At 44.1% G+C, this 121,896-nt stretch overlaps 1 protein-coding gene across 1 annotated transcript; it reads right to left on the minus strand.

The window, feature by feature from the left end:
* Positions 1–18,863: 18,863 nt before the first annotated feature.
* Positions 18,864–121,335, minus strand: PIGN (phosphatidylinositol glycan anchor biosynthesis class N). The gene is made up of 29 exons (XM_068993565.1): positions 121,228–121,335; positions 114,305–114,553; positions 110,830–110,951; positions 110,255–110,353; positions 107,516–107,622; positions 103,535–103,659; positions 102,350–102,480; positions 101,103–101,219; positions 99,005–99,045; positions 95,795–95,854; positions 94,542–94,634; positions 93,829–93,884; positions 83,112–83,190; positions 81,571–81,753; positions 77,459–77,598; positions 75,262–75,361; positions 75,065–75,157; positions 73,384–73,475; positions 71,996–72,104; positions 69,486–69,594; positions 67,030–67,132; positions 59,472–59,574; positions 57,987–58,073; positions 55,045–55,100; positions 54,425–54,500; positions 52,607–52,680; positions 46,957–46,999; positions 44,240–44,292; positions 18,864–20,715 (listed from the first exon to the last, which is right to left on the minus strand). Exons 2-29 carry the CDS (start codon positions 114,523–114,525, stop codon positions 20,592–20,594), a joined length of 2,796 nt encoding a protein of 931 aa, XP_068849666.1. The 5' UTR covers positions 114,526–114,553; positions 121,228–121,335; the 3' UTR covers positions 18,864–20,591.
* Positions 121,336–121,896: the final 561 nt, after the last annotated feature.

Raw genomic sequence — 121,896 nt, forward strand, 5'->3', positions numbered from 1 at the left:
GTTCATAATCAGAATGCCTATAGCCGTTCCAACATCATCTGACAAAAGGGGAAATTTTAGACTTCCTAACACAGAAACATTCAAACGTACAAAAGTGGACCGATTAGTATAATAAATAAATTCAATACTTACTGATTCAGGGTTGATTTTGTTTCAGCAATATTCACCTCTTTCCTCCTTGAAGAATTCACAACATTTCATCTACAAAAGTTTCAAAATGTACTTCTAAAACATAAGGATTATTTTTAAATGACTACAAAATTAATAATACATTTTATTAATAAATTAAAAATTAAATTATTAATAAAATTTTAATAATAAATTAAAAATCCTACTACAAAAATTCTATTTAATCCTACTACAAAAAATTAATAATTACTCCCTTGTATCACATATTGGGTTCAAATTTCTGTCTCATGAGATGCTGTATATTTTTTTTCTTGTTATTTATTTAGGGCATGAGAGTATTCGCCCTGTAGCGTCTGCCTCAGTCTGTATTTTCCCAACCACATCCCTATGGTATCAGGTGTTTATCGTGTCTTCCTGTCTCTGCACTCCCCTTCACTGAGAGCTGGTTCTAGAAGCTGCATGAGACTCTGGTTCGACATCTTCTGGCAAGAACACTTCAAACCATCTGGTTGTTCCTTGCTTTTTGAGGCTCGCAGCTGCAGATGGTCAATGCTGCCTTAGAACGGAGTTCCCAAAATAGGCCCGAAGAGAGGGATTAGGTAAAAGCACCTGGGAGACCAGCAAGGCACCTTGGGAGGGCGATGCACTTAGCGCCTTGGGAGACAGTAAGCTGTGCGGGAAGCAGAACCAGAAGCAGAGAAAACCAAACAACAGTGTGATCTCAAGCACAGTCCCACGGAGGGCAGGTTCTGAGCAGTGCAGGCCACACCCAACACTGCGCCAACTCGAGTCGAGGGGCTGCCTCCCCACACCTGCGCCTTCCAGCGACTGGTCGGGACTTGCGTGTCCCCGGGACTGAGGGGGTGACGGGGGATCCCCAGAGAAGAGCGGCGACCGAGAGGGACCATCTCTACGGCTCCTGCAGTCCTGAGTCTTCAACAGCCTGTGGCCTGTGCCTGAGCAGGGTCAGCACGGAGGCATGCTTCTCCCACCCGTGACCACAAGGACTGCTGGTTCTAAGCAGACCTTCCAGGCTGTCCTGTGAACAAGCTCACTCCATCAAGGGAAACAGCACGATATGGCCGAGCACTGAGCTCCAGCAGCACCAACGTCTCTTCTTCACGTTGCCCACTTCAGAAATGAATGCCTGACTCTGGAAAGGAGGGAACACACTAGCGCTTCAAATCTAGCCTTATAAGTATTAGTGCTGTCGTTTATTTCCTAAAATATCACCATCTGTAAAATTGAGGTATTTCACTTTGTGTGTGCATGTGTAAGAAATTCATCCATCTGTACGAAAAGTCCCCTTGTCATCTGCCAGCATCTGTGCCCATGGACCATACCTCAGGGACTCCCTGGACCTGTGAATGAACAGTGTGCTCCTAACCAAGGTCGAAACACGGTAAGAAGCAGAACCATGGATGATGTGTGGAGTCACCCAGGGCCCTGGCTGCTCATCTTCCAACCAGAAAACCTCCAGCTCCTTCAACTCACCTGTCTTTCACCAAGTTCTGGCTTTTGCCAAATTCTGACAGTTTTCCCTTCACAGTTTCTCAACTCTGTCCCATCCCTTGCACTCTTTTTTCAAAGTCAGAGTTGTTCCAAGGAAACGCAAAACGTGGTTAAAACCAACAGCCAGACAGACTTGGAGAAGAATAAGCAAGGTCTCAGAGCAGCAGAACCTGGAGGGGGGCAGGAAGGGGAGCCAGTGCGAGCCTTGCCTTGGACTGTGGGGCAGCAGGAGCTGAGGGAGGAGGACTGCGCTTGTGGATGGATGATGTGTTAGCAGTAGCCTTAGCTCCTCTGTTTGACCAGGATCATCTCCTTGCCAGCATCTGCCAGCACCACACTGGCAGGGGGAGGGAAAGTCTCAAGCACCTCAGACCCCCTGTTCGACGAAAAACCGCAGTTCACATCGCGACCCACTGCAGCCTTCTTCCTTCTGGCAGCCTCGACTCCAAACCAGCTGCAACTGAGCCCGTTCAAAACGCTGCAGCCAAGAGTCTCTTTACGGCCTCCCTGCTGGACTAAGCTGCAGCGGGTGCTTCTCTGGTACAGGGCCGGGGGCGTCACCACCTCCAGGTCCTGGAAGGGGCACACTGGATAGCCTTGCTGCCCTTGCGTCCATCCAGACTCCTCCCACTGCCCTCAGAAACCTCGTTCTCCCTAGCATCGCTCCCTGCCCTCGGGACTTTTCTCCAGCGCCTACCTTCTTGACAAGAACCGAGCGAGTGCCAGTGCTGCCCCATCTCCCCGTGTGATTCCCGCCATCAGCCACTCACCCCAGATCCATTCGGGCAGACTTCGCTCATCAACTGAACACTGTGTTCCTACTGCCTGTCTCCCTGTCATTCCCACGTGCTGCCAAGGAGCGTGCTTTCAGCCTTCCTTGCCTGACCTGCCTCCAGTTGGCCTTTGGTGCCCCCACAGGGCAACAGGGAGAAGTAGCTTTGTTACTTCACACCCCAAAAGATGGAGGATCAGATCTATAGTCTTTCCCCAGCGGGCTAAATGTGGAGGTGACCCTGGCATCCGGAAACACAATTTTTACCCCAAAATTCGGCTTTGCAGGACAGCTGAGATGCCAAATGGTTCACAAAAACTCAGCAGAACCTAAGACAGCTGTCATCTGTATAAAATTGTTCTCTGGGCTTCCCAGGTGGCACAGGTGGTAAAGAACCCACCTGCCAAAGCAGGAGACGTAAGAGACACAGCTTCCATCTCTGGATCAGAAAGGTCCCCTGGAGGAGGCCGTGGCAACCCACTCCAGTATCTTGCCTGGAGAATCCCACGGACACAGGTGCCTGGAGGGCTGTGATCCATGGGGTTGCGGAGAGTCAGACAGGACAAGCGACTTAGCATGCACAATTGTTCAATTGTTTTTCTTATAACAGAAACAATTTTGTAACTAAATCATTATGGAAAAATTGAAAACATGAAAAGAAAATCGAACCATCTATAATCCCACTGAATGGAAATGATGCTGTTATTTTTTAGGGTATTACTTGCCTGTATTTTTCTACTCAGGCAATACATTATTGTATCTAATTTATATACTATAGTATGGATTGCTTATTAATATGAACAATTTCAATTATTTTTTTGTGAATATACTCTGCCTCCTTGAGAATCTTAAAGAACAGTATTACATTTCACCATGTAAATTCTTAATATTTTGTGAGTTAATTTGATTAATTGGACTACTCCTATAGAAAGTTTATGGCAGATTTTGAGATCAATAGAGTTAAGTACTGGTCTATTTTGTACCACTTAACAGCTCTATGACGTGAGCAAGTTTCTTAAATCTGTGCCTCAGTTTCCTCTCATTTAAAATGGTGATAATTAATAGCATCTGCTTTAGTGAGTTACTGTGATGATGAAAGGGGAAGGTGCTTAGACCAGAGTCTGGCATTTGGTAACTCTTAAATAAAGGTTAGTTATCTTTAGCATCTCTGCCATCTTTGTTTTACTGGTTCAGAAGGTAAAGAATCTGCCTGCAAAGTGGAGACCTGGGTTCGATCCCTGGGTCAGGAAGATCCCCTGGAGAAGGGAATGGCAACCCACTCTAGTATTCTTGCCTGAAGAATCCCATGGACAGAGGATCCCAGGGGCCTACGGTCCATGGGGTCACAAAGTCGGACACGACCAAGCAGCCAACACACACACACGTGTATGTTTCACCCACACACACACAGAGTGGTCGCTTCCTTAAGTGCGAAAATAATAAGGAAACCTCACTTTGTAGTAATTAGAACTTCACTCTGAGGTTCCTGAAGCCACCTTTGTCTCAAATGATTTTCTTTACAAATTAACATTTCTGTTTTTCTGCCAAATTCAACCCCTCTTCTCCTTCAGGAACCCCTTAGTGTCACCTTTGGCCTTTGCTTAAATACCACCTATTATCCTGGAGAGTTTATCACTTCTCCTATGGACAGAAACAAATATTTATCGCAATTTCACACTTAAAGTAGTATCACTTACATTTGCACTATACTGAAAGTAACAGGAAAACCAACTAACCAGTGGCTTAAAAAAACAAGGTTGCAAGGTTTTCATATAAAGAGTCCACCCCGTGTCTATCTGTCTGCCCCTTCTCGGGCTTCCTTTGTGCTCAGACGGTAAAGAATCTGCCTACGATGCAGGAGACCTGGGATCAGTGCCTGGGTGAGGAAGAGCCCCTGGGGGAGGAGGTCTTCGACTGTGCCTGGCCTGGAGCCCCCGTCGGCAGGGAGTCTCCTGCAGCCCCAGGCAGTGCCTCTGCTGCCGCCGCTGCCGCCACCTCCGCTTTCTAGCAAAGCACGAAAATACGACCTATCGAATCAGGCCCTTTACAAACAGGGTTCCCAAACGCCTCTCCAGGCAACGTGCTCTTACACCTCCTTGGCCAGACTACGGCCACATGTGACTGCAGAGGTTGACGTCAAAGTTTCATAATAGGACCACGCGGAACAAAACTGAGATTCAGTTCGTGAAAAAGTCTAAGAATTAATGTTGGCTCCACAAACAGCCATGTCTGCCATAAGAGTTTACCCACGTCCGCCTTTTACTCCTTTCCACTCTGAGAGAAGACCAGTCAGAGGATCTGGGAATAGCTCAAAGCTCAAGGGACCGACTCAGACCCACCTGGGAAGTGATGGGCTGGGGGATGATGAGGCCAAGGTCAGTGGGACCCCTGAGAGCAAACAGGGGAAGCAGGCTCCTCCGTCCCCGGGAAGGACGCTTCATGACGGCTCCTCTTTCCCCAGGAAGGGTGCTTGATGAAGGCACCTGGAGGACCTCCAGCTGCTCTGCCAGAGCGGGGAGGCTGGGAGTGGGAGCGAGCGAGCCGAAGACTGAAACAGAAACAGCTGCTGGCTGTGCCTGCTGGCCCGAAGGGGATGGTCTGTGTACACTCAGTGGACCAGCTCCATTTGACCCATTCATATGTAGGAACCATTGCTTCCTTCACTTCTCAGGTGCTTGGAATGACTCTTTTCCCATTTAAGATTAATATGCACCAGGCTTACTCACAGCTGTCAGCCTGGACTTGTAGAAACACCATACTCGGGACACCAGTATATGGTGCTTGCTTACCACCCGTCACTCTAGGAGTTTCACTTTTTGTGGCTTATCGCAGACGTCCCCCTGGGGTTGTGCCCCTTTCTTGTCATCTATTATTTGTCTTCATGATGACCTCCACATGCCTCCCTAGCTTCAGCTATCACTCCTAAGCCTCTCACCCAGTGTGGCCTAGGATCTGACCACGTGCCAGACCCTGACTGAGCGCTGGAAACGCCACAATAAATAAGACACCATCTCCATTCTTAAAGACTGTATGGAAAACCTCACCCTCCTTCGTGGGTACAAGTGGGAGAAGCCTTCCAGGAGGAGGGTCTACGATGGACTACAAGAACGACTGAGACTGGATGCTGATAAAATCGCTCCCGATTTCTATGCAAAAATAGTGCCTCCCCATTGATGGGCATAAGAATGGCCTGAATAAATGGAGAGAGAGGGCATGTCTCTGGATGAGAAGATTCGATGTTATAAAGTTGTCAGATTTTTTGCTTATAAATGTATTTACTACATACATGCGATACATGATACATAAAAATGCTATGAAACTGTACATATTCAGTTAGTGAAGTGGAAGTCGCTCAGTCTCGTCCGACTCTTTGCGACCCCATGGGCTATACAGGCCAGAATACTGGAGTGGGTAGCCTTTCCCTGCTCCAGGGGACCTTCCCACCCCAGGGATCAAACCCAGGTCTCTCGCATTGCAGGCAGACTCTTTACCAGCTGAGCCACAAGGGAAGCCCCATATTCAGTTAACTTGGCTATTTTTAGTCAATATTAGGTCCCTATTTCGGAGAAGGCAATGGCACCCCACTCCAGCACTCTTGCCTGGAAAATCCCATGGATGGAGGAGCCTGGTGGGCTGTCGTCTATGAGGTCGTACAGAGTTGGACATGACTGAGCGACTTCACTTTCACTTTTCACTTTCCTGCATTGGAGAAGGAAATGGCAACCCACTCCAGTGTTCTTGCCTGGAGAATCCCAGGGACGGGGAAGCCTGGTGGGCTGCCGTCTCTGGGGTCGCACAGAGTCGGACACGACTGAAGCGACTCAGCAGCAGCAGCAGCAGGTTCCTATTTATGTTGATATACGTTGATCTTATCCATTAGTTTTAACTACTGAATTGAGTTCCACTATATGAGTTGGCCAGTGTATTGATTATTTCCTACTAAGAGACAGTTATTTTGTTTCCTTTTTCGTTTATTTGATTTGTTTTGCTTTTTTCCCCCCATTTTCAGAAAAAGAGTGTTTTAGGCACCTTGAAGGGTAAAAACCAGAGTGAAAGAGGAGACAGCTGCGTGTAGTCGAGCGGGGCTGGAAATGGAGCGTGATGAGTTACAAGAGATAACACAGCAAACAGCTGGGGACTAGCTCACAGTTACGTGCCATGAACTCCCATAGGTGCCTGCATTTGGCCCAGAGCTTTTTTCTAAGACTTGGTTAGTCAAACCGGGAGGGACTCCCCCAGGATTGCATTTGGGCATCTCACGCTGAACAGGAAGAAAACCCATCACCTTGGACTGCCCTGGTGGTCCAGGGGTTAAGGACCCGCCCGCCCACGCAGTGGGCACGGGTTCAACGCCTGGTCGGGGAAGACCCCACACGCCGAGGAGTAAGGCCGCGCACGCAGCTACTGAGCCTGCGCTCCGGAGCCCGCGCTCTGCACGCAGGGACGTGCCGCAAGAGACGCTCACACACCGCAGATGGAGGAGGCCCCGCGCACCTGCAGCTGGAGGAGCCCCCGCTCGCTGCAGCCACAGGAAGCCTGCACGCAGCAATGGAGACCTTGCATCGCCAAAAATAAAATTAATCAAGTTTTTAAAAAAGAAAATTCAACATTCTGCCTTTAAATGCCCTCTTCCTCTAAGTTTTAAAAGCCTAAACCAAGGTACTCAGCCACTGAACATCCGAGCAGAATGACCCGCCGTCTGTCTCTGCCTGCTCCATCCCACACCCCCTGCGTCAAGTCCATGGAACAAGCCTGCAGCAGATTCCAAACAGAATTCTTGTCCCTGTCCCTGTCAGACTGAAGTTCCACCAAGATTATTACCTAGATTATTGCTATCTATGCATCTTAAACCCCTCCAAGTTAATAACTGTCCTAACAGGCCTACTTCAAATATGACATTTGTGAAATCTCCCCCACTCGATCCTCCTTGTCAGGAGCTATCAGCTTCCTTTCTGGGTGCCCAGAATGCTTGGAACATATATAAGTTATGCCACACACATCATGAAAAACCAAGTATCCGTTTACATGTATCTCTCTCTTTCACTGAAATACGAGTGACACGCAAGAGGAACGCAGTAAATCTTTGTGAAAGGATCAAACAAAACAATTACAAAGAATACTTAGAAATAAGGAAGATTATTAGGCTGGGTTTCTGGAGAAGAGCATGGCAGCCACTCTGGTGTTCTTACCTGGAGAATCCTTTGAGTAGAGGAGCCTGGTGGGCGACAGTCCACGGGGTCGTGAAGAGTTGGACACGACTGAAGTGAATTAGCACCCACCCAGTCTAGGTTTCAGAAATGGGAATATCGAGAATGAACTCACAGGATTAGTTAACACTATTGTATCTTTTTTCAGTAGATAACTTAAAAGTAGGCAAAAACAAAAACCAAAAAACCCTCCAGGTAGCTAATTTGAACAAGACTCAGGATGATTATGGCCTTCTCTGGTGTCTCAGACTGTAAAGCATCTGCCTACAATGCAGGAGACCTGGGTTAGGAAGCTCCCCTGTTGAAGGAAATGGCAACCCACTCCAGTACTCTCGCCTGGAGAATCCCACTGACAGAGGATCCATGGGGTAGTGAAGAGTCCTGACTTCACTTTTCTTTCTTTCAGGACAATTAACTCTGAAAAACAGACACATTGAAATAATCGTAGCCCTTTTTGAATTTCAAAAGCAAGTGAAAGTTTCATTCTGTGTCTGGCCCTAAGCATTAATCAGCAACAAATGATACCAATAGGGACACAAAAGCAAAGATAATAGCTGCTGCTGCTGCTAAGTCGCATCAGTCATGTCCGACTGTGAGACCCCAGAGGTGGCAGCCCACCAGGCTCCCCCGTCCCTGGGATTCTCCAGGTAAGAACACTGGAGTGGGTTGCCATTTCCTTCTCCAATGCATGAAAGTGAAAAGTGAAAGTGAAGTCACTCAGTCGTGTCAGACTCTTAGCGACCCCATGGACTGCAGCCCACCAAGCTCCTCCATCCATGGGATTTTCCAGGCAAGAGCACTGGAGCGGCCCTCTTAAAAAGCCAGACCTTACAAGCTGGAGACTATGTGCGTGCTTAGCCCTTCAGTGTGCCACGGGATTCTGCAGGCAAGAATACTGGAGCGGCTTGCCATGCCTTTCCCCAGGGATCTTCCCAACCCAGGGAAAGAACCCAGGTCTCCCGCTGGAGAATAATCTACTTTTAAAATGTCTTGGGTTAAGAGTTATATCAAGTTTGATGTCCTTTAATACTTCAAAATGTACTCAAAATGCTTTCTTCCTACAGAGAAGGAACAACAGCCTTCATGACTCTGGGTCTGCTACTGCGACTCCTGTCAAAAGACGGGCAATCCTCCACGAACTTGCTGGGAAGACTGGACAGACACGTTGGAAGTGGCCAGAGATGAAGGACAGAGGAGACACGGTCGCCCTCACAGACCCAAGCGGAGCCGTAACCACTGCGAATGAGCAGAGCCCTGTGGCCTGAGACATCCTCCCCTGAGGCACTAGCTTCAGAAAAACAGTCGGATGCTAACTACTGCCTTCTCTTTAAGTAGAGAAAGCAGCAGGTATTGTCTCCCTGCAGCAGGTATTACATTCCAGTCTCATCACTTAATCTGTGCCCTCCTGCAGCCAGGCTGTTGCTGGCACTGTGACGGGGTAGGGCGGGCACACAGCCAGTGCCTGGCGGTCAGCCCTTAACCGTCAGTGCAAGACCGTCTGAGTGTGACCGTTAGCACGTGGCAGTTAGTGTGTGTCCCTTAGCGTGTATCCGTTAGCACGTGACTTAGCAGGGGTCCATTAGCATGTGGCAGTTAACACGTTACTTAGCAGGTGTCTGTTAGCACGTGACTTATCAGGCATCTGTTAGCACGTGGCAGTTAGCACGTGACTTAGCAGGAGTCTGTTAGCACGTGACTTAGCAGGCATCCGTTAGCACGTGGCAGTTAGCACGTGACTTAGCAGGCGTCCATTATCACGTGACTTATCAGGCATCTGTTAGCATGTGGCAGTTAGCATGTGACTTAGCAGGTGTCCATTAGCAGGTAGCTGTTAGTGCGTGACCGTGAGCCCATGACCGTTAGCTTGAGGCTGCTCCCAGTGGCGCTCTGGCAATGACTGGCATCACAGGGGTGCCACCGTGGTGGTCATCTTGGGTCACAGTCCCCAGGTCACAATCTGCCCTGTCGGGGTGGCCAGAGGAGCCTGTGGGCCTCCTGGGCCCCGGGCACCCGGGTCTCACAGTGGAGACGGCCGGTAGGGTGCGGGGGCCTGGCTCAGGGGGCAGTGCCGGCTGAGGTCTGCTTCTGCGACGGGCCCAGGGGGCTGTGAGAGGGCCCGGGGGGCTGCAGGAGAGCTCCCGGGAGCCTGACTGCCCACATAGGGACCCTCCTCTCGGCCGGGGCCAGATCTCAGAGGGCGAACGTCCAGCTCGGGACCTTGAACAAACAAAAGGAGGGGTGATGAAGCCGCTTTTCTTACTATGGGGTTTAAGTGTTAAAAGCTGCACAAAGGCTTGGAGACAATCTAATGCCTCCCTTTCCCTTTCTTGTCAGAACAGAGAATAACACTTGCTTTGATGGAGGTTTATGCGAAGAGGATCGTGGCCTGACCTACGTGGACACCTGCAAGAACAAAGAATCCCACACAAGGAGCTTGTGACAGCTAGCCACTCCACTCCCTCACCTTCCCAGTGCAAGGGCGTTGCTGAAAGCTTTCAAGGAGCTGGGCTTTTTAAAAAGCATGTCTCCTCGCCTGGCCCGGAAACAAACCTTTCTCTGCTCCAAACTCGGACATTTCTATACTTCGGCCTCACTGTGCATCAGGCACAGAGACTGTGTGCAGTAACGGTCCCACATTCTTCAATCCACAGAGAGATCCCGCTGGATGGCTGACACACTCGCTTCCAACTCCTTCCCCTTGCCCTTGACGGTGACGGCCCTGTGATGCTCAGAATGCCCAACGCTGGAGGGCGTTGCAGCCTTTCTCTAGTGGCCCTCCTGGGGGTCTCTGCCAGTGTGACAGCAGAGACTCTATATAGCAGACGGAGTCCACTGACGGCATTGTCCTGAGCTGTTTATCCTTCTAAGGTTTCAGCAACTCTGGAAGAATAAATCAAACCGTCTTGGGACAGACTCAGGCCCTTCAGACCATCTGCTCTAAAAAGAAACAGAAGAAACTGAGAAGCTTTACAAATATTTTAGTTGAAGCAAATGCCATTATAGATGGTCATAGCAGGCAAAAAAAAATAGTCGTCTTGAGAAAGCTTCCAGAATCTTCCGCTTAAAATTTTTAGAAACAATTTTCTCCTCTTTCTTTTCCTTATTGTGATTCTACTGATTCAAACTGAAAAGCCCTGTGCAATAAAGAATAACAATTCTGAACAAAGTGCCATTTTGAAAATGATCTACACGTAGGTTAAAAGTTGCTGGAATTTCCTAGGTAAGAGGCGCCCCTTTTAAAGCAGCTCCCTGGTTCTGTTTTCCCAGCTCCTTAGAATACGAAGCTAACAAGGTCAAGGTTTGGGGTTTGCTGTCCAAGTAAGTAAGTTACCGTCAGAGGAAGAAAGGAAGAACGTCTTCACGGGCGGCAACAGTATCCTGATTCCCAAAAAAGCAGATCCGTGTGCTTGTCTCCAGCTCAGCAGACAAGGGCCACCATGTCTCCACGTGAAAAGCAGCATGAACTTGGAGCGTCCCAGCATCCCGCAGACCGGAACAAGGCCCTCACGAGTCACGTGGAGGCTGGCACCACGCCGAGAGCCACGTCCAGGAGCCTCGGCGTCTTTGTCTCTCTCCCTGGAGTTCTCTGGCACAGGAGCACAATTTCTGGCTGAGATAGGGCGGGGGCAGGGAGAAGCATTGCTTGGGGGGGGTAGAATCTGCTCCATCCTTCTGACGGCTCTATGCCACTTTCCACTTTTCCTGCCCCTTTTGGGTAAACTGATGCAGAGAACCCTTTGGATCTCAGCTACTCTCTTCTATTTTTCTCTTACCCCCACTAGCTTTTCTGTCCACCTACAAAGCCTGAGGAAACCGTGACTGCCAATCCTGCCTGCAGTGTGGCTCAGCTGGTAAAGCATCTGCCTGCAGTGCAGGAGACCCCAGTTTGATCCCTGGGTTGGGAAGATCCCCTGGAAGAGGGCATGTCAGCCACTCCAGTATTCTTGTCTGGAGAACTCCACAGACAGAGCCACCTGGCGGGCTACAGTCCATGGGGTCGCAGAGGGTCGGACACAACTGAGTGACTAAGCATAACACACAGCATCTCTAACCATTTCAAGTTCCCTAATCCAATCTCCTAGCAACCCCACGGACCGTAGTCCACCAGGCTTCTCCATCCATGGGATTCTCCAGACGAGAATACTGGAGTGGGAGCCATTTCCTTTTCCAGGGGATCTTCCTGATCCAGGGATCGAACCCAGGTCTCCTGCCCTGCAGGCCGATCTTTACCAACTGAGCTACAAAGGAAGCCCCCTAGCTGACATACAGGGGCTCCAGTCAAGTTCTTTGAAGGGGGAGAGAGAGAGAAAGGGAAGGGAGGACGATGGGGAAGATGAACGAACGAAAGAAAGAATTCATTTTGCTTCTTGACCTTTGCTGTTGTTCAGTTACTAAGTCGTGACCGACTGACTCTGTGGCCCATGGACAGCAGCACACCAGGCTCCCCTGTCCCTTCTATCTCCCAGAGTCTGCTCAGATTCATGTCTGTTGAGTCGGTGGTGCCAGCCCACCATCTCATCCTCTGCCACCCCCTTCTCCCTTTGCCTTCAATCTTTCCAGCATCAGGGACTTTCCCAGAATCAGCTCTTCACATGAGGTGGTCCAAGTATTGGAGTTTCAGCTACTGTCTTTCTTGAAAGAAGTCACATTTGCTCAGCTGGCAGCCAACAGAACTGGTGGGATTGGCAACGCTGAATTTGCTGAGGCAGGAAATGGGAAGTTTAGTAGGGGGTGACCGCCGCACTCCAGGGCCCATTCAGGAGCAGGGCTGTAACTTCAAACCGCCAGGAAGAAAACGGGAGGGGAGAGGTGACCAGGTGGGAAGAGAGAACAGCGCAGGTCCTCCCGACAGGCCTGTTATTACAGGCCGTTGAGGGACGGGCAGCAGTCACGAGCATCCGTGGTGCATGTCGGAGCACTCCCTGGGCCAGAGCCACCAAACCTGACCCAGGCCCCGCCAGCGTCCCGCTGCCGGTGGCCTCCCGGAGGAGCTGGTCCATCAGACACACGAAGGAGGCAGAGGCCCAGGGGCCAGCTCAAGGGCCTGCCTCTCCATGTCCCCGCCCCAGACCTCCGCGGCCCCAGGAGCAGCAAAAGCAGCAGCTCCACCCAGCCTGCAGACTCATGGGATAAGGCCTCATGAACTGGAACGCCATCACGCAAGACTCACAAAGGGCACATCACTGGGAGGCTTCCCTCTCCGGTGTGGAGAGTGTGCTCATGATGCGCCACCGGGCCCTGATTCATGCCGAGTCTGGACCAAAGGCTGAGGGGCCTCGCATGTGAGGATCCCGTGGGAAAATGCCCTCATCTTCTGGATGAGGTCATGGACGCCACAGGGTTAGGGTGGGTGAGGCCATGGTTTAAAGGACAACCAGACGCAGGACTCTCTGGCTTTCACTGAATCCAGATATGTAAATACCAAAACTGAAAAAGCCTCAGGTTCTCTTGACTACTTCCAGAAAAATATGGCAAGAATGTCCCAGGAAAGCCATCAGCAATCTTGGTGTTATTTTACTGTTCACACTTCAGGCTGAACTCTGGGGCTCATACTCATGACCGGGTGAGCAGTACAGCTTAGCCAAGCAAGAGCTGTGGCTCCATCCGAAGAGTGGCCGATGAGTCTGCAAGTCACCTCCCCAAGTGTGTGAGCTTCCTCGGGCTTCCATAACTCATTATCACACACGGGGGTACTTTACAGCAGTGGAGATCTATTCTCTCCTAGTTCTGGAGGCCAGAAGCCCCTAGTCACCTGCTCCCTCCTTCCTGCCGCTTCCAGCTCGCAGCGGCTCCGAACACCCTTGGGCTATGGCGCATCACCTCAGTCTCTGCCTCTGTCCTTACAAGGCCTCCTCCTCCTTCTATCTTCTTCTCTCTCTTTTTTTGGTGTCTGTTCATTTATTTATGGCTGTGCTGGGTCTTCACTGCTGCACCCAGGCTTTCTCCAGTTGCAGCAAGTGGGGGCCACTCCGCACCGCAGTGCGTGAGCTTCCATGGAGCGGGGGCTTCTCCCGGGGCGGGGGCTCTGGGAGGCAGGTTGCAGGAGCCGTAACCCAGGGGCTCAGCAGTCGTGGCACACGCGCCTAGTGGCCCCGCTGCATGTGGAATCTTCCCGGACCAAGGACTGAACCCACGCCCCCGCGTTGGCAGTGGACTCCTAGCCACTGGGCCACCGTGGGAGGCCTCCTTTTCTGCCCTTTATACGGACTCCTGCCATCGGATTTATGGCCCACCTCGGTAATTCAGAAGGACACCATCTCAAGAGTCTTGGCTTAGCTACACCCTCAGTGACCCTTTTTAACGTCACATTCACAGGCCCCAGGGGTTAGGATGTGGACATATCTTTAGTGGGATCCACAATTCAATCCATTACACTAAGCGTCTTCTGGTCTTCCAGGACTTGACCAAACTCCAAGTGCTTGAAAATATTCCCTTCCTTCCAGTATTTCCTTCCTTCCTTTAACGCTGATTAAAAAGAAGAGGGAGGAAGACAGCTGCCCTGTGCCTCAAAGATGAACAGCAAGCGTCTGGGTACATGTGTGCTCCGTGCCCGGTGCACACGTGTGGGCAGCTTCAAAGGCTTCCCAGGTGGCTCAGTGGTAGAGTCCGCCTGGAATGCAGGAGACGCAGGAGACAGGGGTTCGATCCCTGGGTCGGGAAGATCCCCTGGAGGAGGGCACAGCAACCCACTCCAGTGTTCTTGCCTGGAGAATCCCAGGAACAGAGGAGCCTGGCGGGCTGCAGTCCATGGGGCTGCAAAGAGTCAGACACGACTGAAGCGACTCAGCACAGCTTCAGGCAACTTCAAAAGCATGTTTCCCTAATTATAACTGATTAGACAAACGAACCCCAGGGACAAGCCTGGTGGGCTGCCGTCTATGGGGTCACACAGAGTCGGACATGACTGAAGCGACTCAGCAGCAGCAGCAAACACAGCTGAAAAAGTCTAGCTTTTATGTTACCTGCTTCGGTACAGCAGCTGTGTTTACAGAAACAAATGCTACAAACGCTGCAAATGCTCTTATGCAGATTTCAGGACAGAGTGGTTGAGGGGAGACGACTCATTTAAAATGTTTTTTTTTTTTTAAAGGCCTCATACTAATTGTAGAATCCTGGGTAAGTTATTTATAACCATCCTGTGCTTTGGTTTTCCCATCTGTAAAATAGTATAATACCTCCTTCACAGGGTTGTTATGAGTATCAAAAAGGCAGTATTTGTAAAGCATTTAAAACAATGTCTGGCACATTATAAGGGCTATATAAGTTTTATCACAATATTTAAAAAAGCTGTAATTAGAAGCCACACTAAGCACTGAAGAGACACATACATTCAAAGCATGCATATCAATTAAAGTTCTTGGGGTGTGAAAGTAAAAGACGCAGATAAAAATTCTGAGGAAACGAATGGCTTGTAGAATAATTAGGAGGGGTTAAAAAATGGCTGGAACCAAGGGAAGCTGAGCGGCAAAGGAGACAGCCAAAGGGGCCTGCAAGACGCTGCTGGACCGTTCTGACCCGTCGAATAAACATACAAGTATATACGACTGAGCGCGCGCATGCACACACACACACGCACACACGCACACGCGCGCGCGCGCACACACACACACACACACACACACAGCACGAAAGTGGAACTTTGGACTTGTCATTACCCACAATGCTCTCGGAAATACCCATAAAATCAGTCCCTCTTTTTATTGCATAAAGATGTGGTGGAAACTTACTCATTGTAAGGTTACTGGAGGATCCCACTTAGCCATCAATGACGCCTGAAGTTTGAATCTTAGTGTCTCTTTGTTCTAGCTTGAAAATCTTGCCCAGAACTCAGATTGGCCTGGCTTGGGTCAGATGTGTACCCCTAGTCAGCTGTGGTGAGGGAAGTCATTAAAAACCATGTCACCTGCTAGAGACATGTGGTTAGCAAGGGAGGCAGTAACTGCAGAAGAAAGAGAATGCCACGGAGATGGCCCAGCTGAGCACCACACGCTCACACCGCATAATGAATTTAAGAACCGATGGGAATTATAATCAACTCTAGAATAAAAAGTTTTTTAAAAGAACTGATGGAAACTAATTCATAAAGAAAAGCACTGTGTTCTAACGTAACTAAGGGAGGGGAGAGGAGTGACCTGGGGAGAGAGAAGTAAGTAAAATAAAAAGCCAGGGAACGCACAAAAATTTAACTAGTAATCACCTTCTCTAGCAGCAAGTCACAAGAAAACGTGTCAGTACTTGTTATGAATTTATTTTTCTGGTAAAGGACCTAACCTAGGATGTATAAAGACTTGGTTCAATTTCTAGTTGACTGGATGTCCATCCCTTACTACTGAAGGTTACCAGTCCAAGGTTACATGACTCATGCAGAGGCAGGTAAAATCGCCAGTACTTTTTAAAGTTTTCCCACAATAAAATGAAAATGTTTTTTCAAGCTCTCAGAAAAAACAAAGATTCAATTAAGTATATGCCACTATTTTTTGAAACAGTGTGATAAATTGAGGTTTTTTTAAACATAAAAGTATATAGGGGCATTTCTGGAGTATGTGTACTAGGCTGAACATTTCTGGAGTATGTGTACTAGGCTGAAGGGGAACTCAGAGGTTGGGTACACAGTCAAGCAAGTGGAAACTTGGGGCATACTGCTATCTTTCCCCCTCACAATGCATTCATCAAGTTAAATTCCCCAGTTTTGGACCCATAGCAACTGTGAAATGTGTGTTTTAAGCTGGTAAGTTTGAGGTAGTTTGCTATGCAGCAGTAGATAACTAATATCTTCACTTTTAATTGTCTGACCTTTTATCTGTAGATCAAATCCATGGGCTTCTTGCCTTTGGTCCAGCCAGCATTTGACTTATTTCCAAATATATTTGATCAGGGAACGTTTTTTTATTATGACATCTATTTGGATCCTCAGAAACTCATGTTCCAAGGGATATACTTTGAGAAACGCTGCTGTGTGGCAAATACTCCAATGCTCAGGGTGGTGACTTGACAATTAACGATCTGTATTAGTGTCTCTAAGGAAATTAATAAGTGATACATTAGTGCTGAAACATTCTTTATATAGAATGAGTATTAAGAGCAGAAATCCTGCCCACCTTTTTTTTGAACAAACCACGCTGATGCAGAAACAGGAAAACGCTGCAAGATATTAACACTACCTCAGTGTTGAAAGCACCCACTCTAACAATCCCATTCTGTAACATTCTGCAGATGGAGAGAATGTAGATATAAAAAGAACTCTGAAAGGCTGAGAAGTTACCAAGCCATCTCCTGTCCCTTAAAGTGGCTCTCAGAACTGCTTGAAGGGGACCCTCTCCGAACGGATGAGCCGGGTTGGCTCACCCTCCTCTGGGGGGGTGGTCAGCCCTCCTACCAAAGGGCATCCAATGCGTGTCCGGAGCTCACCTGGTTCTCCCCAGGAGAGCACTAGGAGCCCACAGCTCAGCGCCATCTCGAGACAAGCCCCACGCAACGCACCCCTCCATTCAGCTCGGCCCGCTCCGTCAGAATGACTTCTTTGGTGGCCCAGTGGTGGGTCAGAAGGTGTGGAGGTGGGGTGCGGGCGGCGGAGGTGCACGTCCTCACACCTGCGCTGGAGAAACTCGGGGCCAGTTTGTCATGAGAAGCAGTGAGTGGTGGGTGGATTTTCTAGGTGTATAGTTCAGCTCTCAGTTCAGTTCAGTCGCTCAGTCGTGTCTGATTCTTTGTGACCCCATGAATCGCAGCACACCAGGCCTCCCTGTCCATCACCAACTCCCGGAGCTCACTCAGACTCGCGTCCCTCGAGTCCGTGATGCCATCCAGCCATCTCATCCTCGGTCGTCCCCTTCTTCTCCTGCCCCCAATCCCTCCCAGCATCAGAGTCTTTTCCAATGAGTCAACTCTTCGCATGAGGTGGCCATAGTACTGGAGTTTCAGCTTTAGCATCATTCCTTCCAAAGAAATCCCAGGGCTGATCTCCTTCAGAATGGACTGGTTGGATCTCTTTGCAGTCCAAGGGACTCTCAAGAGTATTCTCCAACACCACAGTTCAAAAGCATTAATTCTTCAGCACTCAGCTTTTTTCATAGTCCAACTCTCATATCCATACATGACCACTGGAAAAACCATAGCCTTGACTAGATGGACCTTAGTCAGCAAAGTAATATCTCTGCTTTTGAATATGCTATCTAGGTTGGTCATAACTTTTCTTCCAAGGAGTAAGTGTGTTTTAATTTCATGGCTGCAATCACCATCTGCAGTGATTTTGGAGCCCAGAAAAATAAAGTCTGACACTATTTCCACTGTTTCCCCATCTATTTCCCATGAAGTGATGGGACCAGATGCCATGATCTTCGTTTTCTGAATGTTGAGCTTTAATGGTTCAATCATCTGAGGGGATTATTGTGAGAATATGCCTGGTTGGGAAGGTCCCCTGGAGGAGGGCATGGCAATGCACTCCAGTGTTCCTGCCTGGAGAATCCCATGGACAGAGGAGCCTGGCGGGCCATGGGGTTGCAGAGTCAGACACGACTGAGTGACTAACACTTTCAAACTACCGCTTATTATTTCCCTAGAAAATTTTAAAAAGCACTTTGTGTTGTGAATACAGCACATTAAATAAAATGGTGCAGAGAATCAAGGCGTTAGTGAGTTACAGGCAGGCTGCAGTTTCCTGAATCCTTAGAGTTTCCTCCAAGATCTATTCATGCTCCATGAGACAGTGGTTTTCGGTCATTGTTGTTGCTCAATATTTTCCCAACCTGATAGCCCCACCTTAATTCTTACAGCATTCCTAATTTAAACACATGCTAATCAGCAAATGCCTTAAGTCTTGACTTGAAAATCTGGTATTCATAGTTAGGATGAAAAAGTAATTAAATATCTCAAACAGAAATACAATTTACTAAATTAAAAGCCCAGGGCAGAGGAGGAAGACGAGTCCTCATCTTCTCCTGCCAGAGCACCAAGATCACAACCAGCTGTCGAACAGCTACTGGCAGGAAAACACTGAGCCCAGCCGAAGAGCGCCCGCGCCCAGGGACAGCCCACCCGAAGAGCGCCCACGCCCAGGGACAGCCCACCCGAAGCGCGCCCACGCCCAGGGACAGCCCACCCGAAGAGCGCGCCCACGCCCAGGGACAAAGGGGAGGCCACAGCGAAACGGCAGGAGGAATGCTTTTCACTCACACTTTATTTTTCTGTCACTCGGTACAAAAATACGCATTTCAAAATACCTCAAGATATTGTGATAAGCCGTGCAACAGAAAAGGCCCAGCCTGCAAACTCTGTCCCCAGGTGAGTCTGAGTGGTCCCGTCTCGGTACTGCAAGGCCGGCCTGCGGCTGCAGGGGAGACCTCTGCAGTGTAAATTCACACTGACTTGAAATAATATTAAAGAGACATGTTCAAAAATCAAAATAAAGCACAGAGCACCCTTTGCCCTGTTGTCATAAAACATTCAGTAACTCCTCTGTGTGAAACTCTGGAAAAAGATGAAAGGCAAAACTAGATATAAAAGGAAAAATAACAACGTGTTTATAAAGTCAGTTTTCTCTGACTTGTGAAAAGACTGATCAAACACCCTTTGAGCTGCTGTGGAGGCTCACGGGCCCTCCAGCTGCCAACACGGTTCCAGCCACCGCAGCGTCCTCGCTGTCCACCTCGACTCTGTGCCACAGATGACATGGTATCTTCTTTTGACATCGGTACATCTTTGGTTTTTTTTTTTTTTGTACTCTTGTACGCTTTTGCTGTTACACCATGAAATACTATCACAATACTATTTATACTTCATCATAAATAGGCATTAAGAAAGCACATTTTGCCAAGCTGATTTGTGAATCCCCTAGATTATATTTCTTCACTCACCTGCCAATTTGAAAAATCTACTAATCTGTAGAGAGCTTTTTCTCATCATTAATGTGAACTGGTGATGCTATAACTTAATTTAAAATCAATTATTATTTTTTTTTTAATGGGATTCAGACCAAGAAAGCCTAGCATCAGCCAAACTCCCCTGGCACATCATGGGCAAACGTCCAACTCTACAGTGATATGTAAAGGTCACTTCATGGAAAACCCAAATAAAAATTACTCTGAAGATGTTCTGTCCATTACAGTTAGTTTATAAACAGAAATCAAAATTTAATGAGAAGACTCTGGGCCTGTGGGCTAAAGTCGCACAGCCTGAAAGAAAAGCAGTTTCAACGTGGATTCTTAAGACAGTGCCAGCAAGTCTAACCACTGATTAAAAAAATTCCGTCAGGGACTTTTCCCTGGAGGCCCAGAGATTAAGACTCCACGTTTCTAGCGCGTGGGGCCCAGGTTCAACCCCTGGTTGGGGGAGATTCCGCATGCTGTGCGGTATACCCCCAAAACAAATTAATCAATTAAAGATTTCTGTTGGAACAATGCATGATAAAGGCTATGGAAATTAACAGTTATTAAGTCTTACAATTAAAAACACCTGCAAACATTTTCCTCCACATCCCGACTGTTTCTCTAGTGCTGCTCAGTCGTTAGAACCACTTGCAAAACCAGTGCTGAGAGCTGATCGATATTTATGGGGCCACCTGGTGACTTCCTTCAAGTTCCGCCAGTGCATTGACTGCAGAGGTGATCGGCACCGCCCCCTCAGGAGCATGTTACGCAGGAAGCTGTGCAGGGGGGGCTGGAGATTGTTATGGCTGCTCTGAAACATCAGTGAGAAGAAGAGTTTCCAACCAGAGGGAAAAATGAAAACGGAGAATGCCTTACGAGGCTTTTCCACAGGTGTAACCACTATTTCACGCACACCAAACCTCAAGAAAATGGAAGCTCTTTTATTCCAGATAACCTGTAAATTCAGAATTCCACATGCAATTTCCTTATATGCGCAGAATGTGTTACATGTTGATTTCCATCTTCTTAATGAATCCTTGACAAGATTTCTGTTGAAAAGGAGAATGAGAAAGAGCCCCTGGATGCTGAGAGATGGCTTTGGCAACTTTATGTGACGTGGCTTTTGGGTCTGCTGCACAGGCTGAGCTTCTTTGTGGTGAGCATCTGAGCTAGGCAGTTGAGAAACACCATGAAGATGCTCATGGACATGACGATCACGTAGTGGCTGATGCTACAGGAGAAAAAGGAACGCGTTACAGGCGGACACAACGCTCAGGAGGAAGAGCATAAGGCTCCTCTAACATTTCTAAGTGTACAGGTGATCCCTGAACAACTCAGGGATTCGGCGTGCCAAGCTTCCGAGCAGTTGAAAGTCGATCTATAACTTTAGAGTTGGCCCGGAGCGTCCTAAGTTCCTAAGCATCTGTGGTTTGGTCTCTGCCCTCAGCCAACCACAGATCGTGCAGTACTGAAGCAGTCACTCTCTAAAAAATCCACAGACAAGCGGACCCATGCAGTTCAGATCCATGCTGTCCAAGGGCCAACTGCATATACAAAATACATAAATTACAAAGCATACTAATGCTTTTTAAATTGATATCAAAATGCTAAAAAGAGTGAATTTGTTGCAGAAGTAGCAATGAAAGTAAGGAATATTTCGAGACAGCTCCAACCATAATCTGACAGGAAACTGTATCAGCAGTGCCCGTGTCTTTGTCAGCAGTAGAAGCTGAGTTTAAACAGCTAGCTTCGAGAGGGAGCATAAAGATGGCGGAGGAACAGGACGGGAAGACCACTTTCTCCCTCACAAATTCCTTAAACAGCTAGCTTCTACAAAAATAAATGTAACTTTCCCCTTATAATTCCCATATCCTCTGAATCACAGCCACAGACTCCCCAAGGTGTCCCCAGATTCAGTAATACGGCATTTTAGAGCATGGCATTCCACACTTTGACAAAAATACAGGCCACAGAGAAAGAAAGAAAGATGTTACTCAAACTCAAATTCAGTGAAGTGAAAGTTTTAGTCAAAGAGTCTAAACAAAACAAAAAGGACACATCTCTCTACTAATCTGAGTCAAAACCACTATGTGCCAGACTTTTGGAAAAAGAACACTATTAAAATTACTCAATCCCAGCTCCCATCTATCAGCAATAGTAAATGTTCAGTTTTTCTTTTTAAGCACCATACTACATTGTCCATGGCTTGATAATAAACTTGCAAATATGGAAAGAAATTGAGGATATAGGTCTGACAGATGTGCAATAAAGTGGGGGTTTCCCACAGCAAATGCCAAGCTAAGCTTCAGACGACACTGGCAAGTTACTTATTTACTAGGCCTATCAGAGTTACATTTAAGAATCTTACTTCATAATAAACTTATACCCAGCTTCCCTGGTGGCTCAGCTGGTAAAGAATCCACCTGCAATGTGGGAAACCTGGGTTCAATCCCTGGGTTGGACCAGGGTTGGACCAGAGTTGGACCATAAAGAAAGCTGAGCACCAAAGAATTGATGCTTTGAACTGTGCTGTTGGAGAAGATTCCTCAACAGTCCATCCTAAAGGAAATCAGTCCTGATTGTTCATTGGAAGGACTGATGCTGAAACTCCAATACTTTGGCCACCTGATGTGAAGAACTGACTCATTGGAAAAGACCCTGATGCTCGGAAAAATTGAGGGCAGGAGGAGAAGGGGATGAGATGGTTGGATGGCATCACTGACTTGATGGACATGAGTTTGTGTGGACTCCGGGAGTTGGTGATGGACAGAGAGGCCTGGCGTGCTGCAGTCCATGGGGCCGCAAAGAGTCGGACACAACTGAGCGACTGAACTGAACTGAGACTTACTGCCTTCAACAAGCTGCTTCGCGAGGATGGCCCCCAGGGCAGGCCCCAGGAAACTTGTCTTAATATCTGGGAAAGTGACTGCTGGGTGAATGTACAATAGGGCAATCACCTAGAGGGATGTGGAGACTAATAAGGAAAACGGGAAAAGAGGCTTGCAGTCCACCCTCCCACTCTCCCAATAACTCTGGTCCAAGAGGTGGACAGCCCCCCAAATGTCAAGTCGCTGGCCCTATACCAACCGAGGCAAAGCTTCAGGGTGCTTACCCATAATGGGTAAGGCCCTCAGGCCAGAAAAGAAGAGCCTCTACTCTAAGCAGATTTAATTCATTTATTTTTGGTATTATAAGCTTTTAAGTAAGAATCTCCAATTATGAAGATTTATAGTTTGATAATTTTTCTTTGGAATGGCACTGGTTAGGGCATTCTTATTTAGAATCTTTCTCTAGATTAACTGGTTAATCTTCCAAAGTAAATTTGAAATAGAAAAAAAGAACTGGCTAATTAAAAAATAAGAATGAGAACTAGTTATGTTAGAAATCTGGTTCTGGACTAGGGTAGGCTTCTGACCTAAAAAGAAAGCAATACAATTGGATATTTAATTGCTAGACAAATATTATCATTAAGGAAAGACTTTTGAAATGTTTGTTTTCCCTGTAAAAATAATGGAACAGAATATTGGACCTGGACTTCTTTCCTGCTTGAATTTATGTGTGTATGTGTTTGCATATGTGTGTGTTGGTATGTTTTTTAACACAGAATGGATATGATATAGATCTTATCTACCACTTAGTTATGCAGATTTCACAAAGCCATTTTCCAACTTAAGTAGCCACAGTGGACATAAATCACTGATAATTATCTATTTAAAAATGAAAATGACATTTCTCATTCTATAAAGCCCTTCTGGGAAGAAAATGATCTAGATATTCATTTTAACAGAATACTCTTAAAAACCTCATGCCAAAATAGACAATATTATGTTACTAAAATTATGTGAGTTATGCTGAAATTTTATCACACAGAAGTTGGTAACGGGTTGACTGATCTTACTTTAAAATGTCTTCCAAAGGGGAGCAATTCAAGCTCATCACAGCACAGAGGTGCCGGGAAAACATGGTATTAGAACACTAGAAACTTTCAAACAAACAAAAAAAATCAGAAAACTTTCCTTTTCCAGGAGATGGAGTAGGCTTATTTCCCCCTATTCCTCCTGCCAAGCACAACTAAAACCTCTGGACGCTGTATATAAAATAAACCTAAGGAGACAGAACGGTGGAAAGACAATAGGTGGGTTAGGAACCTTGAGACCCAAGGAATGACACGGTGGTTGAATTTGCTGGGTTTTCTTCTTGCTGGCAGAAACTGGCCAACCAGAAATGCCAATGGACATAGACTAAGAACCCCAAACAACCCAACATGGTAACAAAAGCCTACTCTCTCCAGTCACAGAACAGATAAGGAACGGGGCGGCCCCCAAAGATGGAAAACTTTCAGACACTAGCTGCCCCACTTCAGCCAGACGGCACAGAAGGCGGCAGCTCTGTTCCCGCCTGCTCGGCAAAGGCCGAGTCGGGGCACAGGGGTCACACGCGCGGCTGGGACGGGGCAGCAGCCACTCCTGACCCGCCTCGTCTTCTTCCAGCATATCCAGTCCGTTAGCAGATTCCACTCGCCTCTTTCAGGATTCTTCATCAATGTAGCTTCTTGCCGCCGTTCTGAATCGCTGCCCTAGTTCAAGGGCATCATCTCTAGCTGAGCCTCTTAAGCAATCGACCTCTTCCCTTTCTTGACCCCTCAATGGGTTCTCCATCCTGTGGCCAGAGTGTTGCTTTAAAATGTAAGCATATCAAATACGTCCCTGCAAAGAGTCTAATGCTTTGCCTCACACTTAGAATAAATTCCTAATTCCTTACAGTAACCTCAGTCAAAACCGTGAGTGGCATCACCTGTCTTTCTGAACTTGCTCCCTACCATCTTTCTCCTTGTATCCTTCTCATCATAATAACATTCAAAATTTCAGAACTATTTGATGACATCGGGAAACACGGCTTTCATAGCTAGTCAACTTAAAAAAACAAAACCCAACCCTGAATACATTTGCATATACATTAAGTCTAAAACGATACATATCTGTTGGACTCTGGGGCTGAATTCCAGTTGACTTATTTCTTCTACATGCTTTCAGTATTTTCTACAATGAGCTTATGATACATTTCTTTTTATGAGATGACTACAAATTATGGTAGGCTTAGACATAGCACTCTTAGGCTGAGCTCATAGTTCCCACACATAGCTCCTCTACCCCATCTCTGTTCCTCACAGGACATTTCAAAATCTGCAGTGCTTCCTGAGATCAAAATCCTCGCCCAATAAGCTCGATATAATGGTCATGACTTCTTCATGTTATGTAAGAAGGCTCACTCCCTGACCCAGGGACTGGAATTTGGAGTCAGAGGTGAGAGGGGGGAGGGACAGAGTGCAAAGTGCCCAGGTTACAGCCTCAAGGACCAAATCCAGGCAGCCCAGACTGACCTGGATCCCTGGGGAGGCCGTGTTCCACGGGGAGAGCAGGCAAGGAGGTCAGGAGGCAGGTGGGTGAAAGGAACGCCATGAGGCTGTAAGAGAGTGCACTGCAGAAAGTGTGTACCGGCTGTGGCCTGTCCACACGGTGGAACACTGCTCAGCGGTGAAAGGGAAAAAAATCCTGACACGCTACAACACAGAGGGATCAGAAACGCCACACTGCCTGAAAGAGGCCAGATGTGAAAGACTACACATCACGCAATGCCATTTCTCAAAATGTCCGGAGCAGGCGAATCTGTGGAGACAGAGGGCAGGCTGGCGGTTTCCTGGGGCTCGGCACGGAAATTGGATAGACCAGAATCAGGCATGGGGGAGTTTTCTGGGTGACGGAAATATGAAGAAACTTGCTGGCAGTGATGGCTGCACAAATCCATCAATCTGCTGAAAGTCACTGAAGTAATTTAAATCATTTAAAACTTCAAAATGGATGGAATTTATGATATATAAATTATACCTCAAGAAAGCCATAAAAACAAAAAGATTATATTATAGCAGATGATTTTTTTTTCCCATTAGATTTTGCTATCACTTTTAGGCCTTTTATCACTTCTAATATTTTAAAAAAACTTTAAAATATTAAATGACTTGATCTCTGAACAAAGTAAGTTTTGTAAAACCAGAAGGCAGGTGACCCCACCTCAATTCGAGTGACAATCTATCTCTAAAGGGTATTCCACACATCACCTATCTCCTCGACCTGAAATGGCCTGAAACCACGGACTCTTGGCTCGTTTAAGCTAACACAGTCGGCAGGGAACAGCTGTGAAGCTCGTTGTCTCATAGTCTCCATGCGGCTGAGTCCAAGGCACTCAGTCTGTGATAGCTCCCATCAAGTCTGGGAGCCATCGTCGCGTGGCAGAGTCAAAGGAGCATCAGATTTCTATCTGAAACGATTCAGCTGTTCCCACTCCCTCCTCCTGACTGTTCTGTCATTTAAATCAGCAGTTCTCAAGGTGCACATCATATGAGACGGTAGAGGGACAAGGCGGATACAGATACTGATTGTGTGGACACAGATTCACCAGGCGGGTCTGTTCAACCCACACAATGGGTGATAAAAGGCTGATGATACTTCTCAATTAGGATAATGCGCAATCAAAGCCGGTCGTATCTGTCAGATGTACTGGGAAGACACAGGTGGAGAATCACTAATTTTAATAAAGCTTAATGTTCACTGTCAAGAGTAAAGAGATTTTATGGTGCTTATTAATTACATTTAGGAGGATATTAAAATATCACTGAACTTAATGATAAGTTTTCACTACAAAGAGAAATGATACTGTAGCTGTCGTTTATACTGCAGTGATGTATAACAACAGCGCGTGCAGGAGACGGAGTCCAAATGACTCCTGCTGTCGAACTGAAAGCTCCTGCCGATGAGGACGACTACTCACCTCAAGTTAAGCGCGTCTAGAACGTAAATTTAAATATGCTTCTATAGTTATGAAAGCTCCCTCAATAGCATTCTTTCTCTAGTTCAAAAAAAATCACTTCTCTCTGAATGCAAAATAAAGGCAATACTCTGTAAAGTTTATGGCCTGCTATAACTGAAAAAACAGTGTAAAAGACTAAAACAAGAAAATACGAAATTATGGCTCGGTTGGCCCAAGTCAGTTTCACAGCCTGGGTAGGATATTTCTCATATGGCTGTTGAAAAAAAAAAAAGAACACCCAATGCGAGAAGGTTCTCCAGAAAACCACTGAATTTACACCCACTGTTTTAGTCGGTCATACTGACTAGAGTGTATTCCTTTAAGAGTCTCAATCCAAAAGATGCATTTCGAACATATTGAACTACACTTATAAACAGATATCCTGTCTCATGCACTAGCAATTTAATCTTTATTTTTAAAGAAACCATTAGTAAGCTGGAACTAACACCTGAAGACTCTCTCCAGCACATTTTGAAAACCTGCTGCAGTCCCCAAACAATCCTACAGACACTGCAGATACACAGGCTGCGTTTGTGCACTGCACTTGAGTCCTCTCTCAAATTCTGGGACAGATTCTCACCATTTATACATTTAAAGAGCAATAAAATAGAGAGGACAAAAGGACAATATTCCATTCCTGTGAATAACAGGCAGGGAATGGCTGGAGTTATTAGCTGTATTACTGATACAAAGGGGTTTAGAAATAAAATTTGTCACCAAGGCAAACCACTACAGGGGCACAGTTCAAATAACCCAGGCTCCCATTAAGGAAACTCTGCCAGTAAGTTTAATAATATCTGCAACATGACACGGAACAGCTCGGCTTTTCAAATGTATGTTCACAGAGGAATAATCAGAAAGCCGAAACTAAGAACAACATTCTCACGAATAAAATGCAGGGAAAAAATGCAGGAAAAAGCAGCATAATGAAGTCTTGGTACAGGAACCTTGTTCTATGGTGCTTAACTTTTAAGTCTTAAAGTGTATTTTCCCCCCACTATCCAAGTCCTTTCCTGGCAATCAATCAGATGCACATGAAGACACATGAACTGCTTCTGCCCCTTAGACCTGTGTCCCGTGGTTCCCTGCAGCTCTGTATACCATTACTGCCCTACAAGATGCGAAAGGAAGAGTTTAGAGTCCTAACTCACCAACAGAAGCGGCAGCAGCAGCAACAAAAACCTCACCGTGCAGCATCAACTGGGCAATTCCGTTTAGGAAGCCCAGTTCCACTAACTCCGAGTGCATTGTGTTTCTCCATCCCAACCTCTTCCATCTCCCTACCGTCTTCCTTTCTTAAGTGGGAGTCTTTTGTACAATACAATAGACAAGAAAGACAGAGCAGAGCAAGGAGGTGTTTCAGCAGGAATGACCGGCAGAGGATTCGGGGAATTCACGTAGGTTAGTTCAGTGCCCTCAGTCTGATGGATAGACTGAGCTCTGAAATTTAAGTCTCTCAGAGCAAGCATCCCATTTAACCTAGAGGAGTTAGACCAGTGAGGATGAAGCGCTGAGACTGAGATAAACTGAGGTTTAGTAGGCTTGTTACCTGGCCATGCCTTTAACCTCTCCCATGCACTCTAGGTTGTAATGTTGTGTAGATGAGGATGTGATGATCACACTGGAACAGAAGGCACCAGCCAGGACTGCTCCAGGTAAACCGGGGCTACTCTATGTGCGGGGCAGCTGCCTTCAGAAAAAATGCTATCACCACAAAATATTTCTACAGCGTAGTTTGTACCCTATATAGCATCAGTTAACTACATATTTTCCCATATTTATCCTAAGTGAAGTATAAGACTGGCACGTGGCGTTAGCGTCCTTTTCCTGTGGGTAGCGCTACAGCGAGGGGTTGTTAGTGCATCGCAGGCTAGGAGTGCTAATCACCGTTCTGTTTCCCTTGGTCTGAATGATGCTCACTGTGCGTTTTACGCCTTGCAGTCTCTTTTTTGCTATTCTTTTGTGCTCTGACGAACACTTTATTCCCATGATGGCTGCGTAAAGGAATGCAAGGAATAGGCCCAGAGGTACCACACACATGCCAAGAAGAACATCATGCTAGATATTAAATTTGAGTTTTGCAATGGCTCAAAGCCTGTTTTAAAAACAATCAAGCAAGCATAGGTAACAAAAACAAATAGATTAAACAAGACTACATAAAAATTTAAAACTTCTGTGCAAAGGACATAATCAACAAAGTCAAAAAGCAAGTTACAGAATGGCAGAAAATATCTGCAAATCATCTTATCTGATAAGAGGTTAAAGTCTAACATACATAACGAACTCCACTACTCAACAACAACAAAAATAACCCTATTTAAAAATGGGCAAAGGACTTGACCAAGACATACAAACAGCCAACAAGCACATGAAAAACGCTCAGCATCAGTAACGATGAAGGAGAAGCAAGTCAAAACAGTGAGACGCACGTCACACCCACCGGGCTGGCTACGGCCAAAAAAAGAAAAGAGCTGGTGAATCTTCTGCGCCATCAATAGGAAGAAACTGGTACAACTGCTATGAAAACCACTTCAGCAGTTTCTCAGAAGTGAAAGCATAACCACCGTTTGATCCAGCAATCTCATGTCTGGGCATGTACCTCAAAGAGCTGAAAACAGACTCGAGCGGGTAAAACGAACACCCATCTTGCAGCAACCTTATGCACAGTGGCCAAAGGGGACAAGCTAAGTGCCCACAGAGGGATGAATGGACAGACAACATGCGACATAGACATTCAATGGAATGTTATTCAGCCTTCAAAAGGAAGGGAATTCTGATCTATGCTTCAACATGGATGAACCTTGAGGACATTATGCTAAGTGAAATTAGCCAGTTACAGAAGGACAAATATTGTGTGATTTCACTTACATGAGGTACCTTAATTTGGCCCCCAGTCAAATAACAGAGAGGGAACACAGCCCCACCCTTCAACAGAAAATTGGATTAAAGATATACTGAGCATGGCCCCGCCCATCAGAGCAAGATCCAGTTTCCCCGTCAGTCAGTCTCTCCCATCAGGAAGCTTCCAAGAGCCTCTTATCCTTCTCCATCAGAGGGCAGACAGACTGAAAACCACAGTCACAGAAAACTAGCCAGTCTGATCACAGGCACCGCAGCCTGGTCTAACCCAATGAAACTAAGCCATGCCCTGTGGGGCCAGCCAAGACGGACGGGCATGGTGGAGAGGTCTGACAAAACATGGTCCACTGGAGCAGGGAACGGCAAACCGCTTCAGTGTTCTTGCCTTGAGAGCCCCATGAACAGTGTGAAAAGGCAAAATGATAGGACACTGAAAGAGGAACTCCCCAGGTCGGTAGGTGCCCAAAATGCTACTGGCGATCAGTGGAGAAATAACTCAAGAAAAAATGAAGGGATGAAGCCAAAGCAAAAACAACACCCAGTTGTGGATGTGACTGGTGATGGAAGCAAGGTCCATTGCTATAAAGAGCAATATTGCATAGGAACCTGGAATGTCAGGTCCATGAATCAAGGCAAATTGGAAGTGGTCAAACAAGAGATGGCAAGAGTGAACTTGGACATTCTAGGAATCAGCGAACTAAAATGGACTGAAATGGGTGAATTTAACTCAGATGACCATTATATCTACTACTGTTGGGCAGGAATCCCTCAGAAGAAAGGGAGTAGCCAACATGGTCAACAAAAGAGTCTGAAATGCAGTATTTGGATGCAATCTCAAAAACGACAGAATGATCTCTGTTTGTTTCCAAGGCAAACCATTCAATATCACAGTAATCCAAGTCTATGCCTCAACCAGTAACACTGAAGATGCTGAAGCTGAACGGTTTTATGAAGACCTACAAGACCTTTTAGAACTAACATCCAAAAAAGATGTTCTTTTCATTATAGGGGACTGGAATGCAAAAGTAGGAAGTCAAGAAATATCTGGAGTAACAGGCAAATTTGGCTTTGGAGTACAGAATGAAGCAGGGCAAAGGCTAACAGAGTTTTGCCAAGAGAACTCATTGGTCATAGCAAACACTCTCTCCCAACAACACAAGAGAAGACTCTACACATGGACATCACCAGATGGTCAACACCAAAATCAGATTGATTATATTCTTTGCAGCCAAAGATAGAGAAGCTCTATACAGTCAGCAAAAACAAGACCAGGAGCTGACTGTGGCTCAGATTATGAACTCCTTATTTGCCAAATTCAGACTTAAATTGAAGAAAGTAGGGAAAACCACTAGACCATTCAGATATGACCTAAACAAAATCCCTTACAATTATACAATGGAAGTGAGAAATAGATTCAAGGGACTAGATCTGATTGACAGAGTGCCTGAAGAACTATAGACGGAGGTTCCTGACATTGTACAGGAGGCAGGGATCAAGACCATCCTCAAGAAAAGGAAATGCAAGGCAAAATGGTTGTCTGAGGAGGCCTTACAAATAGCTGTGAAAAGAAGAGAAGCGAAAAGCAAATGGGAAAAGGAAAGATATAAGCATCTGAATGCAGAGTTCCAAAGAATAGCAAGGAGAGATAAGAAAGCCTTCCTCAGCGATCAATGCAAACAAATAGAGGAAAACAACAGCATGGGAAAGACTGGAAAACTCTTCAAGAAAATTAGAGATACCAAGGGAACATTTCATGCAAAGATGGGCTCAATAAAGGACAGAAATGGTCTGGACCTAACAGAAGCAGAAGATATTAAGAAGAGGTGGCAAGAATACACGGAAGAACTGTACAAAAAAGATCTTCATGACCCAGATAATCATGATGGTGTGATTACTCACCTAGAGCCAGACATCCTGGAATGTGAAGTCAAGTGGGCCTTAGAAAGCATCACTATGAACAAAGCTAGTGGAGGTGATGGAATTCCAGTTGAGCTATTTCAAATCCTGAAAGATGATGCTGTGAAAGTGCTGCACTCAATATGCCAGCAAATTCGGAAAACTCAGCAGTGTCCACAGGACTGGAAAAGGTCACTTTTCATCCCAATCCCAAAGAAAGGCAATGCCAAAGAATGCTCAAACTACCACACAATTGCACTCATCTCACATGCTAGCAAAGTAACGCTCAAGATTCTCCAGGTTAGGCTTCAATAGTATGTGAACCGTGAACTTCCAGGTGTTCAAGCTGGATTTAGAAAAGGCAGAGGAACCAGAGGTCAAATTGCCAACATTCTCTGGATCATGGAAAAAGCAAGAGAGTTCCAGAAAAACATCTATATCTGCGTTATTGACTATGCCAAAGCCTTTGACTGTGTGGATCACAACAAACTGTGGAAAATTCTGAAAGAGATGGGAATACCAGACCACCTGACCCACCTCATGAGAAATCTGTATGCAGGTCAGGAAGCAACAGTTAGAACTGGACATGGAACAACAGACTGGTTCCAAATCGGGAAAGGAGTACATCAAGGCTGTATATTGTCACCCTGCCTATTTAACTTATATGCAGAGTACATCATGAGAAATGCCGGGCTGTATGAAGCACAACCTGGAATCAAGATTGCTGGGAGAAATATCAATAACCTCAGATATGCAGAAGGCAATGGCAACCCACTCCAGTACTCTTGCCTAGAGAATCCTGTGGACAGAGGAGCCTGGTGGGCTGCTGTCCATAGGATCGCATAGAGTCAGACATGACTGAAGTGACTCAGCGTGCATGCCTGCATGCACTGGAGAAGGAAATGGCAACCCACTCCAGTATTCTTGCCTAGAGAATCCCAGGGATGGAAGACCCTGGTGGGCTGCCGTCTATGGAGTCACACAGAGTAGGACACGACTGAAGTGACTTAGCAGCAGCAGCAGATATGCAGATGACATCACCCTAAGGCAGAAAGTGAAGAAGAACTAAAGAGCCTCCTGATGAAAGTGAAAGAGGAGAATGAAAAAGTTGGCTTAAAGCTCAACATTGAGAAAATTAAGATCATGGCATCCGTGCCATCACTTTATGGCAAATAGATGGGGAAATAGTGGAAACAGTGTCAGACTTTATTTTTGGGAGCTCCAAAGTCACTGCAGATGGTGACTGCAGCCATGAAATTAAAAGACACTTACTCCTTGGAAGAAAAGTTACCACTAACCTAGACATCATATTAAAAAGCAGAAACATTACTTGCCAACAATGGTCCATCTAGTCAAAGCTATGGTTTTTCCAGCAGTCATGTATGGATGTGAGAGTTGGACCATAAAGCTGAGCACTGAAGAATCGATGCTTTTGAACTGTGGTGTTGGAGAAGATTCTAGAGAGTCTCGTGGACTGCAAGTCGATCCAACCAGTCCATCCTAAAGGAAATCAGTCCTGAATATTCACTGGAAGTGCTGATGCTGAAGTTGAAACTCCAATACTTTGGCCACCTGATGTGAAGAACTGACTCACTGGAAAAGACCCTGATGCTGGGAAAGATTGAGGGTAGGGGGAGAAGGGGACAGCAGAGTATGAGAAGGTTGGATGGCATCACTAACCTAATGGACATGAGTTTGAGTAAATTCCAGGAGTTGGTGATGGACAGGGAGGCCTGGCGTGCTGCAGTCCATGGGGTTGCAAACAGTTGGACATGACTGAGCAATTGAACTGAGCTGAACTGTACACTTTAAAATGATTAAGGTGGGATTTTTATGTTATATATATATAACTATAATTTTTTTCAAAGAAAAATTTAAAATTATCAAGGGAAAGGATAGTAGAAGCTGACAGTTGGATTTTTGCAAAGTACTGTGACGTGGTGAGGGGCCCTGCAACATCACGGCAGCCTGGGGAGACTGACCTTAGAGGAAGCGGGAAAAAACTGTGCCTGGGAGCACAGAAGAACTGCGGAGGGTCAAAGTGAGCTGACGCCTGAACGGTAGGGGTCTGACACCAGGAAGCCCCGGGGACAATGCGGTCATCACCCCGTGGTGCGGGTGTGCAGTGCCTCGTCTCCAGACACACACTCTGCCTCACCGTTCACCCCACGGGATGCACTTGCATAAAAGAGGCAGCCGAGGTTGCTAGCGCTTAGGCAGTGGTTCACTTGTGTGAGTGGCATCTGGAATGTCGCAGCTCCAGCAGCAGCAAAGTCCATGGCCCCGCACTTATTCGCCAACAGTAGTTCTGTATTCGAAGTTCTCCAAATTAAGGTTCCCAAAAGCTATTTGCTAGAAATTTCTTTATCCAAAACCAATGGTTTCTGAAATTCTGATTATTTGTCACACTCCAGATATGACGGCATTGGGCTTTTTTACCTCTCTGCTTTGCCCATATCCCTTCTATCTGCCCCAAATACTCTTCCCCAACCTCTACGTTTCTCAGTGGAAATTATACTCTTCCTTCAAGGTTCAGCCCACATGCTGACCTTGCACAAAGTGTTCTCGGTCACTGAAGCTGGAAGTGAAGCGGCTTCTGCTCTGTATTCTTAAAGCCCTTAACCACACGCTGCCTCGTATTACAGTTATTTTGTCTTACAACCTGACAGCAGGGGCCATCTGTCAGAGCCAGATCCTTCCAGGGCTGGAATATCCGTTATAAGTTAAACATTAGAATCTCACACTCAGTACCTGAATTCGCTACAAAACACTCTGATGCAGAGCCATCCGTCTCTAGAGGGGGGGCATCACCAGGTCTGGAAGAGGCAATGCCATTTGTCTTGGGTCCTTGATAACCTCTGGGAATGCTTTATGGATGGTGAGAGTGCTCACTACATAATTTCTTCTCAAGAAATGATCTGCATATTAAATGTATACACATACAAAAAAAACGACACCTAGGTAGGCCATGTTATTGCTAAAGTCTTTCAGAGCTACTTTCCTCCTCTGTAAGACAGAAATAATTATATTTTCCTCATACCATTGCCATGACAGTAATGAAATAACATGTGCAGCTCCGAACACACTGTGAACAGTGGGCGACATTTAAATGCTCAGTGGTAAACAGTCTGCCCGCAATGCAGGGACCTGGGATTGATCCCTGGGTCAGGAAGATCCCCTGGAGAAGGGAATGGCAACCCACTCCAGTAGTCTTGCCTGGAGAACCCCATGGGAAGAGGAGCCTGGAGGGCTACAGCCCATGGGGGTTGCAAAGAGTCAGACATGACTGAGCTACTAATATACACATTATATCAATTTAATACCTTTCTCAATAATCACTTTCCTCATTTGCTACTTAATTTAATCTGGCTTTCCCCTGGGTTTGGGTATTAGTTTTTTTCTATGGCAAAACAATGCAATCCTCTAAATGGTTTATGGCAAGTTTCAGGGACCCCAGGAGGCAGGGGAGATAAACACGACTGCATTGCATTCCTTCAACCAGCTGTGCTGAACATGTCTAAAGAAAGATACTCCAGAATTTTCCAGGGAAAAATGGTGGCTATCTTTAAATAAGCAACATGAAAGTCTGGGAAAGAGAGAAAGTAGTCTTGGGACAAAGAACACAGAACTTCCAGAGTGGCTAGGGGGCCAACACTGCTGCCGAAGGCGGAAAACAGGACGCTCAAGTGGGGCTTCTGTCCCTCCTCCTCTCGCTTTCCCTCCCCTCTCTCTGTCCCTCCCCTCTCTCTCTCCCTCCCCTCTCTGTCCCTCCCCTCTCTCTTTCCCTCCTCTCTCTGTCCCTCCCCTCTCTCTTTCCCTCCCCTCTCTCTCTCCCTCCCCTCTCTCTCTCCCTCCCCTCTCTGTCCTCCCCTCTCTGTCCCTCCCCTCTCTCTGTCCCTCCCCTCTCTCTCTCCCTCCCGTCTCTCTCTCCCTCCCCTCTCTCTCTCCCTCCCCTCTCTGTCCCTCCCCTCTCTGTCCCTCCCCTCTCTCTGTCCCTCCCCTCTCTGTCCCTCCTCTCTCTGTCCCTCCCCTCTCTGTCCTCCCCTCTCTCTCTCCCTCCCCTCTCTCTCTCCCTCCCCTCTCTGTCCCTCCCCTCTCTCTGTCCCTCCCCTCTCTCTCCCTCCCCTCTCTCTGTCCCTCCTCTCTCTTTCCCTCCCCTCTCTGTCCTCCCCTCTCTCTCTCCCTCCCCTCTCTCTCTCCCTCCCCTCTCTCTCCCTCCCCTCTCTCTTTCCCTCCTCTCTCTGTCCCTCCCCTCTCTCTTTCCCTCCCCTCTCTCTGTCCCTCCCCTCTCTCTGTCCCTCCCCTCTCTCTGTCCCTCCCCTCTCTTTCCCTCCCCTCTCTCTGTCCCTCCCCTCTCTCTCTCCCTTCCCCTCTCTTTCCCTCCCCTCTCTTTCCCTCCCCTCTCTGTCCCTCCCCTCTCTCTGTCCCTCCCCTCTCTCTTTCCCTCCCCTCTCTTTCCCTCCCCTCTCTCTGTCCCTCCTCTCTCTCTCTCCCTCCCCTCTCTCTCTCCCTCCCCTCTCTCTCTCCCTCCCCTCTCTCTCTCCCTCCCCTCTCTCTCTCCCTCCCCTCTCTCTCTCCCTCCCCTCTCTCTGTCCCTCCCGTCTCTCTGTCCCTCCCCTCTCTGTCCCTCCCCTCTCTGTCCCTCCCCTCTCTCTGTCCCTCCTCTCTCTTTCCCTCCCCTCTCTCTCTCCCTCCCCTCTCTCTCCCTCCCCTCTCTCTCCTTCCCCTCTCTCTCTCCCTTCCCCTCTCTTTCCCTCCCGTCTCTCTGTCCCTCCCCTCTCTCTCTCCCTTCCCCTCTCTTTCCCTCCCCTCTCTCTGTCCCTCCCCTCTCTGTCCTTCCCCTCTCTTTCCCTCCCCTCTCTCTCCCTCCCCTCTCTCTCTCCCTCCCCTCTCTCTCTCCCTCCCCTCTCTCTTTCCCTCCCCTCTCTGTCCCTCCCCTCTCTCTGTCCCTCCCCTCTCTCTCTCCCTTCCCCTCTCTCTCCCTCCCCTCTCTCTCTCCCTCCCCTCTCTCTCTCCCTCCCCTCTCTCTCTCCCTCCCCTCTCTCTGTCCCTCCCGTCTCTCTGTCCCTCCTCTCTCTGTCCCTCCCCTCTCTGTCCCTCCCCTCTCTGTCCCTCCCCTCTCTGTCCCTCCCCTCTCTCTGTCCCTCCCCTCTCTCTGTCCTTCCCCTCTCTCTGTCCCTCCCCTCTCTCTGTCCCTCCCCTCTCTTTCCCTCCCCTCTCTCTCTCCCTCCCCTCTCTCTCTCCCTCCCCTCTCTCTGTCCCTCCCGTCTCTCTGTCCCTCCCCTCTCTGTCCCTCCCCTCTCTGTCCCTCCCCTCTCTCTGTCCCTCCCCTCTCTCTGTCCCTCCTCTCTCTTTCCCTCCCCTCTCTCTTTCCCTCCCCTCTCTCTCTCCCTCCCCTCTCTCTCTCCCTCCCCTCTCTCTGTCCCTCCCGTCTCTCTGTCCCTCCCCTCTCTGTCCCTCCCCTCTCTGTCCCTCCCCTCTCTGTCCCTCCCCTCTCTCTGTCCCTCCTCTCTCTTTCCCTCCCCTCTCTCTCTCCCTCCCCTCTCTCTCCCTCCCCTCTCTCTCCTTCCCCTCTCTCTCTCCCTTCCCCTCTCTTTCCCTCCCGTCTCTCTGTCCCTCCCCTCTCTCTCTCCCTTCCCCTCTCTTTCCCTCCCCTCTCTCTGTCCCTCCCCTCTCTGTCCCTCCCCTCTCTGTCCTTCCCCTCTCTTTCCCTCCCCTCTCTGTCCCTCCCCTCTCTCTCTCCCTCCCCTCTCTCTTTCCCTCCCCTCTCTGTCCCTCCCCTCTCTCTGTCCCTCCCCTCTCTCTCTCCCTTCCCCTCTCTCTCCCTCCCCTCTCTCTCTCCCTCCCCTCTCTCTCTCCCTCCCCTCTCTCTCTCCCTCCCCTCTCTCTGTCCCTCCCGTCTCTCTGTCCCTCCCCTCTCTGTCCCTCCCCTCTCTGTCCCTCCCCTCTCTGTCCCTCCCCTCTCTCTCTCCCTTCCCCTCTCTCTCCCTCCCCTCTCTCTCTCCCTCCCCTCTCTCTCTCCCTCCCCTCTCTCTCTCCCTCCCCTCTCTCTCTCCCTCCCCTCTCTGTCCCTCCCCTCTCTGTCCCTCCCCTCTCTGTCCCTCCTCTCTCTGTCCTTCCCCTCTCTGTCCCTCCCCTCTCTCTGTCCCTCCCCTCTCTCTGTCCTTCCCCTCTCTCTGTCCCTCCCCTCTCTCTGTCCCTCCCCTCTCTCTGTCCCTCCCCTCTCTCTGTCCCTCCCCTCTCTGTCCCTCCCCTCTCTCTGTCCCTCCCTTCTTTCCTGCCTCCTCCACAGGCCTCACCTTTTCTTCCTTCTTCTTTTTTTGGATGAAACAGTGTATTATTAAAGAGGAAGAAAAGAAAGGTAATTGGAGGGGTGTGTGTTGAGGGGAACATTCTGCCAATTAAGTCTTAGATGAAAGACTGTGGGTGACAGGAAGGAGAAGGGAACAGTGTTGAAAGGAACGGGGTCCCCGAGGGACCGCCAGGAGGTGGACGTGAGCAGGAGGCTGGGCCGCCTGTAACTGGACAGGCAGGCGCAGAGTCCTTGCTCAGGAAGTACTCGTCGAATGAAAGCAGGGAAGACTGAGCAAGTCGGTAAGTGGGGGAAAGGTCCTGAATTCTGGGATCCAATGCTGAAAAGAAATCTCAAGTGGAATACTGAGTACAAGGCAACCAAGGTCGGCAAAGGTGATGCAGCTGAGGAGCCTTCCTGTTCAGGGCATTGCTTGGGGGTGTCTCGCTTCATCACAGTGTCCCTGAATTTGCTCTTGACTCTGTGCCCCCAGCAGAAGTCCCTCTAGAGCATACGCAAAGCCGCAGAACTTCAGCGTCACCAGGACACCGCGGCGTGTCTGTAACCCTTTCAACTCCCCTAGAGAGAGCCTTCTCTACGTAGAAGGTTTTCTCTCAAACATGGACACAAGACTCACTATCTGCTGCCTCTTGTGACATAAACAAGAAGCCACTGTGCCAGCCGTGCAGTTGGCAGTGTGTGCCCGGGGATGTGGCACCTGCTGGCACCCTGTCTGCCCTGCGACAGCCTCTCCTAGCAGAAAGCTGCCTCCGCTTCATTCCTTGTGTCTCAGCATTTTCTCTTCGAGGAAATGACTCTGGTCTGTACCTTTAACAAAGGCCTCTGGCCCCAAATAGTTCTTTTCTGGCCAAAGACGCCCTAACTCTTGGCTCACTCCCTTCTAATCAGTATCTCTTTCTCCTGTAGATCCTAAATTTATATTATTCAAAAGTTTCCAACATCACAAATATAGGATTAGACACAAAGCCACTTTTCCAAATAGGTTATCAGAATTACAAAACAAGGACTTGGGGCAATTCTCTCCAGGGAGACGCAGTGAAGGACAGTGGGGATACACAGCCGAGACCCGAGAGCTGCTCCTGACCTGCTCAGCTCTTGCCAGGCTCTGTGATGTGAGCGAGTCGGAGGCTCTCAGGGCTGCAGGGTCCTCGGGGTAGAAGGAAGCAGTGAGCACACCCTGCTGTGGAAACGTCACAGCGCTGAGATAAAGACCACGTGGACGAACACGCCGGGGGACCCTGTAAACACGGCGGTGATACCAGTGTCGGCAGAGCTGTGACAGGGAGCCTGTGCCCGGTGTCCTGAGCCTCCCCCCAAGCGTGAGCCTTTTCTGGAGCACAGACGGACCCCTCTTTGAGCTGCCTCTCTGTCTCTGAGCCCACAGCTCGAATACCCAATGGCTGGTGTGATTCTGCTGCAACACGCAGCCTGGTTCTGACTGGTCCAGACGGGTCACTACCCTGCTCTAGGAACGAGCTTGCTCCATCTGGGCCTGCGTGCTGGGCTCCAAATTAGACGGAGGCTTCCCTGGGGGCTCAGGTGGTAAAGAACCTGCCTGCAATGCGGGAGACTTGGGTTCAATCCCTGGGTCGGGAAGATCCCTTGGAGAAGGAGTGGCTGCCCACGCCAGCGTTCTTCCCTGGGAAACCCCGTGGAGAGAGGAGCCTGGTGGCTTAGGGTCCATGGGGCCTCGGAGAGCCAGGCGTGGCTGAGAGACTAGCACTCCCACTTGCTCTTTCAGTCAGGTCTTCGGGCATCCATGCCTCCACTAAGATATCACCCCTCACACTGCTCCCGCGTGACATGAAATGGCACCAAAGTCTCGAAAGGAGGTCGGGTTTTCCCAGGTGGTTGCCGCCCTCCTTCTCCTCCCCTACCCCAGCACGCGGCAGAGTCGTGGGGCCGAGAGCCACCTGCTGACCTCCCACCCCACTTACGCCTCTTCCCTTCATTTTTATGGGCCATACACGCAGCGCTGAAACAGCAAAATAAGCAGAAAGACCCACTGGAAAGCGGCAGCCTCGCTCCTGCTTACTCGCCTCCCAAGCAACTGCCCTGACCTCCTCCTGTTTTAGACCTGCTGGTGCTCCACTCCCTTTGCACTTCCATGCACTGGAGAAGGAAATGGCAGCCCACTCCCATGTTCCTGCCTGGAGAATCCCAGGGACGGAGGAGCCCGCTGGGCTGCCGTCTATGGGGTCACACGGAGTCGGACACGACTGACGCGACTTAGCAGCAGCAGCAGGAGAGAGGGAATGATGCTGAAGCTGAAGCTCCAGGACTTTGGCCACCTCATGCGCAGAGCTGACTCATTGGAAAAGACTCTGATGCTGCGAGGGATTGGGGGCAGGAGGAGAAGGGGACAACAGAGGATGAGATGGCTGGATGGCATCACCGACTCGATGCACGTGAGTTTGAGTGAACTCCCGGAGTTGGTGATGGACAGGGAGGCCAGGTGTGCTGCGATTCATGGGGTCAACAAAGAGTTGGACACGACTGAGCAACTGAATTGAACTGAATTGAGGAGAGAGGGAGGATTTAGTTGACTTCTACCATACCCTACTCATGTCAATTCTAGGCAATTTAGTTCTGTTTTTGCTTATGAATCAACTTTGAGGTATAATTTATATACAAGAAAATGAAACCATTTAAAGTATCCAGTTAAATGGATACTGACAAACGATTCACCCATGTATCCGTCAGCACGGTCAAGACACGGAACACTTCCATCACTCCAAAGTTCCCATGTACGCATTTAGTCATGCTCATCATAATTCCCCGGAGAAGGCGATGGCACCCCACTCCAGTACTGTTGCCTGGAAAATCCCATGGATGGAGGAGCCTGGTGGGCTGCAGTCCATGGGGTCTCGAAGAGTCAGACACGAGTGAGTGACTTCACTTTCACTTTTTACTTTCATGCATTGGAGAAGGAAATGGCAACCCACTCCAGTTTCTTGCCTGGAGAATCCCAGGGACGGGGGAGCCTGGTGGGCTGCCGTCTGTGGGGTCGCACAGAGTTGGACACGACTGAAGCGACTTAGCAGCAGCAGCAGCACCGTAATTCCCAGGCCCAGACAACCACTGACCGGCTTTCTCTGACTGTAGACTAATTCCATCTGTCCTAGAATTTTACATAAATGGAATAATACAACATGTACTTTTAAGGCACCAGGTTTCTTTCACTCATTATAAAATATCTGAAATTCATCCATATAGTTGAGTTCATCAGTCATTCTTTTCTTTTTATGAATAAGAAGTTTTTATTTTATGCATATAGCACAATTTGTTTACCATTCAAGTGCCGATAAACAGCTGCGTGGTTTCCAGTTTTTGATTATTAATAAAGAAAGTATTAGCCACTCAGTCATGTCCAACTCTTTGCAACCCCATGAACTATGTGGCCCACCAAGCTTCTCTGTCCATGGGATTCTCCAGGCAATAATACTGGAGTTGGTTGCCATTCCCTTCTCTAGGGGATCTTCCTGACCCAGGGATCAAACTAGGGTCTCCTGCATTGCAGGTAGATTCTTTACCATCTGAGTCACAAAGCTACTATGAAAATTCCCATACAAGCCTTTCTGTGGGCCTATTTTTCCCTTCTCTTGGGTAGATGGCTAGGAATAGAATTGCTGTACAATTCAAAGTATCAGTCAGAGGGTGGCGTTTACTTAGGTTTTTAAGAAAGTCTTGTTTTCCTCTAAGCCTACCTCCCAAACAGGACAGTTGCCAGTAAGTTGTGGGTGTGTAATAAAAATCTCTAGGTCGTGTTTTGGGACAAGCAGGAGAGGGGCCTGTCTCCACCCTTTGGGCCGGGATGGAAGGGAGCTACAAACGCTTGAGTGGAGGCAGCTTCCCTAAGAGTGAGAGGCACCTGCAAACGGCGGTCGCCTCTGTCTCTTTACAGCTGTTTCCAGGTTTTCCCCGGGAGTGAAAGCCTTTCTGCACGGGGATGGGGGAAGGAGAGGCGTGGGGAGACTGCCGGCTCCATCACTGGACACAGAGATGGTCAGGTCACCCCCGGCCCCCCTCCTCCTTCCTATGTGCCCCGTCACCGCCCAACTGCGTCTGAGCCATCAGGGTGCCCTGCCTTTGGCAGGGCTGTGAGGGATTCTGGGCTGCTGCCGCCTCTCTCGGATTCTCCATCTTCCAGAAATCTGTTGAACTTGCATTTGCTGATGATCGTCTCTCTATTCTCTTTCACTTTGGCTGGGTTTGTTGTTTTATTGAAGAGTCGGTAGGGGGAGAAAAACGATCACCTCTGGCTTGCAGGCCACACCCAGACATCAATGAGTTCGATTCAGTGCAGATATCAGGTATTAAATCTTAGCCCTATTCGATTCAGTGCAGATATCAGGTGTTGAATCTTAGCCCTATTCGATTCAGTGCAGATATCAGGTGTTGAATCTTAGCCCTATTCGATTCAGTGCAGATATCAGGTGTTGAATCTTAGCCCTATTCGATTCAGTGCAGATATCAGGTATTAAATCTTAGCCCTATTCGATTCAGTGCAGATATCAGGTGTTGAATCTTAGCCCTATTCGATTCAGTGCAGATATCAGGTGTTGAATCTTAGCCCTATTCGATTCAGTGCAGATATCAGGTGTTGAATCTTAGCCCTATTCGATTCAGTGCAGATATCAGGTGTTGAATCTTAGCCCTATTCGATTCAGTGCAGATATCAGGTGTTGAATCTTAGCCCTGACCAGTCCCTGGCCAAGCTCATTGATGACTGCTGTTCAGCCCGACGCATGTCTTCACGTCTTTCCCTACTCACGCTCTCTGTAGCATCTCGGTGACCCTCTTTCCTGAATGTTCTTTGGATCCCACAGCTCTGCTCTCACCTGGTTCCTCCACCCTTAGGCTCCTCAAGAGCTCCAGAACGTGCTTCTCATCGCCAGCAATTTGCCTCGTGCCGCCTGACTGAACTGAGACCATGGATATTTAAAAATGCTTTGTGTTTTATGCTTGTTATTACTGATAATAACAGTGAAATGTGTACTTTGAAGAAAAAAAACTGCCATGTAAAGATAAACCTCAAGCTAATCAGAGAAAACCAGATCTTTAGTTTGTGTAACATAAATTCATGACGCTGTGAAGAAGTTAACGATGGCCGTCTTCACATGAGAAGTAGGTCCTCTTCATTCTCTGGCACTTCCTAAGGGCCAAAACCAGTATAGGTCCCTCCAACCAAAAAAAAAGGGGGGTGGCTGCTGGGGCTGGTGGAGGTGGAGAAGTGAGTTGTTTGCAAGAGGAAACAGTTATGGAGGTGGACGTTAATGATAGCTGGATAACAGCGTGAATGTACCTGGTGCTACTGGCGTCTACACTTAACAAGTGTTAAGATGGTAAACTTTATATTACGCATGTGCGTGTTGTCGCTGAGGTGTGTCCAACTCTTTGTGACCCCATGGGCTGTAGCCCACCAGGCTCCTCCGTCCATGGGATTTCCCAGGCAAGAATACTGGAGTGGGCTGCCATTTCCTTCTCCAATATTATGTATATCTGGCTACAATTAAAAACAATATATAAAGTCTCACAAGTAAAAATGTTACCTTTTGTCAGGATCTTTTCCAAACAAAATTCTGATCTGTATCTAAACTTAAATCATGAAGAGAGTAAGGAGAGTTATGTCAAACACAAAAAACACTCTGAAAGATAAAGAAACAGAACCGCAGAGTGATACCAATAATAGTAGTTTCCACTTATCGGACCTACTTGATGCCAGGCACTGTGCTAAATGCTTTACATGGGTTAATTCATTCAAAACGACTACAAGAGACAGGAATATTAGATGCGTCAAGCCAGTTGCTGACAGGCTCACAGCTGAAGAGTGGGAGAAACAGATCAACCCCAGGAGGTCTGGTTTAAAGCCCCTGCTCTGACCACTACCTGCCTGGCCAGTCTGGGGTCAGAGGGTGATGAGGAGGACACATTCAGACTTCCCCAAACTGCAGGTTTAAGAGACTCATGAGGCCAAACGAACAGCCTACGGTGCACCCTGTATGTGCCGAGCACGCCAGGAGGGAGAGACCCCCAGCGGCTGACTGCAGAGGGAGGCAGACCGTCCATAGACACCGGGGCGGACACGCCCGAGTGGCCTCAGAGGGAGGGACCGAGGGGAGGACGGGAGCCGGGGGCTCGTCCAGGCCACACGATTCCTGGCTGAATAAGTACTGACTAAAGAAATACAATTCGCCTACAGAAACGTATTCTATCTCTGACTGCACTTGAAAACAGACTGGCAAAACAATCAACCTCACTTTCTTCCCCTCAAAGAAAAGAAATTTAACAGACTGTGGCCATCCTTGATGTTCAAATCACAATAAGAAGGAGACTGACTGTGTTCAGATTATACTTCAAGTAACGATGCTACAGGGATCCCGTGTTCAAATGTCCCCACACAGAAGATTCCAGGAGGCGTATGATGACCACCTGAAACGTAAACTGCAGTAGAAAATTCACACTGCAACCTGAAGAGCTTCACTGTTGTCCAGACAGACTGAGAGGTGGGGAGAATGCAGACCCTGGAGTGAGCCCCCTGCAAGCCCAGGTTCAAGCAGCTCCCCTCGCACCTGCCTGCTGCCCTGCGTCGCTCCCAGACCCCGCCTGCCTTCACAGGGTCCCAGGAGGGCATCTGGTAAGAGCTGGAGGGACGGGCCTCACCTCTAAAGTCACTGCTGCCTGCCATGCTTGCCTGCTTCAAAAATCAAGTTACTTCTTGATTGAGACTGAGATACAAGTTACTTCTTCTTTAACTACAGTCTTAAGAATTCCACACCAGATACAGATACCCTATACCATACACAGTGAATGCATACTATACCTTGTTCCAATCTCAAGCCAGCTGCCATAATCTTTGATCAAGAAGAAAAAATGCTGTAAAACAAAACAAGATAGGGCCCCATTAAAAACAAAGGCTATACAGAGCCAGGCTAAAAACGTCGCTTTAGAATTGTGTCTTTCAGATTTCCCTCAGAACTGCTATCTGACTGGAATCAATAAGAATTCGCCTTTTATTGAAATTTTTCCTTGGACTAAAATGACCAATAGCCTAAAAGCCAGAAACAGCATCTCCATTTAATCACATAAACACAAAAGTGACATCTGTGAATAACCAGAAAGAAAGCCCACCAACGGTAATAAAATGACTACATGACACCAAGGATTGCAGTGAACAGAAGCCACGTTGTCTAATCATCAACAGACGTTTCCCAACAAAAGTTCGTCCTGAAGACAAACTCTTTCAGGAGCTTTATAATCTAGTGCTGATTCAATCGAATGATCGGGCGTGTGCGCTGGGTGTGTGTGTGTGTGAGATGAGTGTTGTTGCTGGAAGTACAGGTGAGGACGGGAGCTCAGAGGAAGGGCGCAGACCCCACCTAGGGTGCAAGGGAAGGCTGTCCCAACAAGAACTCTACATGTCTAAGCGACAAGTAAGAGGTGAAGGGTGGCCAGTGCTCCACCGCGGGGCCCTGCTGGACTCTGGGGAGGCCCAAGGAGGAGCTGGTCTGACAGGGGGGCAACCGCATGAGCATCGGAGCCCACGGCCAGGCGGAGTCCAGGAAACAAGGGCAGGGGTGAGGCTCGGCGCCGGCACGAGCAGCGGCGGGCCCGCACGCGGCTCTCCGCGCTAAACTCAGCAGTCTGATTCTTCACACAAAGTTAACCAGGGCATTTAAATTCCCTTCTGTTAACACGTCTTTGCCTTTCTGCCGCTCTGTGAGCACACCTGAAGGCCCATTTGTCCTGACGTTATCTGTGGTCCCCATCAGGAAGACATCCAGTTCAATACAGCATAAAAATGCTCTCGTCTGAACCAAGTGACTAGGGCTCTGATTGGGAAGCTGTCCTAACAGCCTCGTCCCCTCCAGCACAGGAAGGTGACTAGTGAGGAGGGGCTCTTCTCTAAAGAAAGGGCCGGCCTTGGCCGTCAGCTACCACGGGCGTTAGCAGGTCCTGCCTGACAGGAGCCTTTTGCCTCGGGGACCTCAGCCACCGGACCGTCTAATCCTGTCGATTATGTTCAGGGCTCTGGGTCGTGTGTTAGCAGTTCCACCTCCTAAAGGGCTGGAGATTAGAGACAGCCGTGGGAAGGCGACTGAGCCCGAGTAAAAAGTCGCCGTCGCAGCTCTGCCGAGCGCTGTTGCTGTCGACGCGGGCTGTCGACGCGGGGGAGCCCGGCTGTCCGTGCTTCACGGGGCAGGCGGCCAGTGCTCCACCACGGGGCTGTCGACACGGGGGAGCCTGGCTGCCCGTGCTCCCCAGGGCAGGTGGCCAGTGCTCCACCACAGGGCTGTCGACGCGGGGGAGCCCGGCTGTCCCCGCTGCACGGGGCGGGTGGCCAGTGCTCCACCACGGGGCTGTCGACACGGGGGAGCCCGGCTGTCCGTGCTTCACGGGGCAGGCGGCCAGTGCTCCACCACGGGGCTGTCGACACGGGGGAGCCTGGCTGCCCGTGCTCCCCAGGGCAGGTGGCCAGTGCTCCACCACAGGGCTGTCGACGCGGGGGAGCCCGGCTGTCCCCGCTGCACGGGGCGGGTGGCCAGTGCTCCACCACGGGGCTGTCGACACGGGGGAGCCCGGCCGCCCGTGCTCCACGGGGCGGGCGGCCAGTGCTCCACCACGGGGCCCTGTCGGACTCTGCCCTCAGCACACCTTCCCTGCGCTCATCTGCAGCTGCTGCTTCCGCTCTAACGGCCTTCCCTGCTGGCTCAGACAGTAAAGAATCTGCCTGCAGCGCAGAAGACCCAGGTTCTATCCCCGGGTCGGGAAGATCCCCTGGAGAAGGGAATGACTACCCACTCCAGTACTCTTGCCTGAAGAATTCCCATGGACAGAGAAGCCTGGTGGGCTACAGTCCATGGGGTTGCAAAAAGTCAGACACGACTGCGCGACTAACGCTTCTCCATGTAACAAGTCACACTTGTGAATACTAAGTCTTCAGGGAATGCTCTGAGTCCATTCAGTGAATGATCAAACCTGAGGGTAGTGAGGGGAACCTCCTGAACTTGCAGGTGTAAAACAGGGCCTATCTGTTCACACACTGCATATAAGAGGCCCAGCTAGCTGTCCCTCTCTAGAACTCATTAGAGCTGTGGTCTTGATCATATTATCCTAGTTCCTTTTTCCTATTTCCCTTCCTTCTCCCCACTCTTTTTTCCTTTCTTTTTCAATCTGACTAAAACGTTAAAAATCAACATTTCAAGTAGGAAAATGATGTATCACCTGACTCTAAAGGTAGCTCTTTATGTCATCTTCCTGTGGAAGTTAATACAATGCGCCACGGAAGACTATGTATGAAACACAGGTTCTAATAAATCAAGTTAGATGGTTTTTGACACCCTAAGAAGAGCATTTTTACTGCATTGAAAGTCAAAATAAAAAAAGAAGAAAGTAATTTATGTGTAGCTTATGCCAGCACTTATAACTCAGTATCTAAAGAGTTCATATACAGAAATGCACTCATATTTCATTTGATTAAAGTAACTTGTTGTTTAGCTTCTCAATCTTATTTATATTGAATATCCAGTAATCTCTTACCAAAGCCATGATGTCTGATATGTTGATAACCATGAGGAAAAGACTGGAAAAAAAATAAATAAACAAACATGTAACACAGTGGGCACATTTTAAAAGCATATTAAAATCAAAATTAGAATAATCAAATGACCTAACATTCTGGTCTTAGTATTTCTGCTTCTGAAAATACATTTGACAAAAGCTCTTGACTCACATTACCATGGACTCCTGTCCCACAGTGATGGGCTGGACTTCAAAAATGTTACTTAACATTTTGAATATTTATTTTAAGTATATGAAAGGGACATGAATTATGCTTTTTACTTTAGATTATTACAGATATACATGTAACTGCAGAAATGATATAGACGGAGCCCATGTACCTTCTTCTTCTCCAACACTCTTGAGAGTCCCTTGGACTGCAAGGAGATCGAACCAGTCCATCCTAAAGGAGATCAGTCCTGAATGTTCACTGCAAGGACTGATGCTGAAGCTGAAATTCCAGTACTTTGGCCACCTGATAAGAATGGCTGACTCATTTGAAAAGGCCCTGATGCTGAGAAAGATTGAGGATGGGAGTAGAAGGGGACGACAGAGGATGAGATGGTTGGATGGCATCACCGACTCAATGGACATGGGTTTGGGTGGACTCCGGGAGTTGGTGATGGACAGGGAGGCCTGGCATGCTGCGGTTCATGGGGTTGCAGTCAGACACGACTGAGCAACTGAACTGAACTGAGCTGATGCACTCTCTGCCTGGTTTCCCTACTGGTGAGTTCTTCAAAGCTCCGGGACAGTTTCACAACCCGGACACTGCCACCGATGCTGGCAACACACACAGTCTTTCCATCGTTACAAGGAGCCCTTATGATCCTTGCGTTACAGAGTTTACTCTGGGCGGTTTTAGCTTTTTACAGTGTTATCTGGTGTTCTTTCTAGCAAGTTTAATTTTTCCCGGGCCACATTTTTTTAGTGCTCTAGCGAATGGGAAGGTTGAAGACCTTAAGTCAGCCTTGTGTCTAAAAGAAATGTTACAATGTGCAGTAGTAGCCACTTGCAATTTTATCTTATGCTAGTAACTTCTACCACTAATTTAGCAGATAAGTTTTCAGTTTCTATGGCATGCCAGTCACGGTGCTTACTGCTGGTTATACATCAGGTGACCAGAGCTTACCACCTAACTCAGGGAGACAATAAATAGAATGTTTGCAATAACAATACAAGGTCCGGTGATGTTAACCGTTAGGAAGAAAAGTAGACTGACTGGGCGAATATCTATGAGGAGAAGACATTTAAGCAGAGACCTGGACGAGCGGAGCGGACCATGAAACCAAATGAGCGGGAGCACTGCAGGTAGAACCCTGCGTGGACCCACAAAGGGCGTGCGGAGGAACCGTGCATGGACCCACAAAGGGCGTGCCGTGGCACCGGGCGTGGACCCACAAAGGGCGTGCCGTGGCACCGGGCGTGGACCCACAAAGGGTGTGCCGTGGCACCGGGCGTGGACCCACAAAGGGCGTGCCGTGGCACCGGGCGTGGACCCACAAAGGGCGTGCCGTGGCACCGTGCATGGACCCACAAAGGGCGTGCCGTGGCACCGGGTGTGGACCCACAAAGGGCGTGCCGTGGCACCGTGCGTGGACCCACAAAGGGCCTGCCGTGGCACCGGGTGTGGACCCACAAAGGGCGTGCCGTGGCACTGGGCGTGGACCTACAAAGGGCGTGCGGAGGAACCGTGAGTGGTGCCTGAGGAAGAGTGCGCGCGCCGCTGGAAGCAGAATGCGCGCGCAGAGGGTTGCGGGAAACAAGGACCAGAGGTGCAGGGCGGACCACAGGGTCGCCTGCGCCACAGTCAGGGCTGCAGAACTGGTCCTCGCTGGGACAGGAAGCCCCTGGAAGATCTAAAGGCTGCACTGTCTGTTGCGAAGATAACAACTCTCGGAGGACAGGAGTCAGCTAAGCGAGGTCAGCTAAGGGACCACTGAAGATGAATGATAACAGTGGGCTCTGGCGGTGATTGAAACGTGGACAGAACGATGACATCAGTGACATTAGGCAAGTGGAAACAGCAGTGAGGGACGGGAGGACTAGAGCTTCTGCAACGGGTTAGACAAAAAAAACAGGGGGAGCAGCTAGAGGTCACCAGGAGGAAAGGGACTTGCTGAGCTCAATGTGCGCAAATTAAGTCTGAGTGGGTCAGTATAACATTGCGGGGAGATGTCAGTGACTTATAAAGGTCTAAAGTCAAAAGAGAAGACACTTATAAGGTCGCACTTTGCCTTCTTTGCCTCAGTTCTCTCCCTTTGTATTTACTTGTATTAAATACTTAAATCCTAAAACTGTGTGTTTAGTTTTCCACTGTACTAAACAGATTTAAGGGACTAGATCTGATAGACAGACTGCCTGAAGAATTATGGACGGAGGTTCATGACATTGTACAGGAGACGGAGCAAGACCATCTACCAAAAAAAAAGACAAGCAAAAAAGCAAAATGGCTGTCTGGGGAAGCCTTACAAATAGCTGTGAAAAGAGAAGCAAAAAGCAAAGGAGAAAAGGAAAGATATAAGCATCTGAATGCAGAGTTCGAAAGAATAGCAAGAAGAGATAAGAAAGCCTTCCTCAGTGATAAATGCAAATAAATAGAGGAAAACAATAGAATGGGAAAGACTAGAGATCTCTTCATGAAAATTAGAAATACCAAGGGAACATTTCATGCAAAGATGGGCTCAATAAAGGATAGAAATGGTATGGACCTAACAGAAGCAGAAGATATTAAGAAGAGGTGGCAAGAATACACAGAAGAACTGTACAAAAAAGATCTTCATGACCCAGATAATCATGATGATGTGATTACTCACCTAGAGCCTGACATCCTGGAATGTGAAGTCAAGTGGGCCTTAGAAAGCATCACTATGAACAAAGCTAGTGGAGGTGATGGAATTCCAGCTGAGCTATTTCAAATCCTGAAAGAAGATGCTATGAAAATGCTGCACTCAAAATGTCAGCACATTTGGAAAACTCAGCAGTGGCCACAGGATTGGAAAAGGTCAGTTTTCATTCCAATCCCTAAGAAAGGCAATGCCAAAGAATGCTCAAACTACCGCACAATTGCACTCATCTCACACACTAGTAAATTCATGCTCAAAATTCTCCAAGCCAGGCTTCAGCAATACGTGAACCGTGAACTTCCTGATGTTCAAGCTGGTTTCAGAAAAGGCAGAGGAACCAGAGATCAAATTGCCAACATCCTCTAGATCAAAGAAAAAGCAAGAGAGTTCCAGAAAAACATTTACTTCTGCTTTATTGACTATGCCAAAGCCTTTAACTGTGTGGATCACAATAAACTGTGGAAAATTCTGAAAGAGATGGGAATACCAGACCACCTGACCTGCCTCTTGAGAAACCTGTGTGCAGGTCAGGAAGCAACAGTTAGAACTGGACATGGAACAACAGTCTGGTTCCAAATAGGAAAAGGAGTACGTCAAGGCTGTATATTGTCACCCTGATTATTTAACTCATATGCAGAGTACATCATGAGAAACGCTGGGCTGGAGGAAGCACAAGCTGGAATCAAGATTTCTGGGAGAAATATCAATAACCTCAGATATGCAGATGACATCACACTTATGGCAGATAGGGAAGAACTAAAGAGCCTCTTGATGAAAGTGAAAGAGGAGAGTGAAAAAGTTGGCTTAAAACTCAACATTCAGAAAACTAAGATCATGGCATCCGGTCCCATCACTTCATGGGAAATAGATGGGGAAACAGTGGAAACAGTGTCAGACTTTATTTCTTTGGGCTCCAAAATCACTGCAGATGGTGACTGCAGCCATGAAATTAAGACGCTTACTCCTTGGATTGAAAGTTTTGACCAACCTACAAAGCATATTCAAAAGCAGAGACGTTACTTTGTCAACAAAGGTCCGTCTAGTCAAGGCTATGGTTTTTCCAATAGTCATGTATGGATGTGAGAGTTGGACTATAAAGAAAGCTGAGCACCGTATTGAACTGTGGTGTTGGAAAAGACTCTTGAGAGTCCCTTGGACTGCAAGGAGATCCACTAGCCCATCCTAAAGGAAATCAGTCCTGAATATTCACTGGAAGGACTGATGCTGAAGCTGAAACTCCAGTACTTAGTCCACCGGATTCGAAGAGCTGACTCATTTGAAAAGACCCTGATGCTGGGAAAGATTGAAGGCGGGAGGAGAAAGGGATGACAGAGGATGAGATGGTCGGATGGCATCACTGACTCAATGGACATGAGTTTGGGTAAACTCCAGGAGTTGGTGATGGACAGGGAGGCCTGGCGTGCTGCAGTTCATGGGGTCGCAAAGAGTCGGACATGATTGGGCGACTGAACTGAACTGAACTGAGTCTCAAGTTAAAATTACTACACACACACACATTTTGATGAGTCTTCTATTTCTTGTCCCACATGTGCCGAGCACTTCTTGAAAGAAAGTGAAAGTGAAGTCACTCAGTTGTGTCTGACTCTTTTCGACCCCATGGACTGTAGCCTACCAGTCTCCTCCGTCCATGGGATTCTCCAGGCAAGAATACTGGAGTGGTTGCCATTTCCTTCTCCACAAGCTCTTCTTATTTAGACTTTAATTAAAAGTCCTTCTTAAAAAACTGCATTCACTAACAGAGATGCAGGAAAGCACATGTCTGTCACTTTATTAGTTTTTTTTTTTCTTTAATTGCATATAAGTCGCTATTTTCTATGTGGTATTGACAAGGTATAAGTGCTTTTACTGTTAAATTCAAGTAAAAATCCTGCAAAAATATACTAAATTAGACTAGAAATAAGATTTCTACTATTTTTAAACCATGGAAGAAAACCTTTTAAAAAAATTATTATGGCATACACATAATAATATGCTATACTCAGTTGTAGCCTAAATTATCAAAAAGAACATGCAAATTTATTCTAATATTCATTATTTCTTTCAGTATTGAAAATTCCAGTTTGATTAAAGAATAATAAAACTGCTAGGAAACTACATATTTATCTCAAGTGTCTTTCAGAAAGTCTGATCAGTCCTGTGCAGATGAAACAATTTGATTGTTTCAAAAGAGCAAACAGTTGGGTTGACAGCTTCTCTTCCAGTCTTTGATTACTTAACACATTGACTGTTCCACAAATTCCTAGAAACTCAGAAACAATACTTCCTATTCCATTTGTCAAAAGTGTAGTAATCAAGACTGAGAAACCACATAAATTAGGGACATCTAGAAGCTAATTTCAACCCATATAAAATGACATAATGTGATAACACATGCATCTAATAAACATTTACGAGAGAACCCAAAGGAAAACAGGGTGGGGTCACCTGGAGTCGTAGGCACAGCTCTATCTACAGTGCGCAAGTTACTAACTACAAGAATTCGACATTTACATTTTATAGTTTTCCAGAGGAGGTTACTCTCTAGCTGGGACAGCATTCTAATAATATTTTATAGTTGAAAAGGCATATTTTTATGTTATAGGCTCTAATCAACTATTTCCTCTAATGACTACAAAATTCTGGCTAAAAGGGCAGAACATTTTTTCCCTCATTTTTATAATAAACAATCTATGTTACAGTATCTTAATAGCAATCACAGAAAATACCATCAAATGTTTACTTTCGTTTCCTAAAAATGAACAAATTCAAAGCATTCATCTTACCTTTTTGAAGATAACTGAGTAGTTAACTGCACAGCTTCAAAAGCACACATCACAAGAACAAAGGGGATTAAAATCTGTTTGAAAGAAAAACAGATGATGCCGTGGGTGCCTGTAGCATTTGAAGAAATATTTCAATTTCTCAAAATTCATCTGTATTAGTGGAAAGCAAATGCTGAAATAAAGTCACGATACCAGTGACATACAGAATAGTGACCAGATGGATTCAGGAGTCCACATCAACAGCACCGGTAGTGAAAAGAGAGTGACACATACTTCAGATGGAGCCTGCTCCCAATTTTCGTTCTCCCGAACTCGTTGTAATAATTAATGACCATGTTCAAATGATCCCAAGAGGGTGTGAGAAGCACACAAGGCCCAAATCAAATTAATTATGAAGCCTGAAGACCTGACTCACAGATCCTTGAACTCATCTGGTTATTTGTCACTACAACTCTGTTAACATGATTTAGCTGCCTAACCGTTGCTTTCTGTGGTTTTATTTCAATACTAATTTTTTCCTGATTATAAAATTCATACTCTGTAAGAAAAAAATGGAGAAAGGTATAATAAAATTTTATTTGTTGAAAAAAATCTATAAGCCAGAAATAACCATTAATATTTTGAGATACTGTTTTCCAATGACCAGTTAAAAATACACACACACGATGCTTAAACAAAGAGTGGAGGCAGAAGATATGGAAAAGAGATGATGTTCACAACTACGTAAGATTCCTGTCCAAGTGAAGGCTACATGAGTGAGGCAGAGCTCTAAGAGGACTTTCACTTACAGCGACATCAGTCAATAAAAATGACCAAATACATTTCGTCGGTAAAGCTTACTGAATTAAGCTGGAGATTACAGATCGAGCATTTAATGTAAACTTTAGTTTTTCTTTCTTTTTTTCTGGTTTTTAATTAAAGGCTCATGATCGTTAACATACTGAGAGAAGAACTACTACCATCAAGAAAAATGTGCATAAAGACTAAAGAAACTATCGATACACATTTCAAAATAACAGAGAATGTGATGCGAGAAAACGGACATCTTTTTAACATTTCTTAAAATCACTTTTGCATTTGTGCAGTAACAAAACAGGATGTTAATCCTATTAAGACACACATACCTTCAACAATTATTACTTATGTGATCTGAATAAGAAGAAATCAGATGTTAGGCAGATATTAGTTCCTGTATTTAAACAAGTACATACTAAGTACACAGAACGTGCCAGGCACTACGGTAGAGGGAATGAGACAAGCTTAATGATCCTAGAGAGAAAGGGGAAGAAAGTGAATCACATTCCACTGGCGAGTCCGAACCCCTGGAAAGCTGATAATTTGTCATTATCTTAGAATCCTCAAGACCCAGCTGGTGCTGATAAGCCTTCAATGTCTTATTTACTGAATGAATAAATCAATTCTAGGTACAAGGATTATGAGAAAAGACGATACCGTGTTGGCAGTCTCGTGGGTGGGGAACACGGCTGCGGGGAGCCTTTGATCTTGAGGAGCAAGGCAGTTTTGATCCACCCTTCACTTCCCAGGCTTTAATCACCTTTGATAGGACTTCCTGGGACTAACAGAGAGTCTCTACTTTTTTGAAGTTAAATGGGCTTTAAACCAAGAAGATTAACTCTATTTTGGAACAAAGGCTAAAGCGTCCCCCACTCCCATTCAGCAGTGTCTGAGAAGGCATCTACTTTCCAGCTACTTAACTCTGCCACTTCATAATCTTCATGTCACATGTCACATGATTTCATGGGACAATGAGTTCATAGTCTTAACTAATCAGTATCTTAAGAAAAGAAGAAAACCAACCTTCCACATTATCAGGGCTCCCATCTTGAAAGGACTGAACACGGTCAGGAAGCAGTAGACGGAGGAAGGGTCAAAGCTGAGGGACCAACAAGAAAAGGGACTTTAGAATTCACATTATTGCAACTTGAATGTTCTTCTGAAAAGGATGTTTAAGCTAATCTTCTGAAAGCTATTCTTACTATAACACAAGTCTACAGCGTATCAAGAATTATCATGGGGGCTTTTCTGGTGGCTCAGTGGTGAAGAATCCACCTGCCAATACAGGAGACGCAGGCTTGATCCCTGGTCTGAAAGATCCCACTGGTGGCGGAGCAACTGCGTGCGCGGTGGAGCCTGGGAGCAGCACTGCGCCCACGAGCCGCACCTCCCAGAGACGAGCCCCACTCTTCGCAACCTGAGAAGGCCCGCATGCAGCGACAGCCCAAAATAAAGAGAGTGAATGTTGTCGTAAAAGAATGATTACAAAGTCAGTAAAATGAATGAGATAGACTCGTATGTGCCAATGTGCACCAATTTCCAAAAGACATCCTTCAGGATAAAAAGCAAGAACAAAATCCCTAATTTGTATATTTTCTGGTTTTATATATATATGGATATATATAGTGTTGATTTAAAATTACCTGTTAATAGAAGCTATATTTCCAGTTCCAAAAAAGGCTGTCACTAAGAAGAAAACCTAAATAGAGTTAAAGGAAATGCCAAACAAGTCAGAATCCATAAAAGTTCCTTTTCATTTAGAGAAGATATATATATTCTACCATGAGGGTAATTTGCTTTCTCCACTTGTACATTTGGAGGTAAATTGCTGAAAATGAGTGTTCCACCATATTTCGTCGTGAATGCATTTGGAGAGAACCAGGCTGAACAAGCAACGTACGAAGGACAGCAAGGCCTGAGAGTCACTCTCACTTGTCACCGTCCCCTCGGGAAGGTTGCTGTTTCCTCCCCACTCACATAAGCACTGGATTGGGGTTATCTGAAAGTGAAAGTGAACTCACTCAGTCGTGTCCAACTCTTTGCGACCCCATGGACTGTAGCCTACCAGGCTCCTCCATCCATGGGATTCTCTAGGCAAGAGTACTGGAGTGGGGTGCCACTTCCTTCTCCAGGGGATCTTCCTGACCCAGGGATCGAATCCAGGTCTCCCGCATTCCAGGCAGATGCTTTGCCCTCTGGGCCACCAGGGAAGCCCCAGTGTTATCTGAGGCTGGCAGCTAAAGATTAAAGAAAGAAGTGACAGACGTTTCCAGCTGAAACACAGTTTCAGTTCACATATGCTCGCTGGGCCCACTATGCACAAAATGTGCCAGGTTCTTTGGGAGGCTCAGGAAGAAATAAGATGCCATGTTTTAAAAGAATTCAATTAGAAGATGATAAAGTGTTAAACATCTTTTTGACATTTCTTCAACTTATATTTGTAATAGTGCAGTAATAAAAAGTAGATATTAGTTTTATCAGTGTCTAAGAACTTACTGCTAATAAAGCATTTAAAATAGTGAAAGTGCTCGATAAATGTTAGTTACTTTATTATTATAGACACATACACAAAAGTGGTATAGAAACAGTGAAGAGGAAGTATGAATCACGACAAATTTCACTGAAGAAGTGGTATTTGAGCTGGTGACTTGAGCCTTAAATATATTCACGGTTCAATGCATTCAACCAATTAACTAACCAACCAGTATTTATCACCTAGTATGTCAGAGGCAGAGCTAGGCCCTAAGAATACAATTATAAATAAAACAGTATAAAGTGCTCATATGGTAACTAAAATTTTGATGATAGGTAGAATAGGTAAGATTCATTAAAGGTAAACAATGGGAAAATAAGGACATTAATGAAGGGTACAGAGAGATGAAGCAAGAAATACAGATTGGTGGCATATTAATAAAAAGCCTTGAACTTTATCTTGTGGAGACGTCGAAGAGTTAGCAAGCATTTTCAGTGAGTGATACAAACAAGAAATATCAACAACAGTGAGATATTTGATCAGGGAGACTAATAATTAGAGGCAGGAAATTCAGTTCTGAAGCTCTTTTAATAGTGCATACGTTGGGGACCAGGAAAGTCTGAACTGGTGTGGTCAGAGAGGAAATGGAGGAGAGAAACCGTGGGAGCTCGGTCAGGGGCTAGTTAAATATGGCAACAAGTTTGACGGCCTGGGAGGCTGGGAGCGCAGCAGCGACATTAAACGAGATGAGGTCAGGCAGAGACTGACTTTGGAGAAGGGTGGGCAGTCGTCAGTCAGTGTGGACGTGTATTTGGTGACGCCCAGCAGGATGTGGTGGAGCTGGTGGTAAAGAATCGCCTGCCAGTGCCAGAGACATAAGAGATGTGGGTTCGATTCCTGGGGCAGTAAGACAGCATGGCAAACCAGTCCAGTGTTCCTGCCTGGAGGATGCCCTGGACAGAGGAGCCTGGTGGGCTACAGACCACGCGGTCGCAAGGAGCGGGACATGACTGAAGCGACTTGGCAGGCACGCAGGCGGCAGGCACGGCAGTCACGTGACTCTAGAGGTCGGGGCTGGAGAGGTAGGTCTCAGAGGTGCCTGTACAGAGGCGTCAGCCAGAGCTGTAGGAGAGGGTGACGCCACCCAGGCACGTTTAGAGGAGAAGGTTAATGGCAGAGCTCAGAGGAAAAGCATGCATCGCTCAGGAGCAAAGGAAGAGCGAGTTTTCGTGAAGGAGAGCAGAGGTGGTGTAGAATCCGAGAAGAGAGCCTGGACCGTGTTCCGGAGGACAAGGGAAAATGAAGAAACCGGTTGAGGGGAGCACTGGGAGAGCGGTCCAGGGGAACCGGACCACGAGGCTGTGCGCGCCCTCTCCTGTCTGCAGGCCACACACACGAGGCTGTGCAGGCCAGGAGAGGACGCCAGCGCAGCAAGGACAAGCGTTCAAAGGCACCCATCTAGGCTGAGGAGATGGCACACAAATGGGGAGGAAACGGCAGCAGCAGGGAGCGAGGCTGTAAACACAAGGGACAGATGAAGGATAACGGAGGAGGAGGCAGGGCTCAGGGGAAGAAGCATCTTATTAGCACAGGCTGAGTGGAAGGTGTCGGCAAAGACAGAAAGCCAAATTGAGGGTGAAGGCAAGAGGCAGGGGAGCTCCTGGACCTCAATGGTCCAGACTCCACCGTGTCCATTCAAAGGAGATTCCTCCCGATGGACACCTTGAAGCCGGCGAGCTCGCCTTTCCAAAGCCAGACGGTATCCCGTTACATCATCTTTCAGACTTCTAATGCTAACAGCTGTCCCACAAGGTGATCCAGCAACCTCTTAAGACATGTTATATGAGTACCGTATAAAGTACACATAAAAACACACAAACCTAACACATTGGTCTGTTGTATCATTCTTTATGCTTTTGTACAGTTTCATAAGTGTTTGGAAGTGCAATCTGTATCAGAAAACCATGTCTGGGAGGGCGGTGAAACAGCCTCCAAGGCTGAGTCCACTACCAAGCGATGGGTGGAAACCGTACCCCCGCTCCCCAGCGCCTTTCTTGTTCCATCAAACGGGAGGCTGCAGCGCCTTAAGACAGAACCCCACAGAAAGGATACAAGGAAAAAGGCCCTGCGGATGTCATCCAGGTAGAGGTCTCGACACTGGGTCACGTCAGTGTCACAGGCAAGCTGGATGGTGGAGACCTGTGGGATGAGAAGAGAGAGAATGCACAATCACAGGCGGCTTCCCTCCACCCGCCAGGGCAAGCTCACCGTCTCAGTTACAGCAGCCAGGAAGACAGCTTGCACTGACACACAAAAAATAAGCAATACTTTCCTACAGCTGAATTTCACTGAATGAAATCTGCCAAGGTAAAACACACTGTTAGTTTAAAGGGAGACTTTCCCTATCTCCCACTTCCCATGTAATTTCCTACTAAGTTCGGAAGATGCTTTAATCCTCTTCTTTAGAAAAAGACATATCTTTCAGTTAAAATATAGAATTTAAAACATAACACAATGAGCCTCATGTTTAATTTAATAACATTTAGTTATTAAACATTGAATATTTAATACTAAAGACAGTCTGATCATTTACTTGAATCTAATCAAAATTACTTTTTACGTATTGTTTTAATATTCCAGGCTGAAAGTTTAAAACCAGTAATTACTCAATAATATTTCTATAAAGTTTCTTTACTGAAATTATTTATCCTAAATCCTCAAGCACTCTTTGCGAACTCAAGCAGAGCCAGCTAAGGTGAATCAGTGGCTCAACTGTGAAGGCATTTTCCTGCCACGTTCACTTCATCTGGCCTCAGTAAAACTGTAAATATTCTATCATCAGTTTCTTATAATTATCTTCAGTTTTGAAATAAGGGCAAGGGATATCAATCAACTCTCCAGCTCAGCATGATAAAGGTACCCTTAATATTTGGTTGGCTTTTAGCCAATTCAAAGGACATTATGTTGAATAAACAGTCTAAGATTTGGACTGAGGCCGAATCACTAAGGTGATAGAATAAGCATTTTGGATTAGAATAACCAGAAAGAGAAAAATAACCCTGGGAACACATATCTCACTTCATGATCAGACTCATAAACTGATGTGTGGCAACATGAATATTCTTCCAACAAAAATAAATTGAAGGAAAGAAAGACTAAATGTGAAAACAAAGGGAAACAAGATAAATAACATTCTTTGCCCTCTATTCTTTCACTTATATTAATGGCTTTTTACATCAGAGAGTCACAAACAATCTTTAAGTAAAGCCCAACCCATATGTTCATAAAACAATAAAATCATGCTTTTCTAAATGAAACTTTCCTTACAAACTGCTTGACTTAATTATTAATATGTGAAGTAGTACACATTTTTAAGTAGAATTTTCTGTCCTGGCTGTGCTGTGTGGCGTGTGGAAATCTTAGCTCCCCACCCAGGGACCCGATCCATGGCCTGTGCTGGAAGTGCAGCCTCGCCACTGGGCAGCCACGGCAGCCTCGAGCAGAATTTCTGACGAAACAACATTGCAGCTTCCTCATGGGGTTAGAATAGGAAATATCTTAGTATTTTCAAATGCAAGAACGGTTTTGACAAGCTACCTTCTGTTTACAGGAAACAACAGATTGCTGCAGGGTTTCTTGTTCCATGTGTATCCAGACAAACATCAAACATGACAATACTAACGGAAAGAGAGCTTCATACCTAAGGGGTTGGGGGTGGGGGCAGAAGTGAGAGGGTGGGAATGAACAGAAAAAATTAAATACAAAAGCAAGTTAAAACAATTTTGATAATACTTCTAAGTTACATTATCACAAAATTTAATTTTTTTAGGTTTTCCAGAGGAAGAAATAGGAAAAGAAAGCTACATTTAAATATCAACTCCAACACCATCTTTTTTTGAAATTTATCAAAACTTGAGACCATTACATGTTTAAAATAGTAGAGATATTTAAGTCATTCATAAGGTAAATGACAGAAGTACACAAAACAAGAAAACATAAGACAAAGGTAAAAATCATTAATATAAAGAGAACAGCAAGATAAACATTTCAAATTTTTTTAAAAAATGGGTATAATACAGGAATACAAACCTCTCAAAAGAAAAAAAGAGCCTATAAATACATTAAAATACGTTACTGATAACTGATATAGAAATTAAAAAATAGATGCCACCGCCACTTAAAATATTTACTCATGTTAAAAAAATAATCCAGATAAAAGTATAATCAAATAATAATTATAAAAGTACAATAAATACTTCCTGTAAGGCAATCTAGTGCTATGCATCAAGAACCTCAAAGCTATTCACATAGTGTAACCTAATAATGTTCCTTCTAGGAGTTTACCCTGAGAAAATAATCAGACATGTGCACCATGATTCCCATATGAAGACATTTGTTGTAATATGTTTACGGGGAAAAAAAAAAAAACCAAGCTAATATTCACAGGGGAGTTTGATTAAATAATGTATGTGACAATTATAATGTGGACAAAGGAGAGATGTTCATGAGATAACACAATGTCAGACGCTTTTTCTAGTCCTTTTCTGCCCTAGTTTAAGGCGTGTTTCATTTCTGAAATCCCCCAGATACTCTACACCTGACGGCAGTTATCATACTGCTCTGATACATCTGATACATAGACGCTCATACATCTCACGCTTACTAACGCCTTCCCCACCGGTCTGCAAAGTCTCTGCCTGCGCCAGTCTTCTCACCGTACAGGTCCAGCTCAGAAGCACTTGTTGATGAGATACTTAACTGGGTGGAAGTTACAACACAAAATTAAGCAAACCAAACAGAAACAAAACAACAACCTGTATTTCTCAATCAACTTTTTCAACTACCGAACTCTAATCCATGTGGTACTATTTCCTAAACAAGGGAAAGCAAGAAAACAAAAACCCTTTAAATTTGACCACCAATCGTAAAACAAACCCCTGAAAACTGGGCAGATGAAAACATTCAGCTTTGAGAAAGCATATATAAATCACTCGGTATATAAGGTTCAGAACATCCAAGGATACGAGCAGACAGTACGTATGTGAGAAAACACTACTGGTAAAACAGGTGCAGAGAACACGCAGAGCTGTGCGGTTTTGGCCTACTAAAATAGCTTTTGATATTCTTGCTGCTACTGCTGCTAAGTCACTTCAGTCGTGTCCGACTCTGTGCGACCTCAGAGACGGCAGCCCACCAGGCTCCCCCGTCCCTGGGATTCTCCAGGCAACAACACTGGATGGAGTGGGTTGCCATTTCCGTCTCCAATGCATGAAAGTGAAAAGTGAAAGTGAAGTCGCTCAGTCGTATCCGACTCTTAGCGACCCCATGGACTGCAGCCCACCAGGCTCCTCCATCCATGGGATTTTCCAGGCGAGAGTACTGGAGTGTGGTGCCATTGCCTTCTCCAATATTCTTATTTACAAATTAAAGTAGAAATACTGTGACAGATATGATGAAGTGCGTCCCCTCACAGGCTGTTGGTAATATTACAAACTGGTGCTGTTCTTAAGACAAAAGTAAAAAAAAAAAGTTCATATTCTATGGCCCACTTATAATACAGCTGAGAAGTGAGCAAAGAAAATAATCTATTAATAACTATATAAAAAGCTTATGAAAAATATATAACTCAAAATATTATTTATGATACTAAGAATTAGAAATAAAGTGACCAAAAATAGGGGAATAATAAAAGCATCAAGGAATAGCCATATTACCTAATATAAAAAATCTATTAAAATGATTCTTAGGAAGCCTGTGAACTACCTGGGAAAATGCTTCTAAAATTAAGTAGAAAATAAAGATACTAAATAGTACATGGACTATCATCAACACTGTATTAAAAAGATAAGTACAGAGCTAAGACTGGAAGGAAATAAGCCAGAACATCAAGAGGAGGGGGAGGGTTAGTATATGATTTTCTTCCTTATCTCTACTTTGCAAAATGTGATTGTACGAACTTTACAGCGATTAAAAAAAAATTGAAAAGGAAAGATTTAGAATGCCTGCATCCTAGCCATTCTTGAATATATAGTTCAATTTTCACCTAAGTCCCTGATGGCACAATTCAATCCCCTTCTCTAGTCATTCTTTGTATCATATTATTCACAATAAACTTATGATAATTTAATTGCAGAGTACAGCATGAGAAATGCTGGGCTGGACGAAGCACAAGCTGGAATCAAGATTGCCAGGAAAAATATCAATAACCTCAGATATACAGATGACACCACCCTTATGGCAGAAAGTGAAGAGGAGCTAAAAAGCCTCTTGATCAAAGTGAAAGAGGAGAGCAAAAAAGTTGGCTTAAAGCTCAACATTCAGAAAACTAAGATCATGGCATCCAGTCCCATCACTTCATGGGAAATAGATGGGGAAACAGTGAAAATAGTGTCAGACTTTATTTTTCTGGGCTCCAAAATCACTGCAGATGGTGATTGCAGCCATGAAATTAAAAGACGCTTACTACTTGGAAGAAAAGTTATGACCAGCCTAGACAGCATATTAAAAAGCAGAGACATTACTTTGCTGACTAAGGTCCATCTAGTCAAGGCTATGGTTTTTCCAGAGGTCATGTATGGATGTGAGAGATGGACTGTGAAGAAGGCTGAGCGCCGAAGAATTGATGCTTTTGAGCTGTGGTGTTGGAGAAGACTCTTGACAGTCCCTTGGACTGCAAGGAGATCCAACCAGTCCATCCTAAAGGATATCAGTCCTGAATGTTCATTGGAAGGACTGATGTTGAAGCTAAAACTGCAATACTTTGGGCCACCTGATGCGAAGGGCTGACTCACTTGAAAAGACCCTGATGCTGGGAAAGATTGAAGGGGGGAAGAGAAGGGGACAACAGAGGATGAGATGGTTGGATGGCATCACTGACTCAATGGACATGAGTTTGAGTAAACTCAGGGAGTTGGTGATGGACAGGGAGGCCTGACGTGCTGCGATTCATGGGGTTGCAGAGTCGGACACGCCTGAATGACTGAACTGAACTGAATTGCTGCATTTTATAATTGCCTAACATTGTAAAATAGAGTCCACATTTTACAGAACTTTACAACTGTTACAGACCTGGGGTATTCTAATTACTCTATCCGTACGTCTGTCTAGTGTTCAGGATACTAGAAATGTGAAGAAAAACAGCTGCTGACTAACTGAATCAAGGTGTAGTTTGAGGATTAAAAAAACATGATCTTAAAAAATATTTGTACTTATATGTGAAATTACTCTTTCCTTTCAGCAATACGTGAACAATGAACTTCCTGATGTTCAAGCTGGTTTTAGAAAAGGCAGAGGAACCAGAGATCAAATTGCCAACATCCGCTGGATCATGGAAAAAGCAAGAGAGTTCCAGAAAAACATCTATTTCTGCTTTATTGACTATGCCAAAGCCTTTGACTGGGTGGATCACAATAAACTGTGGAAAATTCTGAGAGAGATGGGAATACCAGACCACCTGACCTGCCTCTTGAGAAATCTGTATGCAGGTCAGGAAGCAACAGTTAGAACTGGACATGGAACAACAGACTGGTTCCAAATAGGAAAAGGAGTGCGTCAAGGCTGTATATTGTCACCCTGCTTATTTAACTTATATGCAGAGTACATCATGAGAAACGCTTGACTGGAAGAAACACAAGCTGGAATCAAGATTGCCAGGAGAAATATCAATAACTTCAGATATGCAGATGACAGCACCCTTATGGCAGAAAGTGAAGAGGAACTAAAAAGCCTCTTGATGAAAGTGAAAGAGGAGAGCAAAAAAGTTGGCTTAAGGCTCAACATTCAGAAAACGAAGATCATGGCATCCGGTCCCATCACTTCATGGGAAATAGATAGGGAAACAGTGGAAACAGTGTCAGACTTTATTTTTGGGGGCTCCAAAATCACTGCAGATGGTGATTGCAGCCATGAAATTAAAACACACTTACTCCTTGGAAGAAAAGTTGTGACCAACCTAGAGAGCATATTCAAAAGCAGAGACATTACTTTGTCGACTAAGGTCTGTCTAGTCAAGGCTATGGTTTTTCCTGTGGTCATGTATGGATGTGAGAGTTGGACTGTGAAGAAAATTGAGTGCCGAAGAATTGATGCTTTTGAACTGTGGTGTTGGAGAAGACTCTTGAGAGTCCCTTGGACTGCAAGGAGATCCAACCAGTCCATTCTGAAGGAGATGAGCCCTGGGATTTCTTTGGAAGGAATGATGCTGAAGCTGAAACTCCAGTACTTTGGCCACCTCATGCGAAGAGTTGACTCATTGGAAAACACTCTGATGCTGCGAGGGATTGGGGGCAGCAGGAGAAGGGGACGACAGAGGATGAGATGGCTGGATGGCATCACGCACTCGATGGACATGAGTCTGCGTGAACTCCAGGAGTTGGTGATGGACAGGGAGGCCTGGAGTGCTGCAATTCATGGGGTCGCAAAGAGTCGGACACGACTGAGCAACTGAACTGAACTAAACTGAATACATAAAAACAGAAATTCCATAGTTCAACAAATAGCGCTACAGATTTACTTCTTTTTACAACTATTAAATACAATTTTTAAAATGTAGGTGAATAAATCTGATAAAGACAATCTTCTTATGAGAGTATATTTCTTTAGAAATAATTTCTTCAGAAAGCCAATATCGCATTAAAGTCTCTATATCTGAATTGATAAGCTGAAATACCAATAAAATGTCATTATGGGCTCACAGTGTACTTACTAAGTTAGACTAAGTTAGGATCTGTTTAGTTTGGGCTCTGTGACAACTGAACAGGGCTGAAAAGACATTCAGTTTATATTACACTTTGTTAAGCAAACGGATAATCAAAATTTTAGAAGAACATGTTTAACCAACTTAAGAAAACTATTTTCAAGTATTACAATAGCTTCCATTTGCATAAAAATAATCAAATGCTGATTAAAAATGAATCTTCTTTATTCACTTAATCAAGGATGCATTGTTAGAATTTAGAATTTCTATTACTGTACTTTTGTAAAGCAATAAAACTGCATTTCTTTTAAATATCCTATAATTCTGACTATTCACACTATTTATATAGAGAACCCTCTGCTGCTGCTGCTAAATCACATCCGTCGTGTCCGACTCTGTGCGACCCCATAGACGGCAGCCCATCAGGCTCCCCTGGGATTCTCCAGGCAAGGACACTGAAGTGGGTACAGAACCCTCTAGCTTGTCCAAAACAGTGATGGGAACAGTAACAGGTGGACTATGTTTTGCAAAACTGACTTGCCATTGAAAAATGTACTAACTGAAATTATTAGACTCCTGTTTCAGCTATCTCTGTTTTAATTTTTTTTGCAAAGGTAAATACTTTCTGATGTTGCAAAATATATTTCTTAATACATTCATTAACAAGGTCACACATCATTAGTATTCTGATTTCAGATGTGATTTTTCACTTTTTAGATTTTTTTAAATTAAACATGCTTATGATAATCTGCTTTGGTATCTTTTGACAATGAAATTGATAATTTAAAATACTATAATACTAAAAATTTTTTAAATAGAAGATAAAACACTAATATTTTCCCTAATATAAGTCGTATGATTAGCTCACTCTACACTTTGAAATATTTTTGATTTAAAATTCAACTTTAATTACTCTTCCTTCCTTCATTTCTAATCCAGGAAACTAAATCTATTTCTAGATTTGTTTGTATTTTTGAATCTATAATACATTTCTTTAAATATTTAGATTAAAAGATTTACATTGCTTTAGAATTTAAAGGCTCAAAAAAGAAAAGGGCTTATTGATCTTTAAGTGACTATGTAGGGGCTGGCACATATTCTGAACACTCAAACATCCACCTCCTAAAGACAGCCTCCAGGTGTGATCGTAATGAAACTTGTGTGTTGTCCCAAAAGGAGGGTTAGAAATGATCTTATCTTCTACTTTTTTAATCTAGACTAAAACCTGTGCATATTCTAATTCATATGCACTTTAATGGATTCTGATTATAATTGAACTGTTTATCCTGAAATTTCACCAATAAAGCAGAAAAGAGTCAATAGCATTAAGTCTCATTATGTTTATATGCTGATAGACTTCAAGTTTTCTTTGAAAATTGAAAATTCTAAGCCTCAAGTCAAGGTGACTGGTGAACATGTCCATGTTGTTCATATAACATCTTCACAGATACACCCCAGATCAGGTTCTGAGGGAGAAATGAAGAAACAGGTGTGGGGAACCTTGTTAAGAGAAGGAGGTTACAAGAACTCCTGGGTTCCAGATCACTTAGGACGTTAGGGTCTACTAGGAAAAGATGTTGAGGACACCCTTCTAATCCTGAAACAGGAGATATTAGGCTTCCCACAAAATGAACCCAAGTCTTGGACACATAATGGCTTTACAAAATCCTATATAAATTATCGATAGATGATAATCTGTTGATAGCATAATGGTGAATCCCTAGGTTTATTCTAATTGAGACCAAGATCCTATATTTGGACTGAATTTTGAAACTGAGTAATGTGCATATTTTTTGCACCCATAAGGATTTAAGTGAAGATGAAATAAAATTTGAAAGCAAATGAAGAACTCTTTTCTTCAAAGCAGACACGGAGAAAATCATTGTTCTCACTGATTTCTAGAGAATGCTTCAGACTAACCCAAATCAAGCTGTTCTTTTTTGGTTTTATAAGAAAACTTCAATCTTCAATGAAAATGTATTCTCTAACTTTTAAGAAAATATTTTAAAAGGTTTCCAAATCAAAAGGAATATTTGGACTATGACATATTTAAGGGTAAATATAGAAGAAAATGTATTTAAAAAAGAATGAACAAATCAAAACATAATTTACAGTGCATGAAAGGAAAGCAACAAAAACTTAAATTTTTATAAGTCATTGAGATTTAAAATTCCTCTACAATCTATCAGAACTTTCTAACACTGTATGTAAGCAACATTTTAGCAACTTCAGGAAATAAACAGAAACACAAGACAACAGGTAATACTCTGAAAACAGCACGACACAGAAAACTGCAGAGAACAGATAGAGGCACAGACAGTTCTTCCAGAGTAAAAATGCTTGCAATGTGTTCCTCAGGATTCACATGTTTTTCCTTTCCAGAGGTCAAATACTTAGAGAACGGTCAGTAAATCATTTAAAACTTGCTACTAAAAATTAAAATCTTAAAACACTTTATACCCTGTACTTAGAAGTAGGTAGGTCGACATCGAGGAAAGAAGAATGCTGAACAATCGATCGAAGAGGACGGGAGGGCTCAGGAGAGGCGTGACGAAGGAGGAGGCTGCAATGAGACAGGTTGGGGTGGAGTCAGGACGAGGGACACAGAGTGCAGAGTCTAAAGCACCGAATAAGCTGTTATCACTTACAGCATTTATTGCTTGTGTGACATTTAAAAGGAAACTACATTTGCCCTACTCATTTTTGTAAGACACTTAAAACTCCATACGTTTAATGACATTCCCTCACTTTAACCGTATTTTAGTTCAGATTTTTTCAGTGTATATCCTCGCTCTTGCTCACTGTAATAACTCCTAAGAGAATAATGTAAATAATAAAAATAAAAAATATTACTCAAGATTCAGCAACTTTTCTCTTAATTAGACATTTAATTCAAAGATAGAAGTTGATTTTCCCTAAACCCGGCCCCCCTGCGCTTCTCCAAGTTCCCCTGAAAGTATTGCACTGAAGAGTTATAGCATGCCAGTTAGAAAAGGAGTCAGGAGGAGGAGCCCGCCACACAAGAGGCCGTGACAGGAGTGGTCCGAGCAAGGGAGGTCCTCTTCCCTCTCAGGTCAGGAAGCAAGTCACGTCACTGGGGGAGCACACGAGCCGGGGCAGGGGCAGCTACGGCTCAGCTAGTAAAGAATCCACCTGCGGGGCAGGAGACACTGGCTTGACTTCTGGGTCAGGAAGATCCCCTGAAGAAGGGATGGGCTACCCACTCCAGTACTCTTGGGCTTCCCTGTGGGTCAGACGGTAAAGCATCCGCCTGCAATGTGGGAGACCTGGGTTCGATCCTCGGGTTAGGAAGATCTCCTGGAGGAGGGCATGGGAACTCACTCCAGAATTCTTGCTTGGAGAATCCCATGGATTCTGCCAGGCTACAGTCCATGGGGTAGCAGAGTCGGACACGACTGAGCAGCTGAGCACAACTAAGCATAAACTTCCCAATCTTTATTCTGGAAAGAAAATGTGCACGATTTCCTAACCCTCCTGGTTAAGACGGCAATATGTGCCACGCTCTGCTAAATTGCATCGACTCTCTGCAACCCTAAGGGCTATAACACACCAGGCTCCTCTGTCCACTCAATTCTCCAGGCAAGAATACTGAAGTGGGTTTCCAGGCCCTCTTCCAGGGGATCTTCCCGCCCCAGGGATCAAACCTGCCTCTCTTACAGCTCCTGCAATGGCAGGCAGATTCTTTACCATTAGTGCGACCTTTAGAATTAAATGTTTCAGAGAATGAAGACAGATCCCTCGGGAGGGCATCCTGGATGAAAGGCTTATAACTGTTTAACCATGGGGCAAGTCTGTTAATCCATTTAAGCAATCTTTTATTTTTCTCAGGGAACAGAATAGCACCAGAATATGGTACGATCTGAACACATTTTTTAAAAAAATGAAAGAGAAGTCTCTCTATTGTCATGCACAATAAATTTAAATAGTAACTCTAGTAATCAAGATAATTTAAAAGGAACGGTCTACATAAAGCCCATAATGAAATAAAGCTCATACAGTGAAAACAGAGTTACATTTACAAGAGATACTTCTTGTCCAGTTCCACTTACACAATGGCCATGGTGTTTGGAAAAGGTGCAAATCAAAACTTTGAGAGATACATGTCAGTTTCCTGTTACACTTTTACACATCTGCTTGGAGTTTAAGGGTAATCCAAGGTAAAACACTCCTATCCCTTAATGCTCTTTGTAAGGCAAAGTTCCACCCAATGATCTTTTTTATTAAAATGATGAACAAAAAGCGTTTTTAAACAAATAAAGGTTAAACTGCACATCACATCATCCATAGGCATTACAAACTGTCGTCTTCTCCTTTTTTTTTCATGAAAAATCTGGACTTTCAGTTTGCTTCTGCCTTCCAGCTGGAAGGCAAAGGCTGCCTTTAAATGGCATGTTTGCTCCTCAAGCACATTCTACAGAGAACTACAGAGGAGAACGCTTTGAAACACACAACTGGCTTATAAATGTGTGATGTGTTGGGAGATGACTGAGCACTGTTATTTTCAGCAAGGGGAACACAGATAAAATCAAACTGCTTCCTAGTCCCTGTTCCCTGTGTAAGAACTGAGAATTTATGAACTGACGTGAAACCTCAGCATAGGAATCTCTTCACAAAACCTTCTTCCCTCCTGGAATCACTTTTTATTAGGTGTGAATAAATATGCAGCCTTATTATCAAGTCATAAATGTTCTCTCAGGAATTCTTATTAACACATGAATGCTCACAAGAGTTCTAATTTTCTTTATCAAATTCTAGCAAGAGACAGAAATAATAGGTACTTGTTATTATTTTCTCACAACAAACTTGTTTCAGTAACAATAATACAGATGTAAATGGATAATTTTAAGATGTACCCTGATGGGAAGTCATCTCATTCGACTTGACTGCCCTCTTACCTAATATTGTCCAGCTAACAATCTGATTGAGAAGCGGCAGTCCTTGTTTCTTGAGTAGACTCTTATGGGTCCCATATACAATGCACATGGAGAGCACGATGCTCAGCATCTGAAAACAAACCCAGAAGACGTGAGAAGAGATGGTGGTGAGTGACCAGGTATATATCAGAAAGATACTTAGAAAACCGCTTCAACAGCTGGGATCTGGCCAAAACGCTACTGAAATTAGACCCGCTCACCTTCCTGTGGCCAAGACCAAGAGTCGGAATTCCTGTACTGAGTGAAGGGCCTTCCTCTACAAGCACAAACGAGGCGTTCTACACTTTCAAGAGTACTGTGGCGCGCGTCACCACGCTGTGCCTGCTCAGGAAGATGTTCTCAGTCCTGAAGGTCCCCTAAGCCATGGCATGCAGAGGGTGGGTGCACACAGCCTGGTGCGCATGCCTGAATGTCTCCCCCCTCTGGCCTCACTCACGGCAGGTCTGTTCACACACTCAGTCCGTGGCTGTGGCCTGAGGGGTCGCTGGTGCTGAGAATACAAGGAGTGTAGAATTCTTCAGAGAGCACACATAAACTGGCGGAGCTGGTAAACTATGGCTTGTGGGCTGGTGCTTGCTTTTAGAAATGCTGCTTTATTGAAATACTGTTTTCTTCACTGTTGAATAGTCACTCCCATTCATTTACCTATTGTTGATAGCTCCCTTTGCCCTACAACGGTAGAGCTGAAAACTGACAACAGGCTCCATATGGCCCACAAGCCTAAAATATGTACAATCTAGCTCTTCAGAAATATGTACAATCTAGCTCTTCAGAAATATGTGCGCTGACCCCTGAATTAGTGGGTTAACAGCCAGTTTAAGAAATGAGCTAAACTATGGTTGTGAATCAAGAAACTCTCTTAAAGTTCAGATCAGCAACCTGATCACCAAATCCTAGAGACACATTTAATCTACTCCTGTTTTCAGCGAATTCAGGAGGAATGCTGTCAATATGTCTAGGACACAACCCTAGGATCCTTTCAATTGTAAGCCACATTCTCATTTCAGATACGTTAAAATGTGAAAAGACACAAATCTTCAAATCAGACATATATATATATATATAGTACACAATAGAGGAGTGAGTGCAAATTAGTAAGGTTAATGTAAGAGGGAATTTTTTTAAAAATCAGATTTTCCTTATATTTAGGAGCATTTCTAACAAAGTCCATAAGAATTTTAACATGGTATTTGTTCCTAACAGTGAGATGCATGAACACTCACCTTTGTCAAAATACTCATTATTACAGGTGAATTTTGTCAAAGCTACTATGGGTTAGTGTAAAGCCAATCAGTGACCAAATAAAATGAACAGATATGTTTCAATGGCTTGATAGGATCTTTAATGAAAATATTTCTCTTTTTCATATGTTCTCTGTTGTTCTCCAAGAATGAGTTAACATCTTTCATGTGCTGTATACTCTAAGTTTTGAGTGTTCTTGGAACTACTATTATCCCAGCTTGACTCTGAGTAAATTTTTTGAGAAGACTCAGATATGTTTTCTTTTTAATCAATGTTCTAGATGTGGCTTATTTTTTTATCATTTAAAAGGAAAAAAAGTGACTTCCACTCTTATCTACAGTAAAGCTATCATTTTACAGAATATGACATCATATAACCTCTTACCACCCTACTGAATATTGTCTCTACTGATTAAAAATAAACAGACTGAAGCTTTCTTATTGAAAATCACACAGATAGTACAAAGAGTAGCTGGGAATTAACTCAATTTGGAAACATCAAGTTCAAAGTTCTTTTCACCACTCCAAAGCCACCAACCAAGGCGAAGTTCATTTTCTCCTAGCATGTCACCTGCAGTCTTAATGTGGCTAATCTTCACATAAACATACTCAGCAGGTGCTTTCACTTCAAAGAACTTATTCTTTCCTGACCCCAAAGAGGACAACACAGAATCTCAGACCAGAAGAAGCCCTTTTCAGTTCAACCTCTTGATCAATACCTCTTCAGTTCAGTTCAGTTGCTCAGTCGTGTCCAACTCTTTGCAACCCCATGGACCGCAGCACACCAGGCCTCCCTGTCCATCACCAACTTCCAGAGTTTAACCAAACCCATGTCCATTGAGTCGGTGATGCCATCCAACCATCTCATCCTCTGTCATCCCCTTCTCCTTCAGCCCTCAATCTTTCCCAGCACCAGGGTCTTTTCCAGTGAGTCAGCTTTTCACATCAGGTGGCCAAAGTAGACTTATACCTCCTTAATCTCTGCCCTTGGGGTAGGGGCAGGGGGCGGCTCCTGTTGACCTTGTAGCTATTTTAGAGAATGTATTTCCTTTATTCCTTCTAGAGAATGTATTTCCATTTAATATCTTAATCAGAAAACTCTCTTCTCAGCTCTTTTTATTGAGTAATAAAAGCATGATGGCATCTTAAGAATGAAATAATTAAATACAACCATAAGGTCCATTTTAGCATATCACATATATAGTATACTATTGAAAATCTGTAACCCACCTGTAATAGATGTAACACCAGCTCTTCATTTATAAAACTATCGTTTCTTTTTATGACAGATGTTACAACAAACAGGGATAGCAGAAGAACCAGCAAGCCTGCACCTACTCTGTTTAAAACACAATTCACAACAGAATAGGTGAGTGGCAAATCTATATGGAGACTGTCTATATAGTTTCATTTCCTCTTAGCCTAAGTCCTGTTCAACTGTGTCGACAGTGCTTGAACAGGACAGACAGGGAGAGGCTAGTGAAAGGAGGGGAGGGTCTTCACAGACTCAAGAGCATCAGAGCAATGGGAGTAACAAGCGCAGCAGAATGTCGGAGTTTGTCTCTGCACATGCTGTTTACAGTTCAAAGCAACTGCCAAGTGCTTCCACTTAGTGACCAGTAAGGTATGGCTAACAGAGAATAGTCCTAGAATTCAATACTATTGTTTGAGCTCTGCAAATAAATTGACTTCACAGAATAATTTCTAATCTAGTCCATAATTATTATTCTCACAGAAATGAGAATAAATGTATTAATTTATAGATAACACATACTTTAAAATTAACATATACTTTTAAAATGTTGTGGTTTCAGTTAAAAAGAATACCCTCATCTATTAAAGACTGAGTTAGACTGCTAAAAAATTTCCTTACACAGAGTCCAAAAGAAAGTAATGAAGATGATTACATGATTAGAAAATAAGAGAGTAAAAGGTTAAATGAAATAATGATCATTTAGCTTCCCAAGCACATACACACACAGCCAATAGATAATATGATAATAATTTAAAATTAAAAACACAGGAAACCAGTTATTTTACAGATTTGTTGGGTTACATCAAGGGGAAATAAGCATAAGGGCAGCAAGGAGAATTCAAGTAAGGCATAAAGAATTTTCTAACAGCATATGTGATTAAAGCTGTCAAGGTGCACAGAGATTCCCCCCTCCCCAGTGGATATCTTTATGTTCAAAGTAGAAGAGAATTTCGTCTTTCTACGACATTATAAGTGTGGACTTGCTCAAAGGCGAAGACAGAGATGATATTAGTCATCAGCAGCTTCTTGGACCTGTTAATTTCAGCAACCGAACATGCTTTTCATGTCAAATCATGCACTGATTCCCCCAAAATACAAGAGCTTCCAGACATTTTTTAAATTGTTGGAAATTTAAGTTACCACTGGCACAATTTCATTTTTTATGAAGTCTCAGAAGCATCTTCAGGGAGTTTCAATGCCTCTCAGAGCCAGGCCAAAACGATGACTCATGGTTTAATATTAATATTTTAACTTCCAGGTTGTTCACATGATTTTAAACTCATGGCCAAGATGTGGTTCATATAGTGTTGATTGAGAAAAACAACTGTATTCAAAAGAAAGTAAGTTAAAGTAGTGTCCATACACTAGGAAGATATCTGGCTCTCGTCCTACGACAGGCAAAAGCGGGAACACGGCCAGCAGCAAACAGAAGAGAATCCAACTCAGCGAGAGGCACTAAAACAGAGAGAAAAGCCGCCTTTAGACACTGCGGTACAAACAGCCGTCGTCACCGTTTCACAGACTACGTGGCTGTGAAGCTAAAAGGAAAATTCAAAGCCTTACATTTGTTTACTCTGAAAGTAATGCAGCTGCCATCTGTGAAGGATCTGTTACGTTGGAGGCACTCTGTTGAGTATGATTTAGGTATTATCTCCTTTAATTCTCACAATAATCTCAAGAGGTAGGCTATATTATTCACAGCATTTCAGATTATGGTACTGAGCTCAGAGACGTCGAAGCGTGTAGCACCAGAGCTATGACTGGTAAATCAAAGAGCCAGGACTTAAACCTGGACTTGAACTCTTTCAAAGCAAGCCCTTCATTCAGTTCTTTGTGCACGCTCAGTCGTGTCTGACTCTTTGGGACCCCATACTATAGCCCGCCAGGCTCCTCCATCCATGGGACTATCCCAACAAAGAATACTGGAGTGGGTTGCCCTTTCCTCCTCCAGGGGATCTTCCCGACCCAGGGATCAAACTCACATCTCCTGGGGCCCCTGCACTGGCGGACGGATTCGCTACCAACTAGGAAGCCTCATTTAATTTATGGCCCAACATACGCTGGTGACGGCTTTGAGAGAGCTGGCCTACTATTGAATGATTGCGCCCAGGAGGGATAAAAGTAAAACCATTTTTGTAGTTAGGTTAAGACAAAAAAATTATCAATAATTCCACTAACTGGAACATCTTGTAGGTTCTCATAGAACAGAAAGAAGAAATGTCTATCCTCGTGCTACCTCCACCAAAAAGCATCAAAGTGGAAACATGAGAATATTTTTGGTAGCACATTGTAATTACCTATGTAGTTAAAGGCAGAAAATCAGGAGTAATTACAATAATAATTCAGTAAAAAAAAAAAAAAGTTGTGAAATATGAAGTATAGGATGATTCCTTTCTTCTTCTTTAAGAATGAATGTATAGGAAAAAAATCCAGAAGGGTTAACAACATGCAATGTCTGGGTGATGGGACTGTGGGTGTTTTTTCCCCTAAATCTTTGCTTATTTGTGTATTCTAATTTGTCTTCAGGGATACATGTAACGCATAAAAACTAAGCTCTGCAAAACATACACAAAACAAACAACAACAGAAAACAAAAGTCAGGAGTAATTCCATTTTAAAATCACCTATCATGAACACATACTTCTCCAGAGAAAGCACGATGGGGCCCTGGACCAGGGGAGGTGACCCCTCGGATCTGAGCCCAGAACGTGGCCCCTCCTGCCAGTGCTCTGCTCTAGGCAGCTCCTCGGTGGCATAGACATTTGAGGCTAAAGGAACCTAGGAACCCTTTCAGAGAAGGATGTATCAGCTGCACTTCTTGAGTATTTCAATCACCAGAAGAGGAGTTCACTTTGATATGAAAATCTACACGAATCACTGACACCTTTAAGTCAACCTCAGTCCTCCTGTCAAAAGGATCAGGATCTTTATGTAAGGACACATTCTATGCGTCTCTTAAAAAAAGGACAATTCCCAGAGTTAAAACACATATCCGAAAAAGTCACTATGAATCTGCCCAGAGTTGAAGTGAGTAGTACTTATACCTTTGCTCGAGTCCACAGCGGAGTGATCAACGGCCATGCGGCGAATGCAACGAGTCCAGCTGTGAGCATGTAGCGGTAGAAAAAACTGAGCACCTGAGAATGCAATGCAGAGAAGACAGGGGAAAGGAGGTCACTGCGAACGCGATACGCACGTGTGTGAAAGAGACCCGAAACCGGGTAAGAGGCAAATCACTTACCAATACTTCAACTCCCAGGATAAAGAGCAAGAGGTATCCAAGGAAGCATCGTGGACGGAAGGTCAACAGTAAGGCGACAAAGCCTTGAATAACTGGGATTCTGTGTAACAGGATTATTTATAAAAAGATTATTTATAACCTATGTTGAGTATAAAAAGTTAGTTCTCATATGGCAAAACATTAAAATCTTGTGCACAGAAATCAGGAAATTTTTGATTCATAGATCTTTCAAAAACTAAGATAATTTCTAACAGATTTGTTTCAATGCCTTAACTTACCTACATCTTTTTTGAAATCTGGAAATATATTAGGAAAAATGTAACTTCTGAATTAACTTGATAAGGATCACAATAGTTTGCTTGGTTTTTTATAAACATTAATGACAATAAATGAGTCTTACTTGATCTGAGTTTAAACATTTTGTTGTTTAGTCGCTAAGTTGTGTCCAACTTTCTGCGACCCCATGGACTGTAGCCTGTCAGGCTCCCCTGTCCATGATTTCCCAGGCAGGAATACTGGAGTGGGTTGCCATTTCCTTCTCTAGAGTTTAAACATGGGCACATGCAATTACAGATACAACATCAGAAATAAAATAAATGAACCCAAATGAATAAAAACTGAGAACATTTTAAAAATTCACTAAAATTAATTTTATATTGAAATCTCAACTGTCTTCAACTTAATCTAGGTAGAGAAAATCTTAATTGCACTTTTTCATTGGGCGAAATAACCTTTTCCAAACTAAATTTAAGATGTCACTAATCGTACACTAATTATAATTAAATGTGACTTCACAACCATTTAAAATGCATTACATACTTGAGTACGTTTTACATTTTATCACAAGAAAAATTTCTTTAGCATTTGTAGTGCATTCTTAAGTAGGAAATTATAAACTGTCAGTATGATTTGGTTTATAACCTTTTTCTAATTAAAAACAACGGTTACACATTGTCATCAAAACAATTAAAGTACCATGCAGGGAAGAAAAGCTAACACCAGTCAAAAGGAGAATGTTTCTTTTGTTCTCAGCAGTGATGATTCAATAAAGTCACTGAGTTTTTTTCTAGAAGAAAAGTGAAATTTCATGTTTTATTTTCTTTATCTAATCTATCAAAAAGATAAATACAGAAAACAACATATTTTCAAAATCGCAGTGTCCCTTAAAATTTAAGCATGCATGTGCTTAATAATTTAGGAGAGAATTTAGGTAAAACTTCTCATTCTAAGAAGCTTTAAATCAGAAAAATGACATTAGAAAAAATTCTGATTTAAATATGTGTATCCAGCAACTATATTCCTTTCAAATGGAAAAGTAACAGTCTGTTCTTTTGTCAGTGTCTTTTTACCTTGTATTTGAAAGAGTTAACATTTAAAATATTTTAATATTAATTTTTATTTTGATATTAAGAAGAGGGGATCAAAGCTGGAGTTAGCAAAAATCAGAATAGAAACATACACTGGGTCCTTTCGAGCATGCTTGCCAACCCCGACAGCACCCTTATTCTGCACCGCCACTCCAGGGTCTGGCTTGCCCAAAGGGTGCCCAAGATTAAGTTTACATTCCAGACGACCGGTGCAGATGCAGAGATTAACACAGTCCCCACCACGATCCTCACTGCCTGTGAACATGAACCAGCCCAGTGTTAACAGCAATTTTGTTTTAAGAGCATGAGAGCTCAGCCTTCATGTTTTCTATGATGATAAGAGTTCATTTCAAGTTCAACCTGTGAGGAAGTTCTTAAAGATGGAACCACAGCATATGGAAATAATCTCCCCTAATCCTCGCAGGTACACATTACTAGATTGAGTTTAATTACAAACTTTCATTCATCTAGGTTTACATGATAGCTGGGAAAGGAGGCCAAAAATGTATGGAACAGTAGCATGCAAACTGCCTCGTGAAAGATAAAGATACACTGGAAACTGGGACGATGAGATTTCAAAATGTAAGCCAGTCCTGACATAGAAACGAAGACCCTGCAAGCTGTGAGGGGCAGCCAAGGAAAAAAAGAGGATGGTTATATGCACCATTTATGCTATTATCCGTGAAATCAGAGGGTTGGGAGATTCGACAGTACTGTGAGTCTCTTTCATGACACGCTACAGAAATCTACTTATGCTAACTTAATGCCTTATAATTACAGATTTAACTGTCAGTGAAGTGAAAAACAAGACCATGAGACATGTTACTCACTCTCTGAGAACCGCGTACCATATTGGCAACGGCAACAAACAATAGACGTAGTAAGTCCAGGGACAGGCTTGAATCAGCAGTAAAAACGCGACAAAAAGGCCAATGGCTACAAAAGTACATGGCAGGAGACGGCTTGGGTTCTGAAAGTCAAAGAGAACATTGAAAACACTCCAAACTCATGCTCACTGATAGATTCTTAAAAGACATTTTTGAAGTAAAGGAAACACATTACTTTCTTTCAGTGATTCCACAACTAGACGATCGATCTAAGAAATGCGTTTTAAAAGAAACTTGTCCCTGGATAAGAGCAGGAAGCCTGGGGCTGCAGCCGGTAGGCATGTCTCCATTTAAGACTACGTCGCTACAGTTTGCTGTCAAATGACGTGTCTGGACCTCTGAGCATAGCTCTCCTTAGTAACAATTTTATAGATGTTGACTGAGCTCACTGCCTAGCGCACAAACGCCCACTGGATCTACAGTAAACGTGGGACTTCATCTCCATCGGGAACAACGCCTCTATCTGTTCCAGCTTCACCTTGACCGGCCGCGCACGCCACCCTCCCACCAGTTAACCACAGGAGGATCGCTCGGGCGCATCTCCGCTCCCGCCGCCCGCCAAGCAGGAGGGGAGCCGCTCAGGGGCGGCGCGTGGATGGGGAGCCTGCGGGCGCTCTGGGCCGGGAGCAAGGAGGCCCACGTCGGGGCAGGAAGGCCAGCGATGAGGACAAGACGCGCTGACGGAAGCCGCGCTAAGAACAGCGCGGGGGAAGGAACAGGACTGCCCGGCCCGCCGGCGCCCTCTTGCCTCTGCTCCTCGTTTGCTCTTTCTGTTTCCCCTTGCCTTGCTGCCCAAGCTGAATAAGGGGAGAATCACGAATTATCTTCTGGAGCAGGTGAGGTTAGGGAGGAAGAGCAAGTGTTTTTCTCCCCTTTATAATTCCTCCCTTCTGCTCTAAAATGTCACCAGAAAGGGAGCAAGGAAGCAAGGATAAGCTAGAGCAGGGCTGTGGTCAAGAGCTTGGAGCTACACAGATCAGGATTCAAACCCTGCTTCTGTCCATGGCTCACTGTATGACCATGAGCTGGAGGAAAAAAACAACAAAAGAAACTAAGATTCTGAGACTTAATTTCATCCCATCTATAAAATGGGAATAATAATATCCATATTTATTTCTCAAGGCTAGTCATGCTTTAATGAGGTTACGAAAAGAGCTTACAATGCCCAGAATATCACTACTGCTTAAGAAATAACGGTTCCTATTATTGCCTCTATTTTCCTTCTCTCCTCCTCTCCTTCTCTGCATTAGTCCCAGCAGTCAGTGGAGAAACCTACCCAGTGACTAGCCCTGGAAATGGAGATACAGGCCAGACAGGATGGAGGACCCCGAGCACGGGGGCAGGAGGAGAAGGGGCGGAACTCAGAGATGGACAGGGAGGGCCTCTAACGCAGAAGGTGCCCAAGGCAGGCAAGCACTGTAGGGATTGAGACTGGTTTCACATCACTCTGAGAAGAGTAGAATCATAAGAAAATAAATGTAAACAAGTATGTAAAAAGATCCTCGAGGGATCTTCCAGGGTCAGCACAGTATCGTATAATTATCCAAACCTTTGATACATAAAGCAACAGACATCACAAACAGACATCTACTTGTAGGAAACCAAATCAAAGAGAAGTCGGTTCCGCTAAAGTAAAAATGGAAAGAACTTTAAATACAGGAATGGGAGACGTTTTCTCCCTCGTCACAATTAACTCCCCGCCTTCCCAGATCCTCCAAAAAGCACCTAACTGAGGCTACCCCTCCAGCCAACAGTTCTTAAGTCACACCTCTATGCCACGCTCTGGACAAGGTGCTGACCAAGAAGGAATTCAATCCACACAGAGATGGAATCACGGGGCTGGTTTAAGGGGTTAACCTTTTGAGATTTCCCCAAGTAATGAGAGAACAGGAAAGCATGAAGATAAATAAGGATATTTACTTCTAAAGCAAAAGACATCTGAACCAGCAAGCAGAGAACAGATGCAAGTTAAATGCAGAGTTCATCTGGGAGGAGCTGTGGCAAATTAGCTCTAAAGAGAATGCTTGCTGCAGACCTGTCTGTAACGGTGACACATCAGAAACAACCTGTATCGTCTGAGGGACGCTGTCAGGCAGACGCGACATCGACTCTGGAGGTTGTTGTTCCGTCGCTCAGTCGTGTCCCCACGTGGGACCCCATGGACTGCAGCACGCCAGGTTCCCTGTCCTTCACCATCTCCCGGAGTCTAACTCCCAGAGTTTGCTCAGACTGAGTCGGGGATGCCATCCGACCACCTCATCCTCTGGCTCTCAATTTTTCCCCAGGCATCTCTGGAGTCAGACCAAAAGGTGATTCCAGTGCTGCTGTTCTATTTGCTGTCAGCTTGGCTAAGCCACCGACTCGCTCTCGCTCTCTCACCGGCTAAACCACTTAGCTTGCCTCACATCTGCCCCCACGTCTGGAGAGGAGGGCAGTGTTTGCTGCGAGCCACTCTTTCCCCCTCCCAGCCGTCGACCAGCCCCCTTCTCGGTGGCATGCGGCCATTCCAGGGGGCAGGGTGCCGCGCGCTGCTGGGGCCTCCACGCTCGCCAACGGCAGGCGCCAGGCTCTGCGGCTGCAGCCCCTCACCCCCAACTGCTCTCCATGCCCCACCTGCGCCAGTGCTTCCGGCTTCTGGCAACGCATTCTTCCTCCCGAACTGCTTACATGCTGTCACGTCACTAGGTTATAAACTCTCACTGAAGAAGAGTCAGAATGTTTTTGCAAACAGAACCAAAGGGTTCAAAATATTTTTAATGAACTCAACTGTAGTGGTCAGTTTGGGGCGATTTTTTAAATACTGTTTATTTTATATTGGAGAATAGACAATTAACAATGCTGTGATAGTTTCAAGTGGACAACAAAGGCACTTGGCATTACTACTCAGCACTCACACCTCCCTTCCTCCCCATCTTAGCTGAACGGCCTTGTGCACGTTACTTAAACAACTCCAGTCTCCTCCTTTGTACAGCCTACTTCCAGCAGTCACAAGCTTAAAGGGGCAAAATGAACTTCCAATAGCCAGCTGAGTGCCTAGATAAAGCCTTCACTAAAACATCTTTGTCTCTTTTCCTGTCATGTAAGAAATTATTTTTATTTTAGCCCATTTCACATACATTCAAATAATGGAAATTACTTGGGTTAAATCATTTAAGATGCATTAAAGCACTGTAAGAATGGAATAAACTCTACTGTTCTCCCTCCGTTATAGAAAAATAAAATATGGAGTTGAAAGAACTTACTGTTGGAAATGTGTACCGACTATCCTTATCAATGGTACACCACCTGGATACATTACTTTTTAGAGGATTTGGACAAGGTAATAATCATTAGAGAATGAAGTAAAGAAAATGCAAGTGGCATACTATCCCTGGTAAATGACAGTGATACATTTTAAAAGAGTAAAGTATTTTAATATAAACCATATATGTACTGTTATATTTTCTCAGTTGTATAAAGTATTAGTAAAGAACAGGGTTTTTTTGTTTGGTGTTGAAAGTACAATAAATGAGGGACTAATTCTTAAAATGAGGACATAGAGGAAGTTTGAAATTCATGTTTAAGAATTTTGGAAAGATGAAAAAGGGAAGAACAGTTCCAAAAAATATATATATTGGTTTAAAAGGAACATTTTGAATAAGTGATTTTATCTCTTTCCAGCTCCTAAACTTAATAACAGATGGAGTTAAATGTATCGCTCTGAAATTGTCTTCTGATTACCTATACTGTAGAAAGATATGGAATACTTATAACATGCTAAATAAATATAAAAATAAACAGAAAGTCGACACAGTTAACGCCATAGGTGAATGTAAACTGCACAGCTGTCTTTATAGCCCTCTTCTGTTACAGGACTATTATTACTGATACACTCTTTTCCTCACTAAAGAAATAGAGATTTCTGAGAAAAGGCACCTGGACAAAGGCGGAAGACAGAGCTGGCTTAGAGCGACGGGGGCCCTGTGTGGGCGCACTACAGTCGGTCAGACTCCATTTCCTTCCTCAGCCCTTTGGGCTGGCAGCATCGTCTGAATCTTCAGTTTTTCTGAACATACCTTGGCCTCTGTGCTAACGCCTCTCGTAAGGTTGCAGTGAGATTTGATGATCAACAGAGACGCGTAAGAGATCCACCCCACAAAGCCGAGGACGACGTTGAAGGCCAGGAAGAACCTGTCGTAGGTGTGGTAGTAGGCCAGGCCTCTCAGGGCGAGGTCGATCAGCTCCCGGCAGAGCGAGACCTGGGGAGAGCGGGACACGACGGCCACGCGGACAGAGGAAGGGGACCGAGCGTCAGAGGGAGGGGAGTCCTCACAAGCAACGTGGCTGCAGACGGTGCAGCGGAAACAGATTCTGGTTGCTCCAGGATCTTCTTGCAAGGGGTAAATAAGAAAAAACCCCCGAATAAAAGAAATTTTAAAATCTTGACAAGAAAGGATATTTTTAAGTGCAAACTATCGATGAGATGTGTAGTGACTTTAAATGATTCATTTCGTGGAAATTATCCTCAGAGGACGTGAGAGAAATGTCTCTTTAACTCACAGACTGAGAGGGTGAGCGTATGGCTGCTGGGGGAGGAGGGGAGGGACCGTCAGGGAGTCTGGGATGGACCCGTACACACTGCTGTGCTTAAAATGGATAACCAGCAAGGGCCTCCGATACGGCACAGGAAGCTCTGCCCAGCGTCACGTGGCCGCCTGGCTGGGAAGGGCGTCTGGGGAGAAGGGGTCCATGTGCATGTGCGGCTGGGTCCCTTCACTGCTCACCTGACACCATCCCAACAGCGCTCCTCGGCTACACCCTAATACACAATAAAAATACATTTTTTAAAATGGCTCTCTATGTCCCTAATAGAAAGGCTCATATTCACATTTTTACTTTCTTATTATTAGATTTCCCAAATCAGTTATAAAGTGAAAATGAAAGTCACTCAGTCGTGTCCAACTCTTTGTGACCCCATGGAACTCTCCAGGGCAGAATACTGGAGTGGGTAGCCTTTCCCTTCACCAGGGGATCTTCCCAATCCAATCAGTTATAAAACATTATTAAAATAGCTTATTACTTTAGAGGAGTGTAGCTTGCCATTGTGAAACTATAATAAAAATAAGCATTAGAAATGCCATCATACTACTTAGGCAACTTTAGGAATGAAAACAGAATTCTCTTTTACTTTACACGTATATGACCATTTAACAAAGAGGAAAATTTATGGAAAAGACAATGGGGCAGGAACTGGGAAAAGTCAAAGCTTCAGAATAAACTAGTAAATTTATAATAGCGTGAAGCTTATTCTAAATGTACAAACATGCCACGCTCTAAAATAGTAGCAAAGGCAGGATGACAGGAGCTTGGAAGATCCTTTCTCACGACAGAAAACAGCAACTGTTCATCGACAACACTAACCTAAGAAAGCTCACCTGTAACGTTATCTGAAATTAGAGAAGTCTATCCATGGGGTCAAAGCAAGTGCTTTGGAAACTCAGCCCTTGCACGCAGGGTCAGGACAGCTCCCTGGCTGGCTCATTGTGCTCCCACCATTTCTGCCCCTTTCCATACCTGAACGATCAGCTATTTATACACACAAGGCCTGCGTACTTACTGCTTCATCATACTTTTTCTGTTTTATATAGTATCTTGCTTTTCTTAAAATGTTGGCCTGTTTAGTATCAGATAGCGACCTATAAAAGAAAACAAAAAGGCTTAGGTTTAAAATGTTTTCTCATTTCAATTATATTTTTGCCTTTTTTTTTTTTTTTGCTTGATTGAAAATAAAAGAATAGAATAGTGAAAATTGAGAAAAGGGAAAGAAACAAACTCTGAGCCAAACTGTATGTTGGTTATCTGAACTCTCCCAAGAAATAGTTTATAGTTAAATTTGGTTTTCTTGACTCAAAGTTGCAACTGCCAAACTCCACTTAAAACAGTCACACAATACGTCACTGGAAGAAATGGAATGCTCTGGCTAACGAAGAAAAGTATGATTAGATCAACAGAATTAGTGAAACAGCAAATGAGTGATGTGCGTTACAACACTCAGCCCTCTCACGCTCGTGGTAGATGTAACAGACAGGACGGATTTATTTCCCTGTCTTGTGTCCCTGGGGGTTTCCCGGTGGCTCAGCTGGAAGAGAACCCACCTGCAGTGCAGGAGACCCCAGCTCGATTCCTGGGTCAGGAAGACCTTCTAGAGAAGGGATGAGCTACCCACTCCAGAATTCTTGGGCTTCCCTTGAGGCTCAGCTGGTAAAGAATCTGCCTGCAACGAGGGAGGCCTGGGTTCGGTTGTCCCTGAGCCAGACAGGGCCTGACAGTTTTCATGATCAAAGGGAGCAGGGCAGAGCTTAACCAGCAAGTAGTCAGTCAAAAATCGGAATCGATTTGCAATTTTGGTATTAGACCATATACTTTTTTGGTTTCCCTATCTTTCATTTCTCTTTCTACCATTTCCTTACCCTTGTTTTACCACAGTAAAAACCTTAAAGACACAGGAACAATACTCCTAATACTGCATAAGTAATCTTTAAATAAGTATAGTTAACACAAAATTGAACACAAACTGTTTAACTAGAATCTACGTTCCTAAAGTGCATACCTTTACATTATCAAAGTGTAAAAATGTTATTGAAGAATATATTAGGTCAGATCATATGACACTGATGTTTCTGTACGTCAATAACTACTAAAAATTTTTTTGACAGTTTCATATAGCTCAACATATAATCACTTGTCTTTTTTCTACTTGGTTTCAGAAACTCATCTTTAAGCATTGTTATTAATTTGGGTGGGTCACAGACATCTTTCAGGATCTGAAACTCACTCCAGAGTTTTCAAAATAAACATAATTCAAACTCTTACGTAAGATTTTAAGAAACCTCAAGACTCATAGAAACTCATCTGTGAGCTCCCTCGGGTTCTGTAGAGACCCTGACTAAGAAGAATCTGGGCCCACTCCGAGGAGTCCCAGACCCTCCCACTCGTGGGAACCGGCACGCTCCGTCAGGACTTCCCTGTAGCTCATACGGTAACAAATCTGCCTGCCGTGCAGGAGGCCCCGGTTCGACCCCGGGGTCGGGGAGATCCTCTGGAGAAGGGGATGGCAACCCACTGCAGCAATCTTGCCTGGAGAACCCATGGACAGAGGAGCCTGGGGGCTACAGTCCGTGGGGTCGCAAAGAGCCGGACACAACTGAAGGACTAACACTACCGCTCAGCACTGTGTCAGACTCTGGAGGAGACCCCCTGGACTCACTGCGATGTGGAGGGAAAAGGCACCAGGAAGCAGGAATTCATGACGAAACCTGAGTTCCTTCAAAATGTTGCCATGATCCAGCTCTGTCTTTCAGACACCTCACAGTTTGGAATATCTTCCTAGAAGTCTTTGAAATGGAATTACTCGGCCAAAGGACACAGGCGCTCATTGAAGGCCACATCTAAGAGGAAATCCCAAAGTTCTATAGAAACCTCCTAAGACGATCTCCCTTCTCCTTGCTCTAATCCACTCCACACCCTAAAACCTTCTAGTGTACTTGAAACTGAGACGGGCACCTTCTTGCCTACTTCATCAGTTCTAAACTTCCTGGACTGCTGATGGCCATCTCCTTCTCTTCTATTTAGTTTCCCATTACCCCAAATATAAGCTCTCAGCTTTATAAAATGGTTAAGCTTTCCGTCGTCACCCCTCTCGCATTCATGTCTGAGTTGTTATTCATTAGGATCCTCTTGTCTCTGCTTTCCAAAGTCAAATCTGCGTCACCCTTTATGATCCACTCCAAATCTCACCGCACACCATTAGCACTTCAGTGTGGTCCAATCACCAATTCATTTCTCTCCAACTAAATTTTAACCTCCATGCGGGCCATTAATTATTTTCATTAATATCAATAATGCTCAGGAAAGTGCAAAGCACATCAATCAATATATCTTAATTGATTAAAGTGCTATCAAAATATTGCAGACCTAAAAAGGAAGAAAAACGGAAGCGTATACATTGCTATTCCGAAAGCACCTCACAATTTGCTAAAAAGAGGGTAAAAAGCTTGTCCAGAAATTAATTCCTGGACATCAAAATGTTCATTAAAATGTTCTAAACAAACCTCACTGGGGCATTATGACATTAAAGACTCTTATTCCCCATGTAATTTTTTTTTCAGTTTTCTGTAAGTTGAGAAGGGTACAAAATAGTCTTAGTATCACATATTTTAAATATAAAGAAACTTTATGAAAAATGGAAAGTCCAGAATGAAGGGACCATATTTTAACATCCTGGAAAAAAAGACAAAACAAATAACAACAAACTAAGTGGGGCGTTGGCAAGGAAGGGGTCAAAGGGGCACCACGTATGCACTGGAGTGAAGAAGGGGCCCGTGTGCCTCAGTACGGGTAGATCTTGAAAATCAAGCTGAACAGGAAAAGAAGAACTGTAAAAAAATGAGCAGACTTTAAAAATGGGGATTCAATGATATTACACACCATTTTATTTCTTAAGAGAAAGAAGATCTACAGAAATATGGTAAAATGTTGACATTTCTAAAGCCTGGATTGTAGGTACAAAGATTTTTATTACAGTCTTTATTCTTCTCAGTGTGAACAGTTTCATAATTAAAATCGAAAATATGTTAGCAAAAGGGATATGTACATAGACATACATGCGCACTCAAGACACACCTACACAGATACACGAGAAACCGCAACTTTGCCTGCAGGAGCAAAGGCTGCGAAGAACGAACGCAGGCTTGGGGACTTTTCATTATCACCTGCCTGGTTTTTTACTGTGAAGATGCATTACTTTCCATTCATATTTGACGAGCCAGATTTTGTAAAAAAAATAATTAAAACATTAAAATTTAACCACAGCTTGATGGAAAAACCTGGGCATGCCAATGCTCCCACCAGGAACAATCAGAAAGCCTGACAAAACAAAAGAGGGTGGGGCCCGCGGAGAGAGCAGATGGCAACGTATATATACCGCGTGGAAGTTAGACAGCCAGTGGGGATCTGCCGTCTGACGCCCGGAGCTCGAATCCGGGGCCCTGTGACAACCTAGAGGGATGGGATGGGGGGGACGCGGGAGGAAGGTTCCACAGGAAGGGGACATCCGTGCAGCTACGGCTGACTCATGCCGATGCACGGCAGAAACCAACACAGTATTGTAAGTATCCTCCGACTGCGTGCTTTAAATAAAATTTTTTAAAATAAATTTAAAGGCGCTGGAGAGCTAGCAGACCACCAAGAACTGAAGAGTTGGGAGCCTAGGAAGCCACACAGAAGCAAACCAGCATCCTACAGAGACCGTGACCTTTTGAGCATCCGTCTCTACACTAGGGAACGGAGAAGGCGACGGCACCCCACTCCAGCGTCCTTGCCTGGAGAATCCCGGGGACGGGGAGCCTGGTGGGCTGCCGTCCATGGGGTCGCAGAGTCAGACACGACTGACGCGACTTCGCAGCAGCAGCCGAGGAACAATGCAAACAGGAACAACTGAAGCCGCAGTACTGAAATGCCCGAAGGTGAACAGCTATCCCTTACGATCCTTATAATTTTTTTTCAACTAAACTGAGGTACTTCTGAGAGCAGCATGAACGTGACTAAACTGAAGGAAGCCCCGATCACTGGCCGCAGCCCGCCGAGCCGGGCAGAAAGAAAGGTGTCCTCCCGGCCCGGCAAGAGCGCGCTGCCGCCCCCGCAGCCGAGGAGGCGCCCCGCAGCGCTCCCGAGCCCGCCCTTCCAGTTAAGGCACGCCCTCTCCTGCGCTCTACAGGTGCGCCTCTGGTTCACCACTGTCTGCTCGTCCCAAATTGCAATTCTCTGCTATTCCAAGATAAACTCCTTTTGCTGGTTTAAAAAAAAAAAATGGTCTAAGGGAGAACCTTTAATCTGTATCAGACTGAAAGAAATGTAAAAAAAAAAAAGTATCTTTTATCATTTTAGTAGAAAAACACATCGAAATGTTTTGTTAACATTTATTTCAGCTCCCTGAATTTATATGATTTTAAGAAAAATATATAACAAAATGTTTTGGCTTCAAATGGCAAGATATTAATATACTATCCCAGGTGGATAACCCACCTGCCAATGCAGGAGACTTACAGAGACCTGGGTTCAATTCCTGGGGTGGGAAGATCCCCCAGGAGGTGGGCATGGCCACCGCCTCCCCAGCAGCCCATGGACAGAAGAGCCTGGCGGGCTGCAGCCCGTGGGGTCGCAGAGACGGAAGCGACAAACGCACACAGCGCAGCATAATGTCTCCTCCCACCTTCATGTTTCCTAAACTCTCTCTCAAGAGACCTTTCTGATTTCATGCAATTAAAAATTTTTTTTTTTAATTTTACTCTGGCTTCTATAGTACACAATTTTCAAATAGGGTATGTTTTTCCTCCCTTTTAAGTCACCTTCGCAGGCAGCCAAGCTACTTTTTCTAGTCATGCAGCCCCACCTGCTGGTCACTTCTAGGCATAGCCTCAGAGTCCATTAGACCCAATTTTACTTCTGAGGGGGGTTTTTTTGAGCAGTTCTATCCATGATTTTTATTCTTCCTTGCAGGTCTTTAAAATATCAAAAAATAAAATTTACTTACTTTTAAATAACAGAATAAAATGCTGGTTAGTCGCTTCAGTCGTGTCCGACTCTGTGTGACCCTATGGACTGCAGCCCTCCAGGCTCCTCTGTCCATGGGATTCTCCAGATGAGAGAAGACTGGAGTAGGTTGCTATTCCCTCCTCCAGGGGATCTTCCCTGCCCAGGGATCAAACCCGGGTCTCCTGCACTGCAGGCAGAGTCTCTACCACTCAGCCACCAGGGAGCATATGGACCCACTGGACCCTTTAACAAGTTTCAGATGTAAGATTCTAGCAATCTTGTTTTTCTGTATCTTGATGACACATTTACTATTCCATCACCCTAAGAACTATGACATTATTCATCCATTACTCATGCTAGAAAGGACTAAATAAGACAGCGGAAGAATGGTAGAGAGACACCAGTAAACCAAAACCTAGTGATGCTGGTGCGACTGATCACCTGAGCAAACTCTCAAGACTGAATTTTCAGTTCTCAATACCTCAGAGATAAATTTCCTCACACTCACCAATGAGTGAACAATGTATTTATAAGAAGAAAAAAATACAGTACTTATTCAAGAAGGAAGGACTTCATTGAACAATTACTTGTAACAAGAACCTGAGTGAGTGACAGTCAGTCTGTCTGACTCTTTGAGACCCCATGGACTGTAGCCTATCAGGCTCCTCCATCCATGGAATTCTCCAGGCAAGAGTACTGGAGTGGGTTGCTATTTCCTTCTCCAGGGGATCTTCCCAACCCAGGGACTGAACCCAGGTCTCCGACATTGCAGGGAGTCACCAAGGAAGCTCTGTGTACAAAAAGAATATGTAACCACAGTATACTTTCATCTTTTATAATGTTTATGTGCCAATAATTATACTGTAGTTTCAAAGCGGACAATGTTGACATTAGGTGAATATATAAAGGTGACTGAAAGAGATGTGTAGAAATGAAAAAAACTCATTGGAATAGAGAAAATTAAAGAACCCATTGTACTCAAATGATAAATGATGATAACTGTTTTTCCTGGTATACTGAGCAGTAGGATACTACTCATAATATTTAGAAATACAATATCTAAAAATAAAATAATGAGAAATGTATATTGGGTGAAGAATGATAAAATTTTACTTAGGGATATAACAGAAGATATAAATAAATAATATTCAATACTGTAAAAAATGTCAATTCTCTCCAACTGCTTCCTAAATATATTAAAATAACTGAAGAATTTTATATATAACTCAACATGATGATTCTAAAATTTATATGAAAGAATAAATTTCTTTTTTATCTGTGCCCACAGACTGCATGATTTTATGATTCATGCCAATGATTAAAATATCTATCTTTTAAATTATTTTAATATTTAAAATTTTTATTTTATTTTTTATTTATTTTTTGCTGGATTGCACAGCTTGTACACTTTTAGTTCCCCAACCAGGGATGGAACCTGGGCCCACATCAGTGAAAGCACCAGGTCCCAACCGCTGTACCACCAGGGAATTTTCTATTTTTTATTTCTTTTTAAATTATATTTTATAAAAGCTACACATATTAATACATATCAATACATATTAATACATATTTGGGCTTCCAGGCGGCATTAGTGGTAAGGAAGCCAACAGTCAGTGCGGAAGACATAAGAGACCCGGGTTCGATCCTGGGCGGGAAGATCCCCTGGAGAAGGGAATGGCACCCACCCCAGTGTTCTTGCCTGGAGAATCCTATGGACAGAGGAGCCTGGCGGGCTGCAGTCCACAGGGTAGGAAAGAGTTGAACAGGACTAAAGAAAATTCTGAAAGAGATGGAAACACCAGACTAGCTGACCTGCCTCCTGAGAAATCTGGATGCAGGTCAAGAAGCAACAGTTAGAACTGGACATGGAATATCAGACTAGTTACAAATCCGGAAAGGAGTTCGTCAAGGTTACATACGGGTCATGCTGCTTATTTAACTTATATGCAGAGTACAGCATGAGAAACGCCGGGCTGGATGAAGCACAAGCTGGAATCAACATTACCAGGAGAAATAGCAATAACCTCAGATATGCAGATGACACCACCCTCATGGCAGAAAAGGAAGAACTAAAGAGCCTCTTGATGAAAGGGAAAGAGGAAAGTGAAAAAGTTGGCTTAAAACTCAACATACCGAAAACTAAGATCATGGCATCTGGTCCCATCACTTCATGGCAAATAGATGGGGAAACAATGGAAACAGTGACAGACTTTATTTTGGGGGGGCTCCAAAATCACTGCAGATGGTGACTGCAGCCATGAAATTAAATTACACTTGCTCCTTGGAAGAAAAGCTACGACAAATCTAGACAGCACATTAAAAAGCAGAGACATCACTTTGCCAACCAACATCCATCTAGTCAAAGCTATGGTTTTTCCAGTAGTCATGTACGGATGTGAGAGTTGGACTATAAAGAAAGCTGAGCACTGAAGAATTGATGCTTTTGAACTGTGGTGTTGGGGAAGACTCTTGAGAGTCCCTTGGACTGCAAGGAGATCCAACCAGTCCATCCTAAAGGAGATCAGTCCTGAATATTCATTGGAAGAACGGATGCTGAAGCTGAAACTGCAATACTTTGGCCGCCTGATGCAAAGAACTGACTCATTTGAAAAGACCCCGATGCTGGGAAAGATTGAGGGCGGGAGGAGAAGGGGAAGACAGAGGATGAGATGGTTGGATGGCATCACCAACTCAATGGACATGAGTTTGAGCAAGCTCCGGGAGTTGGTGATGGACAGGGAGGCCTGGCGCGCTGCAGTCCGTGGGGTCGCAGAGTCAGACACGACTGACAGACTGAACTGAAAGTGCCTTACACACATGCACACACACACACACACACACACACACACACACACACACACACAGATGTGATTTTTAATAATAATAAACAGTACCGAGGGGCATAATGACAACCAATCAATCTCTGCCCCATCATTCCCAACTCTCAGCTTCCCAGTACAGAAATGCACCCCTTCCTATGTCTGCTTGGACCAAGCCATCTCCCTCAGCTGTTCCAAACCACGTCATGTCTTCGGCTGCTGCACACTGCAAGCGTGCTTTCTTATACAGTTTGAAATGTTTCCTTTTCCTAAAGTTTCTGCCGCAAGAGGGATGAAGAAATGATGACTTCTAGTGTTTCTCTAGCTCCTCATCAGTCCACAAATTTCTGAAAATCCATTTCACTTCAGTTGAGGTCTACTTGCTGTTCTAATCTGGAGGACTGGCCTCCCCTTTGGCTCATTCCTGTACAGTTTATCTTTCCATGAGGTTTTGGACACTTTTCCCATTTTTAAACAATGCACCCTGTACTCCTCCTTTTGTAAAGTTTGAGCCACTTTTTGTCTTATGGATAAAACAGCTTCTCAGATACTTATGAGGATTTCAAGATTTTAATATTTTCAGTCCTTTGCTATTCCTTCAACTATCTATTTCCTCATAAATTAATTTTTTATTTTATCTTGGGCTTTTTGGTCATGCTGCAGGCTTTCGACAAATGGTGCTTTTCAGCCAGACAAGTTTGCAGGCAGGATGAGTGAACCAAAGGATGAGAATCAGCCCTTCTGTCAGGCCCCCAGCTGACACAAAGCTAGCAGCGGCTGCCAGGCAGGTGCTGAGCTTCAGAGCAGGGCAAGGTCACGGTCAGCTTCCGGGCCCGAGGGGAAGAAGACAGGCAACATGCACTTGAACCTCCCGCAGAAGAGCATCACCCTGATAAGTCTTCCTAAGGTTGCTGATCTAAGGTAACTGTGATTTCCAACGTCCTGTGTATTTTCTTCATACCAAGAATTGATAAAATATTTATTTAGTTATTTTGTTATGATCTGACTATACTACTATGTTATCAATAAACAGATCCATATGATATCTATATGATATACTATAGGATACATTCTAATTGGAGGATTAGAATTCTAACTCTAATTCTAATTGATAAAGACTTGGCTTATAGTCTTTATAAGCATATGTGATGACCTTACAACTAGCGACACTCTTCAAATGATAATTCTACCTTTGACATATATAATTAATATATTTCACTAACATTATTATATATATCATTATATTATATAATCAATTTTGACTTGCAAAATCCTAATTTCACTTGGTATTTGCTCTCCTACACACACACACACACACACACACACACACACACACACACACACACACACACACACACACAGAAGCAAGCTGCCATACTGACTCATATTACATGATCCAGAGGGTATAAGCTTCTAGTCTGTGAACATTACACCAGGGCTATGCTCTTGTTGTTCAGTCACTAAGTCGTGTCTGACTCTTATAGCCCCTTGAACTATATACGCCAGGCTTCTCTGTCCTTCCCTATCTCCCTGAGTTTGTTCAAATTCATGTTCATTGAGTCAGTGATGCCATCCAACCATCTCATTCGTATTGTCCGCTTCCCCTCCTGACCTGACCTTTCCAAGCATCAGGGTCTTTTCCAATGAGTCAGCTCTTCGCATCATGTGGCCCAAAGTATTGGAGTTTCAGTTTTAGCATCAGTCTTTCCATGAATATTCAGGGTTGATTTCCTTTAGGATTGATCACCAGTGCTATATGGAGAAGGAAATGGCAACCTACTCCAGTATTTTTGCCTGAAGAATCCCATGGACAGAAGACCCTGGCGGGTTTAAGTCCATGGGTTGCAGAGTCAGACACGACTGAAGCGACCAGGCACACACTGGTGCTATGTAAGATCGGCTTCCCAGGTGGTGCTGGTGGGAAAGAACCTGCCTGCTGATGCAGGAGATGCAGGAGGTATGGGCTCGATCCCTGGGTTGGGAAGATCTCCTGGAGGAGGACATGGCAACCCACTGCAGCATTTCTGCCTAGAGAATCCCATGGACAGAGGAGCCTGGTGGGCCACAGTCCATGGGGTCGCAAAGAGTCGGACACGCCTGAAGCAACTTGGCATGCTATATAAGTTGTCAAAAACAACTCCAGTGAAGTCACTCAATCACATCCCTACTACCCATATTTCAAACAAGTTTTATTTATTTTGGTCAAGAGAAAAATCCTTCCTGAAAATGGGAATTCTTGCTAACTGCACATGATGTCCCAGGAGGCACCCACCCGAGTCAGCCAGGTTTTGTCTCAAATAACCCCGTTCCCAATTCAAGGAAAGCACATCTTTCTGGGATGGGACAAAATCTGCTGCCCACCAAAACCTGCTCTTCTCTTTGCCAAGCAGCTGTCCGTGTTTCCCAGAAGCAGATCACCGGCCTTGTCACTTCATGCAGCCACCCGAGAGCCTCCTGCGTGCGCGAGGCTTTCCGCCACCATCTTTATGCTGATGGCGCCGATATCCTCCTAACCAACTCTCACCTCTACCTTGAGATCCAAATCCCTATTTCTAACTAATTCATGCATCTTCAAACGCAAGTTGAGCTCAGTAGCCTTCAGCCTCACCTCTCACGCCAGCTCTCCTCTCTTTCTATAAGCCAGAACGGCATGAGCATCTCGCTCCTCGGCCAGGCTAAGAGACACACCCCTCTCCAGCCAAGCCCTGTCTTTCTACACCCCTGTATCCCCTCTACGAGCCACTCAAAGGCATACAGCACCTGGTTCATTACTTGTAAAACAACAAAAGAGGCTTTCATTTGATAAATGACACTAATGTACACAAAAAAGACAGCTTTTCTAAGAACCTACTCTATTGTCAAGCATTCAAACTCAAAGAAAACTTCTTTCCTACAAGTTAATAAAAAACATAAGAGACTTACTTAAATGGTGTAAACAAAAACGACAAAGTAGCTTCTTTTTTCTGAGTCATTTTTACCTGGGAACCAAGAGTGAAAATATTTATATTAGATAAGAGAAAAAAATGAACTAATTTCATTTTGGAATACAAATATCCATTAAAATGGTTCTTTAGCAATAGAAATAAATGGAATTTTGTGTTACTATCCTACTTCATAAATATTTAAAGAAAATGTTAATGCTATATATTACCATTCCAACAAGCTGAGAATGAAGTATATCAAGCCTGCAAAATGTCATATAATTAAGCTATACTTTTTAACCCTTAGGAAACACAATAAGCCATGCTGCATTAACACTATTATGAATAACAGAAAGTTTCAGTTAAACGGTCATTTCTTTAAGTTGTTAATGCAAATAATAATATACCCAGAGCGCCATGCAATGCTGCACAAGGCAAATCCCACTGACAGAGACTTGGTCTGTAGTCTTTATAAGTGTCTGTGGCGCTCTAACAGTTCGGGACGCTCCTCAGAGCTAATTCTACACCCTCAAACTGATTCAAGGAAAGTGCATCTCAGAAATGTGAAACTTAGGACACTAGTCAAATACAAACAATTTAAAGATAATAAATTATGAAAACCATTTCTTAAAATGCAAAATCAAATATTTTCACAAGATATATTCAGTTTTAAAATTGGAATCATGTCCGTATTTGTGTGTGGTCTTGTTTTACCTTGAACTGTTCAAGAATCTGTACTGCATTTGTAAACATGCTCTCTGCTTTGAAGAGATCAGAGGTATTAAGCATATCCACAGGAATGATTCCCTGTAAATAATACACACTGGTTTAATATTAGCGCTAACAAAGCTCAGGTTATTCTGATAAAACAAAACAGACTTACAAGGGAAGCAAGAGAGATAAGACATATGGACAAATAAATTCTTGGAATAATTAAAAATATTTTTTTAAATCGTAACTGAAAAATGTTCTATTACTTTTCTCACAAAATAGATATAATAAAATAAATAAAGCAAAAGAGATGAATTAAGTCCAATAAAACCTAACATTTATCAAAAGATTGCTATATGGCAGGCAGTGAAATAAATGCTCTGCACACACAAAAAGCTACTATGGTGGGCCACAGCCAGCACACTCAAAAAAAAGATAGAAGGAAAACAGGAGTATGCCTTCAGGGTTTAGTTGCTAAAGCTGTCCAACTCTTGTGACCCCATGGACTGTAGCCCACCAGGCTCCTCTGTCTATGGGATTTTCCAGGCAATACTGAAGTGGTTTGCCATTTCCTTCTCCAGGAGATCTTCTCGACCCAGGGATGGAACCCGGTTCTCCTGCACTGCAGGCAGGTTCCTCACCGACGGAGTGACCAGGGAAGCTCCACACGGTTACACTACACGTAAAGTTTCGTTTCCGAAACTCTGGTTTCAGTTATAGACATACCACACGTTTATGACTACAGGGGGCAAATGACGCAGAGCTCTGAGGCAGAGGATATTATTTGTTTTAACTTTGAGTTGAAGGGCTAGAAAGAATGGCAGATGGGAATGGATTCTGTCTTTTAGTTTTTCAGCATCCAGTTCCCATCTTAAAAACATTTCCACTGGAAGCTGAGAAATTAGATGGAGCACAGTGGGTCTAATGAGGTCCCCTGCCTTCCTACACTGAAGGTAGACAAGTATTCCCGGCTGGACCACTCAGATGCTAACAAACACTGGAATTTGCTGCTTTAGGGTCACGGAACAGACGGTGCAACAGGCACGGTGAGGGCTGGTGACCCTGCAAACAGGCTCTGCCATGGAACTGCAGTGAGTTTCTTCGTCCTGAGTCTCTGGGGCACTGACCTAGCAAACCAGCAATATCTGTGTAATAAATCTTCCTTAAATGGATTCAGAAACACGTAAAAAGTAAACTTTACTGCACGATAATTTTTCTGTTATTCTGAGAGTTGATAAGAAGATTGTACTCTTTACCACTGAGTTAAGAGGGAAGGGAACTCCAATAAGAGCTGCCATCAACGGTGCAACATCAGCCTGCAAACAGAAGAAGTTAAATCTAAGACGGCGACAGATCAACAAGGACATTAAGTAATTTAATTTGTATACCTGTATTTTGAAAGATAACCATGATATCCATTTTAATCCATTATCATCAAATACTTATTCCATACACAGTAGATACTGATCTCTAAAAAAAATGTCACTTGCTAGAGGTACATGAACGTATGAAAACCTAAATTTGAAATCACTAGGAGCCCCCAAAGTAAAATATATAAAACAAAAAAGTTACTTATTCTACAAGCTGAAAGCTTGACCATCTAATGTAACAGTTTTGGGGTGTTACGACAAGGATGCTTACTAGACAGGAAATAGCCAGCAAAAGTAGACTTCAACTGCTGCTGCTGCTGAGTCACTTCAGTCGTGTCTGACTCTGTGTGACCCCCCAGACAGCAGCCCGCCAGATATATATACACATATATTATATATTAATTAAAGAAAGAGTACAGCAGAAGGAGGCTGGCTGGCCAGTCAGTGATGTCTAGAAAAAGACATCAAGCAGGATAAGAGCCTCTTTAGACACAAGTCCTCGAGCACAGCTTTGGAGAGCCCCCTCCAGGTCCAAGTGTCCAGAGGAGCGGTCCACGCTTCCAGTCTGCATGGCCTCACCTCCCGATCCGCCCTCGGGCTGCTCTAACTTGTTTTCACTCTTTATCATCCTCTAGACTGCACTCACTGCAGAACTAATAGCCTCCATTTTCTACATCTAACTGACTGCTTTGGTATTAGTACCGATAATGTTTCAGGCAGTCAAGTGCTTGGCTGTCAGAATGCCCAATTTCAAACACTTTGCTTGTGATCTCTGAGACCTTGGGCAGGTTATTTCAACTCTCCAATGCTTCAGGTTTCCCTGTCAGTTAGAAAATAAATAAAAGTTTCTCCCTTACAGAATTATGGCACGATCCAGTGAGACAATTTATAAAGTACTAGTGTGTAATAATCCCACACTAACCAGCGGCTGCAGATGCTGCTGTGATTATAATGATGCGACCACGTGGCACTGTGCAGACCACCCGCTCTGGGTCTCTGTAACCCCACCATTAGAGTCTCCAGTCTCTACTTTCTCAGTTCAGTTCATTCAGCCGCTCAGTCCAACTCTTTGTGACCCCATGAACTGCAGCACACCAGGCTCCCTGTCCATCACCAACTCCCAGAGTCCACCCAACCTCATGTCCTTTGAGTCGATGATGCCATCCAACCATCTCACCCTCTGTTGTCCTCTCCTCCTGCCCTCAATCTTTCCCAGCATCAGGGTCTTTTCCAATGACTCAGCTCTTCGCTTCAGGTGGCCAAAGTATTGGAGGTTCAGCTTCAGCATCAGTCCTTCCAATGAACATTCAGAGCTGATTTCTCAAGCCCTCATTTAAAGTTGGAGTTTTGTCCTAGGCTCTCAGTCTGTCTCACTTTCACGATCTATGTCCTCTTTACCAAGCCCCATCTCACAGAAAACCGACAACACCCCTGGTCGCCTGATTGCACCCTCGCCTTCCCCAGCCTCCACTGCTGGCCTCTGAATTGTCCTCCAACAGAGAGACGACCCTGTGGTAAAACCTCAGATCACGCCCCTCCCCAGGCTGCAAACACTAGGAGGGCTTCCCCCAACTCAAGGATGAACTCCAGAGGCCCACGAGGCCCTGCACGGCCCAGCGTCTGCCTTCCGCCTCCCACTGAACCCCAGTGCTATGCTCTGTACACCACCGTCTTCAGGGTCTAGACTATAAGCCTCCTAGGAGAGGGGCTGTGTCTCCTTTTATTCACCATGATAGCTGTCACACGAAGTGTGAAGTTAATACTTCAGTGCTGAGTGTTCGTGTTCACGTTTGCACAGTGTTTAAACATGCTGCAGACACACAACGACAGAGGCAGAAGGCATGAGTACAGACCCTCACCTAATGCAGGTCTGAAGCAGTGTTCAGAGAGTAAGAGCATTCAGCTTTTGACTATGATCCAGTCTGGCTACAAATAATACATGCTCTTATCTTATGAACGTCAAGATACTCCTATCCCTCTGCCAGTGGTTTTTATTGCAAATTAATAGACTGCTATCCAATTCTATACATTTTCATTTGCTTGGGTAATAAGCATTCATCTGGAGAGATAAGACCATTGTTAATATGCTGAGAAAGAAAAGGCTTCTGTAAGCACACAGCTGAAAATGAGACCCCAGGCCTTGGTTTATCCTCCACAGTAAGGAAAGCCAGCTTCTGAGGTGAACGTGCAAGGTGATCTGGAGGAGGTGTAAGATATTTCTGCCATTCTGGAGGACACACACCGACGATACCATGCCTTTCACTTGCAGACAGCTATCTGCATAGCATATCCTCAACAAGAAAATTCTGTGCTTCCTATCTACAGGTGACGCTGCTGGTCTAACCATTAGATTGGCCGGCATTTTCCTGTGATGTACGGTCCCCTACAGTGTAAGGATCCCTATAATGTCAGGTTTCTAATCTGTATACTCCTGTCACTTTTTTTCCACTGCATTTGTAAAAATTTGGGGGTAGAATTAAAGAGAAAACTTGTGTTAATAAAAAGGAAACAGCAACTGACATAGGAAGAGGAAAGAAGTGCACCACGGGGTTCCATCAGATCTGTGCCGGAAGCAACTGAGCAAGGCAGCTGTGACACAAAAGTCACACAAAAGTCACACAAATGTGACAAGCACGCACACTCCAATTTGCATAATAATTCTGTAATTAGCCAGTGTTATTTGGAGGAAGCCTTCGCCTTAAGTTTTATTTGAGGCTGCTTTATTTTGCCCAAAGAAACACTCTTTGCGATCCCATGAACTGTAGTCTACCAGGCTTCTCTGTCCACGGGATTCTCCAGGCAAGAGTACTGGAGTGGGCTGCCATTTCCTTCTCCAGGGGAGCTTCCTGACCCAGGGACTGAACCCAGGTCTCCTGCATTGCAAGCAGACGCTTCACCCTCTGCACCACCAGGGAAGCCCAAAAAAAGATTACTCGGGGTGAAAATATTCACACTAGCAGGAGTTCTCTTAGTAACTGAAATGTTTTAGAAAAATCTTTTATCATCTTTAATACAATTTTGTTTCCCAGATTTTTTTGTTCTAAACTTCTTATAGACAGAAAATTAAATTTGAACATGATTAAATATAATGAATACCTGGTTAATATCTTGTCTCTTCCAGTTCTCCAACTTCCATTCTGAAAGATACAAATAAACATAAGTGCTGATGTTAAAAATTAAAAAAAAAAAAAAGAGAAGTTATTTTATTATTACAGGTGGTTAATGGAAAAAGAAAGTATTGGGACAGTCGATTTTAAGCCAAGTATGAACCACAAGGGTACTAAAAAGGCAGAGCTGCAAACTTTTTTAAACTAGAATTTTAAAAGAGTAACTCAATAAAATTTATTTGATATTTTCTGTAATAGTCTATTAAACTTCCAAAATGCTCATTAGGGGATAACTGCTTCAAAACATCAAAAGGCACAATGATGACGACTGTCACACGGCCGCAGCGACAGTCTCGCTCCGGATTACTAGGCAGCCCGCCAGCCGGTAGTCAATCGAAGCTGTTCTCTTTTTGTAATGGCAGCTGCTTGCAAAATACATGAAATTTTTTAGCTCTGATGCTCCTACCACCACTAATTCCAATTGTGAAAGTAGTACGTGCTTAGCAGCTCAGTTGTGTCCGACTCTTTGTGACCCCATGGACTGCAGTCCGCCAGGGTTCTCTGACATGGGGATTCTCCAGGCAAGAATACTGGAGTGGGTTGAAATCAACTGCCAAAATAAAGTTCTGTTTCCTAAGTACAAACATACCATTTAACCTAGCTTCTAGTTGGACCCAGTCTAATCCATTTAAAAGGCTTCCCAGGTGGCTCAGTGGCAGAGAATCCGCCTCCAAGCAGGAGATGCGGGTTTGACACCTGGGTCACGAAGATCCCCTGGAGAAGGAAATGGCAACCCGCTCCAATATTCTTGTCTGGGAAATCCCATGGACAGAGGAGTCTGGCGGGCTACAGTCCACGGGGTCACAAAAGAGTTAGGCACGCCTGGGCGACTAAACAACAGAAACAGCCTATTTAGCACAGAGTGTAGGAACACAGAATGACGCAGCTGCCTAGGAAACCAGCTTGGCAGTTTGCAAAAAAAAACATAAGGAACACATGACCTGCTACTACTCACCTAGGAATCCATCCAAGAGAAATAAAAAGACACACCCATATAGAAAGGTTCGCTGCGTCACTGTAAAATAGCCCAGATGTGGAAACAACCCGAACGCCCATAAGCTGACTGAACAGAATACGGTTTATACACATACAAGGGAGAGGGGAGTGAGCAGCGACTGCTAATAGACAAGGGTTTTTGGTGGGGTGGGGGAGAGCAAGGAAATTGCATAGCAGAGGCAAAACTCTGTGAAAATGCTAAAAAAAAGTTCAATTACACACTTTTAAAACATGAATTTTATAGTATGCAAATTATATCTCCAAAAAATTCAAAAAAAGACAGAACATGTAAGAAAACTTTATTATACAAACCCAAAAGTCTTCTAGTAGAAATACCTAATACAGCTGTGAGTTCACATCACTGGAGAAGGTTTTAAAAAGAAAATTTCCAGGCCTCACCCAGACTCATGGAATCGAAATATCTAATGACAAGGTCTAGAAATCTGTAAATTTTAAAAAATCTGTATTCTTAACAAGTACTTTGAATGAGTTGACACAACTAATCCAGAGAAGGACATTTGGGAGGAATTTATTTTGTCCAATTAGTAAAAGCTCTCAAATTCTAAAAAGACCCTTACCTTACAAGATAACCAGAGCTCCAAGGAAAAAGAAATTCCTTTTTATCATGGATTGAGAAACAAGGAGGCTTGCGTAAGAGAAGGCCTTCAAAAATACTAGAGACAGGGCAAAGTCTGCCCAGTTCTGAAACATAAATTGTGACATATGTGTGGCTTATCTGATTGATAGTCTTTGTAGGTAAGATCTAAGCCAAGGGTTTAATCTGAGTCCTAGAGTAATAAGGTTTGTGAAAAAAGAACAGTACACTTGAACTTTCATAAGGCAAATAATAATGCGTATTTTAAGCTGAATATCATAAATGAAATAATATAAACTATACAAAATTAATACACAGAAATAGCAATGTCACAAATAACAAACTGAAAGCTATAATTTGAAAAGTCATTTTTAAAAATTAAACTTTGATTTTAAAATGTCACATTCATAAAAACAATAAAGGTAAGCATTCCTACCTTGCAAATATGAGTCATCAAAGTTCTGAGCTGACACTTTTTGGGGAAGCCTGATTCCAGCTCCCCAAGCGATAAAAGGAGTACAAGTCTCTGAAGGATGACCGGCTCCGTGGGAGCCTACAAGTAAGACACAACGAGCAATGTGAGTAACAAAGACGAACCGATACCTGATTAACCTATCCCTGAAAATCTTTTAATACTTCGTTGTAAAGAGTTGACCCATAAAGAGCTAATTTCCACCACCCCACTCCCAGAAGTTTGCATCTCTATGTAACAATTAGTTTTAAAATACTCTCCAGGCAAATCAGAGCATCAACAACAAACAGGCAGAAAGAAAAACCAGAATATCCGTGGAGTGGCTCTGGTTGAAAGATTAAGGATAACAACGACTAAGGCTTGGAGGAGACCCCACCAGAGTGGCCGCGAAGGCAGCAACCGCAGGCGAGGCTCCTCTGGGGAGGAAGCGCCCAGGTCTGGGGCAGGCGGTCGAGGCCAGGTCTGCTCTGAAGAGGGCAGCAGTCTTGGTCTGCTTTTCCTCCCAGCCACCCTGGCTGGTGTAGCCCAAACCCCCTTATAAAGTGGGACCCGCTCATCAGAACTCTACACTGTGATTCGGGGACTCAAGTCTCCGCTTTGCCTTGACTTGCTCTCTGGGCACACTGTGTCTGCCTTGGGAGTCTGGCAGATTGGACAGTCTCCTCTAGTGGACAAGGTCAGTAGCCCTAGGTCCCCCAGCAACACCACCTTAAACTCAGCCCTATGCCATCACATAGAGTTACTTCTAGGTAGATAAACATGAGTTTGGCAGGGGGTTCCTCTGTGTGTGTGTGTGCACGTGTGCACACACTCAGTTGTGTCCGACTCTGCAACCCTGTGGACCATAGCCCTCCAGGCTCTGCCCATGGAACTTTTCTGGCAAGTATACTGGAGTGGGTTGCCATTTCCTACCCCAGGGGATCTTCTCAACCCAGGGATCGAACCCGTGTCTCTTGTCTCCTGCACTGGCAGGGGGATTCTTTATCAACTGTGCCACCTGGGAAGTCAAATGAGAATATATTCCTTTCATAGTTAAAAGAAAGACTGTATAAGATTAGTCTTTTTTACACTAACATTTTATGCATACTATTACATGCTAGACACTTTGTATATACTAAGACATCTAATCCTCTGCAATACCCTAAATATCTGCAAGCTACATTCACCACGACTTTAATCATAAAGTATACATCACTTAGAGACAGACTAACCCCAGTCTGTCATCCCATGGTCAGCGGTAAAGATAAATGCTGTTTTCCCATCATTTCCATAAAAGTCTTTAACAGTAGACTCAATTTCTTTCAATTCTTTATCAACTAATTTAATATTGTCTGAATATTCCCTGTTTAAAAAGAAAAAGAAGAGCAAATTATATTAATTACATTAATTTGGCAAAATCAAATTTATTCAGCACGAATTTATGATAAAGTCAATAACTGCTGAAATACTTCTAGATTTCAACCTTAATGTTTTTAAATCAGAGCTCTGTAGATTGTTAAAAACACTTTTTCCTCACTTAAAGAAGTAAAACAATCTGAAATCATTTTCAGAAATTTTTTTTTAAAGCATCGATTAGCAAATAGGTCTCCACGAGCGCTTTCTAAGTCTCAAATGCAACAATGATGACTTTTAAACTCATGTCTCTAATAATGTCTATGTTGCTTTTGATACATTTATCAAACAGCTTAAGTATCACTGTTTCAACTATAGAATTTCATTCTTTAGTGTGTTTATGATATGATATAACACACTTTGGACAAACTATATTTAAGCTTTCCATACAGTTGCACAAGGGGTGGTTTAGTATAAGTTTTATTACTTAAGACAATGCATTGTGTTACAGATGAGAAGCATGAGGTATTCATTACTGGAAGTTAAAACTAATCTAAATCTAATCCAAAATGAAAAATAAACACATAATATGAATTCTTCCTATCTCATGCTAGAGAAAGTGAGAAAGACAGTTGCTGTTTTCTATAAGGAGTGCTACTGAAATACGGTATACAAAGCTTTATACTATTATCTGCTCGATATAGCACTGATTAAATGGAACGTAAGGAACAGCTAGTTACATCTTTTTGTGATACAAACATTAACATAATAAAAATGCTTTTTGTAATCTTTTTCTCTCTGCTTTGATAAGTGAGTAATATGGAACACACGTACAGAACATATTTTACTTATATTAATGAGTAGTGTGGTCACAGCACATGTGATTTTAGCCACAATATCATACTACATATCATATAAATTAGAATATATTCTACTTTAGAGTTATTTAAAATATAAGTTCTGTTGTGATCATTACAAAGAAAGTACATTATAGTACTTTAAAAGTTCAAACGGAACAGGTATTTCCCTCAAAACCATGAAATTAAACACAGCATTAAAATTACCTTGATGTTGGTCGATGAGCATGTCCATTTGTGTCTATTCCTAATAAATGCAAGAAAAAAACTATTTTGTCTTCGTTTACTTTAGAAAGCAAAGATTGGTTGTTTCTGGCAGCGTGAAAGAACTCCTATATGTAACAAATCAGTTAAAAATGTTTAGTTCATTAATTTTATTTAAAAAGTAATTCTGATGAAAACATTTAATTAAACTTATACAGAACTAAAAAATTAAATTGTCCTATTTTATTTAAATTTGTCCTCAGGACCTACCAATACAAAGTACTTGTCAGTTCAGACATCTACATTCAAAACACAAATGAGCTATTTTCCGTGTTATAATTAGGCTGAAAAAAGATTATAGAAAGGGGATCTCGGTTTCATGAAGCTCTAATAATACTGGAGAACTATTTTGACATGAGCCAACAATAAAACAGCACTCATGGCAGCGATTTAGGAATGTTTCATGAGTGTTAAACGTTTTCCTGCTTCTTGTCCTGTGTTGGCGCCCTAGTTCAACCATAATCTCTCACTTGGAACATTGCAAATAGCTTATTTCTACTGTCCCAAGACTCGAATCTGTGCTTCACAAGGTATGATGGAAAAATGGCCACATAATGAATGGAAATACAGTTCAAAAATGATTAATTTCACAATGATAAACTGGATTCATAAAGCCCTCTAAGAAAAGGGTTCATCCTGAACTTACATACACATGAATGTGTACACAAGTACCTATGGAAAGTACTTTTAAATTATTTTGAATAAGTCAACTGACTGCCAAGATATATAATTATTATTCACATAAATGTCTTTAACTATCAGTTCAGTTCAGTCACTCAGTCGTGTCTGACTCTTTGAGACCCCATGAAAGACCCCATAGTCTTTAACTATGTAAGATGTTAATTTTAACAAGGTATTTAACTTTCCAATAAAAGCCTGAAGTATTCCTTCAACTAACTCTTCATTATTACAAACATTAAAAAATATAAATGGTGCCATTAGAGAAACTACCTATTTCCAAATGAGAAAAAAAAAAGGAATACAAATGAAATTAAACATAAATAAATATAAATATAAATAAACATAATCATCCTTAAAAGCATAAAATGGCCCCCTAGCTTTCATATACATTCTAATTAGCCCCTAAGAAACTTTAAATCTAGATGGAAACAGGAAGTTTTTCAAGAGAAAGGACTTAAATTCTAAAGATGTAATTGAAAAGCTGACGAGAAACAACAAAACTTAGCAATTGAATTGGTGTCAAATTTACAATCTGTTTCATGACTGATATTATTCAGCTTTGTAAAAAGTGCGGTTCATTCAAAAGTGGACACACGATCTGGGAAACCATGAAATACTAATCTTGCAGAGTTTAAAGTGATAGATTCCCATTGCCTTTTAAAAAATTGGTCTTTTGCACACAAGATATGAAATACACTCTTAACTTCTTCCCCACTCCCAATATTTAGTATAATTATGCCCACCAACTCCATTTTGTTCTTAGCTCAAAGGCACTTGCTCCTTTTTGTATTTGAATATTTATTGTGCACGGGGGAGAGTGCATGCATATTCTCCCTTTTCCTCTAAGTAAGGCTTCTGATTTTATGGGACCGTGTTAGTGTGCCAAACTTAAAACCTACATGCTTCTTATTCTCTCCCATGGTACCTGTTTGGTTATGGCCAATGAGACAGAAATCAAACACTTCAGTCAAAAGACAATGTGTCTTTTGAAATAAATTTAACTGTTTATTAAGGTCTTTTTGAAATAAATTTAGTTTAGTAGAAGACAAAGTCCTTTTCAATTCTGTGTATTGTTGACCTAAAACACTGAAATAATGGCTGGAACTCCAGCATCTCCTGTCGTAAGACGACTCGGAAGCTAAGGCCACACTCTGAGGACAGAAGAGACACTTCAGAGGCCGGGTCTTAATGGCACTGGGGAGCCACCATGCCAATCCTGGGCTGCCTCAGTCCTGGGCTGCCTACTGGCGTTATCATTCACTGAGAGACAAGCTAGCTTTATTACAGGGTTCCTTTGGAGCCCAAGTTATCATTACGCCGTTGGCCTGAGACACTCTGCTCTATGTGCAATCCAGGCCCAACCATTTCTGTTTCCTAGGCTTTTCCAGGAGAGTCTTCCTCTAACTGCTCGGCTTAGATTGGACTTTTCTAAAGATATCTTCTCAGTCTCTATATGTTTCCTTCACACCACTCTTTATTGTGGATGATTTTATATTTTTGTTGTTACCTGATTCATGTACATACCTCTATCATATCTTATGAAATTATAGGGAATTTTTTTTTTTCTGGTCAATAGCAGTGTTGAAATAGGGTAAAAAAAAAGGCATAGAATCAAGCTAGCCCCTAACTATATCTGCCTAGTTATACAAAGCTATAACCACTAACTATATCTGCCTAGTTATACAAAGCTATAACTGCCTAACTACATCTGCCTAATTATACAAAGCTGTAACTGCCTAACTATATCTGCCTAGTTATACAAAGCTATAGCCACTAACTACATCTGCCTAGTTATACAAAGCTATAGCCACTAACCATATCTGCCTAGTTATACAAAGCTATAACCACTAACCATATCTGCCTAGTTATACAAAGCTATAGCCACTAACCATATCTGCCTAGTTATACAAAGCTATAGCCACTAACCATATCTGCCTAGTTATACAAAGCTATAGCCACTAACCATATCTGCCCAGTTATACAAAGCTATAGCCACTAACTACATCTGCCTAGTTATACAAAGCTATAGCCACTAACCATATCTGCCTAGTTATACAAAGCTATAGCCACTAACTATATCTGCCTAGTTATACAAAGCTACAGCCACTAACTACATCAGCCTGTCCACAAGGAATCAAACCCACGATGCTGAACATCTTTGGCTATGTTTATGAAGTTAGAAGCCAAGGGCGTTGAAACAAATACTAACGTAAGTTGATTATATTAAGAAGTGATACTTAGCAAAATCATTTGCTATTTTTGTAAAGAGATTTTATTTAACTTGAAGATGTTCACTTTCAGTTTAAGTAAGAAAAGAAAATCTTAAGGAAAAAAATTCTAAGGAAAGAAATACGGCTTATCATAGAACATATTGAGCACTTAATTCCTGATAAATATGCAGACACCTACTGACTGTTTACAAACAAACAATAAAAAATGACTGTGTTATGGAGAAGCCCATAGTGTCAGTCCAGAGACACTACTGGTAAAAATAAGAATCACTAAAGGTCAGTCAGTGAATGCCTCCTACAATAGATGAATTATGAGTTCCAATTTGGAGACGAGAAAGAAGAGAATGATAGATAGGAGTCAGCCAATATCCAGAGTTTAGATTTTCTCACAATTTTTGAAAACATAAATTCTATTGGATTCCTGGTGAAACTCTGAGGATTGTCACTAACAAATAGTCTAAAAAAACCCTCTATTTCTTAAAGAGACTCAAATGTTTTACTAGGATTAACTTATGAACTTGGTTTTTGCTTATCTAATTTTTCTTTGCAAATATTTGAAACATCTACCGTATTCTATAAGAAATGCCTTAGATTTGAAACTTCAAAAGACTTCCACATACATCACTGCTTGTCAGAGACTGACTCTGTGGTCAACAAAAGACCAGCAAGGCTATTCTGGGGTGATTCAGCAAATGAGGAAGGAAATGTGGGGTTCCTGAATCCCATCCAGGGCTCACTTCACTGTAGAAGCGTAGAATTGAAAAGGGTTTACTTTATCAAATTATTTTTTAAAAATCTGTATGGTTATTGTAGAATGTGCAATTCCTTAGAATCCAGTCTTTTCAAAATTGTATGCTACAATAAGGAACTTTCAAATTCATCCAAGCAGAAAAAACTAAGATGCATGTATTAACAAATCAGTTTCCAGCACATTAGGTATAGCTACTAGACAACTGCACGAGGCAAATACCCACATCTAGTGTGTGGCAGGCCAGCCACCAACAGCACATACCTTCACATGATCAAAAACCCACGTGTCCAGTTTTGTTACATCATGGGCACCAAAATCCTCACTGGATGCATCGTAACTGTCTATAAAAATATGGTTTCCAGAGTCACCTGAAGAGGAAATTTTAGGGAAAAATTTTAATGATCTGCCATGGACCATGGTGTATGCTTGAACGTATGCTGTTGCTTCTGTTCTCACAATAACATTTTCCAATTTTATAGATACAGGTCAGTTCAGTTCAGTCGCTCAGTCGTGTCCGACTCTTTGCAACCCCATGAATCGCAGCACGCCAGGCCTCCCTGGCCGTCACCAACTCCCAGAATTTACTCAAACTCATGTCCATCGAGTCGGTGATGCCATCCAGCCATCTCGTCCTCGGTCCTTCCCTTCTCCTCCTGCCCCCAATCCCTCCCAGCATCAGGGTCTTTTCCAATGAGTCAACTCTTCGCATGAGGTGGCCAAAGTATTGGAGTTTCAGCTTTAGCATCAGTCCTTCCAATGAACACTCAGGACTGATGTCCTTTAGAATGGACTGGTTGATCTCTTTGCAGTCCAAGGGACTCTCAAGAGTCTTATCCAATAACAGTTCAAAAGCATCAATTCTTTGGCGCTCAGTTTTCTTCACAGTCCAACTCTCACATCCATACATGACCACTGGAAAAACCATAGCATTGACTAGACAGACCTTTGTTGGCAGATACAAGTGAGTTGTAATTTAAAATGCTAAGAAAAAAAATCACAACGCTAGTTAGTATACAATAGCACAAAAGTGTAAACAATGGAGTTTGCCTTCAAGTAAGGATGAAACTACTCAAAGAATTTGGGCATCTAGGGATGGTACAATCAGATTAAATCACCTGTTTTACAAAATTCCCTAATCAAGAAGAAAATTCAAATATTTCAATTCTTTCATTCATAAAATATATGCATTCTTCTCAATATATGAGAAAAAATATTGATAATTGCCAAATAGTTTGAAAGGGTCAACAAATACATTAATCACTTGTAAGATTTTATTAAGGATCTAATCAACTTAGTGAATTTCTGAGTTAGATAGCCTCTTAAAGGTCATAAGGAAGAGAGATAACAGAATAATGACAATCTCTTATAATAATGACAAGCTAAGCTCTAATGATACTGGTTCCACTCCTCAACCATCCTATTCTTCAAATCCCAAGTAAACTGTAAATTACTGTAAGAAATGGAACACTCCCATTGGACTGTCTCCAGTTAAGGCATTGATCCTGTCCTATGAACTGTAGTCAGAAGCAGGGAGGTGAGTTTGGTAAACCATAGCAACTTCATCCTCACCACTACCAGTCCCAAAAAAAGCTTAACTCCTTGCTCCTTGGAAGAAAAGCTATGACCAACCTAGACAGCATATTAAAAAGCAGAGACATTACTTCGCTAACTAAGCCCAATCTAGTCGAAGCTATGTTTTTTCCAGGAGTCATGTGTGGATATGAGAGTTGGACTATAAAGAAAACTGAGCACCGAAGAACTGATGCTTTTGAACTGTGGTGTTGGAGAAGATTCTTAAGAGTCCCTTGGACTGCAAGGAGATCCAACCAGTCTATCTTAAAGGAAATCAGTCCTGAATATTCATTGGAAGGACTGATGCTGAAGCTGAAGCACCAGTACTTTGGCCACCTGATGCAAAGAACTGACTCATTAGAAAAGACCCTGATGCTGGGAAAGACTGAAGGTGGGAGGAGAAGGATTGACAGAGGACAATATGATTGGATGGCATCACCGACTCAACAGACATGAGTTTGAGCAAACTCCGGAAATTGGTGGTAGACTGGGAGGCCTGGCGTACTGCAGTCCATGGGGTTGCAAAGAGTCAGACACAACTGAGCGACTGAACTGAACCTCAAGCAGTATGAGTTTGTGGACCTGCTCTACATAATAATGTTCTGTGACTATCACACAGAAAATTCTGAATACCTGATTTGCTTTTGAGATATAGAATAATATTTAATAATTCCGATTGTTATAATTTATAGTATAATTATACCCATGACTAAAGGTCCAAACCTTTTCATTGGGTGAAATGACCTCAATGTTCCCACTAAAAAGCACTTACTAACATAAAATTTAAGTGGAATCCAGCTGATTCTAGAAAATGATGCAAATGAATTTTCTCATTAAGAGATGTTCTCACACTTGCATATTCAGGCACAGAACCACAACAAATACAACAAATCTCGATGGCATGATCTTGAACACATGAAAACAGAAGCTATAAATATAAATTTTACCATTTAAATCTTTATGTGATTATGTACTAACTTCTTAATAATCAAAGTAAGTGACCATCAACAACATAATGAGATCACTGTAAGAAGCCTTTTGGTCAATATTTCACATGAATTAATTTTTTTAACACCCAAAACAAACCTATAAGATAGAAATTATTATTATCACATTTTATAAAAAGGAAAACTACAATATAGAGAAGTTATCTAACTTACCCAAGATTAAAAAGCTGTTAGATGTTAGAATCATATACCATTTCACTGAATCCAAGGTATTTAAACTGTATAATCCAACATTTTAAGTACAACTAAGATGAAAAAAAATCAAACTCACACATCTATTATAATATACACTCATTTCAGAGATATTAAATGTGTCAAAACATGTATCTCATTAATCAGTAAAATGTAGTATATATTTTAAATTACCAGATTGATTCATTGCCTACTTAGTATTTGGGGAAATATAATCAGTGACTCCTACCTTTGGCAAACATAGCCAGGATGTCTGGGCTTCCCCAGGACCATGTGTACCTGGTTTCATTAAGAAGAGAATCAAATTCTACAGGATTTTCCTTCCATCCTTCAGGTAATTGAGAAAAAAACAATGACAATAGTAATATTTAGATGGTGATGTATTGGTATGGCTCCTGAAGAAATTTTTTTTCAAATAATAACAAAGAGGATTAACTGCAGAACAAATGCAAAACTAACAACAGATTTTGTTACCTGTATTATACTACAAATATTTTTTTTAAAAGCTTACAACAGTTAATTGACTTCTTACTAAAATACAGAATCACTTTTGAACTTTTGAGAGTTAACATCTAGGAAAACCAGCAATCCATCCAATCATATTCTATCAACAGGACACGATGATACAAGATTAAAGGTTTCCTCCTGAGTCAGTCCCAGTTGTGTGTGTGAGTGAGTGAGGCTAAACGACTTGTCAAAAGGATCTCAGAACGTCCTTCGCTTTGTGTCACGGTGCAGTATTAAAGAAGCAATATTTGTGCAAGCAGTCTCTTCATGTGATAAAATCATCTAAAGAGACAGTACCTTTGGCAACTGCGCTGACATCTTCATAAAACCCTGCAATCATGGCCACGTGCCCGGGCCGAGACTCGGTCGGCACATGCGTGTGAGAGATCCCCCAGGTGCCTTCATTCATTATGACATTCCTGAAAGGTGTCACAGACAAAGAGTCAGCATACACTATGATCACGGGCTCTGTTAAGGTTTTAGAAAAACAAGATCACCACAGAAGAAATCCAATCAAAAGAAGGAGTCAAAATTTAAGAAGGAATCTTTCTGACCCCAACTGAGCTCGGTCCAGTTCCTCCCACCAGACGGATGCCACAAGACGGATTCCGTAGCATAAGAAAGCCCAGGTAAGACAAGGAACCTCCCAAGCACCGTACAGAATCACAAAAGGAAATACATGCTAGAGCTCTAAGTCACAAAGTATCAAAACTCTGTGTTACGGAAGAAATCACTGATACACAAAGTATTACTTGGTCAATGTTAAATTTTATTAGGTGTGATGATGGTGTTGTGATCACGTTGAAGTCCTTGTTCTTAGAAGATACACACTGAAGTGTTTAGGGGTAAACTGTGAAAATATTTTGCTTTCAAATTATTCAGGAAAAAATAATTAAAGTTTGTGTATGTGTGTGTGTGTGTGTGTACTGAGACAGAGAAGGCAAATATGAAAAATGTTTAAAATGGTCATATCTAGATTAAGGATATACAGATGAATATTCATGATATAATCCTTTCAACATTTCTGTAGTTAAAAGTTTTTCAAAATAAAAAATTGAGAGGAAACAGCTATACTCTCAATTAGGAGTAAAATTATCTTTCTAAATTTGAGATTAAAACAAGCCAAAAGTTTCTTTTGCTAAATGTATCACCATTCTTTAAGCTGTCTAAGGGTGATTTGCAAAATCTGGAGAAAAATGCAAAACGAACAGTAATGCCCACAGGTAAAGGCCAGCAGAGCAACAAGGTATGAAACACAAATTCATTCGTAACAGTTTTCAAGCTAAACTCTCAACTCTCAAAATGTTCTGGAGAGAAGTACCTAAAAGTGCTGATTTAGATACTTTTAATTGACTTATAACCAGACTTTGGTAAAATACATATATAAAAAGTAAAAGGCTTGAAAAACCATTAAACCACATGTTAAGGGAGAAATGTTTTTTAACTTCTTCAGTTCTATAATGGAAACTGAACTCAAGCAAAAACAGGGAGGTATAAAGCAATGTGGATACCTCTCATGAGAAACATTTTGATCAGATCGTATTTTTTAAAAAATGAAGTGAGAAACAAAGAAAACCTGTCAAAAAGGCTTCAGAAGCAGCTGGAAAGGGAGGCAGCACGCAGCACAGCACCTGGGAGGCCCTGGCCCCCACCGAACACCCCAGGGAGAAGCAGGCACTGTCGGAAAAGCTCCTCTTCGTCTCAACAACCAGTAGAGTTTACAGTCATTAATTTTGCAATGAACTACATTTCTCTCCTCTCTATGACAACTAAGAAATTCAATCAAGTATATCACCCCAATTTTTAAACCAGTCATAGGAATTCATGTTACATATTTCTGGGTACTGAACCTAACCCTGACAATCTTATTTTCCTACCTGTATTTTCCTATTGCCCTGAGTTGCTTGTTTCTTTGTATCCTTTAATATATTATACATTTCTTTGATGCACCATAAATTTATTCCTGGAAATCTGACATAGAATTCAGGTTCATTCATTCTTCTAGCAGTCAACAAATATTTATTAACTGCCTACTATGGCATCTGGTCCCATCACTTTATGGGAAATAGATGGGGAAACAGTGGAAACAGTGTCAGGCTTTATTTTGTTGGGGGGGGGAGTCCAAAATCACTGCATATGGTGATTGCAGCCATGAAATTAAAAGACATTTACTTCTTGGAAGGAAAGTTATGACCAACCTAGACAGTATATTAAAAAGCAGAGATATTGCTTTGCCAACAAAGGTCAGTCTAGTCAAGGCTATGGTTTTTCCAGTGGTCATATATGGATGTGAGAGTTGGACTGTGAAGAAAGCTGAGCGCCAAAGAATTAATGCTCCAACTGTGGTGTTGAAGAAGACTCTTGAGAGTCCCTTGGACTGCAAGGAGGTCCAATCAGTCCATCCTAAAGGAGATCAGTCCTGAGTGTTCACTGGAAGGACTGATGCTGAAGCTGAAACTCCAATACTTTGGCCACCTCATGCAAAGAGTTAACTCACTGGAAAAGACCCTGATGCTGGGAGGGATTGGGGGCAGGAGGAGAAGGGGACGACAGAGGATGAGATGGCTGGATGGCATCACCGACTTGATAGACATGAGTTTGAGTCAACTCCGGGAGTTGGTGATGGACAGGGAAGCCTGGCCTGCTGCGATTCATGTGATCGTAAAAAGTCGGATACGACTGAGCGACTGAACTGAACTGAACTATGTTTTAGGAACCAGAAATAATGTCGTGTATAAAATCAAGTCCCTGCCTTAGTGGAAGTTGTACATGCTGAGTAGTACTATAAAGAAAATCAAAATAGGGTAGAGGGATAAGAAGCAATGATGACAGGTAGGGACAGGGGAAAGAGACAATTCTGGACAAATTTCCCTTGAATTTGAGTTTTAATCTCTCCACAGTAGCATTAGGAAGGGCTTTTGAGGGGCTTGCTATGAATAAAAAAAAAAAGAATAGTTGATTGCAAGAACCCCACAGGTCCAAAAAATTAAATATTTCTTTTCAAAGCCACTTCAGTTCAGTTCAGTTCAGTCACTCAGTCGTGTCCGACTCTTTGCGACCCCATGAATTGCAGCACGCCAGGCCTCCCTGTCCATCACCAACTCCCGGAGTTCACTCAGACTCACATCCATCGAGTCAGTGATGCCATCCAGCCATCTCATCCTCTGTCGTCCCCTTCTCTTCCTGCCCCCAATCCCTCCCAGCATCAGAGTCTTCTCCAATGAGTCAACTCTTCGCATGAGGTGGCCAAAGTACTGGAGTTTCAGCTTTAGCATCATTCCTTCCAAAGAAATCCCAGGGCTGATCTCCTTCAGAATGGACAGAATCCAAAATTATCATATTACATAGTGATATAAATTTGGAAGGCTTTATTTTATAGAAAACGTATTTTGAATTAAAATTTATATTTTTTTAGATAGATACCTTTGTAATTGGCAATTCACTGAAATTTATGCTTGTCATTACTTGAAAATTGAACAGTTTTACTTTACAAAAAAAGAAAAAAAGATAATATACTGAGTTGTAAGCCAGCATTCAGAAATTAGGACAAGCGAGGCCAGGCAGCTAAGGTCATGCATTTTGACCACCTGGTATCAACCTCCACAATAACAGAAGTAACTGTAGAAGGAAGCACATTTGCTAATTTCTAAGACAAAGGCAGAGGCATACGTGCCCTACTCTCTTTTTCATCATCACCCCTCTACCCAATGTGAGATAAACAGTCTCAGCCTAACAATTCCAGAGATGTCCTTGTACCAGTTGACACACTTACCTAACAAATGGTGCCCTAGAATTCCCATCTTCATCTAATTCATAAAGCTTATCTGCTCGCAGGCCGTCAGCAACAAACAGCATCAATCTTTTCGCTGGGGGAGGCAGGGGCGTAAACCGAGGAGTCATTCCATGAACTAAAGGAGAGGTGAAATAAATGTCGAAGATGGAGGCGAAGAACACGAAGTGCACGAGCAATCCCAAAGTGATGTACAGCAGCATGGCCAGAGGAACTAATCTCCAAGGCAAACTGGAGAGAGGGAACAAGACCAAATCTGGGTAAGCCTTAGTGCGAGCAAGTATGCTTCCAACTTATTTGATGGCTAGAGCTGCCTGCACTGAGCGACTTCCCTTTCCCTTTTCACTTTCCTGCATTGGAGAAGGAAATGGCCACCCACTCCAGCGTTCTTGCCTGGAGAATCCCAGGGACGGGGGAGCCTGGCGGGCTGCCGTCTATGGGGTCACACAGAGTCGGACACGACTGAAGTGACTTAGCAGCAGCAGCAGCAGCAGCAGCCTCATTTTTCAGTCTCAAAAAACTTCTTAGTTTGGTGGACACTTTTTACTTCCTCCATCTTTCAATAAGCATCATTTTCTGCGGCTCCTTCCCTATCTACACAGGTAACTGTTTTCAAGTTGTGGTAAGAGGGCTTCCCTGGTGGCTCAAACGGTAAACAATTCGCTGGCAATGCGGGAGACCTGGGTTCGATCCCTGGGTTGGGAAGATCCCCTGGAGATGTGGAATGGCAACCCACTCCAGTATTCTGGCCTGGAGAATTCTATGGACAGAGGAGCCTGAGGGGCTCCAGTGCACAGGGTCGTGAAGAGTTGGACACGACTGAGCAACTAAAAAAAAAAGAGAGTTCTTAACATAAGATCTACCCTCTTAAATTTTTACGTGTAAAACTGTTATACATTAGATCTCGACAGCTTATTCACTTTGCATAAGTGAGATTTCACATCCACTGAACAACCACTTTCTTTCCGCGCCCCACCCCCCACTCACCCGTCACGAGTGTGACTCTCTTAGACTATCTCAGACCAGCAGAACTGTGCACGCTCGTCCTTCTGGGACCGATCTGTTTCGCTGAGCACTGTGTCCTCAGTGCGTAACCATGACACTGGGCAGGACTTGTACTGTGATCCGTTTGGTTTTGTCCCGTCTGTTACCTTACTGTGGTTCTAATTTACGTCTCCCTGGTGGTCAATGATGTTGATCTACTTTACTTGCATTAATGGACATTTTTAAATCCTCTTTCATCCCTTTTCATTTTTTTAACCGTGCTTTTCAAAGAGCAGTCAGTACTTATGAATTCTGAAAGTTCTGAATTAACTTTTCTTTTGGCGATTGTATTTTGTGTTCCACCTAGGGAATTTTTGTAGCTGACAACACTTTCTTTAGTATAGACTCTTAATATTTTTATTTTAAAACAATTTCAAGTTCAGAGAAAAGCTGCAATAATGGTACAAACACCCATACACCCCTTAGCCATCTATCTCTAACGTTATCCTTTTTCTCTCGTCCTTGCCTCGTCTCCTTAACTTACCTCTCTCGTGTGTGTGTGTGTGGGTGGGGGGGTATACTTCAGTGCTTATTTTCTGACAATAATGATACTCCCTTATGTACCTACGGTGGTTACCGACTTCAGTAAACTCAACGTCAGTATTTTACCTAATCTACCATCTATACTCCAACTTTTTGAAGTGTCCCAGTAATATTCTTCACAGCATTTTTATAGCTTTATTGAGGCATAACTGGCCTATAATAAGCTGTGTACATATTTAAAGTGTATAATAATCACAGGAGAGAACACACTCATAACCCTCAAAACTTCCCTCATGCCCCTGTGGTTCATCCCTATATATTTCACTTTTTAATGTTATTGTAAATGGTATTTTCAATTTCAGTTTCCCCTCATTAGTTTTTAAATTACTGCTGATTTTTATTATTCACCTTGTATTCTGAAACACTAGAAACCTGGTTGTTCTGGTAGTTTTTATGCAGGCGCCTTTCGGTCTTCCCTGCACACTTTCTCTTTGTGTCTCAACCTTGTGCGGTCTAGGACTAGCGTGACGTTGGGCACAACAGAGGCCCCCGCCTTGTTTCCAATCTTAGGGTGAAAGCTGTCAGGTTTTCAGGTTTTCTTCACAGATTCCTTTTGTTGCTTTAAAGAAGTTCTCTTTTACTCTCAATATGCAGTTTTAAAGTTGTGAATGAAAAATGCTGGATTTTGTCAAGCGCTTTTGACAAAAGCAAAAGTGAGAGGGGAGGATCACATGAGATCCTCTCGCGTGAGGGACCGAGACCACCTGGTTTTGCTCTTTTGGTTTCTCCCAGAGTGGGGTCTCCCCTGGTGCAGGGTCTCTCCTGCTGTGGGGTCTCTCTCCCCTGGTGTAGGGTCTCCCCCAGTGTGGGGTCTCCCTCAGTGTGGGGTCTCTCTCCTGGTGTGGGGTCTCTCTCCCGGGGTGGTGTCTTTCTCTCCTGGTGTGGGGTCTCTCTCCCCTGGTGCGGGGTCTCCCCTGGTGTGGGGTCTCTCTCTCCTGGTGTAGGGTCTCCCTCAGTGTGGGGGTCTCTCTCCCGGTGTGGGGTCTCTCTCCCGGGGTGGTGTCTTTCTCTCCCGGTGTGGGGTCTCTCTCCTGGTGTGGGGTCTCTCTCCCGGGGTGGTGTCTTTCTCTCCCGGTGTGGGGTCTCTCTCCTGGTGTGGGGTCTCTCTCCCGGGGTGGTGTCTTTCTCTCCCGGTGTGGGGTCTCTCTCCTGGTATAGGGTCTCTCCCGGTGTGAGCTCTCCCCCGGTGTGTGGTCTCTCTCCTGGTGTGGGGTCTCTCTCCCGGGGTGGTGTCTTTCTCTCCCTCAGTGTGGGGTCTCTCTCCCGGGGTGGTGTCTTTCTCTCCCGGTGTGGGGTCTCTCTCCTGGTGTGGGGTCTCTCTCCCGGGGTGGTGTCTTTCTCTCCTGGTGTGGGGTCTCTCTCCCCTGGTGCGGGGTCTCCCCTGGTGTGGGGTCTCTCTCTCCTGGTGTAGGGTCTCCCTCAGTGTGGGGTCTCTCTCCTGGTGTGGGGTCTCTCTCCCGGGGTGGTGTCTTTCTCTCCCGGTGTGGGGTCTCTCTCCTGGTGTGGGGTCTCTCTCCCGGGGTGGTGTCTTTCTCTCCCGGTGTGGGGTCTCTCTCCTGGTGTGGGGTCTCTCTCCCGGTGTGGGCTCTCCCCCGGTGTGGGGTCTCTCTCCCCTGGTGTGGGGTCTCCCCTGCTGTGGGGTCTATCTCTCCCGGTGTGGGCTCTCCCCCGGTGTGGGGTCTCTCTCCCCTGGTGTGGGGTGGTCTCTCCCGGTGTGGGGTCTCTCTCTCCTGGTGTGGGGTCTCTCTCCCCCGGTGTGGGGTCTCTCTCCCCTGGTGTGGGGTCTCCCCTGCTGTGGGGTCTATCTCTCCCGGTGTGGGCTCTCCCCCGGTGTGGGGTCTCTCTCCCCTGGTGTGGGGTGGTCTCTCCCGGTGTGGGGTCTCTCTCTCCTGGTGTGGGGTCTCTCTCCCCTGGTGTGGGGTCTCCCCTGCTGTGGGGTCTATCTCTCCCGGAGTGGGGTCTCTCCCAGCGTGGGGTCTCCCATGGTGTGGGGTCTCTCTCCCCCAGGTGTGGGGTCTCTCCCCTGGTGTGGGGTCTCTCTCCCCTGGTGTGGGGTCTCTCTCCCCTGGTGTGGGGTCTCCCTTGCTGTGGGGTCTATCTCTCCCTGAGTGGGGTCTCTCCCGGTGTGGGGTCTCCCTCCCATGGTGTGGGGTCTCCCTCCCATGGTGTGGGGTCTCCCCTGCTGTGGGGTCTATCTCTCCCAGAGTGGGGTCTCCCCTGCTGTGGGGTCTATCTCTCCCGGTGTGGGCTCTCCCCCGGTGTGGGGTCTCTCTCCCCTGGTGTGGGGTGGTCTCTCCCGGTGTGGGGTCTCTCTCTCCTGGTGTGGGGTCTCTCTCCCCTGGTGTGGGGTCTCCCCTGCTGTGGGGTCTATCTCTCCCGGAGTGGGGTCTCTCCCAGCGTGGGGTCTCCCATGGTGTGGGGTCTCTCTCCCCCAGGTGTGGGGTCTCTCCCCTGGTGTGGGGTCTCTCTCCCCTGGTGTGGGGTCTCTCTCCCCTGGTGTGGGGTCTCCCTTGCTGTGGGGTCTATCTCTCCCTGAGTGGGGTCTCTCCCGGTGTGGGGTCTCCCTCCCATGGTGTGGGGTCTCCCCTGCTGTGGGGTCTATCTCTCCCAGAGTGGGGTCTCTCCCCATGTGGGGTCTCTCTCCCCTGGTGTGGGGTCTCCCCTGGTGTGGGGTCTCCCCTGCTGTGGGGTCTATCTCTCCCGGAGTGGGGTCTCTCCCCATGTGGGGTCTCTCTCCCCTGGTGTGGGGTCTCCCCTAGTGTGGGGTCTCCCCTGCTGTGGGGTCTATCTCTCCCGGAGTGGGGTCTCTCCCAGTGTGGGGTCTCCCCCGGAGTGTGGGGTCTCTCCTGGTGTGGTGTCTCTCTCTCCAGGTGTGGGGTCTCCCCCGGAGTGGGGTCTCCTAGTGTGGTGAACTACAATGATGGCGTTTCAAATGTTAAACCAAGCTAGGGTTCCCAGAATAAACTGAACCTAATCATTAAGTATTATCCTTCCTATATACTCTTGGATTTTATTTGCTAAAATATTTAGCTTTTTAAATTAATATTTATTAGCGATATTAGACTATAATTTTTTTGTAATATCTTTCTCTGGTTTTGGTGTCAGACAATGCAATGGGAAGTGTATTACATTTTATCTTTTGGAAGAGTTTGTGTAGAATTAGTACTGTTTCTTCCTTTATTGTGTAACAGGATATCAATGGCTCAGAGTTTCCTTTGTTGGAAAGTTTTTAACTATAAATTCAATTTCTTCATATCCAGAGAGAGACTAAGATTATTTACTACTTGCTGAGTAAGTTTTGGTAGTTGTATCTTTTGTCCATTTGTCCATTTCATCCAAATTGTCAAATTTATTATCCCAAAACTGTCCCTAATATTCTGGTCTCTTGTTCTTTCTTCTGTCCTTTAGCTCAGAACTCTTCTATCAGATATCATAGTTAGTTACGCAAAGTAACTCATTTTTCAACTCATTTTAATTCATTTCTGTAAGATCTTTAACTCTATTCACAACTGAAGTACATATGGTGTCTACCTAGATGCAGAGAAGCTCCCATTGACTGAAATGCTCCTCTCAACCATGGAACCTGAGTACTCTCCTTATCATGCTCACTAATAAGGAAACATCTCTATCGTTTCTCACTTTCTTTTGCATTTACAAACAACTCCCTGGACTTATGTTCTTTCTTTTCCCCACTGCTGTTACACAACTTTTCTGTAAAAAGTATCAAAGTGTCTGTGTTAAAGGATAATACAAATTCTCCCCTACTCTAAAGCTTACTGAGTTAGTAAAACAAACATTTTATTTGAGAACTTAGACCCTGAAGCTGTAATAGCTAACATAAAAACCTAGCTCTCTCGTATAGTAACAGTGGGATTTAGGTCCCTCCTGGGCACCTTCCAGCATCACTCCTTCATGGACCACTCAGTCCAGATCAGAAGCTCAAGCCTTTCCTTCCGTTTATAAGTGCACAGTACAACTCTGACTGTAGTAATGTCTGCCTCTATAACCTCATGCTAATTCCAGGACAGCAAGACAGGCTTTCTCCAGCACTCAGCCCAGTCCTGGGCTCTTACTACGACTGCTGCCAAGTCGCTTCAGTCGTGTCCGACTCTGTGCGACCCCATAGACGGCAGCCCACCAGGCTCCCCCGTCCCTGGGATTCTCCAGGCAAGAACACTGGGGTGGGGTGCCATTTCTTTCTCCAATGCATGAAAGTGAAAAGTGAAAGTGAAGTCGATCAGTCATGTCCGACTCTTAGTGACCCCATGGACTGTGGCCCACCAGGCTCCTCTGTCCATGGGATTTTCCAGGCAAGAGTGCTGGAGTGGGGTGCCATTGCGGTCTATTAAATTACCTAGGATTATCCTTTCAATGGATGTGTAATACGCACTGTAGCCACTAGAGGCTACCTTGCTTCTCTGTTTATTTCTCCAGAACAGAAACAAGAGCTGTGAAGACTGAGGATAAATACAACCACAGTAACTTTCATACTTGTCATTTACTATACACAAAATTTCAGTGATTCCAAATATCATCCTTCACATACTATTTACTTTATTATACCTAAGCACATGTAAATAAGCACTATTATCATTTAATCTTTCTCTTTTTTTAAAATCACTTTTTATTCAGATTTAGTGCCTGGAGAATCCCAGGGACGGGGGAGCCTGGTGGGCTGCCATCTATGGGGTCGCACAGAGTCGGACATGACTGAAGCGACTTAGAGCAGGAGCAGCAGCAGTGAAAAAGAAACCATGTTCATGGATGAATCATCTGGAAATCACCTAAACAAATGAATAACTACTAAAATTTTTAAAATACACATAACCATGTATCAATAAAAGTCATTTAGCTTATACCTCTGGGATGTTTACCACACGCTGAAAAACAATGTCAAAAATTACATATGTAAAAATGTATAAAAAATTAGATATTTATAAAAGTTTACATCAATGAAAAACTTGCACTCAAAATATTGCTTGTGGTTATTTTGAGAGTACTAAAACAAAAAAAATAATTTTTTAATCAAGAAAACAATTGAAGTGTGTGGAAAAGAGCAATCTTTTATATTTTTATCACTAACATACAAGCATCAATGACTATCCAGATTATTCAGTGAAACATTGGCTGTAAAGACCCAGATTAATGCAAATTTTGGTAAGTAGAAAGAAAATTCCTCAACAATGTTAATCGTAAATTAGTATTAAACAGAAATCAGCAATTGTTAATAATATCCTAGTATGCACTGTTAATATTTCTTCGACATTTTTAACTGATAAGCAAATTTCTCTGCACTGGTGGAAGAGAAAAGCACTCACTGAGACGACTGGCCAGGTGATTTGCTAGGGGCTTGGCAGGTCACATTCCCAGGTCCACGATCACAGGATGCGAGGCAGAGAAAGGAGATCGCAGCTGTGCCACAGGAAGCTGCTGATCGAGGAAGAGCTTCCACATGCAACTTCTTACAGCTCTCTGAGGAAACATATTTTAAATCTATTTTCAATTTTCATTTTAGAAATCAGACCCTAAAGATATTCCCTTTGGAGCCTACTACCTTTATTGCTTTTTCTGGCTAATGCTACTAAATGACTGACATCAGGTTTGTTTTGCTTTACTCTTAAAAATCTGTCAAATATTCTCAATATACACTACTACTACCACTAAGTCGCTCAGTCGTGTCCGGCTCTGTGCGAGCCCATAGACGGCAGCCCGCCAGGCTCCCCCGCCCCGGGGACTCTCCAGGCGAGGACGCTGGCGCGGGCTGCCATTTCCCTTTCCACTAGGAGTACATTAACTGATAAATGATTATAACATTTGTTGTGTCCTAAGTACCAGGTACTGTGACAAGCACATACCTAATTCTGTGTACTTTAAGTATCTCCTTGACAGAGGAGGCTGAGAGAAGTCAAGTAACTTTCTAAAGGTCTCATGGCAAATAATTGGCAGGATGGAGATATGAACCTAATAAGCACAATCCTTGACAGGAA

This window comes from Capricornis sumatraensis, chromosome 21 (genome assembly GCF_032405125.1).
Source record: "Capricornis sumatraensis isolate serow.1 chromosome 21, serow.2, whole genome shotgun sequence".
NCBI classification, from domain to species: domain Eukaryota; kingdom Metazoa; phylum Chordata; class Mammalia; order Artiodactyla; family Bovidae; genus Capricornis; species Capricornis sumatraensis.

Excerpts from the sequence above, each read along its gene's own strand:
- PIGN (XM_068993565.1), bottom strand. The coding sequence starts at position 114,525 with ATGCTGCTGTACATCACTTTGGGATTGCTCGTGCACTTCGTGTTCTTC. Across the intron at positions 107,623-110,254 it reads CCTGGCTATGTTTGCCAAAG|GTGACTCTGGAAACCATATT; the intron begins GTAGGAGTCACT and ends TTTCCTCTTCAG. Across the intron at positions 55,101-57,986 it reads TCCGCAGGGCCTTTTTCCTT|GTTTTCTTCTTAGTGACAGC; the intron begins GTATCCTTTCTG and ends AACTCTATTTAG.